At 46.0% G+C, this 141,031-nt stretch overlaps 2 protein-coding genes and 1 long non-coding RNA gene across 6 annotated transcripts; 2 read left to right on the forward strand and 1 right to left on the reverse strand.

Annotated features, from left to right (window-relative positions):
- The first annotated feature begins 2,229 nt into the window (after window positions 1-2,229).
- On the forward strand, window positions 2,230-52,937 carry col5a1 (procollagen, type V, alpha 1). 2 transcript variants are annotated; one of them, XM_011604694.2, is made up of 66 exons: window positions 2,230-2,683; window positions 13,059-13,226; window positions 17,827-18,040; window positions 18,313-18,475; window positions 25,162-25,293; window positions 25,632-25,736; window positions 25,814-26,143; window positions 26,291-26,959; window positions 27,055-27,111; window positions 28,090-28,131; window positions 28,680-28,742; window positions 28,848-28,922; window positions 29,989-30,081; window positions 30,196-30,252; window positions 30,333-30,386; window positions 30,543-30,596; window positions 30,677-30,730; window positions 30,833-30,886; window positions 30,974-31,027; window positions 31,365-31,409; window positions 31,952-32,005; window positions 32,129-32,173; window positions 32,723-32,776; window positions 32,868-32,912; window positions 33,411-33,464; window positions 34,256-34,300; window positions 34,414-34,467; window positions 34,590-34,634; window positions 34,931-34,984; window positions 36,833-36,940; window positions 37,368-37,421; window positions 37,592-37,645; window positions 38,266-38,310; window positions 38,453-38,506; window positions 38,579-38,623; window positions 38,700-38,753; window positions 38,833-38,886; window positions 38,967-39,020; window positions 39,124-39,231; window positions 39,385-39,474; window positions 39,759-39,812; window positions 39,972-40,079; window positions 40,169-40,276; window positions 41,152-41,205; window positions 41,286-41,339; window positions 41,419-41,526; window positions 41,614-41,667; window positions 41,744-41,851; window positions 43,943-43,996; window positions 44,077-44,184; window positions 44,321-44,374; window positions 44,486-44,539; window positions 44,667-44,720; window positions 44,820-44,873; window positions 44,975-45,082; window positions 45,157-45,210; window positions 45,288-45,341; window positions 45,426-45,533; window positions 45,639-45,692; window positions 45,790-45,825; window positions 45,910-45,963; window positions 46,038-46,305; window positions 46,512-46,624; window positions 48,155-48,223; window positions 50,217-50,450; window positions 50,658-52,937. In XM_011604694.2, exons 1-66 carry the CDS (start codon window positions 2,569-2,571, stop codon window positions 50,802-50,804), a joined length of 6,093 nt encoding a protein of 2,030 aa, XP_011602996.2. In that variant the 5' UTR covers window positions 2,230-2,568; the 3' UTR covers window positions 50,805-52,937. The 2 variants fall into 2 exon arrangements, with proteins under 2 accessions (XP_011602996.2, XP_011602995.2); XM_011604693.2 differs by lacking the exon at window positions 48,155-48,223 and adding an exon at window positions 48,034-48,102 and having other exon boundaries at window positions 2,231-2,683.
- Window positions 52,938-72,339: 19,402 nt separating this feature from the next.
- olfm1b (olfactomedin 1b) lies at window positions 72,340-88,812 on the forward strand. 3 transcript variants are annotated; one of them, XM_003965266.3, is made up of 6 exons: window positions 72,340-72,847; window positions 77,759-77,908; window positions 78,570-78,725; window positions 80,640-80,859; window positions 84,308-84,414; window positions 85,916-88,812. In XM_003965266.3, exons 1-6 carry the CDS (start codon window positions 72,782-72,784, stop codon window positions 86,588-86,590), a joined length of 1,374 nt encoding a protein of 457 aa, XP_003965315.1. In that variant the 5' UTR covers window positions 72,340-72,781; the 3' UTR covers window positions 86,591-88,812. The 3 variants fall into 3 exon arrangements, with proteins under 3 accessions (XP_003965315.1, XP_029692915.1, XP_003965316.1); XM_003965267.3 differs by lacking the exon at window positions 72,340-72,847 and adding an exon at window positions 76,400-76,947; XM_029837055.1 differs by lacking the exons at window positions 80,640-80,859; window positions 84,308-84,414; window positions 85,916-88,812 and adding an exon at window positions 79,878-80,323 and having other exon boundaries at window positions 72,357-72,847.
- Window positions 88,813-90,436: 1,624 nt separating this feature from the next.
- On the reverse strand, window positions 90,437-92,041 carry LOC115250116 (uncharacterized). The gene is made up of 3 exons (XR_003888657.1): window positions 91,512-92,041; window positions 91,217-91,289; window positions 90,437-91,134 (listed from the first exon to the last, which is right to left on the reverse strand). It is a non-coding gene; the product is annotated as an uncharacterized lncRNA (long non-coding RNA).
- Between the last annotated feature and the right edge of the window lie 48,990 nt (window positions 92,042-141,031).

The following is a 141,031-nucleotide window of genomic DNA, read 5'->3' on the forward strand; positions in this document are numbered from 1 at the left end:
AGCTTCTTGTTTTTAAAATCATTGAATGGAGTTGTCCTGCTGGGTCAATGTAAAGTGGCATGTTTATGCACTGTCCATTTTTGGGGGGGAGGGGGGGGGGGGCATTAAAAAGATTTAAGAAGTTTTAAATGTGTGTAATTCAATGTGAACTATCTTTACAAGCTGTTGGCAAATGAAATGCTTGGGTTTACGGGACCTGGAGGTGGAGGAAGACAAGCAGATGCAAGCTGCTTTAAACTTCGGCCTATAAAGACGTCCCTCTAAAAATCCTCCTTGTATTTTAAGTCTCACACACTGAGATAAAGTGCTTGAGTTAGAAAAGCACAAAGAATTCCATTCAAACAAAAAGAGATAAGTAATAACGCTGAATGAAGCTGTGAACACTCACACGTCCAGGTCTTCAGCTGGATGGTGCCAAAAAGAGGATTTGCCAATAAAAAACATTAATGAAAATAACATGCATTTTTGGCTTCATCTTACTGACAAACAGGAAAAAAACCCAACTGTATCAAACTAAATTCTTAGCTTTTTGTCAAGTCAGTTGCTAGCTGTGTGCTAAAAACATGTGACCTGCCTCTATTAGAAAACTTCAAGTGTGAGAAGTTCTGGATTCAGGTGTGTTTGTGGCAAAGGGATTTAAAAATTGCTTTCTGATTTTGCGGAATGAACCAGCTTTACAAATCTATGTCAATGATAAATTCTGGCTAATTTTAGCTTGACATGGTTAGTGGACAACCTTGCACCAGGGTGCAGAAATATTTAAAGGATCCATATTAACGTTGTTGCCAAATCACAGTCAAAATACTGTTGCATGTATGTGGCAATGTGGTAAAAACAAAAAAGAAAGAGTTCGAAAAAGCCCAAATTTTGTGCCAGATTTCCCTCATCAGCTTTTACAGATGCTCTAATCTTACACTGTGCTGTGTGACGTGGTGTCAGATGTGGCTGCGGCGATGCCGCTGTTTGTTTACTGAGTTTAATACCCGACTTTTACTGGCCATTAATGGAAGGCTGAGCACCCTCCGCCCCCCACGGGTGCAACCACATGACAGCCAGTAAAAGGCAGCTGCCATTTTTGGCCATTCCTGGGATGACTGCAGAGGTACCTGAATGTCTCATCTCAAAAGTTCCTTTTCTTTTGCACTGCAGTCGAAAGATATTATCACAATTGCTCTAGAACATGGATAACATCTTGAAAATGATGTAAATATTTAACTATACACAATATTCTTTCTTCTTAGATCAAATCTGATTGAAGGCAGATTGTGATGTGCTGGGTCGAACTAGATGGTGATCTGACTTTTGTATGTTGTGTTTATTGGTTCAAGATTACTGGTAGAGGATATAATCAGAGTGTTTACTTAAATAATGGATATATGCTGTTAGAAGTCAATGTAAAAGATGTAATAACAAAATTAAATTCAGTCCTTATGTTAGTTGGAGGCCAGTGAATGCAACAAACAGTGACTTTGTTTTGGAAATATGATGTTTAGCTTCCTCCTACAGTTCCGTTCTGTTTCATTAAAGAGTTCACGTTTTCATTAGGAAATGTATGAACATTAGCTGGACCTACTGCTAATTAAAAATCTTTTATCTATGTTTATCTGTCCTTAGATAATATCAATATTCCTAATACATAATATGGCACTAACTGCATGTGTGTAAAACTCTAATTCTGTTTTTCGTGCAGTTTATTATCAGATTACCTTCAGAACATCAATCTATTGATACTTACACGGCTTTATTTTGTGTAACCAGTATATTCTAAACATCTTCTGTGACTAGTTTTGTTCATAAAACGTTTTGACAGATACATCCCCCTTATTTGATCTTTTTAAGAAAAGAGTTTCTGTATCAGGACATCAACTGTTATGCAGATGACATTCGCTTTTACAAGTGTCATTTTTCAACATGACACCCTATGAAAGTCAATTTAACAGGTTCATCATGTTGATTCCGATATTCCAGGCATGAAGCACACATGGAACCGCAGTACTCCAGTTTGCTTTTCCCGCTGCAGATCTCTGGAAGAACAGCGCAGAGCGCAGCCAAAGTAGGCGTCGAAACTTTCGCTCGACTTTTCCTGCCAATGACAGCGCGGCTGCGGAGGGGTAGACTCTTCTGATTTGCCCCTCTCCCTGTCCACGCTTTGACTGACAGCCCTGAGGAGGGGGTTAGGGGGTGGGGTGGAGTGGAGGGGCAGTGTATTAGTGGGTGTGTTGCCCCCGTTTGGACTTGAGGGAGGAGGGGGGGCTTTACGTGACGCCTGAGAGAGGAGGCAAAACTTGTTGAGCGGAGGCGCAGCGCTGCGGCACAGCTCAGCAGAGCAGAGAGGAGAGGAGCTGTGCGGGAGAGACGGCTGACCATCCGTCAACTGGAGGAACGCACACAACAATCCCTTATGGCTGCTTGAGAAATACCGACAAATCCCCCCTTCCCCCTCTTTTCTCTTTCTCGGGGACTTTTTGGCTTTTGACATTGTCCAGAGCAGAAGTCTTTTGCACGTTTAAACTGTTTGCTCCAGGTTGCAAAAAAAAAAGGAAAGAAAAGTGAATCCACTTGTGGTGGATGCTCCTGGCGGTCATGGATACCCATATAAGATGGAAAGTAAAACGGAGGATAACTGACGCCCACATCACTTTAGCGGTGATTCTCCTTTTTGTCACGTCGCAAACGAGTTCAGGTAAGATGCGGCTGCCTCGGATCTGCGGGTCCAAGCGTGGAAAGAAAAAAAAAAAGTTTTTCTCTGCTTCTCTGTGGATCAGCGGGATATCCGCCCCTCCTCCTCAAGTCATCACTTTGCATTTTAGTCATGAAAAACTCTCCAAAGTTTCCAAAATTGTCCAAAAATGCCGCAGAAAGGCAGCAGTTGCAGATACAGATGTATATATTAGCCCAATTAAACTCCATATATTTAATGTATTTCCACATAGATCAAACTTAAATGTGTGTTTTATATTTCTGGAGCAGATCAAAGAGCTTCTTTTCTGTAAACTTTTCAGAGGGATGAGCATATTTTTTTATGAGAGGGAGGTGCTGTAGTTCAGAAGTCTGGAGTGGCAGGGTGGAGTCCTCCAAAGGGCTCCAACATCACGATGCAAAGCCTCTTCAGCAGAAACCCCAATAACACACATTTGGCAAAAGTGACAAAGTTTGATTTTAAAGTTAAAGTCTTAAGGAATATTTTTATTGTTGCTCCATCGCCAAGTTTGTTAGGGGGCTTCTGTGGGGGGGTCGGGGGACTTCTTCTGTGTATTATTAGAACCTCAAGGCTGCCTAACATGGTTGGTGGTCCGCCATGAGGGGCTCTGACATGGACTTTGTGGTGAACAGGTGGACTTATATGACATATGGGATGCTTTTCCAGAGCAGACTCAATATATAGCTCAGTCCTTTTAAAAAGGTCCAGATGTTGTCGGCGCATCTTTAGAGGCTAACCTTAGCAACATGCAGCAAACATTGCTGATAAAACTGGCTTGGGTGACTTATAAAAAAAATACCCACTCTTTTCTAAATCTGGGTCACTTTTGTGGACAGAGGAGGGGCTGGAGCAGAGATTTGCTGGCTTGTTGGAAAGAATGGGACAGAAGCCACTTTGATGATTCAAGCTGGATTTAATCAACTTTTTTATATGTGCAAAGAGCCAGCTTTTTGTAAGTTATCCTCAAAAGCGTTGGTGCAATTCCTGAAACGTAACACATGAGAAGTGAACACCCCAACGTCCCGACCCCAGTTTCTTGCATTGTTGTCCTGTCTTTTGCACTGTAAAGATGATTTAGCTGCAGTGTGGATTTAGATTAGATTAGAGGTGTTGCGGTGATATACTTTTTGAAGATATCTTTGACAAATCATAGTTACAGATAGTTAACTAGTTTGCCAGCTGTAAAGATCCCACCAGAGATGACCTCGAGCCTTAAGGGGAACTAGGATCATCTGTGAGCTTGCAGAGACCTGCCTCCTAGCGTCTGCATATACAAAAACTTCCTGTTGAAGCCATCGCTAGGCTAAAAATGTAGCCCAGACTTATTCCAGAAATAACTTTTTTTATGTTAAGATACATAGTCAGATGTAATCCATAAACAAGCATTTACAGTATACATCAAAATTGTTCAAGTTTGTTCATTTTGGATATAAATCAATAAAGTTTAGTGACATAAAATGTTAGCAGTACCTGACTTTCGACCCAGTCTTGTTAAGAAGTTGCAATATGATGGTAAATACATTGTCAAAATCTTATCAGTCAATCCAGCATAGACGAGTCTCCATTCACTTGGAGTTGAATTTCTATGTATACCACCATTAAAAGTTAACCACTACATTTTTACATTTGGTTTTCCCACCACTTACATTTTAACGCTAGGCTAAATACCCCACTGTGATAATTAGGCAGTTGATGATTTTGTGTGCAGTTTTCCGGGTAGGTACCATGCAATCTAGTTGTGGTAGGAAACCAGCTTCTGAAAAACTGCTGTGATTGCAAAACCAAAAAATGACAGCATTTTAATTCCCAGCGGATTTGCTGAAAGATGCTAACTTCACCCTATTGGTAAGGCAAACCACAGGGTAGATCCCTATAGGGCTCTTTCACATTGATACTAATAATTTGTCAACATATAAAAATATTAGGTTCTCATGAATGTGATAGTGTTTTAGCAGTTTAGAAACCAGTGAAATATATTTCTGGGTGGTAGTTTGGTCTTTGGATACAGTTTTTTTCTTGCGCAGCCAGTTGTTTGAAGTTAACGGCAACCTGAGGTCATAGAGGATCATTGCACTGAGCGTAAGTCAAGCTTTATGAGAGAGAGTGAGTCACCGTCCACACTTCTGAGGGGAGGTCACATGGCCCTGGCCCTAATGAGGAGACCTCACCTCAGATCCATATGAAAAGTGGTAATAACAGAGGGCCTGTAAGACACAGAGGTTAAGAATGAAGAGTGGGGTCAGAGTTCAGAGGTGAAGGTCGGGACTTTGGGATTGCCAGTGCTGTTGGGTTTACAGTTTCACTGCCTGAAGAAGAAATTATCTGCTGGAGGCGCTTCTTGTTTTAGTTAATTGTCTGCTGACAAAAAGAGTCGTGTAATAACTTTGCAGTGTTTATGTAACGATTGACATGACAAGCGTCCATTTTTCAGACCAAAACTGAGCAAAAAGAGTAGGTTTTGACATTTTAAAAAAAAATTCTCATGGTGTTTTGTTGTCAGAAATAAGACAACCCTGTAAGGAGAGTACATGAACACACCATCGGTACCAAACGCTCACAGCAGACCACAGCCTGGTTGTGCAGCATACTTAAGTCATCAAAAATACTGTAATAACATTCTTTAAATACCTTGTGCAAATGAAAACAGGGATGGATTTTGGCCAAAGATGCCAATGATAATAAAGTAATGATGTGGACCCTTATTTTAATCTGTAAATATGACCATGATTGAGGTGCTGTGCTGTGCATCAGACACAGATATTTATGTCATCTTTCTGTACATTTGAGAGGGATAAATAGAAGAAGGTCTCGCTGTTTCCTTGAGCACCTTCGCATCTGGATTCGATAAGTTCCATTGTGCTGTCTGCTAAGCCCTCCGAAAGCGCCAGAAAAAATCTCTTCCAGATGTTCTTTCCACACTCGCGGTGGAACGGGGGACCGTGCAAAAATACTGTTGCCTTTTCCGAAAGAATACACCATTCAGTGAACTGGTTTCTTAAAAAAATCCCTACTAAATAACATCTACGCCCTTAGTGCACTAAAATTATGGTAGCTCTCTTGCTCTTGGGGGCAGATGTGCACCTTCTCGGGTCATTTGACGGTCCTTTTTGTTGAAATAAAACGCTTTATGGGTGGGTTAAAGGTCGATTACAGCTGGCCCACGGCTGGTTATTTATTGGTCCTCTAAAGGAATTTATATAGATCATGCATGTGGAGCCAGAACAAACTCTGTAACTTCCTTACATTTTATTGTAGTATTCTGTAAAAAGCTGCAGTAGGAAATAGGTGCTGACAGTCCAGTAATCACCTTTTAGTCACACATTGGCCTGTTGTCCAGGGCTTTACATTCTTAAATCATGACGAACACAATCAGATGAGGAGTGGTGGTTGTGGGGGGGGTGGGGGGGGGGGTGGAGTTGGTGTGCCATCTATTGCTGTGACACAACGGGGAGGACTCTGAGTCAGTTGGACTGTGGAGCAAACCAGTGACCCCACAACTGCATGTGCCCCTTCAGCCTGTAAATGCAAGCTTTTGCGGGGAGGACTCTTTAAAGTAGCAGCGACCGCCTGCTAACAACGCGGCGGATAATGCAAAATATGCACCAGAAGTCTCGACCTCTTGTCAGGGTTTATGAAACCCTTTGTGCAGTACAAATACAGTAGTTCATTATTTGCTATATTGTGGAGGGTATACTGCCTACTGTTCCCCTAGATTAATCAAGGGGCAGCTTCGCCGTGACTGCACAATGGCGCTCTGTGCTAATGACACAGCCATGCTTGATTTGGAGCCAGATATGGATGGTTTTCCTCTGAAGGTGTTGCAGCTGAAGCTGGTGTCCGCTTTGCACGCTCCCACAAATATGGATCATTTCAGTTCAAATTACAGCTGAAAGGGGGCAACGTGTTCCGTGTTCCATGCCAAACAAAGCAGAACAAAATGGAGGCAGCAGCATCTGGTGTCACCATTGCCAGAGTGATGTGAACGTTGGAAGTGTCGTCTCCATGATGCAACCGTCCCATTCCAGCATGTTATCTTTTTTTTTTTTTTTTTAACTGCATGTGTTGTTGCAGCATATTGAAGAGTCAAATTTCGTCCAGGCTTACAGGCAGACTTTCAGCTGGGAAACAGAACTTTTCTCTGTAATGGCTTATTATAATCGTTCGGCACGGAGCAATGTGTGACTCATCCTTTCCAACCCCATTCCCCCCTTCCCCAGCCTGGGCTCAGCCACAGCCTGGGCAATAGAAATACTCTGGGTAAGCATTTCTTCACTTCTAGTGAAAATAAAGGGTCCTGATCACTGCTTGTCAGGCGTATTAATTTTTATGATGTGATGAAATTAGGGCTTAAATGGAAAAGCATCATCTGTGAAAGGTTTGACTTTGCCCAGTCAGCATTTTTTGAAAAAGAATCCTAAATTGATTTTGGTATTGTTGCCCCAAGGGATGAGGTTTAACTGCAAACAAGATAGAAAAATAGTACAAATAATAAAACTAATCAGAACTATTCAGCTAAGAACTTGGCTACTGGTCTTTGCCTTGATTGTAATGGAGACAGGTCTGTCCAACTAGCGGGAGACACCAGGGTACATCCTGAACTGTCTGGAAAGATTCTGCATCTTGGTTTCACATGTGAGGCCATAACAGGAACAGACAGAGACGGATGAGGCAGACACTTAATGATGTTGCTTCATGCTTGTGGGCTTTGCGGTATAGTCTGTCATCTGTTAGCGTAGCATTATTTTAACCTCTTGGTTGCTTTAGCCTTCAGTAAGCTTTTTTAACCAGAAGAAATCGGAAAAAATAAACACGGGGGGCCAAACTGGAAAAAGCTCTTTTTTCGGTGTTGACAATATCTATGCCCGCGTAAGTCGGGTAGTTCTGTGAAGCTGGAAATGAGGCACGTGGATGTGGTTGAGGCTGGCGTTGATCCTGAATAGTGAATTTATTATTGATTGGTCATAATCTGGACCCGTGTCCGGATTCAGGAACTGGATGTGACTGGGAAAATAAAGGATGAGCTTTTAATGAAATGAGGTTTGACTGTTGTCCAAGAACCAAATGTTCATATGTTGTCTCTCATCTTTTGGAGTATTTGTTGTTTTTATTCTTCTCTCTTTTGCATGGCAGATAACACGATGAGAGATGGAAGATTATGATTCAGAGGATGGAAAAAGCAGTTCAAGGCCGAGACAGGGAAACGTTTTTACAACTACTTTCCATGGTTTTCCTTTGTGTTTTATAAATCTTTTACACATTTATTTTAATCAGGGATGTGTAATGGGTCAGGTTTTGAATATTCACAGCTGCTGATTCCAGTTCCAGTGAGGAGTGAGCTCAGTGTTATTGGCTTTTTTATTTTTTTTAGTACATATGGCCTACTTTGTATTTGTATTACTCTAACCTGAAGAGAAAATTGAAAAAGTTGCTATTTCCTCACTCTTTTTATGCCTCGCTAATGCTAGTTTCTTCTTGACTTACTGAAAATACAGATAGAAGTTAATAAGTATGGGTTTTTGTCCATAACAGAAATATCAATGTCATTTTTAGTTTGTATCCACACAAGTATTTTGTCTGTCTGTGTCCATCATAGTGGCTTTTATCTATTTCCTGTTGGTTGGGATTAGTCCAATAACCACAGTTTAATAAGCAGATTTGTTTGTGCATTACACAGTGTATTTTTATACTTTCCCTTGTGTTATTGGAAATAATGGGAGACCCTTTAGTTGTTAACATCAATCAGGAGCCACAACTGTGATTTACAGGAGTTTACCCTCATGTGACATATTCTAAAAATCTATTTTCAGCCATTGTTTCCATCATTGGTTCAGAAACATTTAGAGGTCATTGGGTTTGTTCATTCCATTTTCGATAAATTGCCTCCCCAGTGGCTCGGCTATTGTGCAGGATCTCTTATTCTTGTCTCTGCGTTTGGCGCTGCCATAATCCCTGAAAGTGAGACAGGCTGTTTGATGGCTGCCTAATGTCAGTGGCTGCAGGACTGTTATCATCACATCCTCACGAGCCAGCCCTCAAAACCAGACACAGAATGAGGAAAAGTCTATGCTATGGAGACAGTGAAGTCATTCCTCCTGTTAAAGATTTCACCACCAGCTTTGATCAGGAAATGCTGGATTAAAATGCCGTCCTTCTGATACATATCTGTTTATTTGCTTCCTATCTGATCCAGCCTTGCTCTGGATCGATTTGTTAAATGCAAGACTTCTTTTTTTCCACCATCTTATCTCGTTTGTACGCTTCCTGTGATTCCAGCCTTTTTTAGGGTCACATCGGATAGGGAAAATCAGAACAATCATGGCCAAGACAAGGAAGGAAGGCATTCGGTGTATAAACAGAAAGATCTCACTTCTCTCCTCTCATTTCCTCCTCTTCGTTTTCCTCCCTGCTGCTGCGTTCACGTGCCGATCTCAGACCAGGTCACCGGGTCAGAGTTCTGCAAAGCAGCAGACTGGCTGGTTGAATGAGCCGAACAGATGCCAACAGTTTTAAATTCTGAATGTCATTAATGTTATTTTCTGTTATCAGCTTTTATTAGTGTCATTTTCTGTTATCAGCTTTGAGTTTGACGTCCCCACCAAATGTTTGACTGGACGCACATGCAGCGTGCTGTTTTCTGGAAAGTTTAGTCAAGCTGGCATTGTTCTGAAAATGCAAACTGACAGTGAAATTTGCACTTTTATCACATGCATCCTGTGTGTGTGTGTTTTCTCACAGGATGTCTGTGCTGTGTGTGTTCTGAATCCAGTGTAGCAAGGATAATGCCTGCAGAATGATTTCCAGGTCTGGTCACATGAAATACAGAAGCAGCCACACAAGCCTGCTTCTTTTTTTTAAATTGTTATTTGTTTCTGCATTTCAACAAAATATGTGTGATATGAAAGCATAGTGCTCAAGGAAAAAGATCATTTTACACATCCTCAGTGAGCCTGGAGTTTTTCCTTCCTCCTGTTGCTTCCTTGAGGGTCTGGATTTTTGTGAAGCACCTTGAGTCAATGTTAGTTGTAACAGGTGCTTCATAAATAATGTTAGATGGAGAGAAAACAGGATTTTATTGCATTTTTATCAACTGTATATTATACAGAATATACAATTCAGCATAGATAAAAAAAGATAATTAAGTGTATCCTGCTGTATTTACTCAAACGCTCCGTCTTCACAGCATTGGGCATTAATTAACGTTTTATAACAGGCTCAGGTAATATAAAAAAATAACTCTTACACCCTCCAAGTGTGTGATGCGCTCTAGGAGGGGGAAGTCTCTCATTGGGCATTCTTGTTTTCAGCTGTGCTTGTTAGGGTCCTCTTTATGGCTGCTAATTACTCCATGTCCTCAGCGCCAGGTCAAGCATGTGTCTGGAGAGACAGGCCTCACTTCAGGAAGGGTTGGAGGAGGAAAAGGAGGAGGAGGGGGGGGGCAGGGAAAGAAAGAAGAATGTTAATCCAACCCCCCCCACCCCCCCGCCACGTAAAATGTCCTAATTCGCCGGCCGGCACCCCCTCTTTTTGTCAAATGAAAATGGTGCTCAAGCCACTATTTGTGCAAATGGAGGATAGATGGGTAGGTTTGGGGAATGGGATCCACCACAGTGCTGGCACCGAGCCGTGAGAGGGATTATGAATCTGCCGCTCAGGCTACTGCAGAGACAGAAAAGGGGGAGGGGGGCGCCTATTAATCATACCTACTCTTGTTTTTAACTGAGGGTCACCTAAGAACCCTCTGCCTGGTTCAGAAGAGGTCATTGAAATGCTCAAAAAGTTGTGACACAGTATTAGTTCTGCTGCTTTTTGGAAAGGTAGAGACACAAAAGCACATAGAGACACAAACGTGCCACATAAACAGGTTGCATGTGCGTGTAAAAAGCCCTGTGAGGGGTCCGTGGTCAGCAGGAGCCTTATTTTTAGCATCATGGTGGCTGAGGTGTTGATCTGCCAAGGGATCTCCCACACTAAGTGGGCAAACATCTTAGTTTAAAAGGTGGGACTGAGGCCCCATACCTGCGGGTTAGGATGTGGTCAGGGGCGCTTCCGCTCAAAGGTTGACTGCCGGTGACAGAATTCCATGAATGAATGTGTGTGAGAGCAGAGGGACGTTTACGCTGTAGCAAATAGTGTTTGGAACTGAGTTTGACCTTGTCCCTCAGGCCCTCTCTTCTTCTCTTCATGAGTTTAAATTTAGCAGCCACCAGAAAAGGTTTTTGCTCTATTTTTGGATGCAGAGTGGTGTCACAGAAGCTGTCAGGACAAAGATGTATTACCTTAACTTTCACTGTCCTTGTCTCCTGGTTTAAACTGCTAATTGGCCCCCTCTACCTGGTTCACCTCCAGGTGACCTAGCAGAAGCCGCGTAGTTGCTTTAGCTCCATTGGGGGTTATAAAACTGATATTGCAGGTGCCCATTAATTCACACATTGTTGTCATGTGTGAAATAATAAACCATGAAATACAACAGGATATCAATAACATGATTGAGGACACTTGTGTGGCAGGAAGTGGCTCCAGAGGAGATGAAATTGGGGCCGGTTACGGCTGATCGCGTATTAACCTCCCTGAGAGTCAACGTTAAATTCAGTTTCCACATTTTGTACTGACTCCAGCAGTGACCGTTTGCTTTTGTCGCCACTTTCCTCCTTTAACTTTTACAGACGATGTTTTGATGCTGCATAAAATGTAACGGCTCTGGATCGTTAAAGTTTAGGGCGGCAATTATGAAAATGATGGGTTGTAGTATCAATTATGTTTGAATATGTGCAGGTGATTATGAGCAACAAATTTGTACAGTGGTAATAAAAGTGTTTTTGACATCCTGACACATCATTACACTGTTGTTGCCCTGACACAGGCTCATTAGTTGAAGTTCTGTCATCATGTGTTCGATAGGTGGTGGTTGGGACTCTGTATTCATTATGAGACATGATGACAGACACGTCGCCCTTGCTCAGACCGCTTTGGTTAATCTAAGGAGTCGGTCCAAGTCCTGATCCATGTGGGTTTTTACATTGACTGGAGGCCCCAGTGCACTGTTGCTGTCTGCACACTTCCACATTCTCTCCAATTACAGAGGTTTGGACTTGATAAGAGACTTCCTTTATGAGAGGAAGAGTGGGCTGGCTTTGGAGCGAGCGGTGGAGATGAAAGCGTGATTAGGAAATTACCCCATGCCGAATTTGTGCGTCTGTTTCTGTGTTTTCATCTAAACAACTCGTGTCTGGGCCTGGTTTGTTTTGGCAGTCTTTATTCTCCATGTTCTGTGTTCGCGGCGAGCTTTATTTTATCCTGTTTCTGTCCTGTTGATAGTAATTTGGAGTCAGGCTCGTGAGGAGGAAGTTTATATTCACATTTACTGTACAGCTGGAGGGGCACACATGCACCCAAAGCCCTCCTAAAAGGAGACCTCTGTTTCAGAATATCAGGGGTCTGTTTAAAGTTTTTTTAATCGATCGGTGCTCCGGGTGAGTTGTGCGTAATGCGAACCAGCTGGACGCTGTTGCAGGGCACCGCAGACTGTGTAAAAGCCTTGACACGGCATCCCTGTGACCCTTAAATGAACAGATCTATTGAAAGGTTTCCTCAGTCCTGTGTGGTCCCTGCAACTCGGCGGCTGTACTTTGACTCTTTACAGTCGCTTTAACAACCCAAAAAGGGCATTCCTTAGAATAGCACTGCTTTTGTTTTACTTGTTAGACGATGTGCTGTAAAATACCTCCTCCGTTTGTGTCCTTGCTTTAGTGCTTTCCCTCCTCTAAAACAATCTCAGTGCTTATTTAAGTCCAAGTCTATAAACATCTCCTGGTTTCCTTTTTTTTTTTTAAAAACTCCCCGCATCTTTTCTGGGATGTGGCTACATGCTAGCACGCGTCTTTGTGCGGCTCGCTGTCAGCGTGTATCCTTCCAACAGCTGTTTGCCCCGGGTGGTTTTTTTGCATGTGAGGCTGAGGTGCAAAGGTCAAACCCCATGTCACATTGTTCTGACCCAGTCTCCTTCTTGTGGTGGCCTGGTTACAGCTGGGATGACTGGGCGGAAAGTGTCCTAATAGCATGCTTGTGGCCAAAAGAGGGCAGGAGTGGATTTAACCCTGTATGAAATGATGGGTTTGGCTGCAACCATAACGATGGTCCTGTTCACCTAAAAAAGGGAACATCGCTGTTACTTTCTGAAACGCAACAGTCCACAGTGAGTCAGCAGAAAACTGCGGTAATGAATCAGGATTAAACGTGCGTTGCAGACGAGGTGTAAACTTAATGAAGTTGTCAGTCTGGACAATTTAAAGAGCTGTAAAATGCAACTTGAGGAGAACACAACACCATTTTTTACAGTCGGTCTCTCTTGTTTCTCCAGCGGAACCAGCAGACCTCTTGAAGATTTTAGACTTTCACAATTTACCTGAGGGTGTTACAAGAACAACGGGATTCTGCTCACATCGGAGGTCAACACAAGGAGCCGATGTAGCTTACAGAGTATCCAGAAATGCCCAGCTCAGCGCTCCCACCAAACAGATGTATCCAGGTGAGTACCCACACCACAGATGTTGCACATTTACTTGACTTTTATCTCAGCTCCAAAGTTTTCTCACCGCCACAATTCCATCTGGACAACTTTATGCCCTCCAAACACCCCAACATTACATTCACATGTATCTGCTCCCACCTGGCCCTCTCTTATAATCTCCCCCAGGTTACTGGTTTTACTGGCTCTTAGATTTGATAATTCTTCTCAGCTATGCTCTAACTTGGTCCAGTTCTTAAACAGATCCTGCATGCGCACATTTCTTTTTGTAACTGTAAGCCCTGCAAAGACAAACGTGGACAGTTCTGACTGTGGACTGGTTATATCTATTTGTCACACACGAGGCAAATCTGTGAGCGGAAACACGGACCAGATGCATGAGAAACACATCTTTGATAATGTAGGGGGAGCTGGGTGATGAGAAAGCAGTGTGCGTGGGAGATGGGAGGGAGGGAGGGATGTCTGGGGGTTCCTACTTCTTCTGTGCTGACGTGGCTTTGGGTTCCTGCTCCATGGCGCTCTGCTTTGCTTTCTCTCCTCTCCTCCCTCTCTGACAATCTCTCCTCGATGTCCTACCCCCTTCTCCGCCTTTATTTTCCCTCGAGTCTCACAGTCCCCCCCCCGTCATCACTTTCTCCTAGCACTCCTTCACACAGTAGATTTTTACCAGCGAAAAGAAATCCAAGTGAAACCATTTCTTCTGTCGCCGAGACGACTAGTTCTTTGGTCTGTTTAGCTGAAATGTAGGAGGGAAAAATGCTGGAATGTGGTTAAAGATGAAGAAATGAGGCCAAAATAATGAGAACCCGTCCTGTGAGCAAAGCTGCCACAGAGCTTGAATTGGAAGGGAGCCTGATTCTTGCTCCGCTGAGGCTTTGCAGTGGCCTTGGTGGACCTTTGATCCATGTCATGGCTCTTCTTTTGGGCTTAAAGTCAAGCCACATGGATCTCATGGCCTGCTCTATCATGCTCTCCAATCAAACAAATGCACTTCTCTTTGAGGCTCTATGGCTGCAGAACACTGTTTAGCTTTATATGCTATAATTATACAAGCGCTGCTTCATTTAATCCAAAAAATGTCCCACACAAATCTGGAAGAGTTCACGACTGAAAGGGCAAGTAAGGTAACAAGAGGAGATGCCTAGCTCCTGAAACACTGGTGGAGGTGGAGAAACGGCTCAGCCATTAGACTCCAGGAGGCAGTTAAACTTTTTATCCAACTTTTTGAGGCTGGTTAACTGTAAATTTGCAACCGAGTTGGGACTTTGGCCCAAAGCCTGGAGGTGAAATTTCCCTCAATTAGCAACAGGACACGCTGCCACCTTAAAGGTAAAACAATGCTACATAGAGAAAAAGAGAGGCACACAAAGTCGTTATATTCTGAACGTACAAAAATGCCACAGTAGCCATGATGGAGAAAACAGTGGCCCGCGACCCTTTAACCACAGCCCGTGATGATGTGTCGGAAAGGAGCGAGTGCAGACGTGCAATCATTGGACAAACATGTGGAAGGGATGATTCATTTGAAACTACAGAGGCCGGGAAAAACAGAAGAGTCCTTTCTTACCTTTCGAATGGGAGCGAGACGTGAAGAAATGGACCAATGGAGCCGTCTTGCTCTGTTTGTCTCTGGCACCTCGCCCGTCGGCTGTCTCATCTAATTGCTCTTTACGTGGATGTAATAATTTCAGGAGGAATATTATGTCTGAAAACATAGCCAACAAAATTCAAACGTCCCGCACTGACTGTGAGGAGCCCTACTTGCAAATTCAGCTGAAATCCGAAGCTCCTGAAGCAAAAATGGTCCTTCTGTTTGCTAAAATATGAGATATGGCGAAGGTTTGGAATGATTGTTGTTTTAGCTTGCTAAGATTTGTGTGTTTTAATACCCATTCCCATTAATACCGGGGACAAAAAAAGAACATTGGTTACGCTCGTCCAAGCTGCAACACAGATGGTGGCTCAACGGGAGGCAGATGGGTGTAGACAGAACTCATAGTAATGGAAATAGGGAGGAAAATATTGTATTTTCCATAACTGCCACCCGGTGGACAGCCGTCATTTCCAAAGTTTTGACAGTCTAAGCAGCTGTAACTCAGAGGAATGAGGAACACTCAATCAAGTTTTGATCGCACAGTATCCCAGACATTCTGGGACAGAATCATTGTCTTCTTGGGACTCTGATTTTCCAGTTTTAACCCCAGACAAGCCTTTTCTGCGCCAGCCAATCCCTCAGACCTCCAGCAGATGGAGGGAAATGTGTTCTGCAGGTAAATCGAATCATCTTGAACCCTATTGAGTGTCAGCTTCTTCTTCAACATCAAGTTTCCATGAAGCAGTTCCAGGGATGGACTTGATGAAAAGCCCTCCCATATCCACTGCAATGAACCGCTTTAGTGCAAGCCCACCTTTAGCCTGATCACGTGCTCATTTTTTCAGCCCTTCCAACATGAGTTTTCATTAGAACCCCCCCAGAAGATCACTCACCCGTCCTCCTCCCTTTCCCCCCTTTTTGCACACCCACAGACAACAACTCCCGTTGTCTTCGTAGCAATTTCGCAATCTCGCTGGAATGCTGCACGTCTCGCAGAAATGGAGGGATTTGGACACCGTGTTGACTGAATGACCTCTTACAGGACGCGAGGCTTTCTCCGCCATCACTCATTGCTGGTGTAATTCACCGCGCGGTGACTTTAATGGCCGCGGATGGTTCGTTAAGGAGTTTCTGTCGGATACAAACTGCAGCGCTCCTTTTAAAGAAGACTTCGTTTCACCAGCCCTGCTTGGTGCTTTGCTGAAACCACCTAATGGGGAATGAGGCATCACTCATCTGGTGACCTGAAATTCCGGGGAAACCTGAGCTGGTGTAACCCCCCCTTCCCCCCAGCCCCCCAACCCGCCATCACAACACACACAGGCTTTGTTAGATGAATAGGAAGGGACAATGAGACAAGCGACTGTTTTTGTTCATGTCATCCTTTCCCCAGTGTTACGATGCGTCTCGGGCAGCATACAGTATAAACCGATGCTAATGCTAACATTCCGTATGTGTGACATTTCATTTCTGTCCCTAATCTGCATCCGCTCGCTTCTGTCTAGTGTCCCTTTCACCCTTCAGCTGACCCTTGACCTCTGGCGAGCTGGTGCCGAGTCATCGTCTCTGCTGCAGACGTGGCCTATGCCAACAGGATGTAGCGACAAACTTTCCTTTCCTTTCTTTTTGTCACATCCTGTCACTTCTGTTTCATAACCTGCGCGCTGTAAAGCCTCCATCCATCCATCCATCCCCGAATTCCTCCGTGTGAGGTTTTGGAAAGGCTGCACGTCTGATCCCCTTCGATCCGGGTTCGCCTCTTCATCCCTCTTCATCCCTGCCATAAATAAGGGTAGAGAAGTATCCGTCAGTTGAAGTAGTGTCTCATAGGGTGCCAAGACGAATTCCTGAGAGCTCTTTGCCAAGCCATGTGCTCTCCACATGATGTGTTTTCAAGAAAAGAGGAGGCATTAAGAAAGTAGGGAGAGGAAAATACAAATACACAGTTTGATACGTCTCTGCTTCCTTCTCTCCTGAGCCCCTCCCATTGCATTTTATCATGCCTTTTTAAAAAGAATTCAGGCCAACAAAGTCACTCCAGCTTAGCATTTAAACGTCTGGCTGCTATTATTCCAAAGGAGTCAGGGGCTTGATGGTGTTGTGAAACCGCAGACCCGCTTCTGTTTTCTGGTTCAAAGGCTCGGCTTTGCCAGTTCTAGAGGATCTGCGACTGGCGTCCAAGTGGTTTTTTTTTTTCTTTCCTCTTGCTCAAACAATCTAAATAGCTGGTCTCTTACAACAATTATGGTTTGGATATTCTTTTTTTGTTTGTTTTCTGAAGGGCAAAGATCAAAAAAGCTGTGCTTCAAGTGTAGTCTGACCCCCGCATTGGCAGCAGCCTTCTCAGATTGTAGGAGCGGCCTGAGAACACCCAACTGAGGCAGTCTGTCTGGCAGATGTGTCTCCGAAAACAAAATTAAGGAAATAGCTGAGACGGCTCAGATGCCCATATAAAAAAACAAGACTCTGAAGCTTTTAACACCAAAATGCTAACGCTAGTTCAACTTCCATATTTGCAGGGCATTTTCCCTCTTATCCCTTTAAGGTTCACTTCCACAGTCGTTTCCAATTTCCAGCCGTCTGCTGGAGCGTCTTGGTGCCTGTTAGCTCGCTCAGATGAGAGAGGAGGGGTTCCTGCTTTGACAAAGTCTCCCAGGATCACATGCTTTTGCCATTAAGTTTCTCATACTTTTGCTGTGCTGGAAAAGTTTCCGTTTCAGACTTTTGACTGTGTTGACCCACCTTTAGCTGCCAGCTGCCCCTCTTACGTTGATAAATCCCTTTGGCATGTCCTCTCAGTCTAATCCATCTCCAGCCGAGGTGGCAACAATTGAACATTTATTTCCCCTGCTGACATCCACGAGCTCTCTTCAGGAAATAACAATACGTTCACAGAATTCTTGAATCAAATGCAGTATTCTCTTCAATCTAGGGCTGATAAATGGCTATGGCTGACCGACAAATCTCACACACTTTGCTCTGTCCAACCCACCGTCCTTCTGCCAGGTGACGCCTTCCCGGAGGACTTTTCCATCTTGGCTACGGTGAAACCAAAGAAGGGTAGCCAGTCCTTCCTGCTGTCTGTCTACAATGAACAGGGCATCCAGCAGCTCGGCCTGGAAGTGGGCCGTTCTCCAGTGTTCCTGTATGAGGACCACACTGGCAGACCCAGCCCTGAGGACTATCCCCTGTTCAGAGGGGTCAACCTTGCTGACGGGAAGTACGTTTGATCACTATTTCTAAAAGAAAAAAACCCAAAAACACACTGTATACATATATATGGACAAAATATTTGTTTAGTTTGTTTGTAATATTGGTTTGCAAGGTCCTTGAATGTGTCTTCTGCTGAAGAACGGGTCAAACTGGACTCTTTCACTATAGAATGTATTTGAATTTGAAATGGAGGTCCATTATAAAAGGGGTGCATTAGCTGTGTGAGTGGCCAACCTGTAACCCAGTATGTGTGTGAATTAAGCTCACCTCCCTTTTCAGGTGGCATCGAGTGGCCATCAGTGTGCACAAACAGACCATCACCCTCATTCTGGACTGTAAAAAGAAGACCACCCAGAAACTGCTCCGAAGCCCCAGCCCTATCATTGATACAAAGGGAATTGTCGTCTTTGGAACTAGAATACTTGATGAAGAAGTCTTTGAGGTAGGTACAGTCGTGGGATTGTGGGTCCTGTTTAACCTCTGTATTTTCTAATTTGAGCTGCACACACGTTCTGCTTTGCTTTGCAACCCATCTCCAGCCAATGTCTTTCTGATCTCCTTCTGTTGCCTTTTTCTTATGCTTCCATGTTTTAGAGTTACACAGGTATGCTCTCCCTACTGAGTCCTTTCAGCTTAGGCTCACAGCAAGGCAGAGAGCCAGAACAGGCCCACAATTATGGTCTTAAAAAGCTTGTAAATATCTCCTTATTGAACATAGACTGGTGTTGGTGGTGCTGTGTCCTCAATACCAAAAAACACGTTGCTTAATCTGAGTCTATTCCTTCCAACCTTACATAGCAATTTTAGGGGATATTTGAGCTGTTCCCGACATAAACATGATGTCTTGGAGCTCTCTAATCATGTAGCTGTTGCTGCTACATCAACAGATTGGGGCTATTGTGCACTTAGCAGCCGTAAGTCAAAATATTAGTTTGTGGTTTCGTAGTTATTTTCTGAAACTTTGCACAGATTTGTTCTTTTACAACCTTTCATTACTGAAGAGAAGCCACCCTTCACCTCATTGTGGCAGCAGATGAAAGAGGAATGTCTGGCTAGCGAGGGAAAGCCTTTTTGGCATCGACACCTTGGGAGCGTTCTTTGCTGACGCCGGATGTAAGGAATGACACATTTGGTTTGGAGGCTTCCTAAAAACAAGCTTTTGTGCGGATATTTGCGGCTCTTAAACATGACCCCGGCAAGAGACCCCCACGCACACATCGACGCAAAAGGCGAGGAATAGTGTTGTCTTTGTCCTGTCGCAGTTGTGCTTATTTAAGGGGGGGGATTAGCCAGTGAGGCCGAGGCCCTCAATAATAATTAGTAACAGAGGCTGACTGATGTGACAAATGCTGAGCCAGCTGACCTTTCACCGCTCTGCTGCTTGGTGAGAATAGAAAAAAAATGAAATATGACATCAGCCCCCACTGCACTATTACTCACAACTTTGCAATAAAGGCCATTTATTTACTGTACTCTATGCAGTTGTTATGCTTCATTATACATTTGTTTCCATAAGACTCATACAGCAGAGCACCATATTATATTGCATTTATGTTTGCCTCAAGGCACTGACAGGCCTTTTTATGAGGCAGCGAGTAAATGCAGATGTTTTCGCTGTATGTTTGTTTTATTCTCTCTCTGAAGGCTAATGACCACTAACTCCAGCTCGATGGCAGTATGTTATGCCTCACAGTTGTAATTCTACCCTAATTTTGCCGTTGCTTTTGGCAAAGTCCCCGTGAGATCGATGCAATACAGAAGTGGTTTGAGTTCCTAACCGTGAAAACGTGGGAAAAGGCAGATATCTTTGTAGTTAAAGGCCCTCCTGCTGTGCGTCTGCCAGCTGGGGGACATGATAGGCTCCAGTGTGTGCAGAAAATGGAAAAATGTGTCCGCATAGTTTCCAAATTATGTTCTCTCTTTCCTCCTTCCTCCTTTCTTCCCGTGGCTCAGTTTAGTCTGAGTTGTGCTGACCTTTGCCAGAATGAGTTACCAACAAGCGGAGTATGACAACAGGACAAATGGAAAGATTCAGAACAAAAAGGCCAATTAATTCTGTCAATTCAAGACCAAGAAAATAGATGAAAAACATAAAAGTGACTAGAAAATCTTCACCTCTGATATTTATGATTTTGTTTCACATCTTAGGATTGACATAATAGAAGTCATTGCTAATCTTTGCCGCTATTTGATATTGGCTGCCCTCTGCTGGTACGGCTGCAGTACTCTGGGAAAAGCCCCACCTCCCTCATCTTTATTTTGGGTCAGATTTTTGCTGACATGAAAAAAATCACACGTTGCACCTGAGCTCTGCATATGTATCTTGCAGAAACATTGGAGGAACCGTGTTTATTGATAAAATAAAATATAATGAAGCTAAAATGAAGCTTTTATTCATACTCAACGGATGGATCAGGCCTTTGGATCATAATCTATGGCCAGAATCTATCTTCTGAGTTTTACACTCACTGTAAAACAGAGATAATTTAATGTCCCTTTGCTCCAGTTTTCCACAGTTTGGTATTTGAACAGCACAGACGGACAGACAGACAGACAGACCACTCTCAGAAGTAACCCACACGGGATAAGAAGTTAGCCTTGGACCAGGGAAGTGCGAGCAACCATTTGGTGACTCCTATCGCAGAACAAACAAAATTTGGCAGAGAAACATGTGGGAGCACTGAGGTTTTTTAAGCATTGAGGAGAAGCAGTGGGCCGGGACGGAGGCCAGAACTTTTGGGTCGTATTCAGGAAAGAATGAGACACTGTTCCCCTCTGATGTCAGGCTTGGAAGAGCAGCTGTACCACATGATATCATCCAGAGGTTTCCTTGGTATCCACTGATAGGGTGTCCCAGGGTGAACCAAAAAGGAGAAGGGGGTGCCCGTGCATGTGGGCCGAGTAGTGACCAGGTAGGTGTAGAGATTCACCAGAGCTTTACAGCAGTGGGCTTTATTTATGAGCTTTCCTATAATAACCACAAAAGAACTCTCCCAGGAATGTGGTTTGGTCCTCTAAAGAAATCAATTTCTTAATAAATGCAAATTTCAAATGTTTGTAATCGATTAAAGATAAAGTCACAAACATGTAAACAAAACGAAAACAACAAATTAGAAATTTTCTAACTAATGCTAAAAGCTACATATGGAAAAATGGTTCTCCTCTAATTAGACTGGACAGTATGCTGAACTGTATTTGGCACTTTGAATGACAGAAAAAAGATTTAACTGGTAAAAGTTGGAGGCAATATAACATGGTGAGCTTCAATACATTAGTGTCAGAGATAATTTATGAGCCTCTGCAGATTAAGAACAAAAGCAGCAATCGTGCATTTTTCATGGAGGCCTGTGATGGATTCAAGATGCTTTCTGACACATCTGAATGGCTGAAGCGTTCCAGATGTATATTTAAAACATCAGTCATGAGTAAATACTTTAACTCGAGCGCTCACTGTTGCAAACTTGACTTAAAATCTGGACTACAATAAAGGTGATGTACCTTTCTTCAATCAAGTAACAAATCAAATCCTATCAAAGTCGGCAGTATGATTGGGTATGAAGTACATGTTTCGCTGCTGAGCCATGTAAAATCCAGGTTGAAGAATGAGACATCAGTGTGAGGAACCCCACGGAAGATGGTGTTTCCACCGTGGATAATTAGGAGAATTTCTCTAACGAAGGTCAGGTGTTTGTATTCTACTCCCTTATTACCCCCGTTATCCCCTGACCGTGTCAGCAGAACGTGAAGTGTGCCCTCAGCACTTTTTATGTAGATTTCAGCAAATGTCCAAAGCAAACATGCTGGATCTACGTGTGTTAGGTGAGGCCAGCGGCTTCAGTTTCCACTACCCGGAGTGAACGGGAAATGGGAGTAGGGCTGATCGTAGTCCTTTGAGACTCGGAATTATAATCTTAAGGGCTGCCGATGGCTGGCGAGGCATGGGGGGTGGCGCTGAGGCCTCTGGCAGGATGCAAAAACAGGGCAATAGCGAAGAGGTGAGGGAATGGTGAAGGTGCTGTCTGGTGAGTGTTGCGGCAGACGCGACTATTGGACTTGGCAGCTGTTGTGAGTGTTGGGATTCATGCAGTCTGGAGGGGAAAAGGAGCTTGCGGGGGAAGGCATAGCCCACGTCTGGTGAAGGTTTCACTCTGTAAATTATTTGGAGCGGTGCTTTGTACATGTCCGATGTCTGTAAACACGAGGTAAACAATGTTCGCCTGGTATCTTTCTGTTACGGCGCACATTTTCCCATATGCTGATTTATGGTCTGTGTGCGAAGGCCTGACCGCTGCAATGTGTTGTTTGGCTTCTGTGGTCAGGCTGGCGCGTACCCAGACTGTGGGACTGTCAGTTTGCCGGTGGTGGCTGGCAGCGAGACTCAAGGCCTGGGCCGGAGCTCAGGGCTCGCTGCACACACATGGAGTGAAGCTCCATGCCTTTAAAATGCAGCCAGAGCTCAGACCTCACAGAGCTTTATTTCACTCTGTGCGGCTCCCCCACTCATTTTTTGTGAATATGATTTAAGCCCAGTTAAGTCCCGAAAAGCTAGCATGCAAGCTCTCCTCGTGTGATAACCAGAGTCGGTCGTCCCTGTGGGTACAAAGACATAATGAGGACTGGTTCTTTGTCTTTGTTCTTTTAAAGACGGAAAGTGCAAACTCCAGTGGAACCTGAGCCTAAACCCTCGAAAGTCTGGAATTAAAAAAAAAATATTTTCCCGAGTTCTCTCGAGCGTTCGCTTAAACTGTATGGGCAGGAAGGTCAGGGAGCACGTCTGCAGGCGTTGTACAGCTGATGTTCAGGAAGGTTGTGAACTGCTTCCACACTGGGGGATTGTGGGTCAGGTACAGCTGGAGTCACGTTTGGCTTCCTGCTCATTAGAGCCCTCTTCTGCCCCCACCTGGACACAACCAAAACTCCCACCAGAGACAAACGTGCAGGAGCCAAACAGGGCGAGGTTTGTCAAGGAGAAAGGCCGGGGTTATAAATAATAATCAGGGAAAACACAAAGCAAAGTAAACTGAACCTTAAGGATTATTCGGGATTTGCTTGTCGGCCCTGATCCATCACGGATCGCGTGATGTGACCTGCTCACAGCACGGAGGATCGTCAGCCAGGAGGAGTCACGGTACGGCTGAGTGACGAGGATGCTGTGAGCGTCAAGCCACTGTCGTCTAATGCTTCTTTCTGTAGCACCTCTGCTCTGCTGCAGGAGCCTGAATGTCTCTCGCTCCCTCCCAAAAAGCCAAAAATGATGGTGTGTCCTTCAGTGGCTCCAGCAGGGGTTGGACCGGGATCACTGTTTCTCTATATGTTTGGCCTTTAATCAAACATTTCAGCATGATTTTTTGGTCACACGTCCACTTTTTGTGCGCTTTATTTTTCGGCATCGGGTCGAAGAATATGGAATAAAGTTTTTGTTGTTTCGCAGAGCTTGCATAACCAGTCTTATATAAGGTTTGGCAGCAGAATCTGTGAAGAACTGGGTGTTGAAAGGAAGAGCTCTTGCTCCGAAGACCAAGTTAAATCAGATTCTGCTGTATCACATTAGACTCAGGCTAATTTCACAGTTATTATTATTCATTCCTGATCCTAATTTTACTTTCATAAAATGTTAATAGATCAAAGATGCTAATGTACACTATGGTATACAGTTATTGGACGAAATGAACTCACTTTTCTCTGCAAAAGAAATGAATTAAATCAGAAAAACAGAGTGTTTCAGCGGAGGTTTGAAGTTCCTGTCATCCCATTGGCTGTCAGCTCTTTTTGCTATGGACCTCAACGCCCGTCCGGTTGTTTGTGCACAGCTCAGCTCCATGTTCTCTCTCTCTCGCTTCTCTCTCTAACTCACCTTTGGCCGTAGTCCGGGTACCATCAAATGCAGCCATCAGCCGTTCAAAGCTCGGGAAAAACACAACATCCTCATGACTGCGCGATTTTGTGTCTCTGCTTTTTCTCCGTGCACATGTCTCAGATGATTGGACACATTTCCTGCACTGGGAGGATGTTGTGATTAACCCATGAGTTTATGATTACTGTCTCAATTAGGTTTGACCCACTTGGAGCGCACTAACAACTGTCCTGGGGTGATGGACACCTGAACGGGGGAGGGGGGGGTCAAAACTGGTGTGTTACGGATCCAAGCTTTGGTTCCTGCATCTGGGCTCTGGTTTAATGTCTTTGGGGAAGGAACTGGGATTTGTTTTGATCATTTAAGACAAGGACGCAGCAGGAAACGTCCTCACTGGGTTTGGCTTTGCAAGGTTATTAAAAGATCCAAATCAGGGATGTGCAGTATGTTTCACTGCTGTCTGTTACTGGGTCGCACAGGAACGCACCAGTGAGTTTTCTTTATTCTTAACATTCTCCTTTGGTTTATTAGTTTTCTCAACTCATAATTCTAATACTTGTCTTGTTTGGACCACATTTGTTTAATGTGGAATGACATCAATGGGTTTGCAAGTGTGATGAGGGCAGGCTTGAATAGATAAAATGCAGCTGTTTGAGCCACATGTATTCTATTCGGAAACATGTGGCACACACACACACCCACACGCACACCCGGCTCCCCATGTAGCCTGGGGATCCTTCTGAGCCTTTTCCTCTTTGCTCTCCTGCTCTTTCTGACGGTCTCATCCATTTGTTCTTACTAAAAGAACTTCAGCTCCTTGCCACCCTCCTTCTCACCTCGGCGCGCTCCCCATGAACACACACAGCCTTGAGTCACGTCCCTCAACATCAGCCACCTGTAGCGGCACGTCTGCTCATGCCGCGCACGTCGGGCGAAACCGCTCCGTTCAGAAACTCATTGAGTTTGCCAAAGCTGCGCCCTGTGAGCATTTGCGTGCACTCCGTGAACTAATTAGCCCCGTGTCAGTTTGGTTCTCGGCCGCACAGGTTTTGTTTGACACTGTTCTTCATCATCTTCTACCCTGAGAGTCCCTGGGCCTGACCTACTTTCTGCTGCGCATGTGGCCGCAGATGTTCCTGCTCTGTCTCTATTTGTTGAAATAGTTTAATCCCCCCACAGAGAACACAGGCCTGGCATCCTTGCATCTGTTGATGGTTTGCCTGTTTATTATTCGCCCTGTGTAACCCACTTCCTATTTTTTCCCGTGTTTCCAGGGAGACATCCAGCAGCTGATGATTGTAGCAGACCATCGTGCTGCCTATGACTACTGTGAGCACTACAGCCCCGATTGTGACGTGCCAGCACCGGAGCAGCCTCAGAACCAAGATCCCAACACTGATGAATATGTAAGTATCATAATTTCCCTGCTGACGGTAAAAACTTTATTAAGGATTGCCCCCCCCCCTTCCTGTAAAATGCATGTACGCTCCATCTGTTTGCTACTTTAGTGAGTGCTGGAAAAGCAATTTGTCTTCCATCGGTAACAAGTTGCAACAGGGAAATATGGTTGCAGATTCCTAGAAGAAGAAATTCCTACCTTGTATTTCTGATGGATTGCCAAACGGTTGCACATACATCAGCCAGAGCCAGCAGCAAGACAGTGGCTCATATTTTAGACAAACAAACAAACAAACAATCGATGTTTTGAATAATTGCTGATTTCGTGGGTTTTCATCTCATTTAGAACACCGAGGAGGACAGCTACTACTATGAATACCCTTACTATGAAGATGTGGATGACAAGCCATTACTGTCACAGCCAGACGCTGACAGAACGTCCAAGAAAGAGGTGCTCCAACGCTCTGACTCCGCTTTGATGGCAGCTTGTCAGCTGCAGCCATTAACAGTAGCTTTCATGCTTTACAGGAGACACGTGTAGACGTTTCCGGCAAAGTGACCTCCATCTCTACTGGATCGACTGGAACCAGCTCTTCGTCAAGCTCTTCGAGCACTGCCACCGGGGACGATGCCAGCCCTTACGATAACTACGACAGCTACGGCAACTACGAAACCTACTATGACGAGACCACGTCGTTGCCCGACAGGGACACGTCCGAGCGTGTCACCATCAGCACCGACGCCGGTGCCGAGCTGGACCTGGGAGTAGGGGGAAAGACTGAACTGGAAGCTGGGACCGGAACGCGCATTAGCACCAGCGGGGTCGGCACATCGATTACCATCAACAAGACAAAGCTAGTAAGTGAAACGGTGGCGTCCTCATCCTCACCTGCGTAGCCTAGAGAAGAAGGCCCTGCCTAGTTCAGGCCAGAACTTCTTAGTGGGCTTTTTTGTACCTGACTGTCCAACAATGTAGCCAAAAAGCTTGAATTGTTTTCTCTATAGGCCGGAAGCTCCTATGACAGCTACGATGATGGATACGAGTATGGCGTGGACAGCCATTACACCACGGGAGGAGGTGGCGGCAGCAGTACCATTCACATCAGCGGTGGAGTTGATGGTGGCAGCAGCACGGTACTCACCGGCGGGAGTGTGGGAGGCGGCGGCAGCAGCAGCAGCAGCTCGGTGATCATCGGCGCCGGAGCCGACGGCGGCGGCAGCAGCAGCAGCAGCTCGGTGATCATCGGCGCGGGAGCCGACGGCGGCGGCAGCAGCTCCGTCCTCATCGGTGGTGGCGGCGGCAGCAGCAGCAGCTCCGTCCACATCGGCGGTGGGGTCGACGGCGATGCTAGCAGCAGCACAGTTATCATTGGCGGCGGTGGCGGCAGCAGTAGCACCTCCACCACGACAATTGAAAGGTCTGTGTCGGTGGGCGGCGGTTCCGTCGCCGTGGGAGGATCTGCCACTGCTGGAGGAGGATCAGCCAGCGCAGGTGCCGGAGCAGGAGGGTCCGTCGCCACCGGCACGGGCACGGACATGGAAGTCGACAGCTACTACGACGTGGACATCAGCAACTACGACAATTATGATATCTACGACGAGAAAGACCTCGATTATGATGGAAAGAAGGACGGAAACGTGCTGCCTGCTATCACTGACGAGGATCTGCGACAGGTGAGAGATGAGGAGGGCGTGCGCGACAAGGACGAGGAGGGAGGTGGACAAAAACTGATGACTTTTTTTCTTTTTGGGTGCGTTTCTGTGTCTAGGTCGACGGTGCTCGAGGCGAGAAGGGACAGAAGGGAGAGCCTGCTGTTATTGAGCCCGTGAGTGCCGCAACCCAGACCACACATTTGAGCAGGATGCGTGCGCTTGTGTGGACACGTGACCCAAACACATTACCTCACGTGAATTCCCAACACCCTGAGTAAGGCCCACCGGGCCTTTCGCCGCACATCTTTGGGCAGGTCACGTGGGTTTGCAGCATAAACATTTGGAAAACAGCCACACTGGGAATGTGATTAGTCTGTAAACAAAGTGGCTCCGGCCTATAAACACTATGGAACATGTAGGGAGGGATGGAATAAAGTGGGACGAAAGGAAGTATTAAACATTTACTGCCTCTTCCAGGCCCGATTTAGACACATTTACATTCTATAAACGCGATTGTCTTCAGTCTTGTGTTTGCAACGGTACGTCAGACGGGGGATTTATATCTGTGGCGTAGGCGCAGCTGGTTAGCTTCAAACAAACGTTTGAACTCCGTTAAGTATCAAGTCCTGTTTATATGTGAGCCTCAACATCTTTCCATGTGTGTCGGCGTTTAAAGGCTGCGCAATACAGGAGCCAAGGGACACCTGAAAGGTGCAATCCTGTAAAAAGGGATAAATATTCACTTAGGGGATATTTCTGTTTCTTTTGTGGAGTTGTATTCACACAGTTACATATATTCACACATGGCCATTTTAGCTTTACCGCCACACCCTTCTGTCTGTTCTGGGATGAAGGTGTAGCCACCAGCATCAGTAAAACGAACTATCGGTTCATTAACAGCGTTTCATTGAGTTCAGAACACCTGAGGGGGCCGTTACTCACTTCAGCCATTCACCCTCGCCAGCGCCGCGAGAATGACAGGCAGGAATGTGCATTAATTCATCAGAGAGCTCGCGGTGGAAAGTCAAGCGGCAGGTGTGTTGGGACACGCAGGGCTGTGAGCTGGACGTGCTTCCGTGTGAGCTGCGCAAGGTCGTGGGCAGACGCGCACATCGTGCCGGTGTCATCTCTTTGTATCTGTGTGTTTTCAGGGAATGCTGATGGAGGGGCCCCCTGGGCCTGAAGGGCCAACAGTAAGTTCAGCTGTTTCTCATTCAATTCTCAACTCTTAATGAATTTATTTCTCCTGCCCCTCTTGCTCAGTGGTAGAATTCTTTATGAAAGATCCCCCCCCCCATTACTCTCTTGTGTTTCAACCACATCCTGTAAAATGTAACTTTGAGGTTTTTGCTGTGAAAATCCCAGGCTGCCAGATTTCTGCTACAAATCAAGTTGTTCTCAGGAAAAGATATTGATGGACGCTAAAAGAACAAATTATATTTATACTGTGGAAACGTTTTAGCTGCTCTTATCCCCCCGCCCTCCCGGAACTGCATCCCCCCTGCACATAAAGGCTGAGAGTGAAGCCATTCAAGCGTTGTGCTGCGGACAAATATAAAGTGCCTCTCGGATGATTTACAGCCCAACACGCTGTCCCATATTGCCTCATGCATTCCTTTCCCCCATGTGTGACCACTTTGCAAGAGAACAGAGAGAACTCTGCCCAGCATATATGTCTGTGTCTTTGTATTGTGTTATTTATGTACAACGTGTGTAAAGAGAGAGGTCTTGTTTGAAATAGGGTCTCCCTGGACCCCCAGGTTCATCCGGTCCACCAGGCACCTCTGGAGATACTGGAGAGAGGGTGAGCACCAGCTCTCGATATCAGACATCAGGATCAAAAAACACACAAATCTTATTTCTTCCCATGAGAATAAACTCATGTTTATTTTTTGTTTTTTATTCTAAGGGTCCTCCCGGTCGCCCTGGTCTTCCTGGTGCTGATGGTCTGCCAGGACCCCCTGGAACTGTCCTGATGCTGCCTGTAAGTTGAGATGATCTATCTGTCTGTCTGTCTGTCTGTCTGTCTGTCTGTCTGTCTGTCTGTCTGTCGTGCATCAGTTCAGGAAGCACTTTAGCTTTGGAGCCATCAGCGGCGGCTACACCGCCGTGCTAACAACTTCCGACGCGCCCTGGCGTCTTTCCTTTCGTTTCCTCCCCACTGAAAAAAATGTCCGGAGCCGCTTCTATTGCATCTAATTGTTTGCACAGATGTGAAACTTGTGGTCAGCAGAGCCGTCTGGCCGAACCATGTGGCAGAGGGAACCGGTGTTGTTCTGCTGTGTCCGTTGGTATGGCCTGAAACCTGATCCGTGTTTTTGCAGTCTTTATGAGACATGCATTGTTGTTCCAGCTCTCTCTCATTAGAGGGGTTTTGCAACATGGCAAAACCTTAACACTTGCTTATGCCCTTCTGTTGAGACCCCAAATGGTGCTTTCCTCTTAAATCACCAGTGTGGCTGAACATTTTGTCCAAGATCTGATGATGCAGAAGAACGTCGATGCAGGAACCATAAGCAAGAAAATATTATTATAAATAATTAAATAGACTCTTATCAAGCAATTGCTGGAATTAGTATTTAATCAGCCACGTTAGATACATAGTCAAAAGAAAGTGGAATTTACTCAGTCTGTGTTTTGGACAATTTTACTTCCTGTTGGGTGAGTTGCAGTGAAGTGACTCAGGCTTGAATCTAATGTTTTACTTCTCTTGGGGGGAAGGGGGGCAGGTATATTTATTTTGGGATTGAATTCATTTTGTGTTGTGTTGTGCATTTATAAAGTGCCAGTCATTGTGCCATGTGACACAAACAGTCCGAACGGGCGTGTGTTCCGAAACACTTATAGTCACCCCGTGCTGCAATACCAGACTATGGCCGCCAGATGTCAGTAGAATTCGGAGCTCATGGCCTTTTGAGGAATGGCTTTGGTGTTGTCCCTGATGGAAAATACAGTAACGAGATATTTTAAAGAAAATATTGTATTCGGAAGGCTTTTGATTACATCATTAGCTAAAATAATTTAGACTTCTTATGTCATTTGCTCCACAGTTCAGAATGAGCGCTGGAGGAGAGTCCGGGCAGAAGGGACCTGCTGTATCGGCACAGGAGGCCCAGATGCAGGCGATCATGCAGCAGGCCAGGGTACCCTTGCTTCTCCTGTCGAAATATCTTGTTGCTATTCATTTTCCCTGCTTTCACACACACACCTGTACATTTTAAATGTTCGTTGGTCACAATGCTGATCCTCTGCTTCAGCTTGCCATGCGTGGCCCCTCAGGTCCAATGGGTTTGACAGGCAGACCCGGTCCTCTGGTGCGTATATATTCACCTTCGCCACCTTGTTTCCATGCTGTGCTTAAAGATTGTTTCTCATGTTTTGTTCCTGTCCTCAGGGTCCTCCTGGTGTACCAGGACTGAAGGGAGAGAGCGGAGAGGCGGGTCCTCAGGTGCGACATTCATTAACATGGACAAACTTTATGAACTTCCATTGGATTCTGTTCTGCTGCGGCAGAGAATAATGCTTATCATTTCAGTATGATCATCCCCAAAGGGAAGTTTAAAGTAACACCCCTGAGTTTAATACCAAGTCCAATTTGTTTTAGGGACCACGCGGTCCTCTGGGATCCCCTGGCCCCACTGGAAAGCCTGGCAGAAGAGTAAGTGTGATGCAAAATGAGATGTTTTACACCGACGGCTTGAATGCTACTCACACCTTCTTTAACTAATATTTTCACAGGGTCGTCCTGGATCCGATGGTGCCAGAGGCATGCCAGGACAGGCTGGACCTAAGGTATCTTGCCTGGCACATCCTAGTGCTCTACAATTCCCCTTTATTCATAATAAATGCGTTTTTTGAAGCGCGTACCAAAGCTATTCTCCCCCTCCCCCACAGGGAGACAGAGGCTTTGATGGTCTGTCGGGACTTCCCGGTGAAAAAGGAAACAGAGTGAGTCACCTTGTGGCACGACGGAAAGTGTGCACGTGTTTGTTTTGATGCGTCCTCCGGCTAAAGTTCCATGTTTTGCTGTTGTAGGGTGAATCTGGACCCTCCGGACCCCCTGGTGCTACTGGAGAGGATGGAGAGAGGGTAAAGCAGAAGCATTTTGACTCTATGCAGCGTCATTCTGCCATGCTGAGTGACACAAGCAAATCTTTTACCAGCACCAGAACTATCCCTTTCCTCTCCCGTTTCTCCGGGTGTGTTTGGATCCGTGCACACCTCTGTCCTCTTCTAATCTACCTCAGCTTTTCTGATTACCAGCAGCTGATGCAATCTAATCTCGCCTACCTCGGTTTTCCTTCATATCTCCATACTCATGCACGCACACACACGCGCACGCACCGTGCTGCACATATTAGCCTTTCTTCCATTATCATTCATCATCGCCTCCTCGGTCTGACCCGCTCCCGCTTTTTCCTCCCAGGGAGACGATGGAGAGATCGGACCCAGGGGACTTCCTGGTGAACCAGTGAGTAATCTCATGTATTACCATTCAGTCTCGTGCGAGCGCGCACCTGTGGCGATATTGTGTCAGCGAGGAGCGATATAGTCGGAAATATCATATATCATCTCTGGTTTATATTGAGGTATGCTGACGTTTCGTGTTATTGAGACAAAAGACGTACACGAGTCAGGCATTAGCTCACAGCTAATATCATCTGATGGAAGATGGATGATGGAAATTAGGCAGCTTGTGTCACGTTTTGTTATAATATCATCCAACTCGAGATTGAGTCATTTCTTCAAAGTGGAGGACTTTTATATTGTTGTAGCGTATGTTGGCCACTAGGGGGTGCTGCGTCGACTTGGCTGCTCACGTGAATGACGCTATGTGTTGTTATGTATCGGAAGATACAAGAGAAACTGGCGGATTTCAGAGAATTGTTTAATAGATGTCACAAGATGACGCGTAACAATGTCTTCCTAATCCCTAAAGTTGCATCAAGACTGTAAATCGACGGTTCTTTCAAATCTGCGATATCTCAGCCGCATTTCACCTGTTGTTTCCAGGGGCCCCGTGGTTTGCTGGGACCAAAAGGACCTCAGGGACCTCCAGGACCCCCTGTGAGTCCCCTTCCTGTTTTTCCTCTTCCACATGTCACAAAATGCAGATCCAATGTTTTCCCGTCTCCTCGCCGGCCTCTTGTTGTGTTTGTGCTTAATTTTGTGTTCACCTTTTGTCTTTAGGGAGTTATTGGAACAGACGGCCACTCAGGACCCAAAGGAAGCATCGTAAGTGAACCGCTGAAGTTGCGAGTGTGTTCACAGTCCTTCGAGAGAAAACACACACCCAAAAACCCTCCAATCACTGCTGCCACAAGTCTAAACGTCTAATATTACCGTTAAATTGACACCATCCTAAGACTATCAGAGGACAGCTAATGAGTAATACATCGACTACTTTTGGCTCCTCGCCACTGCCAGTCATTTCATTCCAGGACATTGATGGCTGCTAGCTGGCTAGAATGAGAGGGTACCTGGCTGGAGCAGCTCGTAGCAGGAGGTCCAGACCCCTGGACTCCAGCTACATAACTGATGGCCCGTTTGCTTTCATTAGGAAATTGGAAAATCCAAATGCAGAGGATGTATGTGTCTGGACAAAAAGGATAATATAGTAGTGATAGAACATTGGCTGGACCTCAGGCTCCTTTTTCTTCTGTCTGTTTAGAACATTATTTCACTTTAATGGAGCCACGAGTCACCGTTTATTTACACGGAGCATTTTAATCGAGTAAATTAGATGAACGCATTCTGAGATTTATGAAAATGCTGCACTTTCAGGGACCTCAAGGTGAGCCAGGACCTCCTGGACAGCAAGGAAACCCAGGCGCTCAGGTCAGCACTGAACACCTCATCCGACATTCCATTTTTCCTCTCATGTGTTGTGCAGCGATGAACATTCCCCCCCCTCCCATTCTATCTGCAGGGGCTTCCTGGCCCTCAAGGAGCAATTGGACTTCCAGGAGATAAGGTAGGATAGCACCTAATCTACAGTACGGACGCGACGGGTATGACATATTGAGAAACATGCCCTTGTTTATGCAGGACAAACTGCCAGCATGGTGAAGAAATAAATAAATTCAATAAACCATGAAGTACAAAAGGAAGCTGCCTCATTCAGCTGCATGAGCCAAAAGCCACGTTTCTCCCTCACGTTCATCTCGCTATCATGCAAATTCGCTCACATTCCCCACGCGGGGCCAACGAGAGCCTGGTTGAGAGTGCCCACGGATTTGAATCCTAATATATTTTAATTGCAGAAAAAACACACTTGGAGGAGGAGGTTTGGTTTATTAATGAACAGTTAGAGGTTTGGATGAATAATGGAGATATTACATTTTCCCTCGGTATAAATAAATGAGCTTTAGAGGGCTCGACACCGAAATGTTACAGGTTCGCCGCCGCCGCAGGGCTTCATGCTCCAACCGACTGCCACGACTTTCAATAATTTGCCCTCCTCTCTCTTTAGGGACCCACTGGAAAGCCTGGTTTACCCGGAAGCCCAGGAGCGGACGGCCCTCCGGTGAGTTTGTTTGTGAAATGTCCTTCCTTTTCCTCCAAATGTCTCTGTTCAAGGATGGGGGGGGGGTAGTAAAACCAGAGAGCAGATGGAGAGAATTCTTTGGCCTGAAATGTGCATATCATACTTTACGTTCAGGCAGCTGCCTGAGGGCGGAGTGACCCGCACGTGCACGCACTCATATCTGCATAAATACAGTCGCCCTAATGGCAGATGTGCATCTGCAGGCACCAGGTGGCACCCAAGTGGGCCGGAGACAAGAAAGGCTGTAAAATATGAATGACAGCGCATGGTTTAAAGGGAGACTCTCGCTCAAAGAGAAGGACAGAGAGAGACATCGCACAAGGTCTCCGAGTGTTTTAAAGGCTTTCAGTGTCACTTTGGGGAAAAGAAAGATCCATTTTCATACTCAGCTTTTTTTTTTGCAGCGATTTGTTGCTGCTTAACCACAAATTCTCCCTCTCAATGTCAATTTCCTCCAGCAGTTTGTGCGCTCTCATAGATCCAAAATGATTGGCTTTCCAGAGTGCTTTTGTGTCGTTAGAACCAAAATAATTCCCTTTAGATGTTGGCTGTTTTCTTTTTTCTTTTTTTTTTGACTGGAAATTCAGTTACGTCGTAGAAATCCCAAATGAGATCGAGCACCACAAAAGCCTCCCCCCCCCCAGTTCTTTGGCTTTATATGCCACGTGGCAGTAAGCATGTAATGACTCCGTTAAAGGGCCCATTGTTGTATTTATGGAGGTGATTATCCGCAAAAGTCCCATAATAATATTGCCATTAATAATTCACAGGGTCACCCTGGAAAGGAGGGGCCTTCTGGAGAGAAAGGACACATGGCAAGTTTTATTTCCCCTTTCTAACTTTCATTTGTTCAAGCACAATATATGTTTTAGCATTCCCAGCCGGATTCAAGTTCCAGCAAGTTGTTAACCAACATCTGTCTCCGCAGGGCCCTCCAGGTCCTCAAGGACCCATTGGTTATCCTGGGCCCAGAGGTGTGAAGGTGAGCTCCGCCTGATGATTTGTAGCATCATCGGCTGATGTTGCTAAGCGGCATTAGCATCGTGTTGTGGTTTAAAATGTGCAGATTGCAGGATTGCTTAAGATTTCTGTCCTTGTTCGCAGGGAGCCGACGGCGTCCGTGGTCTGAAAGGACACAAGGGTGAAAAGGTAGGAGAGCCGCGCGCGTGAGGAAGAGAGCGCCGCGTCCGGCGCTGAGCGAACAATGAGGGACGTTTTGCAAAACGCGGCCATGCTAATGACATCGACGCTGAATTTGGCGAATAAAGAAGGGAGCTGAGACCATCAAGGGTTTCTATGGCAACGGCGCGACTCGCCAAGTTCCCACATCTGCGCGCGAGCTAGTTACTCAGCATGCATCAGCGTGAATGTAAAGTGGGTCTTGTGCCAATCATTCGCCTTTTCCGCATCCTCACTTCATCTTTTGTTCCTTATTACGGTGACAGGGAGAAGATGGCTTCCCTGGCTTCAAGGGAGACATGGGCATCAAAGGAGACAGGGTAAGGAGACGTCCATCACATGCGAGCTAGCACGAGCACATCCTCTCACGTCTTAAAATGCCCTTTAGGTAAAGCAAGACATCAAAAATTAAAGTTATTTAGACCTTGATGAGAAGATTTGAGCATTTTACCAAACCCTCCCAGAAAAATATGCAGACTAGGTTGACCGAACGGCTCGTGGGTGTGAGGGAACGGTGGTGGTGCGCGGCCCATGATGGACTCTTGACCTTCAGGGTCTGGGGGTTTATTCCCACCCGGTGACAGCTGCGACAGACTCCAGTGATTAGAAATAAGTGGTGGAGGGGGTGGAGCAGAAAATGGAGGGATGATCATGTGTAATGTGCAAATAACAGTGGAGGAGACACTGAAGAGGGACTACATAGTGAAGTTCCACCGTTAGAACCTAGAAAACACCAGCAATATGCTGAAAGAGTATTTTTGCCACGCCATCATAAACATTTCCCAGGATGCATTTCACCACCAGCCCTTGGGGTCATTAGTAAATGACACATTACTAATTATAAGTGAAGCAGAGACAGGATTACTACCTGGGCTGGTTCCCCGTGACCTTTACAGGTATTAAGTGAACAGGACAACCTCTATTGACATGTTGGCTCCTTATGGACTAAGTATCTTTGAGCAAATGAGCAAACACAAGGTGCTGCACTCGCTCCCAGCTGGCAGCACCCGTTTGTGCGGATCCAATTGCTTTTCCGTCAAGCGCTTTCGTCCCATTGCCGAGGTCCCCCCAGAAACAGCTCCTTTCTCTCACCGCATTAGGGATTTCCAGCGTCAGGTAGCGGCGCTTTGGCTGGATTAGGACGATCAAAACGTCCCCTTTACAGGCTAGCGGAGTGTGAGGGGAATCAAGAAATCAATGGCGTTTTAAACCACATCAAACTTGAGAGCCAGACACGGGTCTCTGGCCTGATTTACTCAGGAGACGTGGCGGAACCAGATGAAAGCGAGGATCTGAGGAGTCCCGCAGCTCTGGGGGAGACAGACATGCACCAGAATGTAAATGACTCACTCATAACCCCGCGTGTGATCACGCACCCTCCATCTGAAGCGTTCTCCTCCATGAGTATGAAAGAGCAAATCAAGTGTCGTTAGCTCGGCGCTGTTTTACGTGCACCTGATTGGGGGCGCCGGCGTGCTGGTGCGACTCCGCGTCCTTTTAAATAGGTACCTTTGACGCTTCACAGCGCCTCCACTGCGGAGACGTGATGTCAGAGCGAGTTTGTACGCTGTCGCTTCGATGATGTCCGCCAGGTGTGGCGCACGCACGGAGAGGACGGCCCGCTCTTACAGGCAGACAAAGATAGAATAGCCTCGCTGTTCCAATATTTAAAGCAGAGGCGGAATGTCAGAGTTAGTATTTTTAAAAAGCTCTGAACAGGCGCCTGAGTCACGATCGGAATGATGGGACCCAAATACCGTCTGATGAGCGGAGCGAGCCGAGAGTGATTAACAAAATGTGTGACACGAAACGAAACCCCCGGAACCACGTAACTAGGGAAGTGAAAGCCAAGTGTCCAGCTGTAGGACTAAACAAGAACACAGGGGTATTAAGCCAGTGTATTAAGCTGTTATAAACTAGCATACGGCCCTAAATGATTGATAGTTTGAGGAAGGCGTTGTGTAACAGTGTGTGTGCAGAGAATGGTATTAATTATGTCATCAAGCATCGAAAGATTTCAGTTTTTGACTCCTGATACAGTCGTTTAGATTTTGTTAGGACCAGAATTGAATCAATATCTTCCCCATTCTGTGCAAAAAAATGTAACATGTCATTGGTGTTGACTTTTATATTGGTTATAAATCGCTGTGCTCTCCTCCACTTTCCAGGGAGAGCTCGGAGCAGCAGGACCCAGAGGAGAGGATGGCCCCGAGGGACCCAAGGGTCGCTCAGGTCTTCCGGGTGATGCCGGTCCCCTCGGCTCTCCTGGTGAGAAGGTATGCATCGTCCTCCCGAGCGGGAGCATTCAGTCATAAACGCAGCCGTATAACTCGCATTGTCGCACGGAACACGGACCCTCTCTCAGGAAGGGATCGAAAAATGGCTGGAAACAGACGTCTCCTCCGACTCTTCCTGACGAACACCGGCACAATCTGGTTCTGAAGAATATGTTTTATTCATGCTCCCTGGGCACCACACTGCATTTGTTTGTTGTCTTGAAAGCTTATTTGTCACGGCGAAGTGCTTGTTTTGACAGTTTAAGCATATTTCCCTGCATTATAGATGAGTGTGGACATTAGTCCGTATCTACCAGCTGGATCCTATTCCAATGTAGAATCAGCACTTTTAATAAATACAATGTCCAATACTAGCTTGATCATACAGTATATCATAAATGAATATACCTGTTTTTCTCTCTTTCAGGGTAAACTTGGAGTACCTGGTTTGCCAGGTTACCCAGGAAGACAGGGACCAAAGGTAACCAGGACCAGCTGGCATCTATTGCTTCATGACAACTCTTTTAGTGCTCATCTTTCTGATATTTTATGCTGTATAGCAATAGAGCAGCCAACTTCCTGCCACATTTAAGATTAAATAGATGTAAATCTTCCTCTCCGATGACTAATTGCTCTCTTTCTTACATCCAGGGATCTCAGGGTTTCCAAGGTTTCGCTGGATCCAACGGAGAGAAGGGAACTCGGGTATGTTAAATAGCGATGAGCTGCTTTCCCAGCTCCATATAAACCAAAAGGAAGTTGCGTGCTTCCAATTTTTTTTTCCGAAGGACGCAAAGACAATTTGCTCCTTGATTATCTCTCCCTTTTCAACCCACCCAAAGCATTGTTTATCACTTTGTGCTACTTTAGCATTCAGTCCTGTTGTTGGACTGATGGCCCATTAGCTCGCCTGCAAGAGAAATGGCTCTTTGTTACAGCAGAAGCAGGACACATAAAAGCCAACCCCCCCCCCCATGCAAAAATCTGACCAAGCTTGAAAAGGGAGCATCAGGTTTCCCGGCCTTTTTTCCCCCCTGGAACTTGAAAGCCACAAAATTACTTTTTTTACTTCAATTCTGCGCAACCCTGTAATTTCTTATTCTGATTGAAACCAGTTTTATGCTTTGGTCTGTTTCTCTAAGTGTCCCATTCTGCTGCAGTAATGAATCTAATGGAATAGATTATACATGTGCGTGCTAATGCTGACAGAAATAAATGCTAATGGAGGATAAAATGCATAGTGGTAATGGCCTAAATGGGGTTTAAAGGGTAAATCCGTCTACATGATATTGCTTCTTAGTGATGTGTGCTATTTGTGTCTCCAGGGCACAGCAGGAAAGCCAGGCCCACGTGGACAGAGAGGACCAACGGTTAGTCTTCCTCAGCAGACCCCTGCGTAGCACAATTATAGCACATTTATTACTGAAATGGACTTTCACTAAGACAGCAAGGCAGAAATCATCCATGAGGCATTCGGAGATTCTAAATATATGCTCATTTTTTGGTCTCAAGGGCCCACGAGGAGAAAGAGGACCAAGGGGACCAACAGGAAAAGCTGGACCAAAGGTGGGTAACATATTTTTTGTCACTAAACTTTGTTCTATGGTTCAGCTTTAACTCCTCGTTTGGTCCCTGCAGGGTAACTCTGGAAATGATGGCCCACCGGGACCTCCAGGGGAGAGGGTGCGTACCCCTGCTTGTTGCTATCTTGGTCACAAGAGGATTATGGAGGACTAATTATTCGCTGTTTGGTTTTTAGGGTCTGCCAGGCCCTCAGGGACCAACAGGTTTCCCAGGACCAAAGGGCCCACCTGTGAGTTCAAGGTCTATCTGTTTCATGATGACGTCGCTGAATGTAGGTGCGTTCACACATGTTTTAATGTGCACTTCAGGGACCTGCAGGAAAAGACGGACTGCCCGGACATCCTGGACAGAGAGGAGAGACTGTGAGTAAACCTGTCAACGTGCAACAGCCTGCTGGGCCTGTTGGACGACCGTTGTTTATGTTCTTGTCTGAAACCCACAGGGATTCCAAGGCAAGACTGGCCCACCCGGGCCTCCAGGTGTGGTTGGACCTCAGGTGAGTCACGCTCACTTACTATTCTAACCTTCTGTTAGGCTCTTCTATTTAAAATCTAGCCTTCTGAGGACTTGAGAACTTATTTCCAGTTTTGTCATTTTAGGGACCGACTGGTGAGACCGGACCAATGGGAGATCGGGGCCACCCCGGACCTCCAGGCCCACCTGGTGAGCAAGGTCTTCCTGGAGCAGCAGGAAAAGAAGGAACCAAGGTGAAGTCTCTTTGATTTTATGAGCCTTATTAGCTGATTGGCTACCATTAATAGAGATGCTGATGGTTTCCCATGACAGGTTTTTTTTACAGGATATTTTTTCCAACCGCACAGGCCTTTCCGGGATTAACGCCATTGTGCTTTGACTTTCAGGGTGACCCCGGTCCCGCAGGTCCATCTGGTAAAGACGGCCCTCCTGGTCCCAGAGGTTTCACAGGTGAAAGAGGTCTGCCTGGTCCTGTGGTAAGTGTTGCCTTCAGCACAAATACAGGTTCAGAACCGCATTGAACAGTTAGAATCGCCTTTATCTGCTGAGGTGACAGTTGTGTCCTTGTGGTTATAAATTCTTGTTTGTCTTAACTGGCTAATGTTTATCTCCATGGTGCAAAAATGATGAACACATCAATGCCTTTGTAAGGGAATGGAGACGAGGAGCGGTCTCCAGTCAGCGTCTCAGTCGAGGACAAACAGAGACGATGAGAAGTTTCTTCCATTACTGATTTATTTTGTTGTGTTCTGTTCTGCAGGGAGCTCACGGTCTGAAAGGAAATGAGGGTCCTCATGGTCCACCCGGACCTGCTGTGAGTACAATTTACTGCGTTTCACCCTCATAGTTTTCTGTTTTTTAAATAAATGTCTGTTGAGGTTTAGACGCAGCATAAAAGTTCCTGGTAGTGAAAGAGCTTTGATGTCTGCGATGTTTCATCTGACTTTCATGTTGTTCTTTGATGATATTCTAGGGTTCTCCTGGTGAGCGTGGTCCTGCCGGCCCAGCTGGACCTACAGGTCTTCCTGGACGCCCTGGACCTCAAGGACCTCCAGGCCCAGCTGGAGAGAAAGGAGGACCAGTAAGAAGCCTACATTAGAACGATCATCAAGAATCTCAGATGGTGGGTGGCTGATAACCAGAGACGTGTTGTGTCAATCAATAAAATAGGGAGAGAAAGGACCTCAAGGACCAGCTGGAAGAGATGGTATTCAGGGACCTGTGGGTCTGCCAGGACCTGGAGGACCTCCCGGACCCCCCGGAGAAGATGGAGACAAGGTGAGTTCTGTTCAAACACAAGATATTAAACCTCACAGGTGAAATCTTAGCCAGAGATCCTCTCGTCTCTTCAAACACACTGTGGGGAGTCAGTCAGACGGTGCTCGCATCGATCAACAAATCTCAAAAAGGCAAAGCGGCCTCTGTGTGCCCCCGGTGCACCGACAGTCAGGCAAGATGGAGGAATTCTTTGGTTTTGACAGGAGGTGCGAGAGCGACCCTTTAATATTCAGAGGCGAGAACAACTGGTATCCCTGAGATACATTTGCAGGAGGATCAGCCGCAGAGATAGTCGGAGGAAAATCTCTTATCCTTTGAAGAAAGCCACAGTCCTTAACCGGCCTCAGAGCGGCCCCCGTGGTGCAGAGGGACACGGGCGACAGACGCGCTTTGCCATGAAGATAAAAAGGGATTTTTAAGCTAATGTTTGCACACTTTCTCGTCACAGGTCCCATCCAAGGGGATCAGACAACGCAGAGGCCTTTTATTTTAGACGGACTAATATTGACTCACATAGAGTTCCGTCTGTGTCCCGTCTAAAAGAATACACCTTTGGCTATTATTAACCAGATTTATCCACAAGCCTGCAGCCTGCAGAGGCTTTGAAGTAAGGGGCAAAGGTTGTTTTTTATCTCTGGGAGTGCTGGTTTCTGCCTGGACTGGCTGTTTAGGCTGTCGAGGAGCACCAGTGAGTCATGGGAAAAAAGGCCTGTCGGATAACTGATGCAGCCTCAGACAGGTCTCCCAAACCTTTCCCTGCTTATCTGGTTATTGAGCTGGGAAGCGTGGGTTTTCAGTAGGAATTCTTCATCACACGTTCCTCTCCTTCCCCTCCTGCTATAATTAAAGCCGTCTGATCGCTTCTTTTCCTGCAGGGAGAACTCGGAGAGCCGGGGCAGAAGGGAAGCAAAGGTGATAAAGGAGAGCATGTAAGTTGTTGATTGCATTCTTATTTTGTGCAGGAGTTTAAAAATTAGAAGAGTAAATATCTGCTTTGGTTTTTCCTCAGGGTCCACCTGGTCCTACTGGCCCTCAAGGACCTGTTGGAGCACCCGGTCCAGCTGTAGGTTTTTAACATAGACTGCATGCGAGAGTCAGGAGATTGTGTTTCAACCTCTGTCTGTTGATGGTGACCTTTTTAGGGTGCAGATGGTGAGCCCGGTCCCAGAGGCCAGCAAGGTCTGTTCGGCCAGAAAGGAGATGAAGGCGCCAGAGGATTCCCTGGACCTCCTGGTCCAGTTGGGCTGCAGGTGTGTGGACCCCAAGCATATCAAAAGGCTGCACTTTGCATTTGTAATCAAGAAAGCACATGAGTGAGTCACGTCTATTCTCCTCAGGGCTTGCCTGGTCCAGCTGGTGAGAAAGGTGAAACTGGAGATGTTGGTCAAATGGTAAGAGTTTATTATTATCCGAGTTATTCCTTGTGAAAGTCTTTCCTCCTGAAACTCCATCCTGTCCACTATGTAGGGTCCACCTGGTCCTCCTGGTCCAAGAGGTCCCGCAGGACCCCCAGGTGCTGATGGCCCTCAGGGACCTCCTGGTGGTATTGGAAACCCTGGTGCCGTTGGAGAAAAGGTGAGTGCTGACGTTTACTGGAGCAAAGGAATTGCACAGGATTCTAAATATCCCCAGAGTCAGATAAACCAATTTCCCTTATGTTGATGCACATCCCAGTTTAATATGAAGTTAATTGCATCTATCTGCACAAATCATTTTAGCAAAGAAAAGGCCCACAGTAATTTAAACCCGCTATTCTAACATCAGGCTCCTTTGGAACATTACTTTAACACACTGAAGTGCTAAATTTAGCACGTGCAGATTTCACTGGACTCGCCCGACTCTGAGAAGACTCGCACTTTGTGTGACGCAATGATGCCTGCAGACGACAGAAGGCAGCCGTTAATATCCCCCCATCTTTTGAAATGATACCCTTTTAAATGGGACACGATTGTTTTTCTCTTGCCTCAGAGAGCCACAGCTCAACTAATGGACGGGCTGCCATCGCCAGCGGCGCTGTGGCGGGGTGGGGAGGGGGTGGATAAATACTCAAAGGCATCGCGCTTGTAATTCTGAGATGATCAATGCATTATTAAACTCGCTCTCCATTAAATCAGATGCTATGCTATGTGTCCTGCTCTGACCACTCCGGCAGCTCCCAGACTGCAGCGCTATGTACCTTCTCATCACTTTGTCTTCCAAGCGCTGCTGTGATTTGTTCTATGCGCTTCAGTCAATAGAATCACCTCTAGCTCCTTCATGGCCTCCCCCAGCATAGCCTGTCTTTCCCCTGGGCAAACAAACCTGGCTCTTTTGGCCCTAATCGCTCTCGCGCTGAACCGGCATTTTATTATCCATCCTGGGGACGAACCAAGCATTGACCTCTTTTTGGGAAAACAGTAAACACTTCCCTCATATTTCCACAATATGCGACTGGCTTTTATGAGCTTGTTTTCCCAGCGCTCAGCAGATTTTTACAACAGCCAAACATGGGCAGCTTGTTGCAGTGGTGGATTTAAGGGCTTTGTCTGGCCAATCAGATGCAGCGCTGCATTAAAACCCACATTCATTTCTGCCGGGTAATGGTTTTAAATCTATTGACTAACTCCTTGGGACTCTTCGGCAACATTCCCATGATAGATGTTGCTGAAAAGTTATTTAATTGTCTGTGCCGTAAATTTAGATAATATATATAAAAAATGTGCCTCTTTAATGGGAATAATTCGTCTTAGTCCTGAGATATGGACCACCCATCTTAATCCCCTGGAATACAAATGAATGTGGTAGATTAAAGGGTGGGTGGATAGATGGGCGCTGATAATCTGCAATTTATGATGTGGGAATTCATTAGACATCTGCAAAATATCTATTTGGTAATTCTGTGGAGGGGAAATCAGAATTCTGAGGGGACAAAGGTCAGAACTTTATAAAACATTTGGGAAAGTTTTATTCAGACTACTAAAAAAGGCAACAGTATGATGGCCAGTCATCATCCAGCATCCCATTTGTATACGAACATCAGGATTGACTGATATAACCAACCACAAATCTTGCTGTATCTGCTCTGATCTGCTGACTCTTCATTTCTATACAGTAGAATCTAGTTTTCAAGTGTACATTTTGGGGTCCTTTTTACAACACTGACCAGTGACTTGCTGTCACCCAAGCATGAAATTAATGAATTCTGTCTCCGAGAAACAACTCTGGCAGCCTGCGTGTGCAATAACCCCCCCGGCAGGGTGGACTGTAGGTTTATGGGACAGTGAGTAATGATTGCACCTATGGTGTATAGGTGAGTCAACAGGGCAACTATCCAATAAGGCGCGAGGCAGAGGACAAGATATATGTGTGTGCTCCAGGGCGAACGGTGAGGTCAGCGGCCTCTCACGCTGCAGCCTCCCAATCTGCCCCCCCCCCCCACTTGATAGATTGAAATCTCTTGTGTCATCTCTTTCTCCAGCCATTTTAGGTGACAAGGGCAGCCGGGCCCTGAGAGCCACTGTAAATGATGGGATTTTTAGATTCACATTAGAATGAAAAATCACCTCATTGATAAGGTATCTCTCACACACTAATAGACCCCCGCTCCCTCTCTCCCTCTCCCTCTCCCTCTCCCTCTCCCTCTCCCTCTCCCTCTCCCTCTCTCTCTCTCTCTCTCTCTCTGACCAGGGAGATGCTGGGGAAACAGGAGAGCCTGGTGCTCAGGGAGAACTTGGCCCACCTGTAAGTTATTGAACTTGTTTATGTTGTTTATGATAGCCATTATAGAAGAGGAAATCATGAAAGCCTTTTTGTTCTTCCAGGGTCCAAGAGGAGAGCGTGGAGAAAAGGGAGAGGCAGGTCCAGCCGGTGCAGCTGGACCCCCAGGCCCCAAAGGCCCAGCTGGAGATGATGGTCCCAAAGGCAGCCCAGTAAGTTTTCCACCCTGGATAAAACAAATATTCTGTTGCCTAAATATGCATATTTGTTTCTAGGTTGACCTTACATAATGACTGGTATGTCTTTCTTCCCAGCAGCAAAAGTAATTTAATCTTTATTTCTTTTTAGGGTCCAATCGGTTTCCCTGGCGACCCTGGTCCCCCTGGAGAGACTGGTCCTGCTGTATGTATGCCATTAGCTAAGCTGAGGAATAATGCTAATCACTCAATCCTTTATGAAGTCTCTGTTTTCTGGTGAAATTAGCATCATATCGAGTGTTGTCCTTTTTTTTAGGGTTTAGATGGTCCTCCTGGTGACAAGGGAGATGACGGAGAGGCTGGTCAACCTGTAAGTGGAACCACTGGGTTATTAACTGAAACTCTGTGTAGTCATTTTTGATCATTTTATGGAAATTTGTATTTAATACCATGAAATTAAATTTGTTTCACATTAATTTGTGTAAAATTTTTACTAGGGTTCTCCTGGACCAACTGGAGAGTCCGGTCCCTCGGGACCACCAGGAAAGAGAGTGAGTGTCATGTTGTATATTTATTGTATAAATACTAAATTTCTCTCTCTTTTTCTGATAATATTTTGTCCATCTTTCCTTTTTTCTTTCTTCAAACAGGGCCCTCATGGACCTGCGGGTCCTGAGGGAAGACAAGGAGAAAAGGGAGCCAAGGTAGCAAACCAGCAAATAAAGATGTCCTGCTGACACATGACAAGAAACCAAAAAACAAACAAGACTAAAAAGATCTATGTCCATGTATCTTTGTCCTAAAGGGTGAATCTGGCTTGGAAGGACCCCAAGGAAAGACAGGTCCAGTTGGTGCTCAAGGATCACCTGGCAAGCCTGGTCCTGAAGGTCTCAGGGGTATTCCTGGCCCAGTTGTAAGTAAAGCTTTGCTTCATTCTATTGAAGTCAATTATATGGACAAACTGTAAAAAATGGTGTCCTGTATCAGGGAGAACAAGGCCTGCCAGGTTCTCCAGGCCCAGATGGACCTCCTGGACCAATGGTGAGTCGATTTGTCGCCTTTGCACTAAATCTATTGTGCGTTGACTGAATTCTTATCTGCCATTAATTCTCTCTCAGGGTCCTCCTGGTTTGCCTGGCTTGAAAGGAGACACTGGTATCAAAGGAGAAAAGGTGAGCAACCACTCAATGAGTCGACAAATACTTATCTCTGATTAGTGTCGATGGATGACAAAAATGATAATTGTCTGTCCCCAGGGTCACCCAGGTCTTATTGGTCTGATTGGACCCCCAGGTGAACAGGGAGAGAAGGGTGACAGAGGTCTTCCTGGTCCTTCTGGATCATCTGGTCCCAAAGGAGACACTGTAAGTAATGTGTTCAAAAACATTGGTGACTTGATGTTTATACTATTGAGTCTTTAATAGACAGCATCAAGAACCAATCTCAGAACCATAATTGTATCTCCTCAGGGTATTGCTGGTCCCTCTGGTCCACTTGGTCCTGTTGGCCCTCCTGGATTACCTGTAAGACCTCGTTCATCATATGTATTGTGTGAAAGCATCAGCTTTAGAGACTAGACCTGAGATGATATTGATTACCGGATTTTCTTTGTGTCTATAGGGTCCTCCTGGTCCCAAAGGAGCTAAAGGATCATCGGTATGTGTTGGAGCAATTACAAAAATGAAGAACCAGTAAAAAGGAGATGTGTTAAGGACATTTTTTTTTGTTTCTCATGTCTAGGGTCAAACTGGTCAAAAAGGAGAGAGCGGTACACCTGGACCTCCTGGACCTCCTGTAAGTCAACGCTCCAGACGGATGTTTCTCTCTTTAAATCAGCACAACCATCACTTGTCTGTCCATCTTTTCAGGGACCACCCGGCGACGTCATCCACCCTCTCCCTATGCAGTCTTCCATGAAGGGCAGAACTCGCAGGAACATCGATGCCAGCCAGATGATGGATGACGCGGCTGCGGACGCCAACTACAAGGACTACGACGACGGCATGGAGGAAATCTTTGGCTCCCTCAATTCCCTTAAACTGGAGATTGAGCAGATGAAACACCCTCTGGGCACCCAGGGCAACCCTGCTCGTACCTGCAAGGACCTGCAGCTCTGTCATCCAGATTTCCCTGATGGTTCGTATTACCATATATATAACACCGTAGTTAATCGTTAATTAATTCGCAAGCTTGAATCTGATGCATAGGCCTCCGCTTGTCATCTGGAGGCAAAAAAACAAACACGGAAACAAAAGATGCGTTCAGCGCATTCACTCTGTGAGACGTAACCTTCAGATCCTTTGTGATGTTCTCTAATCGCGCCCCCTCTGCGATTTTTCCAGGCGAGTACTGGATTGATCCAAATCAGGGCTGCTCCAGGGACTCCTTCAAGGTTTACTGCAACTTCACAGCAGGTGGAGAGAGCTGCATCTTCCCAGATAAAAAGTCTGAAGGGGTGAGTGTAGAAAGATTTGTCAGGTTGGCATTCAGCGAGCGTGAAGGTTTGGACTCGTGTGTGCGAGATGGAGACATGGGAAGAGAGGCGCTGTTCTCAGAAGAGGGTTTCTGATTTGATTGACGTGCACCAGATCTATCCATCCTCGGTGTAAACGCCCATCTGGGACTAACCTCTTTGATATTATGTAAATGACGTGAACATTTCCAACAACTTGTTGCAGCAGGAGCTCTGTTGGCGCATACATACATTTGTAATTCATCCTAATGAGATGTTCTGCTCTTCCTAGACGAAGGCGTGGGAGATGACTCAATGAGACTGCTCACCCCTCGATGGTCAATTGTTAACATTTTTTATGCGTTAGGTGTGATGCGTGGTAATTGTTGGGGCTGACATTAGCGCGGCCATTTTTAGGCCGGATGTCATTATAGACTTCATCGCCAAGCAAAGCCCGTGTCAGGTGACATGCACATGAGCAATTTTGGTTCATTATGTATGAGTGTGACATGTGGTCGGGTGAAACACTATGAACACTGTCTTTGACAAGCCAGGGCCCATGTCATAGCGCCACGCTATAGCCGTTTTAATGAACCCTACTCTCCGAGCCTCAGAGGAACAAGGCTTCACCTAAGCTGAAAATAATGAAGCAGGGTTTTTTTTACAGCGCGCTGCTCTCACTTGTGTCGAGTGGGACAAGAAAAGCCCGTCAGTCTCTGCCTCAGACAGCGGACACCCGCTCGCGTTCACGTCATTTCGACCGCAGCACCGTCGGTAGAAAGTCATATTAAGGACGTACAGTATGCCCCCACCTTTTCTAACCCCCCTCTGAGCTCAAAGTCACCTTCACGGCCTAATAAATTCCATCTCCCAGTGATAAGCCACCTCCGACTCATCAGTCAGAAACACATGAAGCTGTGTGTGACACTTGGGTGTCAAACTCTGCCATCCTATGATGGTGAAATGCATCACTGTCATCACTGATGTCATTAAACTGGTCATTTCCACAGCTTCAAATGGCAAAACAAAGTCAAATGTGCCTCGTCTGCTCACACAGAACAGCAGGGCCAGCGGACGCGCTACAAGAGCTTCTCGCCGGCGCTAATTTTCCTAATTAATCACCGTGTACTCATGAATGTTTCAGCAGCAATTAGGTGCCAGATACAGTTTGTACAAAATGGCGTGACGGAATGCTAAAAAATCTTCTGATCTGGATCTAGCAGGTCTGGCTGATCCTACTGAGTGCTGTTTCAGGTCTGGAGGAGCTGCTCGGAGGACAAATAAGCAGAAAGAATGGGGATTACAGCAGAGAGGGGATTCTGTGTTTCTGTTAGACCTTTTTCCTCTTCTTTAACATTTTTCCTCCACCTCCTTCACCTCCTCTGTCTCTTTGTCAATTCCATCACCACCAGTCTAGGGTCACGTCCTGGGCAAAGGAGAGTCCCGGTTCCTGGTTCAGTGAATTCAAACGTGGTAAACTGGTAAGCCAGACTTCCCCTCGTCCCTCCCCTGAATGCTTCTTATATTTTACAGAGCAAAATGGCAAAATGGCCCAAAGACTCGCCAGGCACATGGTATAGTCACTACAAAAGAGGTTCCCTGGTAAGTGGTCCTGCCTGCAGTCCTGGCTCAGGCCTGGACTTTGTGTGCCTGATGCGCTGCATGGCTCTGGCTCTGGCTCTGCCCTTCGAAAGTATGCACAGCACATATACGCTGGCATCTTTGCAGGTTTGAATTACTTTGTGGCCTCTGTGAGCATGAGTTGCACTCAACTTTCAGTCCAGCAACGCTGGAGATGCTTAGAGAACAAACGAGGAGATTCAGGGGCCAATCAGGCAAAATTTGATGCATTTAAATGTATGTAATACATCATTTACTGCTGAAAAGCTTTATACTTTATTGACTTTATTTAATCACTATATTCATTAGTGACTTTGCAGTAAAAATGTATTTATATTGACAGTCAGTTAAATTAAATGGACAGAAGCGCTAGATAAAGGCCATAGCTTCTAATGCAACTCATTAATTAAGCTCGACTTTTTCAGAAACTGGATACCTCTGAGGAATTTCTGGACTTCCTCAAGGGATTTTTTTTAAAAAGGGCTCTTCTGTAGGCAAGAGTCGAACATAAGGTTCAGTACAAGAACATTTTAATGGCTTCAATTTTAACCAAACCGTTTGGCAGTAAGATAAGATATCTTTTGTACATCATTGTAAATTCTTGCCTGTATTTGCTCCCCATTCACCCCTCTGCCACATTAAGAAAGCATCTCCACTTGACTGCATGCCTGACGTGGCCCCTGACTCAAGACGCTACAACCTCCCCACACACGGCTGATTTAACATGGGAAAAAATATTTATATTTATATTTATATTTATTTCCTTGCATTTCCATTATATTTCCAGTGGACCTCAACAAATTCTCGCCTCAGCAGGTCTTGCATCCTCCTCACACGGAGGTAAAATAGGGCACTCAACCTCTGCGCCGAAGCAGTTCGCACACACTTAGATCCCCAGAGTTTCTCTTAAAGGTTATTTACGTCTGGCAGGGTAGCTTTGAGTCAACCAAGTCAGGCATTCAGTCACCACCCACGGGCTTCTGGGTCCTCAGACCCTGTTGACTTGCAGCTGTGATGATAAAAAGGTAAAAGTTTTGCTCGCGACATTGGGCCGGGTGAGGCATGAGGAGGAAGTGGGTGATGAGAAAAGCACCAACCTGTCAAACTGACTCTCGCGGCCACATTGCAGGATGGCAGCCTCATTATTTATATCTTGTGATTAATGAACTAATTATATCACTGATTGGCATTTCGTCGGCGAAGAGACGACGAGCTCGTTCTGTTAATGTCAAACTGTTCTCCGGGTTTCTACGCGGATGCATGCGTGCGTGTGTGTGTGTGCGTGTGTGCGGGCGCGCGCCTGAGCATTGGCATGGCATGAAAACTGCATGTGCAAGTCCTGATTGTCTGAAAGACAAAGCGACCATGTGGATCTAATGGATTCCTGACGGTTGGTATGCAGATTTTCAGTCACTCTGACAAAAGGAACCATGACTGTTTAACACAAAAAAACAAGCCACTCAGGCTTCCAGAGAACTCTAATGAGCTTCAAAAAGATCTGTTTCTGACACGAGCTCAAGAAAGGGAAAAAAAGACTCTAGATTAATAGCTAATTAACTTTTAATCAAGGTAACATTTTGTGTAATTACAGTTTCATGCAACGTGCATATTAGATACCTCTTTGCATAATTACGTAATGGCCATTTAAATTAGGGATTTAGTCCTACTGATTTTTCATAGGAGCAGATTTCCTTACAGCTTCCAGGCACGAGGCCTTGAACAACAATGTACACCAGTCTGCCGTCTTCATGTTGTATCGCCTAATCATAATGATCAGCTATCCGCTGTCTGTGCCGTCTGCATCATCGGACGACACTATTTCCCTGGTATCAAAGCGAAACAGGCCATGGAAATACAAAGCAATCAACTGGGAATATAAATTCTGCTCCCTAAATCCTTTTTAGGATTGTCAGCGTATTCCCCCTCGCCAAACACTAATCCGTCACGCTCCTCACGTCTGCGCTCCTCTCCACAGCTCTCCTACGTGGATGCAGAGGGTAATCCCATCGGCGTGGTCCAGATGACGTTCCTGAGGCTGCTGAGCGCGGCCGGCAGGCAGAACATGACCTACAACTGCTACCAGTCGGTGGCCTGGCACGACCAGGATGAGGACAATTACGACAAGGCCATCCGTTTCCTGGGCTCCAACGACGAGGAGATGTCCTACGACAACAACCCCTACATCCAGGCCTTGGCCGACGGCTGTGCAGTAAGTCGCCTTTTTTTCCTTTGGTTTTCATCGATAGCAACCTTTCGCCCTGTTTCGGTAGCCTGGAAAAAGCTCATTAGAACATTTGAAGTTAGGAAAATTGAGTTTGCTCAAGCTGTTTTGGTTTCATTTTCAAGGAGGTTTTGGAATTTTTGGGGGGAGACAGCATGTTCACTCTCCTCCCCTCCCTTTTTTTCTCCGCCACAGTTGAAAAAGGGCTATGAAAAGACAGTACTTGAGATCAACACACCTAAGGTGGAGCAGGTGCCATTCGTGGACATCATGTTCAACGACTTCGGTGGTCCCACGCAGAAGTTTGGATTCGAAGTGGGCCCCGTCTGCTTCATCGGCTAAGACTGTTTACTGAGCAAATGGAGATTTTTTTTTTTCGTTTTTGTTTTGTTCAAATAGCATATATTTGTTTTCTCAGAAAAAAGACAAAAACCAGTGAAAAAAGAATAGGACAATTCTATTTGTAAAAAAAAGTACATTTGTTTCCAGAAAGCAACAAATCAAGGCGAAAATCCAATGAAATTCAATATGAATCGAGAAAAAAGAACCTTGAACCTCAGTGTGCCTTTTTCATCACATGCAAGTTTTGAAACTGGATGCCAGACTCTGCCTCCTTCTCCATGTCATCACCCTTATTCCCCCCTTTTACCTAAACTTTAAAGGCGATCCTGAGAACTGGAGCCATTCCCGCTGCCCTGGACTCCATCTGATTTGGCTCTTTCTTTGGCTCTGATTTGACCCCCTCATCTACTTGGCCTATTTTCTTCTCCTTTTGTTTGTTTGCTGGTTCATTATGGGAGCTTCGTTTGTGCATAAATGTCTTCCCATTCTCCCGGAATGGCTCTTATATATATATATATAAATATATATAAATATTTTTTATGTTTGTAAGTACATTCTGTATATTTTTCCTAGTGATGTTAATTTCTTCTGGCTTCAAAACATGCATGTGACTTCATTCCATGTGAGGTAGGAAATCATCTAAATTTACATCCAAGGGGAGAAAAGTCCGACTTGTAAATTGACAAACGCAATTAAAAATTGGGAAGTCTTGTCTTTCTCTGCAGTTGTGGAGCCCATCCTGTTGTAATTTAAGAACAAAATGGAAATAAAAGACACAAACAAGCTCTGTGATATTACGTGACATGTTGATTTGTGTAATGGAACCTTAAGAAAAGATACATTCCTCCTTTTGTGCCCTTTGAACCAAATGCTAGGTGGCAATAGCAATAACTTAATAAACAGCTTGTTGTTTTTTTCCTCAAATCTGTCTGACTATGCAATGGGGGTGGGGGTGTCACATTTGATGCAAACACAAAGAAATTAAAACCTATAGGTGCTACTTTCTCTGTTCTGTGGTGCTACGTATATATTTTTCTATTTTTGTTGTCTGAATGAAAGGAATATTGTGGTATTATTCCACCACCAGCGGCCTCTTGACTTTTCCCCACCCTGTCTGAAGCAGGTGGATGCTGCATAATTCTGCTTTTCTTTTTTTTTTTTCCTTTTTGTTACTCAGCGCTGGTTTTTGCATGCCCTTTCTCCACGTACGATGGCCATTGTTATCTCCCGCTTCTGCGGACCACACAGACGCGTTGGGATGAGGAGAGGATGCCAAGGCGGCACGGTCGGCTCTGTGTATCGCTCTAAAGATGCTGCATTGTGCTGCAGGGATCATGGATGCAACATCAAAACTGTTGGATTGATACACGATAGCGCCGCGGCCAGTGTGGTCCAAACCCTTCCACCAAAGTATTTATCGGTAGGAAAGTCGGAAAGCAAAGTAGCCCGACGTCAGCAGCCTCCAAAGAAATTGCTTGTTGCTCTATTGTTTTTTCCCTCTCTCTTGTTCAAATTATGCACTCTCTGCGCTTATGACCACTAGTATAACATGACATTTCTTGCAGCCCGACCTTTTGTTTCCGTATCAAACCTACAGATGTGTGACTTGAACCCTTTCTGTTGAGATTAACACTCGTAGCTCTTCAGCTGTTTTTATTATGCAGTACGCCCAAATGGAAGACTTTACGCTCTTAATAAAAACGCCAAATTTTTGTACATTTTCAGAGCCAGCGACGATGCTGCCATTTTGTTTCTGTTTTATAGATTCGTCTGTCTGTTATGATTTGTTTTCCACAGTCTTGTCAAACCTGTGTAAGGATAAGAGAATAGAAGTTATATTGGTTTTGATGTCAATAAATTCAAGATTACTGTGGCCACAAACTCTCTGTATGTCTTTTGAAGCATTAAAACATATCTGTATGCATGAAACTGTAAAGTTTTCTCTCTTGTTGTTATAATTTGGTAGAGTCACATGACCTTTAGCCCGCTCCTCGCTCGCCGGGACGCATGACTCCAGCTGTAAAGTGGAGAGAAAAAGGATGAGCCTGTAACTCTACCAAAGCCAATGTTCATTTGTAGTATATTTATTGTACTATTTAAAAACTTCAAAAATAAATGTTAAATGACACCATAGTGTAAGTGTAAGAGCCCCCCTCTTTACATGCACACGGGCAGACACACTCAGAACACGTTTGTGCACGTGCAGACAAACCCTCCTGTACTTGTGTGAATTATGTGTTGTAATAAACGCTCACTGAATGACTGTTTTCTGATGCTGCAGAATAAAGGGCTAATCTATAGGTTCGGCCAGGAAGGTGTTCATCATTAAGGACTCCTCCATTGATTGCTTAATTGATTGTTTCCAGGTGATGTGTGGCAGCCCAGGCTGAAGAATCCACCAGGAACCCTCTGAACTCTCAATTCTGTCTCTCCCTGTTTCTTTTTTATTACACAATGGAAATATTTATATTCAGTGTGTGTCATCCCCCAAAACTGCGTACACTGGCGTCTGCGGAGGCTGAAATAAGTTTGAAACCAGCCCATGTACCAAAAATGTAGATAATCTGTATAGCTTTGATGGGATCAGAGGGGAGACGACGGCGTCTCGTTAACAGAAAAGTTCAAGCACGGCATAAAAAACAGAGAGAAATGCAAGAAATTTCAAGCACTGTAGTCATGGCCATGATCAATATTTCATTTGGTGTTTACCGAGTGGATTCTGTATGATGAGATCGAGTTCTGGGGCCATCCTGGGTTATTAAAGGAGAAACCAAAGCAAAGAGGTGATTCGAAAAGCACAAAATTACATGTTTTAGACACTTGAGGAGGAGAAGTGAGGCATTAAAGTAGGGACTGAGGGGACTGAGCTCCTTTCAGTGGTAACAGCAGGTGAGGCGTGAAGACGGGAACACCCAAGTGACCCTGGATACTGAAGCATGACCGGAGGGTCATTTCACTCGAAGCAAACGCTGAACTGAACAGCACAAGAAGAAGAATCCATTTGTTTCTCATACTTGTCTGCACTTCACTCATTCTCATGCACTTGTGAGTACTTTGTTTGCCCATTTTATCAAGTATGCTTCAGACATGTCACATTTACTTGGAACAGACGGCAAGTTATCCCACAATGCACTTCCCTGCAGCCAGCAAATTAGTATTGAGACTGTAAGCACCACCAACCCTGAAATCCACCCAAGATACCACCTGAGACCTTTTTTTTTTTAATCAATCAACATTGTTGCTGAAGTGCATGTTTAAATGGTGTTACTACACCGGAGTGTGTTTTGAATGTGTATTTTTGGAATTTCTCATTGTTCTCATGGACAATTTCCTGTTTTATTTTGAAATCCAATTTCATTTCTCATTTCATTTACCTTTTAAACCTTCCATGTGTGCTCCCCACCTGTGTGATTTCCGGGCTGGCTGTCTTCACCTGTATCCTGGTGCTTAATTAGTCTGGTCTGTGGTCGCCCTGGCAGGTTGTCTGGTGCCTGCCTATATTACTCAGCTCATTATTATACTCAACAATTGTTAAAAACTTTCTTGGGCCCTCCATTTGAGTCCCCACTGGGAAAGCCAGTTTTATGCCCTTGGATCTTCAGCTAAAGGAGCCACACAGCGCAAGGCCCCGACACCACTGACCTACATCCATACAAATCAGATCGCAGGCACAGCGCTAACACAGGGACTGCCATTTTCTGACACTAATAACAGGCTCTTCTCTTCTCACCAACTCCCAATCGCAGAGTTGAACGCGTTTTAGAATATAATTAGCGCTGCCCCCACAACCGCCACACTCTTTTACATGACTGTGAGCCAATGCGAGGACGCAAAAAGTTTCAAATCCTTCACTTTTAAACAATGTGACTTGGAATATTCACCTCAGCGTTTCGCAAAGTTTTGATTGGTGACATGCTGACACAAAACTCCTGGAATTTAAAAAAATAAATAAATACACTTATTGACAGAGCTGAGGGAGACAGGTAGGTGTCTGTCAAGCACAGAATGTACGCGCCCACACAGCGCCGAGCGCTCCAGTAACAGTGTGGGCGTGATCGTGCTTCGAGGCGAGCGCCGTGGAAACTTTTGCATGCATTACCTACAACATTAGAGCTTCAGAAAAAGGGGAAGCACCCTCACGCCTGCAGCCGCCACCGAGCGGCACGCTGCCATTAATGAGGGGATGGGTTCAACACAGCGAGACCTTCCTTTTGATAAGATGAGGGATGAGAGCCGGCACAAATCTGAAAGACAAAAGAGGGGGAAGGCAGTGATGAGAATCCGAGGGGACGTTTGATGTGTAAATCCTCCGCTGATGTTTTCCCTGCAGAGATGCAGGTAAATAGCACATGAGATTCATATTTGCAATAATATTCAAATAGGTGTCAGCTGGATCCATTAAAATGCTACAAAGGAGTTTTTTCTGTTCTGTGAATCTTCTTTGCTCCTCTCGGCTGTGCTCAAGAGGGATGCGAGCACCTGGGATGCCTTTAAATCCTGGTCCTCAGAGGAGGCTCCTCGTGTATGGAGACCTTAAAACATATATTTAGACTGAATCAGAACTCACAGTTTAATAAGAATGAGGTTGTTGTTTTTTTCCGATCGAGGTGGGGGAGAGGATGAATGAAGCCCTTGCCAGAGAAAAACGGGCAGCCTTATCAAATGGAATCTTCTCTCAGCAGGAGAAGCTTTGTCTCGCTCGTGTAAAATGTAGCCGTTGATTTAATTAGATCATCTTGTATCACAGCCAGGAGGAAGAGCATATGGCTGGGCGCTTTCTTCCCCCCTTCACTCAAACACAGTCAGCTCTATTCTATTTTCGGGATCGGAGGAGTATCGCCTTTGAAGCCGCAGGTCTCCTGCCCCCTGCAGAGAGACGGGGTCAAAGGGAGGCGCGTGGTGCCGGACCCCAGCGGCAGCCAAGGACGGGCCCAAGTTAAGAGCCTTGATTACGTCTGGCAGACGCAGCACGGGTGCAGGGATTTTAACCCCATTTCATCAGTCAAGAGACAAACAAGGACAGAGTAAATAATTCAAATAAAGGCAGAGAAGAATCAGCTGAATGACCTGAGATCAACTCATTAAATCATCCAAGTCCACTCAAGAGAGAAGGAGCTGATTGTAAGGTTGCATCTCCATCATATGGGCAACTGTTGGTTCTAAAACATCTAAATGTCTTCTTTCCTTCCGAAAGGACACAAATAAACATCCAAGCCTGTTTCTGTCCATTTGACTGGGATTTTGATGGCATCAGGGCTTATTGTTTGAGATTGAATGTCCTCCTTCAATAAAATCTGGCCATGTCAACTGGTCCAGCGAGTCTCGTGGTAGATAGCTGGGTGCATGTCATTAGAGAGAAAAGCGAGGTCATATGCAAAAGGAGGCTGAAGGTTATGGGCTCAAATCACAAATGAAATTGATATTTTATGCGTGCGCCTGTGAGTGTCTGATATTTCATTCCACGCAATCAGTTTTTCCTCCATCGAGCGCTTGTCATTGGGGGACTAGTCTCTTGTGATGTGCGTGTGAGCACACAGGTCTCATCTGTACTGATCGGGGGGGACCAACGACCCACCAATATCACGTCATTCAACCAAACGATGACAAACGAATCCATCAGCTGGTGAAATCGGATGGAAAAAGGACATTTGACAGTGTGGACGGATGATCAGTCGATAGATCCTGATTTTCAAGGATTGATCTCATTGAAGTGTGTGTGTGAATGGGCAGAAGGGTCTTTGGAGCCAGCTCCTTAATCAGAAACAAAAAGAATTACTTGCAAAACATGCTAGCTATGTTTGCATTTGATGCTCTGCGGTGACTCAAAGGATTCTAAATCACTGAAGCCGCGGTATTAATTACTCTCCATCACTGAACGCTTCATTCGCACATTCTGACCAGTCAATTCCTGTTCAAAATATAAAAATCAAATGCCAGAAAATGCAAATTCAAAGTCCTCGGCCTTCATAAAGGGGATGTTGTCATGCGGCTGTATGTCTACACTGATTGAACGCAGCGATATTATGCGGAACATATATATCACAGCACCTCATATATCCTTTATGACCTATCTGCAACATGCAAACAAAAGGGACCCTTGAGGGATGGATTGCAATAACCAGGCCTGCTCCTTGATCTGGCCTTGACCACTTTCTGTGGCTGATATATGTCATAGAAACACCCTCTCCAACGATTTCCATGATTTATAACGCTGTTGCAACAGTTTGCCAGTGTGTGCACGTGTATCTATAACTGCAGGCTGCAGCCAATCACCCGTGGAGGTCTCTTCTTCTCTTTTAACGCCAAGCTACGAGACAGTTGACCGACGTGGTTAACCGAACACCTCAAACCTGACTGCTCATTGATTAAAGTTGGCCGGTGTATCGCCTACCTCTGCTGCATCCTGCCAAAAAGAGAAAAAACAATGTGGTTGAGGGGGAAGACGAGTCAGAAGATGTATTTTGAAAGTGCCAGTAAACAACCAGTTCACGGTGCACGAAGGTAATTCATCACTGTCATTTTAACATCAGCACTTCGCTGCGTAGGTCAAACAGCAGATTACAGATTGAGACGGGGGTGCCAGGGAGAATCGAAGCAGCGGAGCATCTCTGGCCTCTAGCAGGCAGCTCTGCACGCATGTCGGGAGGCTCTGTGGCATTTTAGAGCCATTGGAACTATTGAATGAGCGCCTCCTCCCAGTCTGATAGGAAGCTAATGTAATTTCAATATGTTCAAGGCTCTTTCGTCTAAGCTGAGCTGTGTTGACAGCGACTTCTGCCGGCTCAATAATTTCAGTTGTGTGCTTGTGTTTGGTGACTCAAGCTGCAGAGAAATAATGAAAGAAAGAAATATGTGCAAGGGCATGATCTCATGGAAATACTATAAACAAAGCCTAATGTAGGCATTAAAACTGTCTCCTGCAATGCAAAGTAATGTTCCAATATCATGCTTTTTTTGCTTTTTTGTCTTAAGAGTGAATCATTCCTCGTTTAATTCCCTCGGAATTCTGGTACCGGCTGAAATATTTTCCTTTGATTGTACTTCAAGTGTCCCGATGTATATAAATGAATACCAATAAAACCAATAAATGTAACCAGAGATTCATGTGTTTATGGAGTGGTGACCAACAAACTAGAGATTACAAATCAGCTAACAGCAGCTAGCAGCTAATAACCACAAACCATAACAATGACAAACAGTGTTTTTAACTCCCAGTAAAACATAAATCTAGCCTCTTACATGTACTTCGCCCTCTCATTTGTTGCTGAGGATGTGAAAGAGAGCAGTCTCCCTCCCTCCTCTCTGAGCTTGAGTGCTTCTTTTCGTGCAGGAGACTAAGAAGCCTTAGAAACACCCACGAGTCAACCTAAAATCTTATTTAATAGCATTACTTCGCGCCCTCGGCTGTTCCCCTGATTGACAGCCGGATCGGGAAATATGAAGTAGTACAAGGAGGATATTTCATCATCAAAAGATGAAATCAAAAAGTGTGATGCATCTTTAATGCGTTGAAGCGTTAACCTTCAGTCATTGGTCACTTCTGGTTAACAATCCTTGAATCTCATCAGCTCGACTCCTAATTTAGGTTGTGGTTTTCTCCTGAAGGCTGTTCAACAAAACAAGACAAGGGCATTCTATCAAAAGATGTGGTGCGGATTAGGATTTCCTACCTTTGGAAGGTTCCAATGCTCTAAATGCTTCCTCACATCTCGGCACCAGACCAGGATGCACGTTTCACTGTGCTGCTGATGAGTAGTTCCAACCCCCCCACAAGGATCTGAGAGAGTTGCAGCCCAGGGCTCTTGTGTTTGAATTAATTAAGTGTGCTGCAGATATGAATGAGTGGAGTAGCCCAGGGCCCTAACTCCGAGGAGGTTGCAAATCTAATTAGGAAGCCATTTGCCAACCTTTGGCACCTTTCTTCTGGGAAGAGAAAATGTACCGTTGGATTAATATGCATTCAGTCTGGACTGGGAATGCCTCGGGATGTATGGCTAGGAGCTAAAGTGTTGGAATACTGTGTAACTGCCCCTTGTCTCTGGTTAGTGGAAAATAATGCATAGCAAATTTTTATTAGTGCCCTCCAACGGCTAATTTCTGTTGTCCGTGGTACGATATCATCAGTGCTCCTAAGTCTCATCTGAAAGGGAGCCAGCATGAACTGGGCACGCTAACGGATTATGCAATCCATCGCTCTCACAGTATGGTGTCATTTTTCTGTAACTCTACCTGCTCTCCTGCTAAAATAACCATTTATTCAATAAACACACACCCATTCTGCCTCAATCAAGAAACACCATTTCCATCCATTCTTAGCCCTTTGTGATGCAAACCGTTCGCTTCCCCAGACTTCTGTCATGTGCGCGATAACTTGCTAAGCATAGCGTTAAAATTGGAACATCAGTCAGTCACTCCCTTGTCAAAAAGTTGCAGATATTTCCTGGATCCCAGACGCGCCTCCATGTGTCTCCAGCCCACCGTGGCGCTTGCTGTCGTCGCTAATTGTTCATCACCGGCGTGTTTTTGCGGGGAAAGCGGGGCCGCGCCTGTCTGACGCGTGGCTGGCGCTGATGGGCGAGCACAGGTGTGCAGTCCTGACAGCTGAAAACTGTCCGCTCTATCACCATCGCAGCATAAGTGCCCTGCATTTTTGTGCGCCGCGGCTTCACGCAAGGGGCAAATAGTCTTACTTGAGGCAATTTGTAATGAGCGAAGTGTGTTTCATGGCCTCTGAGGACTGAAAACAAAGCCCCTCTTTCAGCTGTGAACGATAATTATACTGTCGCTCGGTTAGAAGAAAACCAGAACAGTGATGATGCTGATAATGGCCGATGCTTCAGCTCAGTGCAGCGGGCTGATAAAGGCCGTCTGCAGGATGATCCTTGCTTCAGGACTGCTGTACCGGTCTCAGGTCACCAGAAGGCTTTGGTCTCTTCTGCCCCTCCTGTGTCATCTCGAATGAGCAGAGGGATTCTGCACTTTGATGAGGAACACCAGGGATCATTATGTGTCTCACAGTAGCTGCTGGCTACTGTCCTTCCAGTGGTACAAGGTGGAAGTAAACCCAGTTGGAGCACTGGAGGTGCAGGCCCTGATCATGCAGCTTTAACGCATAGCTAGCTTTCATTTGCCTAGGAAAAAAGAAACAGACAGCAGTGATGTAGTGCAAGTGAAATTTATACTGAACCGGTCTAAACACTCATTACTCTGAAGACATTACTGTTTGAAGGCAGCGTCGTAGTGGTGCAATAATTCTTTTCACCGAGAGCAAAGCAACGTGCTGATGAATGGTCTGTAAGGTCGTTGAAGCTGATGTAGCATTGGCTTGTCTGTACTTGTCTTGATGGAACATTCTGGAGTTGCTGGACAGATGAGCTAAGCTAAGTAGGCTGTAGCTTTTGAAACATGTCGGAGGGTTTGGCTAGCTCGTCGGCAGGGCCCCGAGAACCTGCAGTGCAGTCTGTATTCCCAAGCACACAAAGGTCGTAGGCGCTTCACTCCCTCATGCTCGGATTATTTCTGTTCTCTTCTTCAAGATATGCATGACCTCAGGTGCCGTATGTAGCCATCTATAGTTGTTGAGTCATTCCAGGCCTCCTATACAGAATCCACCCACTTTTGTTTCTCCTCTTTTTACATCGCACTGTTTCGCCTCTTAGGCGGCGTGCTGGAATCTGCCCATTAAAGCCCAAGTTAATGGGAAAGCGAGGGCAGCGTAATGGTTTGCACAAGACTGTTCGTTTCTTGGCGAACCCTCGAATTGCACAGGAGAGGAAATTGGCTGTAGAGGGAACGAGAGTCGGCTGTGTGATGTCATATATTACAGGAGAACAGCGAGGAGCGGTGGGCTCTCATTCATTTACAGGCAGCGGTGGACCACTGTGCTGCGTGTAACATGACTGCCGACTGCGGGAGCAATAAAATCTCCAACCGAGCGCGGTGTGTAGGTGGCGGTAACTAACCGAGCGCTGTACTGTGGGGGCGTGATTCACTGCCACGGCGATGAGGAGAAGCGTGGAAATGAGAGACGGGCTTCATATTGTCGGCATGTGAGCTGCCTCTGCCTCTCAAGGTTCTTTATCCTCCTAAACAAACTGGGAGAGGCAATCATCATCCCCGCGGGTCGCAGCGAGCCTGGCAGCAGTAGGTAAACAGCCTGTGTTTGTGCCGCAGAGGATAAAAATACAGGCAAACCAGGAAATGTGCTGCGACATGAAAATAACATTGGAATCGTGACCCGCATGCTTCGCGCAGCCAGTGCATTATTAATGCTGCGATAACGCTGCAAATGTTAAAAAAAAAGAGTGGAGCAGCTGTGTGAGCACTGTAGGATCTCCCAGTGAGCACATATCGAATGCGTCAACTTGTTTCTCTTTCCCAATGTAAGTCTGACATGCTCCTCAATTCCAGGGCGAACGGCTCAGTCCGGGAATACCAGTGATTCCAGTTCCCTGAAGGCTGTAAGTGGCCTCAGAGAGACTGAGTCACGGGAGGGGGGGGGGGGCGGGCAATTGTGGCTGCAAGGCAAAGCACAAAAGCAGTCAGCACCTAATTCTCAGCGAGGACAGATGGCATAACTGCAGCCCGATGGCACGAGTGCGCATGAATAGAGGAGAGGGAAAGATGTAGTCGTGTCTCAGTGTTCCTGCAGGCGTGCAGCCAGATTGTGCATCTACACCAGACACTCGATCGTGAGTGTGGCTGTTGCGGGCCCCGTCACGGCCCTGGAAATGACTAACACAGGCGGATATGTTGAGTCCATCACGCTCTGCTCGCCGGGTTCCAAACCCTCCACACCTTTGAGCTGCTGGACCTCCTGCGCTCATCTTGTCCAGAGAGAGAAAACCAGCCCGAGGACGGTACAGCCGCCCAAAACCTGCACGTCCGTATTAACTGTGCTCAGCGTTAATCCATCAACGCTGGAATCCATCTTCCTGCTCTCCCACGATCCGGTCTGATGAAAGGAGCTAATAAAAGCAGGAGAAGACAGAAGCGATGCCAGATTTATCCTCACCATCTAATCCCGCTTCTAATTAGAGATGGAGGCTGACCGGGAGAAAGCACACAGAACATGGGAGAGCTCAAACGCAGCACGGCACACAAATGAGTTCACTTTCTCTATTTAAGGCCTTGTCATTTCCTCGAGACAAGCCGCACGTGCAGATTTATTACGTGGGCGTTTTACTTTGCCTTCATTTGCAGTCATCGGATCAGCTTTCGCATATTAATGGCTGCAAAGGTCAGAGTGATTTGGCCGTAAAGCCTCAAACGACAAACATCAGCAGCTGCAGGTCAGCCAGCCTCTCAATACTATCTGAGCTTTGCTTCCTTCGTTTGGATGAAGGGGAGTCCCTTCATCCAAACGAAGGATTTCTGGTACCAGCAGATGGTGGCTGTCGTTTGGACTTTCTACCGGTTCTTGAAACAAAACTCACCACATGGGGCCTGTTGTTCTCTGGCCCGGTTGACATCGTCTGTGACATCGTCTCTGCATTATCCTTTTCTGTCCTGTCTCAGGTTGGACGATGCTCCGTCCCCCCGTCATTCACTCTCCTCCTCCACTCCTGCTTTCTTATCTGCTTGGACTCTCGTGTCACTTCCTCTGTCTGGATTTTCACCCGCTTCAGTTTAAAACAGTGATTGCAGTAGTCTGACGCTCTGGTCTGTTTATCTGCTCCCAGCTGAATCCAACTTCTCGACACTCCTCCTCCTGCCCGTTGTGCTTTTCAGCTTTGTGACTCAGGTAAATTGAATGGAGGCCCAGGTGAGTCACAGGCTGATTTAATCATTCTAACCAGGGGGGAAAACCCCAATATCTTAAACAGCTGCGTCTCAACAAGAAGTTTTCAGAGAGCAAAAGAGCAAAAACTCCCATTGTTGTGGACGTATTGACCGAGCGGCTCGGGGAAAAAAGAGGGTGTCGGAGTGGAGAGCACGTCTCCTCCATCCGTTACTTTCTGGAACCCCCGCCTGGCGCGGTGTCACGGGTTAGAAGTTTCAAAATAACGGCAGCGGCCGCTCTATAACTTGTGGGGCCAACGCTGGCACCGGGAGTCCCAGGCGGCGCCTGTCAACACTACCCCCCATAAATCAAAATACAAATTATTACATTAGATTTCCCCATACTTGGACCCGAGACTGGCAGAACTCCCCATGTTTCTTTCTTTTTATTATAGTTTTGTTGTTCTCCGGGCCCAGTGGACAACAATCGGGTCTATGGATGCCACAATGGCACCTTTAGGTCCAGCCTGCTCAACAACAACACATCCCCACAGATAACAGGGAGCCTTCGTGTCTTAGCGGCTTTTCTCCACAACAGATTCCTGCTGGAGTGATGTAATAAAGCATATTCAGCTGCAGGGAGCAGCATCAAAGACAAATCTGAATCCTCCCGCAGGCATCAGACCATAGCTGCATTCTGCAGTGCTCTGACTACATATTTGCTTCTTGCACTTGTACAATTTTCTATCTAAATGATGGTAAAATGGTTCCCGTCAACAGGGCATCCACACACGTGTGTGTTTGTCTGTTCCCCCCCACGACCAAGCATTCATCCAGTCGAAGTTCAACAGTTCTACAGAGATTTGTGCTGCAGAGAAATTATTTTAAACAGATAGGCGTTTGTCATTTTATTATGCACGCTTCAGGTGTGGGAGCCAAACGGTTGGATTTGGATTCTTTAAAACGGCAAAACTTAATCAAACTGAAAGGTTTGCTGTTTTCACTCCAGCTGCTCGTCTTCCTCTCCAGTTGCTCTGTTCATTTCTTCTTGGACAAACGCTCTGTTGGTGGTAAAACCTGCCACAGCCAGCAGGGATACTGAAGGGTTCACAGCAGTACCACATGTTTTAATTCATTGTCATTGAAGACGTTATTACATTAACATTTGTTTGCATTTATAGTGAGAAACTGCTCATCTCTCATGTAAAGAAGCAACCTTCCCTGTCTGAGGATTTGTAAAGGATGCTAATGATGCCCGATTGGATGCAAATGACTCATTCATACTGTAGCTGCTGCCTGGCTTCATCTGGCAGGGGTTGTGGGGGAGGGGGCCCACCCCCCACCCAGCTCTAATGATGCTCAGATGAAATCTCTGCTCTATATTTGGCTTCTTATTCATTTTCTCATCCAACAATGCTTTAAAAAGTCATTGATTCTAAATGAAACAGAAAAAAGGCTACATTGGAAATTCCTCATCAGAAATGAGCACTGAAGACCACCCGGGCTGCTGATGGGCACCCTGACAATTTGCCTGCGCTAGCTTTTTGGAAAGAGCCGCAGCCACTGAGCGTCAGATCCATTCGGGAGAATCTCGGAGATGTTTAGTACTTCATGCTCTGGCCAGCGAAAATGGAGCTGGGCGGCTCTCAAAATCAATACAGCGCCGCTGAATTATCAAATAAACAATTACACATAAAAGAGGGCAGAGATATACTTTGGCAGGGAAGGAAAGGGGCGATGCTTTTCCTCGGGATTCAGTTTTAGAAGAGCAAATCCAGGCTGTATCCTCTGCCAGCCGCACATCAGCAAGCTTTGATTTGGATTTGTCTCCACTAAACTGACCTTGAGAGGAACAGAGACCCACCGGTTCAGGTGAACATTTCAAAAAAAAAATCCCAGAAAGTCTTTATAGCGCCTCGATTGTGATCTACTTTTTGTCACAATAACAGAGAAATGACAGTGCAGCAGCCTGAAGACAAATGAGCAGATCTCCGCCGGCATATTAATCCCAGATAAATCTTCTGTTGTTCTGTGTTTTGTTTGCAGAGGTTTTTACAGCCCCTGTTAGGTTAACAGAGAGCGCTGAGCAATCAATGAGCTGCTGGTGCACGACTCTGTGTAGGAGCGCACGGATTAATCAATACCCGGGGTTTGTTCTCGCTATAAACACATTTTGGACTTTTTCTTTGAACTCTTTTGCCACGAGAGTTGAAGCAATAACGGCTCCATCTGGGATGGTGCTTATGATTTCGCTCCGTTTATCAGGTTGTTTTCTGCGCTCGTTTCCCTTCATCGTAAACCCAGCATGGGCAGGAGGGCTGCTCGCAGGGTTCACTGCCGACTGGCAACGTGCTCGTTAATAATCACGCCAGGAAGGTATCAATCATGTCAGGTTATCAGGGCTGAGGAGGGGAGGAGAGGAGAGGGGAGGAGAGGGGATGGGAGGGGAGATGAGATGGAGAGGAGAGGAGAGGAGAGGGGAAGAGAGAGGAGAGGAGAGGAGAGGAGAGGAGAGGAGAGGAGAGGAGAGGAGAGGAGAGGAGAGGAGAGGAGAGGAGAGGGGAGGGGAGGGGAGGGGAGGGGAGGGGAAGGGAAGAGAGGAGAGGAGAGGAGAGGAGAGGAGAGGAGAGGAGAGGAGAGGAGAGGAGAGGAGAGGAGAGGAGAGGAGAGGGGAGGGGAGGGGAGGGGAGGGGAAGGGAGGGAAGAGAGGAGAGGAGAGGAGAGGAGAGGAGAGGAGAGGAGAGGAGAGGAGAGGAGAGGAGATCCTAAATGCCACACAGAGAGCCCACGAACTGGGAGTCCATCCATCCATCCATCCGTCTGTCTGTCCGTCCCTCCGTCCATCTCACAGATGCGTGTGTGCGTGCATTTCCACCAGATAAGCTTCATTTTCAAAATCCTGTTGTTGTTTCTATTGTCGCATTTCGACTGGGAATTCCATCATTGCACGGAGAGGCAATGAAAGATTATTTCGAGGCTTATAAGCTTTGTTTGAACTGGAGCTTAATTAATGTCTTGATCACGTTTTTCAGAAATTAAAACAATTCATACAATTTGTTTGGGTGACCTGGGGGGTAATAAATACGTGTCAAAAACGAAAAAATAAGAGCTCGAAACTTTGAAATCCACACGAATCGAAAAAGCTAACATCAGCGCGAATAAGAACTTGAGTTTTTTATTTTGATTCAACTGTATTTGTGCATGTGTTTTTTCTATTTTCCAATCCAAGATAGTGGGAGTGTGTGTGTGTGTGTGTGTGTGTAAGGCAGGCAGAGGTTTACTGCGCCAGCCTGCATGCCAACAACTAAGATGAATGTTTGTTACTGCACAGGTGTAATTGGATCATGCACCTGCCACTGGTGTGGTCATTGATCTCTTCCCCCTGCAGGGCCCAGTGTTTACAGGCAGGACTGGGACACTTGGGCACTATTGATTTTACTTTCAGACTGATGATGAGTCTTCGGGTGCATGTGAGCAACATTAAGGCGGGTTTGGAGCTGATGGAGTAGGTAAACAGGACTGGGACGGTCCTTCCAAGAGTCCACTAGCCTCTGAAAGAGACGTTCATAACAGCACTTAAGCTCCCCCACTGTCGGAATCAATGAAACGGGATGTTGACATGTTGGATTAATGGAGCGTGGTATGACAGGAAATGAGATTATAAAAGGTTTGTGCATGAACAACACGACTGGAACATGTCATTTCAGCCTTGCAATGAGCATGGAAAAGTGATTTTGTGCGCAAACAATCAACAGGGGAGGGAATTTGGGGCTTATTCAGGTGGAATTCACCTCAGAGGTGTTTTTATCATTTGTTTGCTGGTGATGGTGTTCCCAAAAGGAAATGTATATTTTTTTGCGTCGGTTTCTTGACCCATTTAGAAAAGAACATTCCACAAAGCAGCAATTAGTGGCGGAGGCGATCATCTCCGGAGAAGCTTTTGTCATTTCAATGTTCCAAAGGGTGTTTCATTAAGGAATAATTCAGGTGAATGTCATAAGAGCCTCACATACCTCCGATTACAAAATCTCCCTGCTGCAGGAGATCTGCGCAAGCTGCTTCCCCTCTCCTGCAGCCCATTCTTAAACAGACATCCTTTCCGTGGGTGGGGGTGGGGGTGGGTCCTCCAGACACTGATTTTGCTCTTTTCAATTCCGCTCTTTGACCGTCTGCTGAAGTCGCTCTGGGCTCTGAGAGCACACATATTACAACCGTGAGGAGTGTAGCAAAGAAAAGAAGTGGGGGTTTTAAGTGCTTATAGTGCGTATGAACACGGTGCATGAGGATGATGAATTCTCCTGAATGAACCCCCTGCAGATACAGCACGGAGGAAAAAAAACAGAGGGAATATCCTGGAATAAAAACTCGGGAAAATACTGGTGTGTGTCCCTGAAGATGTGACGTATGTATAGAAACCACAAAGCGTAGAACACGGGATCGTCTGCATAAAGCCACACGTGATGGCACCCCTTCCTGGGATTGAAAACACACCCTATACAGATAAACGACATGGACTCTCAAATACCGCTGATGGGAAGCAGAGAGCTCAGAAAGGATTTTTTACATCCGCTGAAGGTGTCTGATTTATTTCATTTCTACACTGAGGGATTTTTCGTCTTTTTTCCTTCCCAATGCTCGGGGGCCAAGAGAACACGTATTCGCCACTTTGAAGTTGTTAAACTCTCGCTGCGGCATCTCGGAGTAGCAAATGTGTCGCATTAATCCAGACACGTCCTTCGATGGGCTTTGAAATACTGTTTAAGTGAGCCCGACTCTGCCGGCAATACTCGCACAATACTCGCGCCAGAATATAGAGCTGCACTAAAAAAGCCATGAAGCTGCTCTGAAGAGCAAATCATTTTTTAAGCAGCTTTAAGAAGAGTGCACGTGATTTGTGATAATATGTGCCAGATTAGGTGCTTATAGAAAAGACTCGACCATCCTGAAATACAGGCTACAGGTGGGAAGAGGGTGAATCAGTCATTTTGAAGTAGAAGTGGGTGTTTTAAGGGAAAATAAGATTCAACCTTCATTTCATAGCTGGAGGTCACATGACAGTGGCCCTTTTTGCCACGTGCAGGCCGCTGGATCGACAACGATTGTGACAGAAATCTCACAAGCTGAACCCACGAGGTCTCACAGCGCTGAATGGATGTGAAGCTGCGGCCTTGATGGGTGTTTGACGCATTAAGAGAAAAATTACAGATGGAAAAAACAATCAAACCAGAGGGGAATCAGCTCTGTCACCTACGATCGAAACATCTTCTTTAAGCATCTTGCTTCAAACGTGGCAGATGGTCCCCAGAAGGGGCTGTGAGGCCGTGGTGTTTGTTATGTGACAACAACAGTAGTAGGAATAGGTTTGAAAACCATCCCGCTTGTGCTGGGTAAAGGGACGCTTTGAGACTGGAGTCTGTTTGCTGTCGCCCACAGTTAAAATGTTTGACCTGCGGAGGACGGACGTGGACGCATGATGGGACATCGAGGAGAGATCACGCAGTCACAACTCTGCCTAATGGAATTATCTGAGGACAGGCAGAAGGTGAGGCGTTGCTGCAGGCTTACAGTGCGCCGGGTAATTAAGACACAAGCAAATCTGGCAACCCAGCAGACTGGAAAGGATGTTACTGAGACGCAGCGCCTTCTGATGTGGCAACCGATGTCCTGTAATTAGGTCTGACGTGACTACCACCATGGCGCCACGTGACCCAAATACCAACATCCTTCTTCTCTCTGCACCATCTTGGTTTCTCCGTTGCTCCTCTGGCTTCAGCCTGATGGCCTCCCACCTGTCTTCCATTGCCCCCCCCCCTTCCCGGCCCTCCTGCTTGACTGCTGCATCATTCGCAGCCTGACCTACATCCCCTCCGGACGCCGACTTTGTGTACGGCTGATGTTCTGCGATGCATGGAAGCTCTGTGGCAGAGAAGTTCCCCCAAGGACAGTGAGCGATGGTGCATCACGCACACATAGACACATAAATCAGAGCACTGCGCTGACATAACCCCCCCCCCCCCCACCACCACCACCACCACCACAGCGACGACACACCGAAGCAGCGCTGCAGCCGACTCAATGTCGAGAACACCGAGAATGATGACACAGTCAGACTGAGGAGGATCAGAGCCCAGCGTTGACACTGGAAGACGTGACGGATAATTCAGAGGCAGATTGAAAGATTTCTTTTTTTTTGGTCATGCCCCAGTGCTAGCTAACAGAAATGGTTAGCAGCCCCTGAGGTGCTGTTCTGTGACTCCCCCACACATGTTGGCCCAGTTAAACCTCTGTTACAGGAGACAACCTGTATCCCAGACAACCGTCTGAGGAGGTATAACCATGGAACATCCTCGGTCCACGTCTGTTGAACCGTCAACGATGACGAGCGAACACGTGCGAGGATGCGCAGAGCATTCTATGAAATGACGGCATTATTGTTTTAGTTATGCTTCTGTCATTTGATGTAATTTGTCAACTTTAGCCCTTTAGTAGAGGGGGGGGGGGGGGGGGGGGGGGGACATGCATCCGCGCTCCAAGGTGAGGGATAAGATGTATAAATGTGTCCTGGGGGAGAAATGCTAATAGTTGCTCCCTTTATGTGTTTTGGGCTTTTAAGGCTTTGCTATGCCCCTGCTGGGATTAGGGTTTATGTGTTTTACGTCTTTCTTTGATTTACTTAACCTTCTGGAATGCTTGAGCTCAATTATGAAGGGGCCAGGAGGGATGTCCCAAAACCACGAAGGCGGATTGTGTTTGGTAGCTGAGACGGAACAATTTTAATTACTTTTTAGTACAGCAATTTGTTTGTTGTTGCGTTTCTCCCAGCAACTTTTGTTCCCCCCCTGATGTTTAGATTCTTGTTTAAATTACACCTGTTTGTATTTGGAATTGCTCCTCCTCAATCTTGTGGCTCACTTTAGATTAAAATCCATATGTATTTCTTATTTTAAGTAAAGCCAATCAACACTATGATTACAGGAAATCTGCATGATGAGAATCCTGCTGCACAGGGGATTGATCTCCAGTGTGGCTGCTTTACTCATTAACTTGGCTGTTTCTGTGCATTTACCACATCCCAGAGCTCCATCAGTGAAAGGTTGGTGGAGTAGACTGGTGGGCTCCTCCACCCTTGGGTGTAGGGTGGCCTGTAGGGCCAGGGTGGCCGGGGGGTCATGCCATTGTTGGTGGTGGGGGTTTATCCACAACTCCAAGTCTTCAGCCCTCAGCTTCCACTTGAACGGTTTGGTCACAGTTTGGATTCATTTCTGCCATAAATACGGCAGCTGTTCCACTCCTCTGCCAGTGAGCAATCGATATGATTTAAAATGTGTTTGCTTGTCTGGATGCTGAAATGAATCAAGCTAGCATGTAAAAGACAGAAACAATGACAACCATTTAAAGTTATCCAGCCTTTTCTTTGGCGTCCAGCAGTAATCTATCAAGTTGTGTCTCTCAGCTGTTTACACGCTGCACTTTTGACATTCTCTGGTCCTTTTACCTTCTGCATCCTTCTTTATCCTCCCGTGGTCTAAAGGCTCGGTGCTGAGTGATAAACAAATGCATTAATATTGATTCAGGAACACATGTGCACCCATTAAATCCCATTCTTTCGTATCGCCCTCTCTAAGTGCAGAACTGTTCGGGTCCTGGACTCATTCAAACCATGTCTGCAGCAAACCTAATGAACAAAGCATTACTGAGACCTAATAGATTCCACACTTGATTGAGAGCATCCAGAGAGGGCGATGAAAAGTGGAAGTAATGGCTGCACGCTTGAGCGGGAAGACACAGATTCTATTAGGAGTCAAATTTAAACCCGGGCTCATTTTCTCTCTGTGTTTGCACAGACGACTCACAAAGTCTAACTGGGTGGATCAGCGGGATCCATTTCAGATGTGGTGCATTCACTTGTGAAGCTTGGGCGCCAAATGTCGGCCTTTTAAGTTAATTCTCCAACCCCTACAAAGTAAAAAGAGCTGGCAGGAGAGTCGGTGAGGGTGTTTTTACACAGTAGCTCCTCCAAATGAGGATGTTTCACCTGCATCTCCATTCAAACGCGACTGGTCCGGCAGGAAATAAATCCCGAGAACTATCTGGTGGCAACGCCCCCATCAAACAACCGTGGCGGCAGGCTTCGCTCAGTCTGAGTGGCCTTTTCATCCAAATCCAAATTTGGCCGAACAGCAGCGGCGTTCCATCACTTCCTTCTTGCAGCTGTGACTGTTTTCATCACCGCCCCCTTCCACGCCGTCTGGCGCGACCTTGATACTCACGACAACCGAATAATTAAAACTGTCACATTTATTAGATTTTCTTCCTGCGCCCCTAAAAAAAAACGGCGGCGTGCCAGAACCTGCTGTGCATTTCGTGTCTTCTGTCGTCCACAAAGCCTCCAGCAAACACCCAAAGACAACCTTCCTCCCCTCCGCAGCTCCTAATCACAACACATTTCATCAGGCGCGATTAGAGAATCTGCTGCGCTAGGCGGGATCCGCCCATGCTTCCGCGGCAAACCTTGATATTGGCCGGTGAGACGCGGCTCCTGCTGTCCCGTGTGTGGGCTGAGGGCCGCCATGCAGGGACGAGCTCCTGCCGCCAAACAAATGTTCTTGTCTCTGATCTGGAGCGTTCTACTTTCATTATACGCCAAATTTATTCCCTCTGCCTCATAAATGGGCCTCAGTTAGAGGCAGAAACACACACCTTTGTGGAGGACTCTAGCATCTACAATTCAGGAAACACAATACAAAGCAAGTCTTTTATTATTGTTACTGACCTGAGAGTGTTGTCATGACTACAGGCACCCAGATAATGAACTGCTTTTGAATCATTTCACCTCTTAATTAGTACAAAAACTCCCTGTTCACACAGATGCTGTAAATATTCAATATTCACACACCTCTGGGGCCCCTGCAGGCACATGAGCGAGTGTTTTGATTTATTCTGGGTCTGGAAACATGCTGATGAGCTTGGATGGTTGATGTTGTCATTTGTTCCACCTCTCCAGCTCCAAAACCATCAAAAAAAGCTGACGGCGGCATTGCAGAAGCTCATAATCGTGGGAAATGAACAGCATCAATTCTAATGTAAACCGGAGTTCAAGCTGCGAAGCTCCAAAACAAGGCCTGGAATTTTCCGATTCTGCTGCCGGGTGTTTAATACTGGAGGAATTTCAGTTGCAACATTTGACGCCTTCTCTTAAACAGATCGTTCCACCTTTAAAACGACTTCTTATGTTTGGAATCCAAAGGTATTCAGAGCGCACCAGCAGCTCCGGGGCTATACCCGTCCATTGGAGCCAACCTTGGATAGCAGCAGTGTCTGCTCAGCCAAATGTCCGGCACAGTTTCCTCACATTCCAAGTCCCACTGAGCTCCTGTGTGTGATGATGAGCACGTGTGTCTCTGTGGCACCATTTTCTGCCATGGGTCGAATGGATTAGTCAGTTCTGATGATTCAGCCATGCAAAACTGAGTTAAGGATGCGGGTGATAAGAAAAAGTTACCTTCAAACATAACTGTATAATCATTACATGAATTGGACACAGATTTAAGGACTTTGGTATTGAAGATTGGACCCTTTAGACGTCCACAGGCTGCACCTTTGCTGCTCACCTGTTGTTAATTGGATGCGCTGATGGTGTTTTATTATTCGATGCTGACGCATCAATAAATAAATCCTGCACATTCATGGGTCCCCCACTCCCCTAAAACTGCCAACTCGGTGCATGTTGAAGGAAACCTGCCGCTCCTGTCTGACAGAAGCGTCTCCCACTTGCGCGCCCGCAGACGTTTAAATCTCCCTCTGCGCGCAACGCAACTTCCGCTTCCAGCGCCGTCCGTGACAGCCTCATTTATTTTCTGTCGAGAGCATCTACAGCAGCTCGAGGGGGGGCAGGTAAAGTTTTGGTAACACCACGGTGCGGGTTCACGCGCGTGCATTGGACGGGACGGCTGTTTGCGTGTCTTGAGCCTGATGTCCTGCTCGGTCCGTCGCAGCGATAAATAAGCGCGGCGGCGAGGAGCAGAGAGGGGAGAGGCAGCGAGCGACCAGCTCCAATATGCACAGAGAAGATTCCCTGAAACGCGCATCTCTGCTGCTGATGGGCTGCTGAGGAAACCAGTGGCTCTGGTGATCGTAATAACAGCGAGAAGATCGAGGCACCGCGAACCGAGGGGAGGCGACTGCTGCGCGGGGGGACGCATAGGGGACTGGATCTGCATGTGAGAGCGCTGGTCCGCACACACCGGAGGCAAGAGATGCAGCCTGCGAGCAAGCTCCTGACTCTCATTCTCCTCATCTTCATGGGCACAGAACTCACTCAAGTAGGTTTTTTTTTGTTTGTTTGTTCGTTTCTTCAAAAAAAAAAAAAAAATCTTTACCTCTATTGAAATGTGACGGGTCTAATCTGCTTCAGATCCGCTCAGAGATTATAACCGGGGTACCCCGCTGAATTAGCCCTCTACCCCGTCTAAAGAGATTAAGGGATGGAATTACATGATGTGAACGCATTGTGCTTGTCGGGCAAGGAGGGATCCGGCAGAAAGCCCCATTAAGCGTCTTCCTCCGCCGGGGCTGCTGCCCGAATCGGGCCGAATTATTGGCTGGATGTGATGCACAATCTGTCAGCTGTGATGCGGCTCTGGGCGGAAAAGGCCATTGTTGAAGGATGCGCTTGAATCGGGCTCCACATTCAGATGCGGTGGGAATGTGGAGCATGCTCAATGACCACACTGATGTGTGCGAAGGAGGAGAGGGGGAAAAAGAGCAGTGCAAGATAAATACACCCAAGTTTGGGCCACAATGAGTGGCCTCCGTGACGCTACTACAACTACTTTTTGCTCCCTAAAGGCCAAATATGTTTGCTGCTGCGTTAAATTCGCACAAAAACGAGGAACATAGATGGGGAGGCGAGAGGGAGAACTGAGTCCACCCTGCCACCAGTGATGACTTCATTGAAGAAAAACAGAGACATATTTTATTAAGTTTGCTTTGTCATCTGGAAAAAAAACCCAACTCTGGCCCCATCAATAAATTAATCAGTTTCCTTCGTGCATCCGTAATGTGGTGGAATCTGAGTAATACACGCTATAACTGTTGGAAGTAGGTTAATACCCCCCTTCCCCCATTGATTTTCAGTAAAATTCTGAGGAATGTCAGCAGGCTGGGAGCAGGGACGGTTTCATAGTTGGTGTTTTAAAACGTCTTCGGTTTGATACCTGATCCAAGTTACAGCCTCGAACGCGTTTATGACAATGTCAAGCGCAGGCGGAGGCAGGAGCTGGAGCCTGAGCTCATCGGGGTGCACAAACCTGCCAGCAGAATCAAATAACAGGGCTGTTTGCACTGATTGATGGAAGGCCACGTCAGCAAGAGAGGGAGGGATGGGACCGAGAGGGAGTGTTGTCCAGTTTGGGTTTCAGGACAGGCGCTCCTGGGCGCGGGGTCACGGCCCGAGGCTACAGCGGCGGTGTTTGCTCTGATGGCTCCGAGGGCGCACTTGTCCTCCGTTTGAAGGTAAGTCGATACGAGTGCGCAGCCTTTCCCGTCTGCTCTCTTCCAGCAGAGCAGAAATACCACATCCTCTGACAGGCTGACTCCATCCCACCCCTGCTGTAACCTTGTGCAACAGGAATCAGAGTCCTGATGGGGGGGGGCACCCGCCCCTCTTGACTTCAGTATTTACACTGACGACACTCTTAATGACCTCATTAACCACCTTGCTTCAAAAGCTTCACACAGCTTCCTCCAGCTCAGAGCCTCTTTTTTATCTTTCTAAAACATCTGGACAGCGGAGCAGGGGGAAACGCCTGATTAGTGGAGCACTCGCCTCTTCGGTTCCACCCACATTTACTCTCCGTCTCCTCTGCCGGAGAGTCTGGCCGCTGTATGGCGTTCGCTCAGAGAATCGTGAGCAACCAGCGCGGCATCTGGTCCTCACCTCTCGGCCGCCCCTGTGGCCGCGGGCCCACATCCTGGAGCATCTCTGAGACACCTGACAGGGCAGATGGCAGCAGCACAAGCGCCTCTTTGACTCAGGAAACCAAACTCACCGTGCATTTAACCGCAATACGGAGAATTTCTGCACCAACCCCCTCAAGATGTTAGTTTACTTTCCTTTTTTTGGTGCGTTTTTGTCCGTTTATTCAGGAGAAGTTGGGAAATAAAATGTGTTTTAGTGCCTTACAAAGAAAATAAATCAGGTTTTATGAAAGAAAGAAGAGGGGCTGCCGCCCAGCTGCAGTATTTGTGATCAGATTGGTAGCTGCTTCTATTTATTATTCACTACAGTTGCTCGGGTGATGAAGCCGAGGAGAGCTACGATCGAGGGGAGGAGTGGATGGGAAAGAGCTGGTTTTTACAGCTCAAGCGCAGGCAGGACTAATCAGTTCTCCTCACTTTACGAGTACGAACAAGGAGTTTTGACTCGTGCACCAATGGTCCAGCCACAGATCCGACTTTAATGACTCTTAGTGCAAATGTGGGTGACAGATCAGGCATTAATAGGAGTACATTAAGCATAGTACCTTTTTCTTTAGTATAATAGTTTTAGTAATTAAATTGCTCTCATAGGCCCAGACTGGAAAACGAATGACTCATATTTGTTGTTAAAATCTGCTCGTAATTGATATTTTATCCACATTGAAGGCACACTGAGCAAAGGAGGAAGATTTATTATTTCACATTTAGATCCAATGAGACTTTTCAAAACTGCCGTAACAAAGGTTACAGAGTGCATGTTGGAGATTGTTGTTGATTAAGTCGATGAAAGCTGTTAATGTCATTAACTGGTGGTTCATGAATTGGTTGCTGGGTCTAAAGCAGCGGCCTTATTAAACACCGCACAATTACAAATCATCCCCTTCAGGGCTAGTGGGATGTTAATGTGTGCATGTGAAGAATCTGGGGGAGTCAGTGTTTCACCTCTGAAACTGAGCTAAAGTGGATTCCTGCTGTGACACTTGGAAAACTAACGGAGTCCATTAACAGCCAAGAGGACGTGCTGTCCGGGCTCGCCACTGAGCAGACCCCAGTGACACGCGGCCGTTTTGCAGGCTTCAGCCACTCCTGCGTTACCAGAAAACTGCATTAGGAGGCTGACAGAAATAGCTGTGGACGCGGAGCCACTCCTGCTGTTCCGGGGGCCTCATGCATCATGCAGTGCTGCCGTGTAACCCATAGGCTGCAGTATTAGACGGTCCAATGGAAACGTTCTCTTCTTTAACCGGTAGGAGCTGATTTCTGATGCCCTGAATGTTATTGCACCGAGCGCACAAACAAAATATGTTTGGATTTTAAAACCCGACGTTTGTTTCTTCAAACAGCTCTGCTGGTGGGTTCCGATTCACCGCCTGGTAAATCCGCGGACACTGAGCTGAGCAACTCCGAAGTCGGCGACACGATGGCGCCAGAGTCTCACGAATCCAAAGCTCATTTTCATCTTATCTGGCACCCAAATGGCACGGTCCTCATCGAAATGCAACATTTCAGCCTCGATGGGATGATTTTGAGACGTGGGTGTAGATTATTTACGTCTTGGTCTAAAGGAGAGATCAGCGTTATCGCGCGTAAACGTCGGATCCAGTCATTTAGGGGACGCGCAGTCCAAAAGACACCGCGGCGCCGAAATTGTCCCGTTCCTGACTGTCATTCCCTCCAATGGGAAAGCATTTGTTGGGCACTTAGGGGCAAATCAGGCGCAATCCCAGATATCAGCACGAGCGGAACCAAATGTGGCTGACATCATTGCGTCTGGTGATATAGATAGATTTGTAGTACCTTCTCCTCTCAACCATTTGGAGCCGCCTACCCCCACCCCCCCTCGCTCTCTCACTCAACCTCCCTCTCTGTTGTGTGTGCCTGCGTGTGCGTGAAGTCTGTGGCACTTAATCACAGAGAGCACTAAGGCAGGAGGCGGACCTTCGGGCGTGAACGAAATAGTAACGGTGGATCGGAGAGGCAGCAGTGTGCGGGACATCGTAGGGAGAGGAGCTATTCAAAGGACGTTCCTTACCACTGTGCATTTGTTTCTTCACCTGGATGAAGTTTTCCAGTTTTTCCTGCGTCCCGTCCCTCCCGTCATATCCACCTCCAGCGCGTTCGACTCGTTCGCCGCCAGCGCTTCCGTCGAAAATGTCCAAAAAACGCGCATCCGCGCCGGAGTCCCGGGTGAAACACCAAGCCTCTGTGGGCAGCACGACCCGTCTCCCTTGTTTCTCCGCGGAGTTTGTAGAATGAAGAAGGCTTGAGTTAAAGTCCCGAGCAGAGCGCAAAGATGACGGTGCCTTTGCTGAAGATCGGCGTCGTGCTCAGCACCATGGCGATGATCACCAACTGGATGTCGCAGACCCTCCCCTCTCTGGTGGGGCTCAATACGACCAAGCTGACGGCGGCGCAGGGAGGGTACCCAGACCGGAGTATCGGAGTAAGGTTCCGCGTAATTCACCGCGTCTGTTTGGCTCTTATATGTCCGACTGTTGCTCTGACGCGCAAGTAAAAGGAAAAGGCAACACGTACACGCGCTTAAGCATGCATAATGCAAAGGAGAAATTCTGTGATGCGCGTCCAAGGCGCACGCAAGGTTAAAGACTTGGAGCGGCATCACAGCTCATCTCCACTTTGATTGATGTTGCTCCAGAGTATCCTGCGGGCGGAAAGTTGCCGGACTATTTTCTTTTATTCATATATTCATATCAATTTCTCCAAACTGGGAGACTGCCGCGGCAGATCCAGCTCGTTTTTCTCAGAAACAGCGGGGGGTCCCCGTTTCTTCCGCTTTCCCGCGGGTGTGAATGCGAGAGGCGCAAAATCGCGCAGAGATTTTGCTGTAGAACGAGGACGAAACGTTCCTTTGTTTCCCTGTCAAGCATATTCCCCTAGATTCGGGGCCAGGATGATAGTCTAAGCGCGGAATGATACAGTGAACGATGCTTATCAGTGGTAAAAATCTAAATTTGTGATATTTTAATGAGCGCTTTTATTGGTCAGATGTTAAAGCAGTGGCAGAGGGAGTGTTCTTTGTCCCTCCAGCATATCTTCTGGTCAGAGAACCTGACTGACTCCTTTTAGATCTCCTAAAAGGAGAAAAATCAGCAGCATTTTTGTGACCTGCTGTTTTCCGGCACGATTTGATGTGTGCTGAGATTGGTGGCGTCCGTGTGACAAACCTGTAATAGATAAACGGCGGCAAAGGACGTGACTCCTAGCTTCACGCTCTTTTTCTTCCTTCTCTCCAGGTGTTGCCAGCAAACCCAGAAGAATCATGGCAGGTGTACAGCTCGGCCCAGGATAGCGAGGGAAGGTGTGTCTGCACCGTCGTGGCGCCCCAGCAGTCCATGTGTTCACGGGACGCCCGCACCAAACAGCTGAGGCAGTTGTTAGAGAAGGTAAAAAAAAGAAAGAAATACAAACCCTCTTAACCTTTGACCCCAGCAGTCCGGGGATGCTGCTGTCGCACCCCAACAAGTACTTCCCACGCAAATAAAGGTTTACCCACATCTGTGAGCTCCCCTTCACCTCTCTGCACACTGGACAAGAATGGCAATCAGGCTCTAATGAGCTCCCTGGAAACTTAACAGGCATCATGGGAGGCAGCTACACGCGGTTTCTGTTGTGCGGTGCGCTCACCCAGAGCAACACATGTACAGTAATGATGCAACTCAGCTCAATACCCACAGGCTCGGAGCGGAGGCTTCATTTAAGCACTCCAAAGACGGATAATCACCAGATGATGTAGAGGAGCTCAGTGATTCACACAGACTGGCAGTTAAATCCACCGCCACCTAATGAAGACGTAAATAGAGGAGGTGCCAACTTTGTGGCGTTTGTGGATTGTAACGGTCCCGGAGGAAAAACAAATGTCTTAACAGTTTGCGTTCCGCGCTTCCGCCACGTATCCAAACCCCCGACTGGTCGGCGAGGAGAGTTGTGAGGAGAATAATCCAAAGCAAGGCACCGAACAGCTGCTGGGTGCTTCTTAAACCCACGGCTCTGAATATCTGAGACGCCTTTCGTTACCCTGTCTGACGCTTCCGTCCATCTCCGCAGGTCCAGAACATGACCCAGTCCATTCAAGTGCTGGACCAGCGGACCCAGAGGGACCTGCAGTATGTGGAGAAGATGGAGGTCCAGCTGCGTGGGCTGGAGACCAAGTTCAGGCAGGTGGAGGAGACTCACAAGCAGAACATCGCCAAGCAATACAAGGTACGGAGCGGCAGATATTGAGCCACTTGACCCCCCTCCCCCGCCCCACCGCCATCCTGTGCGTCCTTGTGGTGCGCCATAAAGCAGCTTTGTCCATCTCGTGTTTAAACTGTGGGAGGTGTGTTTGTGTAAATCATATCACACACACAATCATTCATAATGCATGCAGGAAACAACACAGATCTTTATAATGCAAGAAATCTAATTCCAACGTGGAAGGCTTGATTAAAATTGCATAATTTATGCTTACATGGGCATGCCTGTTATTGTGGATCTCATTTGTGTGGGAGGGGGGCAAATCAAATCGAAGGGTTTTTACTATGGCTAACCTACACAAAGCTAAATCACATGTGTAATGTTTGCCTCTGAGCTTTAAGGGTCTCACTAATGGAAAGTGCATCATACACAAGGTGGAAAATCTATAACTGTGACATTATAGAGGCTTTCAGTGAGCTCCTTCCTTTCTGGCTGAGTCGATTTCCCCAAGCCCCCACCGTAAAACTGAACCGAGAGCAGTATCAAATGTTAGCCTAAATTAAGGAGTCTTTGTATTGTTAACATTGAGCCAACTCTGGATTAGGTAATGTCATGGGTAAGGGATGACATTAAACAGCCCAGAGAGGAATAGATCCGAGTTTGCTGGATCAGGTTTGATTGAAATGTATAAACTGAGTGAAGTCTGTATTTGGAACCTTTGTTTGAAGGGACAACTGTGGTGAGGCCAGTAAGACATTTGGCGATTTGAGGATGTGGCTCTGGCATCTTTCAGACAAACTAATTATTAGCTGTAATCTACCACTTCTGCAGCCTTCAAACTATATTTCATTGCAGATTTCTAAAGACATATGGAAATACTTTGGCATTTGTTTAAGGAAAATCCATTCCCCCACCGAAGCCACTGTTGATTTATTGCTATTCAGTTCTCACCTTTAGGGCCGCTAAATTTTACACACTGAGATTTTGGACATTATTCATCATAACCTGCCACAGCAAACACGCTCACATCTCTCATGCATGTCCCCCTCGTGCATCCACCGCATGCTCGCAACTTTCCCGTGACGTGCTGAGCGTGTGCGTGCGATTCTCTGTGTCTTTCAGCTAGGTTAGCGAGCTCCAGCCCCTGTCAACAGTCTGTCGTTTTCTTGCTTGCAGGGCTAACTTTAAGACATGTAAAGAGAGCCACAGGGAAGAAGAGGCAGGTCATTTCCAGATTCCCCTGAACTGGGCCACAGTACTGAGAGTGTTTTGGGCGTCAAACAGTTACTTTACCTTTAGCACCATTAAGCACCATTAAGACTAAGAACCCCCTTCTTCCCCACCACTGATCTCTTCCTGCATGTTACTGCTGTCAAAGTTTTTCATCTAAAAGCTTTTCCCCCCAAAAAGATACATTCTTCTTCTTATTATTATTGCTGTTATTCCTTTTTCTTTTCCTTTGGCTTTTGTCTATGCATATTTGGTTACTCAACAAATCTCTGCGTACAACTATAGACGTGAAAATTCGAGACACTTTGTTGTGTGTGACATGTACAAGCATGTAACCCTTAATACGATGTTGCATTTTAAACGATGACCAATAAAGAGCTTTCCCAATTGTTGTCGGTGTGACGAGGGCTTGCTTTTGAAAAACGACCCGCTCCGTTCATGGGAAAAGTGTCGGTCCGGTTTGGCTGACTCAGACGCACACCCTCACTGACAAGAACACACACACACACACACACAGGGACACTTGGACATGAAGAGGGCTCTAGGTGGCAGGATGCAGTCAGTGTAGTCAGGCTCAGAGAGGTGTTTTTCTTTCCTTTTCATTTTTTTTTTTTACTTTCACCCCCCTCCCCACCCCCACTTTTCGTTCATGGACAGTCTCCGTTTGTCGCGCATGACACTCAACCGAGCTTATTCTAATCCTTTCAGGCCATAAAAGCGAAAATGGAGGAGCTTAGACCGTTGATACCGGTGTTGGAGGAGTACAAGGCCGATGCCAAATTGGTATTGCAGTTTAAGGAGGAGGTCCAGAATCTGACGTCAGTTCTAAACGAACTTCAGGAGGAGATGGGGGCCTATGACTACGAGGAGCTCCACAGCAGAGTGTCAAATCTTGAGGAGAGACTCCGAGCGTGCATGCAAAAATTAGGTAGGCACAGAAAGTTGTTGGCACACACTTTGCTGCAAACACGTGCATGCACACACACACACACACACACACGCTCACACACACACACACACACACGCACACACACACACTCACTGACGTATGTGCTGTGGCCGAGGAGATGACAATTACTCACACACTCCAGAACATGACAGGAACATGATGCAAACGCAGTCTAACACACACCAGATCTCCCAGTCACACTCGTACGTGCACGTTTGCCTCATTTAAGAGGAGCTGACGCTGGATTTTACACCCCGACGTCATTAAATATGGATTTAATTGTTCCCCAACTTGACTGATCATTTAGAGTAGTAAATGTCACATTTATGACTGGCAAAATGAGCCTATAATAGATCATTTTCTTCCACCTACTTAAAGGCATCAGTGTCACAGTAACACAATCTTAAATAAATGTTTGCCAGCAAACCCAGAAGAAATGTTTAAATGTTTAGAATCCCTGACTGACAAAGCACGGGAATTTCTCTGAATTTGGTGCAAACGGTGAATCATAGTGGAACTAAGTTAGTTTAACCAACAAGATTTGGGCTTCTGGGTGTGGATATTATCTTAGTTTGAAAGCAAATCTTCCCTTTGGTCAATATTTTTCCACATTTTCTTTCGACTGCTAACCACAAATGTATTAATTAGGCCCATAATAGCAGTAATAACATAGTAACTGTTCCTAATAGCATTAAAGAAAATACCCAGTCTCCCTGCCAGTAGAAATAGATTATTATTGGTGGATAGTACAGAGTGTAAATAATTCAAATCTTCACGTTCTATTTTAAACAAACCAGACATAACGTAGCCCCGGGCCGCTACCAGGGTTTGGTTTTGGATTTTTGTTTTCACATTTTTGCTTAAAATAATAAACCACTGATGTCATAATAAGCACATTTGTAGTCATAAATGAGACGGATGCGAAGATATCCAATAGCACAGATAACATAGCGGAGGGGGGAAAAAAGTGCTGCTGACGGACTTATCGACGCTTCACACCTCTGCTGCAGCCCACGGTGCTAAATAGATGCACACCCACACCGCTCTGACTAAGACGCATTACAGGAGCACAGACACTGAGAGGCCACACATCGCGGGTATATTGTGTCCCTGTTTTGCCTTTTTCACAATGCGAGTTGGAGAAATCTTCGGGTAGCTGCTCCGTCATCTGTCACGTCTCCCATTCGAGTTCGCTGATCTGGCCTCCTCTTGCGTCTGTGATCAGATTATGGGGAACCGCGGGACACATTCCTCTGGAGGGGATAAAGGCAAGGTAGCCGACGAGGAGCCGGCTCAGGCTCAACGCGGGGTGTCTTTACCCTTCATCTTCAAACACATGCGCGGGGGCTCATGCTTCACCCAGCGTCGGGCGTTTACTGAGATTGAACCTGCAAAAGGTCACTGGTCCATTTGCATCTGGACCTCAGCAATGCAGGGGTCCAAAAATGGGGAAAATTTGACGATCGGGCACCAGAAAAAGGAGATGATGCGAGAAGAGGGGAAAAACTGAGTCAGGAGGGGTATAAAGTAACTGTCCCCTGTGCAGAGCTGTCCTTCAAGCGTATGGTACAGGAGAAAGAAAGAGCCCCGCATCCGCCGGGACGCAGTTGCAATCGATTGCAATCGATCACAGGGACAGTGCCAGCTCGCTGGGCAATAATCAAATAAATAAATCACCCCGGCAACATGGCACAAGGAGCTTCAGGCAAATGCTCCTCTCTGCTTTAAAAAAATACTGATGGATGGAAAAGCAAAGTCACCGCAGCGCACCTACTGCCTGCGCGACACCTCCTGTTGTCACGCGGCGCGTTTGACTCATAAATTTACAAGCGAGAGGAAGATTTACGCGGCGTGGAGCCAGAATTTTTCTGCGGAAGTGTCGCTCATGGACACCTATTAGCAAGAAATGGCGTAGTACTAGATAAAAAAATCCAGTCACTCATGCCAAAGCAAAGAAAGGATAAAAAAATTCACTTTACAGCTTCTATCTGACACCATCATTCTGACAAATAACACATTCCAGTAATTGAATTCAACAAATAAGGGGAGGATAAGACCTTAACTGGATGCTAAATGTCATTTTCTGTGCAGAAAAATGACAGAAGCAGCCGTCATTTATCTCCTGCGGTGTCACAGGAGTGAGACACCGTTTGATATTTAATCATTTAGAATAAAGAGTCTTTTTATTTTCTGACAGTTTAGACTTCAAGAGGTCAGACAATTTAGGGAGCCATCAATAAAAGATCATCACAAAATGCAAAACTGGATCTTCGGTTGGTGCTTTCATTGGCTCTCAGTTCTGGTTCCGGTGGTTGGAGAGAGAAGAATTCCCGAACGAACTTCCACATGTGCTCTGAATCAAATTCCTCACGTCAGAATAGCAACTATTGCGTTTCGTCTCTATCAATTCCAGCTCCCATCAGGTCTGTCTGTCGCTTTGCTCGGCTTCTCCCCCCCGGCCAGAATCAGGCCAAAAGGGGATTAGACCCCGTGTGCATCTCCAGAGGGCAGCTCCATCAACAGCGCCCCCCCAACATCCCGCAGTTGTAGTAGCGCCATCTCAACATAGAGACGTGATTAGAGAAAGGAGGAAAAAAATAGCCAGTCGTCTCTAATCCCACTGTGGGTTACATAAGGGACTCCACCCCCACCGGTGATGGCTGCTGCTCGCGTGACCATGTGTTTGTCTTTCTGCCGCCTCTGAGGTGCGAAGCCCACACATAACCCGCAGCCGCAGCATATGCTGCTCATTCAGACGCCCAAGAATGCGCACAGAGAAGCGCTTTTCATGGGGAGAAATGGAATGGGCGCATAGTTTGGAGCGAACCGCATGAAATGGTGAGGGTATAAATGGTTTACTGCCCTTGGAACGCTTGAAACGAGGGCCTCGCCACCACGCGGCTCCTTAAATTAGCATCTCCGTGCGTGTCGTTATGCTCAGCGGATAAAATGAAATCGTCAAGTCCACCTAATTAACATTTGTCTCGCCAAACCCTCGCCTGAAAAACGGACTATTTCTGCGTGAGTGGATGTGCTCTGATGTTGAAAAATAACTCACGTTGGTTCTCATTAGAGACGGCCGATCCATCCGAGCAGGCCTCGGCCGCGGGAGCCGAGGAGAGCGGAGTTTCTTTTGTCAATGTGGCATTCGCACCTCAGTCAACACTAATTAACGCCATGTCTGCTTACAAGCAGCACACAGGAGCTGGGTACACACAGCCCCCCTTGTTTCCTCACAGAGTACAACATTAGCATGTGCGAAAGGAATATTAAGCATCTCTTACACATTATTTAGCACCGAGTTGGACATCGACGTTCTCGTCTTACAGACTTGATTTGAGCTTGATGTGAGATTTGAGCTTGCAATCATTGTAATACCCAAATGGGCGTTGCTCTAGATCTTCCTGTCTCACTTCTTTCCTTCCAGCATGTGGCAAACTGACGGGCATCAGCGACCCCATAACCATCAAGACGTCTGGATCCAGGTTCGGCTCCTGGATGACCGACCCTCTGGCGCCGGAAGGCGATACGCGGGTACGTGCGGAGCTGAGTGGCGCGGATATCTGACCAGTAGTCGGGACTTTCGAAAGCACAGGGATCAAATTTCTGATGTAACAGTGTCAAATGTCAGTCTACCTGAGGTTTTAAACAATATATCATGGAATCATGGTATCCGCAGTCGCATGTGCATTGAGCGCAGGTCTGCGGGAGGTGTTGAGGTGGTCAGCAAAAGTGTGATGTCACCTCTGCTTGCCTTTGCTGTCACCCGAAGAAAGAAAACCCGCTAAAATGCAGAAAATGATGAGCTCAAGGTTTCTGCTTTGTTGTGCGGGCAACCAGCCTTTCATAACACGGATCAGAGATTGCTCGGGTCATTCGGGGACCGTAATGTGGTCCCTGATTAAAATGCAAACTGCTGACGAACCAGCAGCACTTGCTTTGGGAGCACGGTCACGGCAGACGATGATTCAGGAGCCCATTGAATTTGATTGAGGTTGCCCACTTTGTTGGTAGCCTAGCTATAGCAAACTAATGGCGATTACTCATCGCCCCCCCCAAAAAAAACAAAAAAAAAAACAAAGACAAGAATATGTAATTGTAAAACTGCTCAGATTTGATTTATTCAGTCTGGGTAGAAAATGAAATTGCTGCCGCTAGTGCGAGCCCAGGCAGATAGGCGCTTCTGTCGGCTCAATAAACAGCTAAACAATAAAATAAAGTATCAGATATATCTGTGTTTTCACTGGAACCCTCGCAGTGGACAAGCTGGCGCTGCTATTTGTTGTCTGACGGCAGACATGCTCCTTCTACTTTATGAGAAACGTTCATAAGAGGAAAATCAGCAGGACACAGTCCAGCGTGTGTGGATGTTTCTGTTGTCAGCTAGTTGCTAACACCTGTATACTGTGTATGATTTTAAAGATAATCAGCAGCAGGGAGGTGTTCTGCTGACTAGGATGATATTGGGGGATCTGTAAGGGCTTCCTTTTGTGGAAAGGACTTTTTTTGAGTAGAAAACATGAAAGTGTGTATCAAAGTGCACGTAAAAAGAAGATGGAGCATAATTGGCGTGAGCAGACAGGCCCGCTTAGTTTTTTCCCCTTACCTTAGATCATTTTTAAGTCAACTGCAGCACCTGGAAGCGAGTACAGGAAGGGCTTCAGGTGGTGCGTTTCCCGCTGAGACTGAGGAAGTGTTTGAGTCTTTTGCAGTGCCGGAATAAGAGCCCTCCACTCAGAACCGTGGGGGTCAGCAGGAATCCGGGCCAAAGCCGTTAAGACGGGCCTTTTATGTGAATTGATGGGCATCGTCCCTGCGGGGTTCAGCCCATCCCATCCCGCAGTTGTCAGTCTGAGCATGTGCGAGCGCAGCTTCATCCCTTCCAGTTGAAGCCTCAGTACTTATCTTAATTGGGTTGCTTATTGACAGCCTGGTTTGATTTCCTCAGCGTGTGATCTGCATGAATCCAGATACACGCTGGGGCGCAACGGCGGTTTGTGTCGTCCTAATGTTTCTTGTTTGTGATTGTTTTAAGGTGTGGTACATGGATGGTTACCACAACAACCGCTTCGTGCGGGAGTACAAGTCGATGCACGACTTTATGACTTCAGACAACTTCACCTCCCACCGGCTGCCCCACCCGTGGTCGGGGACGGGTCAGGTGGTCTACAACGGCTCCATTTACTTCAACAAGTTCCAGAGCCACATCATCATCAAGTTCGACTTCCGCACCTCCTCCATCAGCAAGTCCCGTCAACTGGATTACGCCGGCTTCAACAACGCCTACCACTACTCCTGGGGAGGCCATTCTGACATTGACCTCATGGTGGATGAGGGGGGCCTGTGGGCCGTCTATGGCACCAACCAGAACGCCGGCAATATCGTCATCAGCAAGCTGAACCCCAACACGCTGCAGATCATCAAGAGCTGGACCACCAACCACCCCAAAAGGAGCGCCGGGGAGTCTTTCATGATCTGCGGAACGCTCTATGTGACCAACGGCTACTCCGGGGGCACCAAGGTTTACTACGCCTACTCGACCAACTCCTCCACCTATGAGTACATCGACATTTCCTTCCAGAACAAGTACTCGCACATCTCCATGCTGGACTACAACCCCCGCGACCGCGCCCTCTACGCATGGAACAATGGCCACCAGGTTCTATACAACGTCACGCTGTTCCACGTCATCCGCTCGGAGGAACTGTAACTCCAAGATGTCGGATTAGCTCCCTAAACACGTATTGTCTTTGTAGAGATCATTATATACAAAATATATCTGTGAAAGAAAAAAGAGAGGAAGAAGAACAAAGAATATCAAATAACTAACTGACTGCCTCAACCGTGAATGCAAAGTGGATTGAATGTGCAAACAAATGAGGGGGGGGGGATATGAAAATTAAAGGGTTTCATTCCAATTTGTTGAAGAAAATAGAAACTTCAGTTTATACCACAGAAATCAAAGAGGACAAAGCTGTTTTGTACATAAAGCAAATTTAATACTCATAGGTGACTTTATTTTGATAGCTGCCATCGTTTGTGTCGAGACTGAAACTCTTTAATTTTTGTCTTCGGAGAACATGATTGTAAAATTCGACTTGTATAAAAGATGAAACAATAAGAACACATGCCAAAAAAAAAAATCACAGCTTTTTTATTCATATATATATATAAATGGATGTATGTAATGGAATATCAATCTAAGCTCGTTCTCGAGTTCTTCTGCAGAAATCCTCCCAGCCGACCCTTTCTTTTACTCAGCGGGGTGGGGGTGGTCCCGGGACGAAGACTGTTGCCAATAATAACTACCGGATCCCCTGCTCCTGTGGACAGACAGAAAGGTGGGAGGCTGGTCTGGTCAGAAGACTCCATATCCTAATGGTCAAAGTCTGTCATATTGTTTTTATCAGATATCGTAGCAATTCAGTGAAAAAAAAAAAAAGAAACTAATAAAATCTGTAGAGTAATAATAACAATATCTGAGAAAAGACCTGAAGGCACTGACTGTTGACAGCGTTGTCATGGAGATGATTTTATTCCCGTGTTTGTGACTTATGTGTGACAAAGGCTTTCTTTGCATGAGTGTTTTCTATCACTCCGGTCTGCTCTTCTGAATGTTGTTGCTGTAAGATAATAGACAAACTAGGAGGGGAGGAGGGGGCACAAGGTGGAATACCTGTGGGATTGGCGTTCCTTTTACCCGCTTCTTTGCCTTTAGCTCTTTAGGTTATTCCGTTTTCTTTAGAGCCACTTTGCTTTTCAGATGTTCTTGTATCCGTACTGTTTGCCACTGTGTTTATTTGGACTGCGTAGGAGGAATCTATCGAGCTCACATCTCTCCGAAGGAAAAAAAAAAATAACAGAATGTATCAAATCTTGTATCCCGGGAACCTGATTCCCATCGCGGAGCTTGTAGAAGGGAATGTTTCCTCTTTGAGGATCATCCTGGCTGAGGATGATGTTGAGTGTGTACCCCGTCTCAAAGGGACAAAAAGATTTCACCGTTTTCTTTTTTGTTGCTCTTTGCTGGACGTGTGTCGTATCTGAGATAGTTAATGTCAATAAAACTAAGAAATCTGCCACTCTGGACCGTCGGCTTATGAAATATGTGACAGTCATTCGGAAATAGAATCTCTGGTTTGTATTTTTTCTTTGTTTTTGTTTTTTTCTGGAGCTTTATTTCGTTGTTTTACTAACTGCTCAGCAACGTTAATATACTTCAAGATTTCCAAATTAAAGGTCCAGTGTTTATAATTTTTAATCATTTGTGGTTGATAAATGAAACATGAAGGTGGTTTATAATCTCAACACACCAGGCCTTGTGTTTTTGGTGTAAACCATTTTTTCAAATAGGTTTTTGACATGTTGCTCCACCATGTTGGGCTTTTAGACTGAAATATGAACAGATCTTTTGTGAAGATGTTATATATTAGCATCTTTTTGCAGCTTATAATCTTCTAAATATGGCAACAACTACTAATCTGCAGACTAAGAATAAGGATGCTGTCTCGAGAGCTTCTCAGACACTTTAATGGGTTTACGACGTGATGTTTAGTAGGTCTAATCTGTATTTTCACTGCTAGCTGCAGCTAAATCTTACACACTGGGCTTTTTGACATTTTCTCATTATGTCACCTCTCTGGATAAAATGGTTGCGTTGGTTACTACACTTTTCCCTTTTAACTGCCTGTCAATGTCTGACAGATATATAATTGAAACAGGCTGCTTGGATCTGTTATCTTCCCATCTCTTGACATTGGTGCTATTAGACTGATGCGATGTCAAATCTGGGAGTGTCTGATTTTCTCCTGTTGCACATCACTCCACCATCTGTTTGTCTCCCCTCTCCCTTCCTTTCCCTGCTCTTCATGGCTGCCCGCACTGCCTCAATGTCCTCTGATGTTTCAATCGATGAATAAATGATTGCTTCTATTTTCACCCCCCTCGTGCTGGCTCCACGCGAGCTCCGTTGCCACCCTGGAAAGATTTGAGATAGAGTTTGGGAAGGAGGCGGAGAGAGAACATTTGGCAGACGCTGTCAGTCAGCACATGAATGTATTTGCATATTTCAGTGGTTTTCCAGAGACGTCGCCTCTGGTTCCAGTTCACCTTGCTGCCGCCTCAGACAGCCTGTGAACCTGAAACTATTTCTATTTTTGCCACTAATGCCATGTTTACTTCCCACTTAAAAACCAGAGTGCTGGGCTGATTACCCTGCGTAAAACGTGCCCAATAAATGTCAGGGTTACTGCAGCGGTGCTTCTGGGAATAAAGGACAAAGTGATAGGTTTGACCTCACCTGGGCCTGTCGGTGAATCCTCCCCCATGTACAAGAACAAAACCGCACTCCAGTAATAGAAAGCGTGTTTATGTGTGCCAACATGAGGAGTTTGCAAATTTTGATTAGCGCTGCTTCTCGCGCTTTACATCGCTCTCCGAAATTTGATGCCACGCTGTCACGACTGCTGACTTCATATGAATCAGCGGCTTCAAAGTGCTGCCAAAGCTGACTGAATCTGTCTGCCCCATGCATGTTTCATTCGTGCAGCCTCCTTCTCGGTCTTCCAAAAAGTGGGTGGAGAGGTTCACGCGACAACTGAAGATTTCTCCCTCGCTCCAATTTTTCTTCGCGCTTCGCTAAATCGGACACCAGAGGAGTTAAAAATCCCAGTGGGGCCCGGCCTGGCAACATGCAGATGTGGTGATTAATGTTGTAGAAGTCAAAAGCAAAGGAGAATCTGTGCTATTAAAACGGTCCTCCAAGACAGAGACGATCCCAGTGGTTTTTGCCGCGGGTTTATAATCAGGACCTCCAGTCCTGTGAATCATATATGCAACCAGAATAATAACCAGGAGCTGACTTACATGCACAAGTGGTTCATTCTGTACAACATCTGTGCCTAAAGAACTTGTGGGTGTTGGAAGATATGATGACAACTACGGTATACCTTATTCTTGACCTTAAACAGTAGGGGAGGTTATGTGGGGCAATCCTTAGTATCACAGTAGATGGTTGGAACCAGTTATTTCTGCAGTTGGGTGGACACATCGGACAAATGTCCTATTATAATGCCTCAATTTCCTGTTTGTCTCAAAGATATTTTTAATAGTTTCCCATACAAATAAAGGGGATGAAATCTCCCCATCCCAAAATGAAACAAAAAGATTGCTGTGTAAACTGGCGGACCGTCTGCACACGGCACAGGCAAATTGGAATGTATATTTTAATGTTTCGTAGGATTTTTGAGTGGAAAACAGAGATCGCAGTCATGATCACGCTACAATTGGGTGTTAAATCCTTTCTATTAATAATCCTGAACAGAATCTAATTATATGCGAGTCGCAATCACACTGTGAACAGCTTTAGTGTTCTCATGAAATGAGGAAAAGTCCCTCCAGAAAAGCCCTCCTAACAGAGCAGAACCTCTGCACTGTTCTAAAAGACCTTTGTTAGAGGTCACATTCAGGAAGCTGATGGTAATTTTTAAAAAAAAAAGAGCTGAAAGAAAACCTCCATTATCATAACTTTTGATGGTTTAGACGTTATTATAGTCATTATAGTTGAGAGTTTTCTGTCTTTTCTCATGTGGCATTAATCAAAACGTGTTTCATTTACCTCGCTCATCCCCTCTTTGCTCACTGTCGCAGAGCATGAAGCACAAATGAGAATCAGTTCAGATCAATGGTGCATTTGGGATTAACACAACTCAGAGTTGATCTTCTCCTCCTGTTTTGCAGCCATATTTGGCTGGGATGAGGCAGCCATTGATCGGTCATCACAGGCAACGGAAGGCATCACTCAGCAGCGTTTCTCTTCTGGCTTTTTTCTGGCTCATTTTACAGCACTTTTGCATGCAAATATTTGCAGGCACCTTTGAAAATGATCAAAATCTACACAGGAAACCGAGCAAAGGTCATTTTTTTGAATTATATTTTTGTAAAAATAACCTTTAAAACCTTTCCTTAGGCTGGCTCCTTTCATTTCTATCAGCCGCCGAAAGTCATGAAATTAATGAAAGACAAGACCTTGACCCTGTAGGAGGATCCCTGATGCTCAGTGGCAGGGGCGGCACGTACCTGCTCTTCAGAACCAAAAAAGGAACAACTTTGTCTCTCACACACGCTCAGCTGAATGCAAGTATGAATTCAAAACAAGACAGGGAGTCAATTAAGTGAGGCTCGACTGTCCTGTTCCCTCCGCTCAGGATGTTAACGCCATTCTCCCAGCCGGCATCCGGACAGAGAATTATCAGTCTGCAGAGAAGACAAAAGGTCAGACGTGGAGGAAAACACATTGAAACATGAGAGCAGATGCAAACCAGAGCCAGATATCGACCTTTCTCTTCCAACTGTATCGCTCCTGAAAATGTCTCTTTGGTTGCAACATGGTGAGGCGCCTGAGCGCGGCGCTAAAATGAGCCAGAAGAGCAGCGGAAACGGAGGTAATGGCACAGGAATTAGCGCAATAAAGAAGCAGGTGACGAGAACAACAGCGATAAAACCGTTAATTTTAATTACGGCTCAATTAAAAGCCAAAGCAAAGCTTATTGCACCCCTCTGACATTCTTGGTGTGTCGGTTTCAATTACGGCTGCGGCTCTACGCTACAGCGTGAGCGCTGTAAACACTTACATGTCCCGCTTGATCCACTTCCTCGTGGTGGCTGCGGCTCAGCTCCGACTGCCCCTTCAACTCAATCTGGATTTTTTCACTCTGAGTTGGAGATCGCCTTCATGAATTATCCAGCAACAAAGTTGCATAGCAGAGGAGCGGGAATGTTTCCTGCCGCCGGTGTCGTGCGCGGCTATTACGCTGCCATCCACTGGAGCTTTCGGCCCTGACCTCTGCCGTCTGTGTCCCTGACCCCAAATCAGTCTTTATCCTTTGTGCCTGAAGTTCAGTTGATGAGTCCATCAACGAGATCTTCTTCCTTGGTTTTCCAGCTGTTGAAATGATCAAAGCCATTATATTAACAGACAGAAAGGCTACATCACGACGCAAAGCCTCGGAGCATCCGGAGACACTTTTTGATCATCAGCTTAGAAAACGGTAAGAAAATCTCCACTACTACCCATCTCCCTGTGTCGGTATGTATTACTGACAAGCTGTGGTGACAAAATGCAGGCCATCTGTGCACGCAGGAGATTTCACACGCTGGTCCATGTTTGACTTCTGCTAGTATTTCCATCAGGGACACTGGCCAACCAGCACAGAGCAGGGACCAGCCTGTTTTTACCGGCCTGGTTTTAATGACACGTGCTTTTCACTGTCGGGGGGAGGGGTGTTGATTGTGAGCTCCATTTCTCCGTCTCTGCTTCCTTGTTCCTGGTATTGGGATCTTTTTGCACTAATCTTACATGCAGGAGTCATCCGGAGGAGCACGTGAGCGGCGACCTGTGGGTTTTAATTCGGTACAGGCATTTCTAATCCCGGTATCCAGATGATTGGAGGACGGGCTGCAGTGGGTACAATGAATAATTCAGTCTCAGCTGCTCACCTGGAATGGAACCAGCGGATGGAATCCAAACGATGTGGGTGATTGGAATCACAGGGCTGAGTTTAAAAAAAGAACAATGGCAGAGAGAATCGTATTTTTTAAATCCCTTCATGCCGACATGAATAGAGACCTCTACATTGTCATGGTTTTTCCTTTTTTTTCCCGCTAGCTCTGAGACTGGGAACGAGGATGCCGGTGCATCACTGCCACCTGTGCCGGCGGAATGACACGTTGCCAAATTGCTTCAGTCGGGAAATTAATTCCGCGCTCCGGCCAGCTCTTTTAGATCCCTGTCACCACGGCCTGATTACTGACTTTCACTTGACACCTACGAGTCTCTGCAGCAGCACGGAGAACTGCATTAGATGCAATCCGATCAATGCCAATACCCCCCCCCCCCCCCCCCCCCCCCCCCCCATCTTATAACTATGTGCTCAACTTCCCCACCTCAATCACATGGCCAAGTTCTGACGCGCACTCCAATGGTTACATGGCGTGGCTAAACACCCCGCTTGGTTCTTCCTTGCCCCACCTCCCCTCAGAATATTAATTGTGTTACTCGTCTCGGTCGAGTAACGCGATTCACTGACTCCCCTGCCACCTTTTATCTGCCCGCGTCGACGCTTCAGTCATCGACGATGCAAATTGGGAGCGACAGAGCAATTGCGAAACCCATCAGGCAGAGAAAGGGAGTGGAACAGCTCGGTCGAGATCAATGGAGGAGTCGGGATGGAGCTCGCCGTTGGAACTCCGCGTCGTGCAAGTGCGTGGTGTCACCTTTAGATGTCAAACAATGCATGTTAAAGCTTTATTTTGTGCCCAGAATCACCGCACAGATATGACTACGAAGCCATGCAGGTTTACGACAAATACGACGTCGGAACGTGGGTCACCATTGAATGATTGTGGCGACTAATCCTAAACCAATTTCCCATTCCAGCCTAAATCCCTCTGATCCCTCTACATACATGCATAAATTGGGACATGTCTGTATATTTGTGCACGCCTGTGTCCACAGTGTGTTCTGAACACATAGCCTCTAAGCTCCGCATCACTCATCGTCCTATATCATAGCCCCCCTCCTCGCCTCCCTCCAGCCGGTGCACGCGTGCCCGTGCACGCGTGCCCGTGCACGCCCACGCGCTCGTCTGCGCTCCCAGGTGCACTGAGGCAGAGAGCAGAATAGAGCCGAGCTGTGTGCGGTGACAGTGACATCCATCGCATGCAATGAATAATCAATGAACACCATCTGGCGCATACAACGGGGGAGCGCTCCAGTCGGCCCTTCCACAATGCCTTACTCTCCTTTTCCATTTCTGTGCACTCTTTCTCATTTCTCCTTAACTGTTTTTATGTTTTTCTCCCTCCCAACACACACACACACACACACACACAGACACACACTCACACACATACTGCATTACCTCCGGACCGCGGCTATCTGCGTCTACTCCCGTCTCCTTTTTATCTCCATTTATCTCTCTTCGCTCCCTGTTCAACTTTCCCAGCATTCTCGGTGATCCTCAGTAGCCTCCCTAGCAGGCCAGCCGTGGTATTCCTCATTCTAATTCCGTGGTCCAACCGTCCAGACAGCTAATAAGGTGACCTGGCGCCCTTAAAAAACGTTCACTTTTATGAGTTATAGTAACTTTGTCACTTATTAGAGTCTGCCCAAAGTGCTGTAAAAGTACCCCAATTATACATTGTAAAAGGACACCTGGTTTAGGAATATCACCCTTACACAGATCTTACACAGACCCTTTTGGACTCCTTTTTTTAAATATCAATCCTGAGCCATCACAGTGCTATTAAAGTATTCAGTAATGTTTCTTATTAGCATTTCTACATTTGCATCCGTTACTTTCTGACCTTCAACCTTCCAGAACTTATTGTCCATTTTAGCTCGGGGGCTCTGCAGTGTTCCAGAACAGCTGACAGGAGTTGTTGTCAGCTTCCCTGAACCCTGCAATGTCACCACGTGCTGGGGTCTTTTCTACATAAAGTTCTGGCCCTAACCCTTGAATATTCAGCCAAGGGTTAGTGGCCGAACTTTATTACTTCATTAGAAAGGCCATCGGTGCATCCGTATAAGTAATTCCACTTCCATATATGGGAGTGAATAATGACAGAACTGCATCGGTGTGACGTGATCTATCCTTGGACCGATGCCTGGGGTGTCCCTGGGGGTCCTGACAGGAGACCTTCTGTGAAAGCAACGTGCATATTCATGAGGAGAGAATGCTCTTTACTTTATGACACTGTAGCACAACGGTACCATTAGGGTTTGTGGTGGGAGCTGGCAAACTTTGAGGCTGCCACCTCCGACATTTTAACTCTGATATCGCCTTTATTTAAGGATCGTTCTGAATTCTTTTTGCATGTGTTTCCCCACCTGTTGTCTCCTCTTAAAACCTATTTTTCCCGAGCATTTGCAGCGCCGGTCGGGACGCTAGTCACGTTAGCTGATTGACAGCAACACCGTGTGCGCAGGACGCTCAAGAGCGTTGATAAGTGGAAAATCCGATTTGCCGTATGGCGCCTTGCAGCTGTGCAGAAATGTTGAAATATCACCCTGTGTCTTCAGCCGCATTGGATTTTCCTCTGCAGCATCAACTTTGAGCAGTGCTTAGTTCGCTGTGCACATCCATCTGTTGTTTTTGCTAATTCCATATGTATGAATATAAGCCGTGTTTTAAGAGCTTTGTAAAAATGGTGGGTGTTGTTGTTTTCTGACGGCATGTGTTCAGGCAATCACCCAACATTAATGTCACTTATAGATCTAATTTAGTGGGAACTCACAGTTGGAACCTATTCTGCTCAAGGAGCCATCTGGACCCTGTAATAACTGTCTACTCTATATGGCCAAAAGTATTTGAGCACCCATCCGAATGATCAGAATCAGGTGTCCTAATCACTTGGCCCGGCCTCAGGTGTATAAAATCAAGCACTTAGGCCTGGAGACTGTTTCTACAAACATTTGTGAAAGAATGCGCCGCTCTCAGAAGCTCAGTGATTTCCAGTGTGGAACTGTCATAGGATGCCACCTGTGCAACAAATCCAGCCGTGAAATGCCCTCGCTCCTTAATATTCCAAAGTCATCTGTCGGCTTTATTATAAGAAAATGGAAGAGTTTGGGAACAACAGCGTCTCAGCCACGAAGAGGTCGGCCACGAAAACTGACAGAGAGGGGTCACAGTCAGTTGCTACAGAGCTCCAAACTTCATGTGACCTTCAAATTAGCCCACGTACAGTACGCAGGGAGCTTCATGGAATGGGTTTCCATGGCCGAGCAGCTGCATCTCAGCCATACATCACCAAGTCCAATGTAAAGTGTCGGATGCAGTGGTGTAAAGCACGTCGCCTCTAGAGCAGTGGAGACGCCTTCTCTGTAGTGAAATCAGCCATCTTTGACACAAGGTTGTTGACAAAAGGTTGTTGACAAATATTTTATGGGTTAAATTTAAGTTTTGCTACAGATTCTGAAACCCTCAACCCCCCCCACCAACACACACACACACACACACACACTGCTAGCTCACAAAAAGCAACCATAATTTCAGCTGAACCCTTGATTCAATTGTTGTGAGTTATAGATTCGTGATTTCTCAGTGACAGAAACAAATAATCAATTAGTTTCATCAGCATTCATTTCTGAGGTAGCACTGACCTGGAAATGCCTCAAAAACCGTGTTCACCATAAACCTCATAATAACAGTAGGACAGGCAGAGCGGCGCCAACAAAGACGGGCTGACCAAGAGATTATCTGTGTTTCCAGACCTCAGATCATTGTGATTCATGCTGGCCTCAAGCAGCAGGTAGCAGAAACAGCTCTGAGCGCCCTCGGTCTCCCTCCACGCCATGAGGGTTGCGTCAGACAGAAGACACTGTTCAGCCCTCCTTCTGACTGCCGGGTTTTTGGATCGGCCTTATATCACCACCGTTTTACAGACTGATTATTGCGACCTTTGATTTGACGTTCGTATTAAGCTATGAATGTGACTGAGCTGTGCAACAACTGTTTTGCTCTTTCTAGCTCTTTTTATCTGGTAAAAGGTACAAAAAAAATGGATGATTTACTAAAGTTGTTTGGATTAATTACCATAATTTGGATTGGAAAGAATTCTCTGGTGAGTAGGAATGTCATTTAAAGATGTGTAGTAAGTAAAACACAGGAGCAAAGATGGATCCTCTCACGTCAGCTGCCTAATGTAAATGCATGTAAACTGAAAGTTTTCTGATGAAAGATGAAACGGAACTCCACTGACTCAACACTTCAGTGGCTTTCGCTCGTAAAGGGACGCCGCGGACGGCACGGAAAATTGGATCTGCACATTTGCGTCGACAGGAAGATGAATCTGCTGGCATAAATTCGAGGAGGAAAAGTGTGTTCATCGCAGAAACATTTTGTTTTTCGCGGAGGACAATCGACGGCATTTAAAAATACAGCAAAAGGAATTTAATCACATTTGATTTTGACCAAATCGTCAATAATTTAAAGGGTGAATGAATGTAGTAGAATTAAGGGCTCTTAATGCAAATTAAAAATGGGTGTTGAAATGATTCTTGAAAACGGGAAAAATATCATTAATCAATTAATTAATTACGGTAATTAATCAAATAGGAAAAATTAGTTTCAAGAGCCAAAATATATAACTGTAAATATCACTAAAAGCACAACAACCATGTTTTTATTCGAGGGAAAAAACAAACGTCACCCCTGTGGACCTCTGGCAACCGTTTAAAAGCTGGAACGAGAAAATAGCATGTGTGGATTTTGAAGGAAAACGGTGGCGTAAAGTGATGAGCTGTGTCTGCGAAGACCGATTTTTGGCGCCTGGCTGCTCGGTATTTAGCATATCCAAGCCAAATATGGCTAAGAGAAAGTCAGTCCTGGGGGTGGTTAATCCCAAACGTCCCATCGATTTCAGTTTGAGCCTTTTGTGTGTTTGTGTTCTTGTTCTTAATACATACTGAGCATCAAAATACTCATTTTACTCATAAATTGAGGACTTTTGGTGAAGTGAAGAAATGGTCCTCACAAATAAAGATACCTGTTTGAGGGTTAAACCGTGGTCTTAAGTTCAAGGTTAGAATTGGCTTTAGGTTAGGGATAGGTTCAGGGTTCGAGGATTAGCTGGGATGGCTTGAGTTAGGCTAAAGAGCTGGGTAATGCATAATGTCCATGAAAGATAGAAAAGCATGTTGGTGTGTGTGTGTGTGTGTGTGTGTGTTTTTGTGATTGCTTCTTATGTTCTGGAATCACACAGTGTTGGTGCCACCAGCTAATGGAACACTGCAGCACAATGCTGCAACAGTCAGCAGACATGGGAACACGGCAGTTCTTACGTTAATATAACACAAATGCAACAGACAGCGCTCCTAAAAACATCCCCGTTGATCCCAAAGGAATCTCAGGGGATCTGGGATGACTCAAATTCTCTGCTGCACACAGATCAAGTCACGGCACAAATCCCAATAATCCAAAGCGCACGAATCAAGAATAAATCGACCAAGAATGTCTTCACAATGTACAAACATGCCCACGGTTGCTGTCCTGCCATCTCCAGGGTGTGCAGCGGTTAATGATAAAGCCGGCACCATCTGCTCTCACAATTGTTCTCCACAAACACCTACACGGAGAAATATCTGATGTGTGGAGGTACTACAAAAACAGTGTGTGTATTTCCCTCAAACCACCTGCTAATATGTAGAATTATATACTTTTTTAGGCAGCACAATAACATTTAAATGTTCCAAAGTCACCGACTGAACCAGAATCCAGCCTCATTTGCATCCAACAGATAACATCTGTGACCTCAACGGAAAGAAAGAGTCCACGAGGCCTTGTTTTAAGGTTTAAGCCCACTTTTTAGTCATCAATAAGTCATTAGCACTACGCTACACTGATGATGCTGCAGAATACCCAGGAAGCGCTGCGGTCAGCCAAAACTGACGCGTGAATCTGCGTCTCTGAAATGTTGCGTGGACATGAATGTGTTCACAGTGCATCCTTTTCCTGCCGAGCCTTTGGTGAGCACGAGAGTGGGTGTGAAGAACGATGCGTGAAAGGTGAGACAGTGCTCACACTTTCAGTTGATGCCTCTGTAGAAATTAATATTGTGGAGCAGTGATGGTTTTCACCCCCCCCCAGACCGTCTTTCTAAGGTCATTATTTTGCACCCCACCTGTGATTATGGATGGAGCAGCTGGCCCTTTGCTGAAGTTTTACTCTGGAGGCAAAGAGACTGATCTCATCACTCAGAAAGCAAAGTTACAGTACTTATTACTCATCATACCTGTTAATCACATCCCTTTGGCACCTCACCTTGTATTATTTTGAAAATCCAGTCTCTCCTCTTACTTCAGTTACCTTTACTTCCTGCCAGGGTTGTTTCCCGCCCCTGTGGTTGTCTGGCTGATTGTCTTCACCTGTATCCTGGTGCTTAAATAGTCTGCGTCTCTGTGCTCCTGTGGCAGGTTGTGTTGTTCCTGCTTCCGCCCCATTTCCTTGTCTTTATACAGTAGTTGGTAGAGTGTGGGTATTGTTGGGTTCTTGGGCAGTGAAGCCTTCAGCAGCCTCAGACAAATGTTATTTCAAGTCATATGTTGAAACAGGCGGTGATGCATCAAATTTAACATTTAGCAACGATGTATAAATCCACAAACGTGCTTGCATTAGTGAAGCACTCTTTTATCCTGGAGCAGCAAAGAGCTGCAGTGGTCTTGGGTTGGGATGAAATGTGTCTTCAGGAACCTTTGTGCTGTTGTGGGTGTAACAGTAATGAAGGCAGCGGCACTTTGGAACGCAAATAGAATTTCCCCACTGTTTATCAGGTTAGAATGGTAATTCATAGATGCAGCAGCGCAGTCAGCTTTACTCCTGTTTGTCTTCAAATGTCACTTTTGCACGGAGAATGTTTGCAGCGGCGCTGAGGTATGGATTTTGGTGTCAGCCGCCCAGGATGACATAACGATAAACACGGGGAGCTGGCAAACAAAGGGCGATGGCGAAACAAGGTCACATTTACTGTCTCTTTACACAGAGGAAAAAGTCCTGGTCACGCTGGCTTAGACTGATTATCTGTCTCATCTAGGGGGATGGGGGGGGGCGGTCTGAGCCACATCAGAGCTCTGAAATTTGTTTTTCGATGATAGCAATCAAATTAAAACCACAGAGACGAGCGAAAAGGGTTTGGAAGGTGCAAGTTACTGTTATATAGCCAATCAGTTATTTAAAAAAAAAAAAAAAAAAAAAAAAAAAAAAATATATATATATATATATATATATATATATATATATATATATAATGTGAGAATAATTTACAAAAAAAAATTCAGTTAATTAGATCAACGTATGAAGTTGCAAATGTGAGGAACATCGTGCAGCAGCAAGTTGTTTTTTTTTGTTTTTTATTAATATACATTTCTTTCCTTTTAAAGTTGGTGCTAGGCAACAATACAAGCCTCCGTCTCACAGAAAAACTCTCATGAGCTACACTATTTTCTCCCCTGAGCTGCTGGTTCTTATTTAAACTGCAGTAAACTCATTTGATAAAATGTGATTGCTGTTTCCAAGCAACCGCTAACTCTGTAAGGAAACCAGCTGAACGCATGTGATATTGTTATTGAGGACAAAACAAGAAGGAGTTTTGGGCATTTTGCTGTGAGATGATTGCAGCCAATGGCCTGTTCGAAGGTCCCGGACTATAGAAGATCTGCCCTGATACGATAAGTGTGACGAGAACCGAGGAGCTATTATAGGCCACTAGTTGACCCTGAATTAACCAGACGCTATCGCTGCTCACAGGCAGCGCACGTGTGTCTCGCTACGCCACACCTCTAGCAGGAGAGCCCGGATTATAAAGTGGGGTCAACACACCCCGTCTCATTTGATTTCGCTGTTTCATTTTCTCCCCACATCAGCTGGGAAATAGGAGGGGAAGCGGCAGGAGAGGACGAGGAGGTGGAGTGGGGGTGCGCTGGAAAGCACAAAGTCACGGAGCTGTTTCATCATCTCTTCTGACGCCTCGTACGTGGGAGCGTTGGAGGCTGGGGGAGTTGTGCAGTGACGAAGGAGCGCCAAGATGTAAATTCTCACTCTTACAACTCAGGAGAGACGGAGAAGCTCAAAAAAATCTTCCAGAAACAAGGAAGAAACCTTATTTAATTAGCAACCAGCTAATTGGGAATCTCATCCAAGACTTTTTTGGGTTGTATTCACGCTTGCAAGAACAAGAGTGTCGACATGAGCGAGTCTGAGAGACGCGACTCACCTCATCTGATGCCAACAGTTGAATTATTGTATATTTATATATTACTTTACATTTCTGACCTATCGTTTCTATATTATTGCGCTGACCCCAGAGTGGGCAGACCAAGGGCGTTCTATTCCCCCGGTGGCCCTCTGCTGCAGCTCAGGGTCAGGGAACTGCTGCAAACCTGGAGCTGGATATTGTTACAAATTTGTCTCTGGAAGTTCCTCCAGGGATTATTGTTTTATTCAGCAGACCACATTGCTGCTGTATGCTAGCTTTATTTGAGGTCATCTCTGTCCTGAATGTGAACACATGGCATGTTCTGTGTTCATAACCTTGAAGAGCCAATTAAACAGCGGACTGTAGAGTGGGGCGGGGCTTTATTATCTGTAGCATCCTCAGTTAATGTGCTGTAGCAGCAAGCTTTGCAATAACATCCCATCTCTCCGGCGGCTCTGGCAACAGTTGCATCTTATTGTAATTACGCTGTAAGTGTAGGTGCTGCTTAAATGACACACATATTCCCCTGTAAGACAACCGTCTGTCATCGGCTGTGATGATTGTTCCACTCCAGTGTAATTGTTTTGGGACGCAGCAGAGTCTCCACCGTAAAAATGCAAATGCAGAATGAGACCTGGAAAAGAGGAGAAAGGAGCACCCGTAAGTCAAAAACCAACATTATTGCTGGCATTTGTTGTCGACATGATCTCTTCCTGAGCTTTAACAGGCACCCAAGTGAGACCTTCATCTTCCTCCTTGTCTCTTTTTGGTTTCCGACTGAGCTTTATGGAGCTCCTTTATGTTGGACACAGCGGCCTTAAATGAAGCGCATTACGTCCAACACACGTAATCTGATGGTAAGCGTGCAAGTCATTCGCGAGGACTCTGTGTAGACGTCCCTGTCGTCATTTTAATCTCATGTAGTCCATCAAACAGCAGCAGAGTTGATCCAATAAATCCCTGAAACGTCAACCTGTTATTGGCATTACAGCAAAGGTCAGGTGGCCACCAAAGTTAATGGAAATTCATCTTGCGGGACTGTTAATTTCCGTGAAAATGTAGCCGAAATCCGTCCGATAATTTGTTGAGATAGAGCGAGCCGCCCGCTCAAACCGACTCCGCCATCCCCGAGGCAAATACCATTTAAATTTATGCAGCCGCTGACGAGTATTCCATTTGACATGACAGTAGAGGTCACACAGATTGAACTATCATTGTCGAAAAAGCACTTTTGATTCGTTCGTGATGGCGGAATCATTGACACTATTGTTCCAGGCTGTGCAAACCAAGAGAGCTGGTCGAAACCTGTTTTTAATGACGAACCTGTGGCTGACAGGAAGGGAAAGAGGAATATTGTATATCGGATGTAATATCGTATTCAGGATGTGAGTTTAATGCTTGACCTACAATATATGCTTCAAGAAATATCCAGTAAAATAATCAGGATGTATTAAAAACGGGCCTTCTGGCAAAACACTTGGCTCTGATGCAATGATGTGTGTTATCTGTAAGTTTTTATGGCAATGTGGGGACATTTTTTGTCACTTAAAAAAAAATCGACTTGCTTTTATGAATAAAGTCAGGTTACTATTAAAATCCAATAAAAACAACTTCTTTGCTGAGAGGTTATGCATTATTTATTTAGTAAACATATTTTTGGGCTTTTACGGCTAAATTCCAGCCATTAATGTGGAATTGTGCAGTAATGAAGCCCTGGACCCTGCAGCCCCCCCTTCACAATCACACCAAATAATTCTAAAGTCTCGCAACGCTGCTCTATGAAGTCATTTTAAAGAGCATCCAGACAGGTTTGAAAACTGCAGTGTTTGCTGTTACTGTTATTGGTGGGTGATGTCATCTTCCTGCGGTAGTCTTTTCAGAGTAAGAGGACCTTGAATGCAGCTCTCCTATCGATTCACACGCGCAGGGTGGTGAGGAGTGGGAGGGAGACGCCGTTGCCTTCGAAGGTTGTGTTGCAGGAACATGGTAAGTTTCAAATATCTTAATTAACCATGAAACGTGAAACCAGCACGTGCACGGTAAACAAATCAGGCCTACAGATGCTTCAGCGGGTTCTGCTGCTCTGCTCTGCTCCAGGATGGAACGATGAGCATCTTCACGTCTAATAGCTGTGAATGATTCATTCCCAACATAGATCTATTTTTGGACCAACAAGGGAGGGCGGGGTGGGTGAGATATTCTTCTCCCAGTTATTGAATAATTTACAGACCTTGCCAGTGTACTCATTAAAGCTCTACAGTAGGCTGAGAAGGAATGATCAAGAGAAGAGAGAAAGAGAGAGAGACATCAAATGAGAGGGAGAGAAGCAGAAGGACTGTTTTTGGTCAGTCTACTATGGAGAGGGGGAATGGACAGCAAAGGAGGATGGTAAATACATGAGAAGAAAGAGAAACGGAGCATATAGTAGAGAAGGAGGCAGAAAGAAAGAGAGAAAAATTGCTTTTCTTGGTGTCATGATTAAAAGATTCATGGGAGTTCAAGGGGAGCGGGCCTGGCCCTTCCCACAGCTGCTCTTCCTTTTGTCTGCTTTGAACTTGGGATGAATCGACGGGGCTGAGGGTTGCTGGGTAAACCCAACTGATCGAGGATACGAGGTGCGGCGCGGTGTTTGAATTAGTGGGTTCCAGAACAGCTGAAAAGGAAAAAGGAAGGGAGGCGAGAAGAGAGAGAGAGAGTGGTGGGTGAGATTGAGCATGGGGGAAAAGAGATAGGGATGGATAGATAGATAGATAGATAGATAGATTTTTTCGAGTGGCTGCCATTAGCCACATTAAAGTGCAGATGAAATACCACCACTGTTGGCCCCCAAATTACCTCGGAGAGTTCAGCATTAATTGAGCGTTCACTTCCCCCACCACCACCAACACACACGTGCATGTGTGTGTCTGATTTTCTCTACGTTCAGAGGCTCCACCGCTCCACCAAGCTCTGTTTCCTCCTCCTGCCCGGCTCCGCAGCTCTGCATACTCGTAGATTAGGACAGGACCCGGGTCGGATCCCCTTCTTTTTGCCGCCTCAATATTTCATCAGAGATGCGCCGTAGAGACCATCAATGTTTAATGTGCTTTCTGTCTCCCCTTCGGGTGTTTCTGACGCCGGCGACATCCGCGGCGGCACTCGTGTCGGCCTAACAGCCACTGTGGTATTGGCTGCTATGATACATGAGGTCTGAGTCACATTTTACTGGCTGTTTAATGGAGCAGCCGAGTCACAACATTGTGTTGGAACAGTGCTCCTTGTGCCTGCTTTGGGTGATTAATTACACCAACATGCTTATTATTTTCCAACCTTGATTCTGCGTTCCAGCCTGTCATAACTCTTTTTATCATCAGCCTATTGATAAGATCAGAAATTACAGCGGGGGTTGCAAGAGAAGCAATGACGCGATTGATTCGAGCCGGCGGAGCATGTGATTATCGGTGGAGAGGAGGCGGGTTTGCGTCTCTGAATGTCAGCCCCATAAGACTTTCTGGCCTCAGCACTAACTACTGCCTGCTTGTCAAAACCGTCGCATATGCCCTGGGTTGTTTTAATACCCTGCTCCTCTTGTTTTGTATTAATAGAGATTTAAAAAAAAAAAAAGAAAAGGAGGGGGGTAAGACCCAATCTAATCTGGATTACCCGTAGCTTCATCCCCACTGGCCGGTGCAGTTCTCTGGAGAGCCCAAAGCTTGTGTGCAGCAGCATTTTCTTTGAGCCATCTGCAGCCGTGGTGGTATAGCAGGATGAAATATGGAATATGAATGAGTGCTTCCCCCCATAAGAGCTTCCATTAGAGACCACTTAAGGGGCTCTGGTCCATTATTGAGAGGTTGCAGGGGTGTGAAGCGGCACTGTTTGAAGTCAGAAGTGGTGGTGAGGACACACATTAGAGGGTATTGCATCTCTGTATCATTATTATCAATGTGGATCTAAAATGGTAACGGCTGACAATAACTGCCATTGAGCAATCCTGCTCGACCACAGACGGATCTTTAGTGACCGCGCGGCCGGTATAAATATCCTCCGTGCAGTCGTGCTGTATTTGATACGTGGACCTCTGCATTGAAGATACACTCTGGCCTTTTCCGTTATCCTTCATAGACCGCTAACTGGCAGCCATTTCGCACGGGAGGGGCGATTACGTAGCATCTGAGAGGTTATTAAAGCCATTGTGTCTTGAGAAAGACGAGCTGAAAACTGCAGAGACAGCCAGCAGGCAGAGGTGCAATGGCCTGTGTCTGACGAGGGACCGCTCCTCTTAAATAACAGCAAATCTCTCCACAGGTGCATTGCATTCCGCAGTATTTGCCGCTAATGAGCAGATAGCCTGTGTAGCCCGTGTTAGTCTGGTTTTGATTTCCTTGCTTGTGATCATTAGATTTTGTTGTCAGTGGGGATTATGTCACTTATTCCGCCCACTTACTGTACACACATAAAGAGACAAAGTGAGTGGTGGAGGAGGAGTAAACAAACCCTGGAAGTCAGAGCTCTTCTGTAGCATATTAGCCCTTAGTTGTCTGATTTTAGCTGCTAATTAGCGATGCTAAGGTCGCGACGGCGACACTTTGTAACACGAGTCTTTCAGCCAGACAGGTCGGAAGCAAAGGAAGAAGGGTGCGCAATTTTTGTAAACTTGATGCGTAAAAGCAGCAAGTTTCACTTTTACTTCTGTCGACAGCATCAATCCCGAGCTGGCTGCTCGGTTGCTAGGGCAACTGTGGATCATCAGTTTGGCATTGCCTCTTCAGCCAACGCTCGACTGCAGGAACGTAGCAGCGATTCCCAACCGGTGCTGCTTATTTTAGCCAGGGAGGCCCGACGTATAGATGACAGGCGGGACTTTCACGTTCGGAATATTTGCAAACAAAAAAGTCTCATTTTTTAAAATCCTATTTCATGAGTGCCTTAATTAAAAGATGCTGCCTGCTTTTAGGTCTGCACATTTACAGACAGTGAACATGGATTTAAAAGTTTTATTTATTCATTTTAAACTCTATATTCCACCAGGAGATGCCCGTAATTACTTTAAGCAATATTTATGCAAATGAAATTTGATTGTGTGGTCGGAGGCTGAAATAAACCCTCCAATGACGTCAATGGAAGGTTTATTATTCATCCAGCGTGCCATGTTGACAATGTTGACACGCTCAGATTTTAGATCCGTGAAAGTCGATATACTGTCAATATAGTATTATTAAGTATGAATCCTAATCGCTCACGCGATGTTGCACAAGCCTGGTTGTTTGCGTCCTTGTGTTTCCTAATTAAAGCTAACGAGTCTGAAGGAATCGCGTCCTTGAATGGATGCAGGATAATCCTCACATTCAAGGTTTGCAGGAATTCGTTATTATTAATGTCACCGGCATTTGATTCCCTCCTCCATCCTATAGGAGTTGAAATAGTTTACATTCCAAGATCACCATCAGACCTCGCCTTCAGTCAGCGTGACTTATTAAAGGGGGGGTGGTTCCCCCCACTAGGTGATTAACTTAACCTTGATTCGCACGGCCACATCCAGAACAAATGAGTCCTGAGTGGGTTGTGCTGGCTGAGCTGCCCCCCACCCCCCACCCCCCCGGGTGATACGACCACATTAAAGATCGTGATTCTGAAGAATGATGCTGCAGATCATAAAACAGGCCTCCCTCTCTGCTGGAACCAACCACTGAATTATCCTTTAAACTATACGGAACTACTTTTTTGCAATTACAAACAGGTGTGGAGAGCAAGGAGAGAGAGGGAAGGCAAACAAAAACAACTGTTTATTGTTTACATTTTGCTGTTGCTTTAAGGGAATTCCTATTTTAGTCCAGTGAGCGTTTAGTAGGGATGCACATCACATACTGTATCTGGCTGATGTTTATTGGATGTTAATTCAAATCTTCTTGGATTTTTAGGTATTAAAAGCAACAGTTTTTGTCAACAACAACCGATCATAGAGACTCTCGTTTACTGAAGAGGTCTTGACTTCCCAACACAGTAGATAATATAGTATAATAATATAATATTCAGCTTTAGGTAAATACAAAGAGTTTAGATAGAGACAAAATGGCGTCAACTCAACAGATCTAAGTCACCAGAATTCTTGGCATTGTGCCGATGATTTATGAAAGTTATAACATCTGTTGTTACTTTGTTGGTTTATAGTAATAATCAGAGGTCACTGAAGATATTAGAGTTTGTGATTATGAAAAAAAGGCCTGCAGGAAGGACCAAAGAGTATTATTTTACATTATGGTCTGATTGCATAAATACAGTTAATGGGAGGTTTATCCTTGCTTTGAGGATAAATGAGACAGTCGTTGGAGTTGTTTTCACTTTCAGAAAGTGTTACATCTGCACCAAAGCACAGCCAATATCTTCAGGAGAGAAAAGCTCATAATTAAGACATTAAGTCTGATCCTCTCTCATCTGCATCTTGACAGCAAAGATTTCTCACTGCCTTCAGACCGCCACATCCAAGTAAATCCTTACACTTTACTGGTTTGGATTTCAAAAGAGAATTCACACATGACAGAAGACTTTGGAGTGTTTGGCTTTAGCTTCGGGGGGGCATAAATGTGATTTGCAGCATTGTTTTTGTGGACTGATTCAGGATCGACCACAATCACAATCACATCCAGTAATATTGCGCAAATAGAGCAAAAATATTGCCAAAGAAGCAGATGATTCTGGGCTTTCAGTTGTGTGCTCAACAAGGGAGGCAGCGTAAACGCGGCACTTCGGCGTCGTCTCGTCTTCCGAACTGGGGATAAAAGCCAGCAAGCGATTTTGGATGTTGCAAAACACAATTGTAGCGAGAGAAGAAAACCTGCCTCGCTCTCCCACATGTGCGTTTGTCTCTCATCTGCCCTTTCAGCAGATTAAGACAGATTTAAAGGTGCTGTGTGGAGCTCTCAGAGTAAACAAAGTTTTGATTAAAGCTGTTTCTCACCAAAGTGCATTGTGTTTCCCCTGAAGGTGCAATAAAACATTTCCAAAGTGTTTTCTCTCCTCTCGTGCTCTATTGCTAACTCCAAGAGCCCCAACACAGAGCAATAACGCTTATTAACATTATTTATTTGTTCTTGTACTGCTCTGAGACAATTTAGCCCCCCGCAGGGAATCAGTAAGGGGCAATTATCTACTCTTAGCCTCGCGCGGAAATGGCACCTTTTCATGCACGTGCATGTGCACAGGAAAGCACGGGTGAAAGCTCATCAAAACAGCGTTTGTGGAGCCCAACGGGAGCTCCGCTGGGCACCTTTAACAGACACAGAAAATTGAAAAGAGGCAGTCAGAGCTGCTGCAATGCCAGCCAGTAGCTGTTGGTCTGTGTTGACTCCTGGAGGTTGCCCGCCATTCCTCAGCCCCAGTTGGTTAATATCAAAGGGAGCCCGCCGCCGGGGTCCTGAGAGCAAATGATTTGTTTAAAAAAAATGACATAATGCTGCGTCCCATCTCTCCAGAGATAAGGGTCGGGCCCGTGCTTAAACAGAATTTTCTCAGGCGAGCGGGATCCCGCTCCTATCAGAGGGGGCCGATGCGTTGCAGGGGTGCTCAGCTGAGCAGGAAGTCTCAGTCAGCAGGCTTCTCCTAGTGCTCCTCTCAGCCGGCTCGCCTTTCACTTCCACTGCCTACCAGACTGACACCTAAAGTGGCACTAATTGGCATGGGCTCTGACAGCTATCCGATGTGCCTGTGAAACTTTTAATGACACGGCTTACACCCAGCAGCATCCAGACTGGCTCCCGTTATGGGAATTCTGTAAAAATACACCCAAGCTGTGCCGGCCGTGTGGCACTATGTGTGCTGCCTCCTACTTTCCCATCCTTTGCCCTCTTCCTCCTCGTGCAGAAATACCCATGTAGCAGTGCTAACACAATGCCCATCGTTGCACAGACGGGTGCTGTCTTGCACTAATTGTAAATTATGAATGCAAAATGCAGCACTGCTTATGAAATGGAATAAAACTCTTATTTTACCAGGGCGTGCAGTATAATCGGTATTACTGCTTTTCTTTCTTTTGCATGGACCATAAAGCTTAATCTGTCTGTATATTCCTTTTAAAGCTTTAATCCATATTTTAAGGTATCCCTCTGGGAAGGATTTGCGCAGTCGAAGGGAATGCCTCGTTTTTCTTCCTATGTGTTGCTTTAGGAGATGTTGCCCTGTAAAAGGCAGATTGTGCTCATCATTAATCATGTGGGCGTGCGTAGAGATGCGTGTACATGCAGGGACAGAGAAGTACGCACAAGTCAAGTGCACAAATAACAGCACAAATGCTCAACAAGCATCCACATGGACGCAGCATAGGACACAAATGTGAGGCATGGACACTGCTCTTCATTATTTCTTCACCCTCCCACTCTGGGTATCCCCCTCCGGGGTGTTCAGAGTGCTCTCTGTGCCTCCTGCAGCCACTCACGCTCTTCACCGTCTTGTCTGATGAGCAAAGCGTGGAGCAGAAAGTGAAGTGTTTTAGTTCAAGATTAAATCCAGCCGACAGAAAAAGGAGAAAGATGCTAACGTCTCAAACGTTTCACAATCCCTGTCCTCCTGGGTGACCACGGCAGATGTGACATTCTCCCGCGTTGGGACCGAGTGTCTAGTTACTTGTGTGCTCCGCTGCATATAAACATTCGCATCATTTCAGGTCATGGGACTGCGGCGGTGTGGGAGTCGTGGTCAGGAGGAATAAAGAGACGTTTGGGAATTAAGGGCGGAAAAAGGGAAAGGGCAGAAACACAGGGATAAAAAATGATGCGAAAGATGAGGTCTTCAATCCCTCCTTATTAAAGGCCACTTTCCTCTCACAGCAGGCCCGGGGAGATTGCACGGCAGCAGTGGCGTTGCGGGACATAAAGCGCTGTCTCAGCAGGGTCACCTTGTGGCCGCATGTCAGCAGGTGGTAAACAAGCCGTGATGTTGAGGGAGGAGTCCCAGCAATCGCTCATTCTGTTTCCCTCTGAATTTAAAGTGAGTTTTTTTGCATCCAAGGTCACCGTTGCTGCCCTGTCATCAGACAGCGCCGTTAAGTTTCGGGATGACCTGATAGCCCGGGTTGAGGAGGTGGGAGGTCTGAAACAGCAAAAGCAGGAAAAAGAAGAAGGAGAAACGACAGCGGCATCAACGCTTCCGCCAAAATTCACGCAATGTGTTTCAAATAACGAGAACTCAAACCAACAAACCTTCCACCAACACCGCCTGCAGATAAATCTGTCTCCAATTGCGATCATCAACCCTCTCTGACAACATTCCGAACCGACAGCCGACAGAATTAAAGCGGGAAACGTGAATCCCCGTCCCCCCGGCCAACAAGGGGGGCTCCCAACCTTGGATTGAGATCAAGCACGGCGGGTGGGAGGGGATTCTACAGGCCCTTAAAGGATGTTCACCGAGCTCTTGTGTTCAGCTGTGCAAGTGCAAGAAAAACCCGTATGATGGTAACAAAGCGCGCCCAGTTTATGGCTGCGTGTACGCGAGGATGACGACGACGCTGGCAGACTGAGGCCGCTGCTCCACTGCCTGCAACCGCTCAGCGTTTGATCCAGCTCCAAGGTTCCAGCTGGCTTTGAACGCCGAGGTCTTTTGCTTCTTGGCCAACCTTTAAAGCTTGATAATTAAACATGGATATCGGAAGGAGAAAAAAAAAACCCAAACGAAACCAAAAGCATATGCAACTGAGATACCATCAGCACGTCGCAGTCCCGCAGAACCAGTAACGTCACAGCGGCGGTGGCCTTAAAGAACAGACCATCGCTTTTTCTTTTGGCTGCTTCCTGGCTGTGTCCCTGTTTACTGTGTCATTATGGAAGGATCAGAATTGCATTTTGTGCTTGAAATAGAACATAATGTGTTTATCTGAGATCGATCGTGAGGCGAGGTTTAATATGTACTCCCAAGAGTGGAAAACGCCACAGGAGGGGAATAGAAATACAGGTTTTCTTTTCTCGTTTTTTTTTTTTTGGGGGGGGGGGGGGAGCAAGAGGGATCAGAGAGGGAAAATAGAAACAAGAGGGGCTGAAGAGCTGCCGGTAAAGTGCTGAATTCTGGAATAAAATTGTGGGATGGAGGCTGAATGGGTTTACCATCGCTGTGGTGATCGAAGGGTGACCCGTCCAGGGTTTATTGCTGCTCCTCCCAGCGGAGGTTAGCATAAAAATGATGAATGGAGATTAAGAGAACATCCCCACTGCTAGTTAGCAGCTCATTAGGTGCTCTTCGATGGGCTTGAGCTTCCTTTTAATTTCCTTTCATGACTTTTACCGCCTGCTCATCCTTCAGATTTCTGTTATATTTGAAAATCAGATACCTGGACACCAGCAAAATGGATCAAATCACGCTGTAACGGTGGTTCTGTTCACGTCTTTTTTACACCAATGCGACCAGTTTTGGTGGGAAGAACAGAAACAGATCAAATTGTGTGTCGTTATGTTGTGTCCCGCAGACGCACTTAGAGGTGCATAAAAAGCCTCGCGTGCAGATTTTGGTGCTAAAAGACTCGGCTCCCCTGAGTGTTGGTGGAGCCCAAAGGCAGATCTTTACATTAATATTTAGCTCAGGAGCATGACTGTGGTGGAACCTTAATATTGCTTCAATCTGCTGAGTTTCAAACAGTTTGCTGACACCAATGTGATCTGCTTACAGGCCAGTGTCTTTACTTTTTTTGCCTCAAACTGAGGGAATAAACATTAAATGCATATTTACATATTTGAATCGGTTTTTGCTTTCATAAATAAATCTGAATCAAGCTGGGGAGACAGCTAAGAAAGAAAGATAAAGGAGATGAGAAAAACTCCAGAGTGGCTGTTAGATGAGACTTTCCATCTGGAGGTGTCAGGCTATCAGTGATCATTAGTCCTCGGTGGACCTCAACATACCAGCAGACCACCTGCTGGCCAACAAGCTGTCTCAAGTTTGGAGGAGACGCAGAATGTCGTCCAGACCAGCCCCCCCCCCCCCCCATCTCCCTCTCTCATGTCTTTGAAAAGTTGTTCTTTTTGAAATTCCCTCATGTGCTACTGTCCGCACGAACAAACAAGGAACAGCCAGTCCTTAGCCTTCATTTAAAATGAACCACTGTGCTGCCTGTTTTATCCAGACATGAAGCCATTTGTAAAATCTAGTCACCTGAATAATTTAGTCTTCTCAGTAAACTACCTCATTGGTACAGTGAGGTAGAAGTGGACAAAGTTTTTGAAGCTACAAGGAACTTTTGAAGCCTTGGTGGCCGGTTCTTCACACACGGGCTCCTGCTGCTCGTGTGCTGCGAGCGTCCGTCATCGCCATGGTCGCAACGGAGTGTAATCAGGAAAAACTTGCACCCCGTGCACGGCGTATGGGCAGAAACAGCCCCAGCTAAGCTGACCGTGCAACAACATAAACTGGCTTTTTACTACAGGCATTCTCATTAGACCCCTAAAAGATCCCTACAGGAGCCCTAATTTTCTCATTTCTGGGTGGCCTAATTGAAGCAGCATCTCACTTCTGCCATCCGTCTGTGGCCTTCGTTAGAAAACGTTCAAATTTTAAGACGTTTTATAAGCCACCCCAGTGTTTATGAACACACCGCTGCAGACGGTGGGTGATTTACTCCAGCTCTCAGCTGCAACCCCAACGCCACGATTGGTTATTGATCCTCTCCTGCTCTTCTCACAGGAGAGGAGAACCGCCCATGAAAACAAGCACACCGACAGAAGTCATGTTCTCGCAAGCACATCATTTTCTCATCGACGTCCTAACCTATTATGTTTCCCATTTTCAGTCAAAATGTTGAGATGACACAAGTTTGGCCGAGGAAGAGTGAGACGTGGGAAGAGGAGGAGCGTGCTGATGTGCCAGTGCTGAGTTCCTACGCCTTTTTTTCTCGTGTAAATCGTGCCTGGCGCGAGCTTCGGTCCAGAGCTGCGTGAAGCTTTCAGGAAATTTGCCTTCCTGGCCTGGAAACCAAAAGAGTATGGTAATCCTGCTGGGTCCGTCTCTGTGGAAGTTTTCGTGCCATCGTGCACAACCATCGAAACATGAGAGAACGCATTCCCGCGCCTTCCGCTCCGCTGGCAGCTTCCATTAGTAAAAGAGCTTTTGCCCATTAGTTTCCTCTAAAAGGGAAAGATGGTTGTTCCCGGAATCTACCAAACCCATTGATGAATTTCTGCTAAGCCTCCAATTATTCCCAGCGAAGATTCGCTCATCTTTTCTTGTGACTTTGAGAGAGTAGATCCTTTTTTTGCCTTTTTTTCCGCCCACGTTGCATCGAATCTGACCTTACAACCTCTGTATTTGGCTTCCGAACGAGCCGCTTTGATGCACCCGTGTTTGGTTCAAATCCTCTTTGTTCTGCCGACGTCACCTCAGTGTTTTACATCTCTCTCATCATCCTCTCCTCTCTCTCTCCATCCTGACGAGCCACACACTACAGGGTTTTGATTGAAAGCCCCCTGCTAAGCGGGTGCGGCGTCCATGTATACCGAAGCAATAAAGATGGATGCGAAACACCGGCGTCCATAATGAACGTATAAATCAGCAGCTGCGTGGGAACGCGGCCTATTGAATGAATCTCCTGAGCTTGTCATTTTAATTTGTCTTGTTTTACAATTCCCAACTTTGCTCTGTTGCCATACACGTGCTTTATGGATCTGCCTCAATGTCAGTGTCAAGGTCCTATTGTTTGTTGGTTCCTGACTTTGCTTTCTGCGTCTGACTTTTGCCCTCCTCTATCGCGCCCCCTGCTGGAGGACTCTGCAGTGGACGGTTCGGAGGGGTGGGGTTAAGAGAGGTTATCCATAAATCTACAGGGGATTTAAAAGTCAAGAGATGCTATTATGATATAAGCAAAGAAGGTGATTAACATAAATCTCAGGGTTTAGGAGATGAGGGAGAGATAGAGAGAGATTGTGGCTCCCTTTATTCTGATTGGTCCAAAAATCATTACACTGTTAATCCCATTATTTATATATTTTTAGTGCGCATATGAGGCCTGTGGTTCTGTCCTTGGTGACTTAAAGATGGAACAAAAAGCTGAATTTGTCTTCAATGTCTACTAAGTTTATATGGAAACACGCTGGACAGAGAAGCAGGGAACTGGAATCGTACGTCATCTGACGCCCGCGGTCGGGACACACAATCTGACTCGGCTCAGTGGCTCCCAGCAGGGCCAGATGGACCATCTTTGGCTTGGTGTGGGCTTAACCTCTGATGCAGGGTGGGAAAAAAATCCATTTTTTTAACGTGTCAAGGTAAAAAATAAATAAATAAAAACGCCTGCCTGTCAACACTTTTGGGAAATAACCAGAGAAAAATAAATCTCCTTTTTTATCTTGATATTTCCCCAAAGTGTTGACAGGTAGGCGATCACAAAATACATCAAACCTGGGTTTTATGCCGGCAGCCAGTGTTATCAGCTCACCCATTAAAGCAGCTGATGAATTATCAGTCTTCTACACTCACATTACAGTAATTATGACAAATCTCCTGCTTGTTTATGCGTCTGATGAATGAGGGAGCTTTAATTACTTATTGAAATACGGTGTTCTGGCATGTTTTAATTCTGCAAAGAGCCAGAGCAGACATAAAAAAAAACAATGATAATCCACAGGAACCCCTTTCATTTATGTTACCCGTCCACAGGCGCGACTCTTGTTATAAATCTGTGCTGCCTACAAATGAGCGCATGTCATTCGGAGGAAATTACACCTGATCTCTGCGTATCGTCAATTACTAATGTGGACGCTGCTCTGCAGGAAAAATGCTTTTCCTGCAGAGCAGCGTCCGGGGCGGAATCCCTCGTGATGTGTTTACAGTAGCTGACGCGAGTGCAAACCCATGAAAAACATTTATCACCAACTGTGACCGAGCACGGTCAATTAGCACAGGAACTAGCAGCAGGCGGCGCTTTATTCCGTTTCAGAAAACCTCAATTAGGTGTCGGCTGACTTTTTTATTTTAACTGACCCAAGCCTGAAATTCAAAATAAGAGAAGAGAAGGAGGGCCTTCTGGCCTCTGCCGCATCCTGCCACCAGAGGGCAGTGAGAGTGTGCTCAGCTCATTCCACAATAGCTGAGTGAAGCTTCAATTCAATTTAGATTTATTTATATAGTGTCCGCTGCATCCAAATTTGTCTTTAGGGGCTGACGTCCAACAAGCAACAACGGCAATGAAAAACTGCCTGTTAACAGGAAGAAACCATGAGCAGGACCTGTTTGATCATGGGGACCCTCCTGCTGATGGCTGATTGGAGGAGAAGGAGGGGAGGGGGGAGGAAAGATAGAGAAGAGAGTAGATATATATCACACATGCAAATCTCTTAATTACACTGAACAATCGGAACCAGAGCCGAGGGGGTCAGTGGGGTCAGAGGTCAGCGATACCTGGAGTTGGACACCGAGGAAGAAAATATGTTGAAGTTTGTTGAAATGAAACTAAATGCTGCAAGAACAGTCCAACGATCGGTGTGATTCAGCACACAGCCCCAGCCTCAAAGCATTCCAGGGAACGCCTCTACCAGGCACTATTTCTGGGAATATTTCAGATTGACATAAAGGCTTTTGTCCTGGTAATTTCAGTGGGGATTTTTAAAGCCCCTGCAATAGAAAAGAAGCTGGGATCCATCTTAATATGCAAGAACAAACTAACAAGGGTAAAGAGCATCTGAAGATTTTTACTAAAAGAGCCGGAGTGACAAAACATTTCTGCCATTTTAGGTCCGAGTTCCCTGACATTTGTAATCGGGAAGGTCCCGTCTAAGCTTTGGTTCCCTCTGACCTCAACGCAACTTTGGTCCAGCTGCCACTTATCTGGGATAATTGCAAGACGGATTAACACAATTATCTGCTACGTGTACTGTACGAGTACGTACTATGCCTCAGGGTAAAGCTGCACCTTGCACTTGTGCAGACGGGCACCAGAGGTGATTTCCAATTTTCCAATTTTCTGCAGACACAAAAGGGTCCCGCTGCGATTCACCACAGCCGATCGCACACCGACACCAACGGCCATCGGAACTGATCGATCTGCTGCACCTGCACCCACGTATGCCTGCTGCCCCCCCCCCAACGATTTCCTCACACCTTTGCTTCTCTGCACGTGTTTAACACGCTTGTGTCGGAGCACCGCCGGAGCAGAGTCGCGTCTCATTTCCTCAACTGAATTAAGTCTCATTTCATTTGAATAAGTAAGATCAAGCAGAAATATATGCAGAATGAAATCTAGGACGAGGCCCCTGCCAGGAAGGAGCTGGCATATGTGCAGGATCGCACATATAGAACAGGGATATAACTCACCGACGCTTTCAGTGTCACGGCTGGATGCCGACGCTCATCCGTTGTGTAATCCGCTGGTGGCCAGAGGAAACGTGATGTGGTCGCGTTGTGCTGGACATTGTTGACACACCCACGGACCATTTTGAGACCTACAAATGAGACTTTATCTAGTTTCATGCTTGGCCTGAACTCATTCAGACACCTGCGCATGTGGTGGTCAGGTGACAATCATTTTTCATCATTTTTCTTTATCTTTAAATAAGGAATATACAGTATATATATATATATATATATATATATATATATATATATATATATATATATATATATATATATATATATAGGGCTAATGATTTCATGGAAAATGTTCAAGAAGTAAATGTTTATTTAACTCTTCCATCTGCTCATTTATGTAAAATATTTTGAAGTACAGCTTTATATTATACCTTAGTGGATCTTAATAATTCGAATCATTATCAAAAAGAATAATAACGTCCAATTCGTTTATGCGTCACAGCTTGTTGTTGCTTTCAAACATCTGCAGATGCAAATTTAGTGTCATCCTGTCATTTTCTTTAATCTACCAACACAGAAGGAGACATAATGTGTATTTGCACATGAATGGAATGATAATAAGGAAGTCGGAAAGCAGTAGGAAGGTTGTTTTTAGGCAAACAGGAAAAATTGCTCTAGTCCTGCGGCCGTCTCACCAAGTGTGATTTATAAGCCAGCAGATATTAGAGTGCTGATGGATGATATTGACATTGAAGGTTTATGCATAATTCCACATCCTCTCTTTCTTGTTTGTGCTGTCAGCCTCTTCTTTACTTGAATTTCCGAGTTGTCTGTTTACTGCTGACGATGAAAATTGATGAACAAATACCCGGAAATAGAGAGGCAGTTCAACAAAACCTGTCAGTGCTCCACCAACGACAACCACCCGCTGAAAAATGGATTATTTCCTTCCTGACAACCATTTCCCAGGTCAACCACAAGGTCGAGTTAATCTCCATGACTGACAGACCGACCACTATAATAATTAAATTCCAATATTTGGGTGTTGGATGACAGATCTTTGGATAACTGGGATTATTTTAGAGCCACGCGTGTTGCAGGTTTGGGGTTAATGATCTCTGCTAATGTCTCATTTCATCAATTATCCTCCTGATATAACACATTTCCTTCTTTATGGAATGTCTCTGATTATTTAGCAGCTTCATTGATCACAAGGCATGATTATATTAAGACAAATGATAGAATTCAGGTGTGAATCCGCATCATTTGCGGGAGAGAAGGTCAGCTGTACCTAATTTTTTGTGAGACGCATCTGTGAGGATCCTTCATCGTCTGTGAACACCTCCCACCGGCCACTGATTTCCCAGCAGGACCCCGAGGTTGAGAATCCTCCCTGTCCCATTCTCAACACCTTGCATCAGGTCATTATCAAGAGCGTCCCGATATGTTGCTTTCCTGTGGTGTGTAGCAGAGGGGGAGTAGGAACATCTGACAATGGTTCCCCATTAAATAAAAACTCAGGACGTGGACAATGTGGTCGGAATATGCACCAGTTTCCTCCGAAAATCCCCATGCTAATGTTGCACCTATTGTACTAAACTGTTGTTTTTTTAGTTTCTTTCAAATAAACAATTTTCCACCATCTTTGCCCAAGGATGCGGCTCCATTCCATCATTTAATCTGTCAAACAATTGATGTAACTCTTTAAAATAGATCCATTCCCCATTTTAGCCTCTCATTTTGTTGGGGTCCAGGGTTCCGGGTGGTGTGTTTGTGTGGTCCTGTGTGTTTCCTCCTGCAGGGGGCGCAGAGGAGCCGATATTGGCAACAGCTGGTGCTGCAGGCAGGCGCACCTGTCCACAATCTACATCACCACCTATGTAAGGACGGAGCACCTGTCTACCAGCTGACTCTTATCCTCATCATCGGTGTTGTTACAGCTCGTTGATACGCTTCTCCCTGCTTGTTTGAGGTCTCCACGCTGGACTGGAGAACACGCAGGACCTGACTCCTGTGTTGGAGCTCTCTGTGCACCCCGGAAGACTGGACGAGTGCTTCCCTGTGGTCCAGGAGGACTGTTGAAATGATCTTTGAATAAAGACTTGGTCTTGAACTGTTACCACTGTGTTTTGCCTGCTTTAGGGTCCTGGAAGAAACCTAAATCTTAACACCTTTGTCATTAATTTAACACTCTTATCTAATCTTATTTTAGTTTAGTTTAGTTTCTTATGTTATCTTAGTTTATCTTAGCTTGGATTAGTTTGGCTTAAATTGTCACCTGACAACAAATGGATGCCCTATATCCAATTATCAGACTGAATAGCACCATTCCAGTGGCTGAAATATCTCAACATTTCCACAAATGTTTTCCCAGACGGTGGTGAACTGCTCCTGCTCCACTTGGCCGTGTTTCCACCTTTGAGGGTGGATCGATACTGCCGAGCAACTAGATGACGATGGCCTAAAGTATAAAATGACAGTTTTTAAAAAGATATACGGTGGAAAAATGGCCACGTCAGCGTGGTCAAAATCACGTCAGATTGAATCCTCCACTGAGCCATGAAAGAACAACAGGTTTGGAGCAGACTGTCTCACAGGACCGGGATGGCGTTCAAAGATAAATGTCAGCATGTAGTAGATTCGTTATGTCTGGTTTCATCTGCTAATAAGGTTCATTTGAGGGAAAATCGGGTGTTTCATCTTGCCTAAAGCCCCATAATTCTTGAGTCATTCATTTTCAAAAATACAAACTTGGCAGCTGCAAAACTTGAGAAAAGAAAAAAGAAAAGAGCATTCAAAGCTCCAAAAGGCTGAGCTCATTAGATGTAAACGCTGTGCAAGAGGAGGGAGTCTGTTGCATTTCAATTATACACGAAGCAGACGAGAGACTCCAACAGCTGCTGCTGCAGACGGGTTTGACGCCCATCGGGTTGCTAAAAAAAAGAGAACCACATTTCCCAGCGTCTCCTTTCACCTGTGATCTCAGTGAATCTGTCAACCTGATGCTCGTGTAGCCCGGCCAGGACTCGTCCATCTTTGGCGCTGAGGCATTTTGCATCTGGACTTCCTGTGGTTTCAGATGAGCAGGGACTGCTGAGTGCGGGAGAAAAGCGCGAGCGTGATTCGCATTCAGGGCTGTTTTTACGGCGCTGGATGGAAATGATAAGCTAGAGCGCCTTCGAGAGAATCTCATCATTAGTCCTCTCACAGGCCTGGATTTAATTATCTGCACATCCAAATCAGCCGCTTCTCCCTTCTCAGCAGATTATTCTGTTCCTGAAGGATAATAACCATGATGCCTTTCACCTTTTTGCCTTATCTGCATGCTAAAACAGCAAATTCACTTTGTCCTCTTTGCATATGACTCCCCCCACGCCCATTCGGGGGGGCAAAGTCGGGTCGGTTCGGTCCGGCGATAAACAGCCCCGTGCCCTTCTGGAAGGCTCCAGAAATAGGTTCACCTAAAACGAATCACCAGACAGAAAATTGACCCAGATGTAGCGTAATCTCATCAAATGGATCCCATGACAAAGACGAGACGCGAGGAGCCGAAACCATTACGAGCCGGGGAAAATAAGGAGGACGCAAGGAGACAAATGAAAGAGGGAGGACGGGAGGGAGGGAGTGCCGGCCGAGATCCAAAGAGAGGAGACGGGGAAGAGCTCACGTATCCTGAGAGAGTGTTTTAATGCTTTAATGTTGATCAGGCTGACATCTGGTGGGACCTCATTAGCTCAAGGCAAAGAAATCCGCGGCCTTGGCGGGAACCGTACCAGTTATAGCATAATAGCATTAGCTCCTGGCTACAAATAGCTCCTTATGCTAGAAATAGTTTCTGGGGTAGAGAGACAATATCGGGCTGAGAGTGGAGACATTTAAGACTGTTTAGGTTTCCCTTTCATTGCTCTGGACCTAATTTATAACATTCTTTATATTTAACAACAGTGCTGAAGGAAATATATTTAAGAAACGAGGTAATAGATCAGGAAATGTGCATTCAATATGTAAATGAAGAGAAAAACCTTCTTTCTGAGGCAAACTGCCTTCAACAAAATTAGTATAATTTCACTAGAAGCCTTTACTCTCTCAGCTGACTACTTCCTTCTTTTTTAAACCATAAATCCACTTTTTTGCACTCCTTGTTTTGTAGCTATTTTTTTTAAATTTATGAAACAACTCACTGGCCTTAAATTCTCATAAATAATGTACGGTTTCTTCAAAGGATGAGAAACGGGTTGTTGAGTGAGTTGGGTGAAATGAGGGCACAGCTCACGAAAATGCCTCATTTTCCTGCGTTCTTATCCTAATTGTGTGACAATAAGATTGTGTCCTTAAATGTAAGATTATACTTTTAGGGCACTATAAAAATAAATGGCTTCCTGCCATCGCTGAGGTTAATAACAAGGTCAGAAAATTCTTAGTGCAAAGAATCACGTGGTGATTCAGGATTCATCGATTTGGGTTGATGGACTCGAGATGCTAAAGGTCATAGGGTGCAGCTGGTGGTGGAAAATGCTGAAAAGCATTTGGATTTATTTCGACAGAATAGCCACACTCTTTTAAGACTGTTTCGGACTGATGAAATAGCCATTATAGTCTGTTAAGCAGAATTAGCGTTAGCTACACTTTTTAGTGGAAGACAGCTGCACCTGGACCAGACATATTTCTGATAAACCCTGAAAATATTGACAGTAAATGCCTGAAATTACAGAAGTTTGATTTTTGATTGCCAAAGAATGAAACCTGTTGGTCTTTAGTCAATGACACATTCTTGTTGCGTTCTAGCACACTCCCGAATAACAAGGAGAACCGAGGATAAGCCCTCACCGCTGTCCACTCTCATTTTTCTCTCAACAAGGTGTGTGTGTTTTTCTGGGTTACACACCCCGGACTTTCCTTCCTTCTGGAGCTTACACCGGGGCTCAAGCTCCGGGAAGATGCTGCTTCAGTGGAGAAAATAAAATGAAATTTGACACTTTGGTTGTTAGCTGCGACTGGATGGGGTGTGCGAAAAAAATGTGAGTTTCACCCCGAGTTGTGAAAATAAGTGTCTAGATGGATGAGTCACTGTGGAGGGTGCAGAGAAGAAATGAAAATGAGTCGATAGAGGAAGAGGGATCTGGTGTATTCGTCTGAAGCTGAGGCCGATTAGATTTCGTACAACCTCCAGAGGGGCTTTGTCTCTGGCATTTGGGCAATTTATGATCGCTTACACATCCCACTTGGGACAAAAACAGAACACAAAGACAATTTGAAAGAGTATCGGCCTGAAACAGCCAGTCAAACTTGGTGATCATCCATCAAACTCATGGTTCGTGGCAGCACTGGTGTTCCGCAGTACTTCCGTCTGCATTCTGTCGGGTTATTCTCCCCGTAACCTTGTTATCAGGGATGCATATCGAATCAGAGAAAACGCACAATGCTCAAGCCCTTCTAAAGCAATCTGGTCTCTGATCGTAGCACTGAAATATCAGGGGGCTAATCGTGTTGTGTATTGATAAAATCACTGCTGCTGTCTGTGCCATTGAACTTGACTGGCTAGAGGAGGATGAGTTTCCTCCGTGGAATGTCTGGGCTCTCCCTTAGAGATGGGCAGGAGAGTCGGGCCGCTGCTCCTCGGCATCGAGAGGAGCCAGATGAGGTGTCGCAGTTGGAGTCCTCCCCATAAGGACTAACACAGCGTGTCAAAGTTTGTCTAGATTAGCCCCCTTCCTCCCTCGGGAGCGACCCATTTACCAGAGTTTTCTGGGAAACCTCGGTGCATTTCCTCTGAAATTCCCAAAGAGTTGTTACCCCTCAACCCCACAACTTTCCATGAGAAAAGTAAGACTTTGGATTCAAGCCTGAGTGATATTTTTGTATCTTAAAGGTTATGGAGAAATAAGCAAAGCCAGGCTGACCCATTCACGAGCCTCTGCGCTCTCTGACAGCAGGACTTTACACGTAAAGTCAACAACCATCCAACACCACATGACCTCGCGTAATTAAAAAACACGCAAGCAGACGTGGCAAATATTTGTCTCTTTTTGTGCACCTTCCTCCTGCAAACCAAACAATGTGATTGTGTTTGAGTATCTGATGTCTGACATGGGAAGTATCTATGAGGGAGCAGATGTCTGGGGTGAAGAGGAGGAGGTTTGCATCACTTTGACAAGCGGGTCCGCGGCGCCAGCTGTGCCGCCTTATCTGTCCCGTTATTCTCGCCTTTGTCACCTTTGCCTCGTGCTGCCTTTCATTTTTAACTACACACTTGTCACCTGTAAAACCCACGGAGGCACAGAAACCCACCTCATTTATGATGCTGCTATGGCTTCCAGAGATTCCTTTATGACTACTTTGGTCATTGTATTCTCATATAGAGTATAAAAATGTCTAGATTCACACAACTACCCGCATGGGTAAGAGTAAAGCAGGGGCCACAGGGATGTGACATTTGTTAATGCGCTCATTCGGGCTTTGTTTTGCGCCAGTTCGTCGAAAAATTATGTCGGATTTCACTTTGGATTGACCGCATTTGTTAATAAAATATTTTTTGTTGCTTCAGCAAGATTTCCAAACTAATTGAACAGACCCTTGCTATGGTAATGTGTTACATTAGCGCCCCCAGTGGTCGGGGTTGGGATTGTTTGACTGACGTCAGGCTCCTGTACTAACCTATAGAAATATGCTATTACATGTTCATGTAAACTAATAAGAACCGCAATTATTAATTTAAATGGTGGTGTAATAATGTAAATAATTACATTATCTGCTTGAATATTCTATTGGTCATGTTTATTCTTTTATTGTTTGAAAAGGAGGCAGCAAAGATTTGTGAGTTGCAAATCTGTGACATGACAACTCAGTCTTCCACAACAGCGCATGACCCGGCCTCCTGACCCCAACCATTTATTATTCATCAGACCGAAGCCAAGCCACAGATTCCAGTCAAACAAACACTGCGCTGCCTCCGTGGAGCTTTGAACTTGTTGCCTCTCATAAAAGGAAAAGACAACAGATTAAAAGCATTCACCTGGCTTCATAATTGTGTTAACCTTGAGTCAACAATGATCAAAAAGTCATCTCACCTGGCTGCAGCAGCGAGGGGAAGCAGAACATGCAGTTCTCACTCTGTTGCTACAATATCGTTACATAAAATACAGTCTTATTTACAGAACCAGAACCTTTGACCCTTTGACCTAAAGCAAAAGCAAAACATGCAGAGATTAAAAAAATGGAGACTTCCTTTGCCACAGTGACCAACAATCGCTGGAAGCCCGATGAACCACGTGATGGTGGAGGCGGCGGCAGTCAAAGGTCTCCTCTTGTTCCTCTACTCCCACGCCATTTGGCTCGGCTCCAGTTCCCGTGTAGTAACTCGCTGATTTCCTGTGACGTGCGGCGTTATGACAGGTACCAGAGCCGGGCGCCTTGTCCGAACTCGGCGATATGAAATGCGCTCGTGGCTCGTGTCGTGAGAGGGTCTGGGATTTGCTGATGTGTCACCGCTTGGATTCACAACACGTTTTTCGCTTCTCAGAAGCTATTGGCGACCAAAGGAAGCGCTTCAGCTGGGGGCAACGACCGCGCTCTTCATTTGCCGGCCTGTTTTTGCCTTCCTGGACGAGGAGTGGTAATGGAACACAATCAAAACATTTTATTTTCAGTTTATTTGTTCATTTTAGCTGCGTGACTGAAAAGGTCCAGCGGGTCAAATTTGTAAACCCTGTTTACTGAGGGAATAAACAGAAGTCTGTTTTGTAGCAGCGAGCTGAGGCAGCGTGCGGCCGTGGAAGGGGACCCATGTCAGCATTTATGTAAATATCTTGGAGCTCAGCAAACAAAAGCAATGTAATTAGTACGCTATGGTTGTTATACACTGTAGAAATCAGGCCGACGTGTGATATTCTCTAAAGGTGTTTATAGCTAATGAATAATTAAGCTCTACAGCATTTGCTTTTCCACTGATTCTATTTTCCTGGAGCAGCTTTGTGGTGTTCTGTCGGCTCTCGTCTGTCACCCGCCACCATTCTCCAAAAATCCCTCACAGATTGGATGAAGCAAAGCGGTGAACTGTGCTCCTCCCTGGGATTGAATTTCAATCCAAACTTGGCTGATCACTCAAGGACGTTCAGGGATGATTTAGGAAGTCACTCCAGCAGTGTCTGGGCGAGTGTTGCGCCAGAAGAGATCTTCAAATATACCCCTCCGCCACCGACTCCGCTTCCACCAGATGAACAAGTGTTATATCATGTTTTGTTGTAGCCTAAGAAAATCCTTTTTGGGAGGCCTTTGGACTCAGAATGGCTTCTGTCAAACTCCAGATAAGCTCTGGCGTACGGATTTGTTTCAACTGTACACGGCTCCCTCTAAAGACGTGATTTACCCAAAGCCGGAGATGTTGTTCTCCTGCAGGCCAGCGTTGTCGAGCAATTCCAGAACATGAAACTCACCACAAACTGTTCTAAACATGCTGCAGTACCTCAGTCACAGTTCCGATTATTCATATTCAGGAAACTCTCACCCTCGATTGCCGATTCGATTTGAAGCTCTGTGTGTTTAAATAACGGATGACCGTGTGTGTGTGTGTGTGTGTGTTTTAAAGCAGAGCCGGAGTCTCTCGTGATTTTTGGAGGAAGGCAGTGCTGCTTGATATTTGCTGAACTTCAAACGGTCTGGGTTCATCTCTGATGCTCGTCACAGGTCAGAACCCTGCAGGGGAGACGTCCCATCTCCTCCGCTTCAGGGGACAGGCGTTAATATGTAGCTGATCCAACATTTTGGATTGATCCGGAGAGTCTTACAGCTCTCTTTGACGTTTTTTTCCTCATCCTGGATCGCCTGTTTAAAAAACGTGTCAATCCTGCCATATAAAGTTTTCTTATGCACGTTTCTAGATTTGTGTTTCCTCATATTGATATAAAACCTGTTATGGGACCACAGAAGGAAAAAGGAGTTAAAGCTAAAATTACCATAAAGATCCCTTTTGGGATTACAGGAAAACCTGGCAGCTGTAAACTTTTTTGGGAGGAAAATAGAAAGGTGCTAACATTTATGTGCACGAAAGCTGTAAATCCTGCATCGAAGTCCCAAGCAGCTGCATTCGAATGCCAAAACAACATCAGAATACGGTTCACGTTCGCCTCCAGATCAATTCTTCAATAAGATTTAACGTGGTTTTCTACCCAATAATCTAGAGGCCGTATGCAAAAATGAAATAATCATTAACGGTAGTTAAAAAAAATGACACAATAGGTTGTAATATTTCGATAAAAGGAATGTTTTCTGCTTATTTTACTCTCGCTAACCAATACATCATCACTTACTTACCATAAGTGTTCTGTATAATGAGCTTTTTTTTCTTAAATGAAACACCCCCCCCCCCACCACACACACACACACACACACACGCACACGCACACACACACTCAGAGAATACTGCAGTGCAGCTTTTGATGTTCTCATGCTCAGTATTTAATCGCACAGGAGAGCCAGAGTTGACACTTACCTTTCTGCTAATTCTACGTACGGAATCCCGGTAGGACCAAATTCCGTTCCCGGTGATCCACTGTCGTCATCAAGCAGGATCAAAAAAGAAATCAGTTTCATTGGTGAAAAGTGTGACGAACGCATGAATGAGGCCGTTCAAAGTGGAGGTCCCCCCTTGAGAATTCACCACAGGCAGGTTGTGTTTGTTCCTTGCGTCAAACGTTGTAACCGTTTTACCCATTTTTTTTATTTTTTGCTAAAACAGCTGTAGGTATACGGATGTTACAATAAACAACAAGACTGCAATTGATTTGTTTAAACTACCTGTGCTAAACTAACCAAACAAGGAGTGATTAAGGCTGGTTTTGTGGGCTGCGGTGTGTGTAAGCTAGCTTGAAATACATGGTGCTCTCGTTAGCAGACTTATTCAGCCATGTTGCTAATTGGTCCACACGAAAGCAGGAAATTCAGGTTGTTTGCGTACTTCTCCGGGTCGTACCATGTGAGGCTGGGATCCCTGCGGCCGTGGCGTTGTGTATACACAGAAGTACGACCTGATCCTGCTGTAATCACAATCATGTTTTGGTTCACAGCGTTTTTTTGTTTATATCTGTTCGGTGACGTTAAACAGAGCGGAAGTGGGGAACAGGCTCCGGGAGCGAGGGTAGATGGATGAAAACAGCTGCACCAGTGTTGGAGCCATTGAGTGTTGGAGTTATTATGCTGTATGCACACATGATTTGCATAAAAATGATATTTACAGAGTAGAGAAAAAGAAACAGAAAGAAAAAAACAAAGATATATACAGTGATGACGTCATGCTATGCACAAAACTTTTCTCCTTCTGTTCATTATCCCTCCGTTGCTGGTGCAACTGTTCTATTCCATCAGGACCCCTGTCTGCTTTGCAATTTACACAAGAAAGAGACGTGCGATCAAACGGGAGCCAGAGAACAAATAACTCAAAAATAACCCCCAGGTTTCTCTCGCTCGTGTTCCGTCTGAAAAGGCACTGCCAGGGAGAAAAAAAAGCAGCTTTTTTTGGACAAGGTGACACATCTGAGGATCGCATCGCACCTTTAAGGTGAGCCTATCAGCTCCTTCAAACAGACTTTCCAACACGGCGGCTCCCCGGGGGCTTGAGCTCTGGCGGTCTCGGGCGTTTTATGTGAGTCATATATTTTCAGAGGTATCACTGGTAAAGCACCCGGAAGACTCCCGAACGGCGGCGCTGCCAGAACGGTACCAGGGCACATTGGAGAGGGAAGAAAGCACATGTGGAAAAGATGCCTGAATAAAAAAAGCATAAAACACCCCTCTGTGGCACCTCTCTGAATAGATACCCCCCCCCCCACCCCACCCCATCCTTCTTCTTCTTCAGTTCATATTCAGAGATGTGAGTAATCATGACAACCCACGTGATTTATCGTGTGAGGTATCTTTAAATACTGGAAATAAACAAGCCCACATCTGCTGATGTGCTGTAAGTAGAGTGGAACTGAAGCCCCGCAGGAGCCGTTCCGCTGAGGCACATTCATCAGAGAGCACCGGGGGAGCAAAAAGCGTCCATGTGGGGTTACCACAGGTCGCGGAAAAGGCCCTAAACAGCATAGCCGACAGCAACGGGGCAGAGGAGGAGACGCAACCGAACAATCCTGGCAAACTGACAGAGGTACAGATGGCCGTGAGGGCCCATCTGGGCCGGAGAGCCTGTCCAAGCATTCGCTGAGACTGTGCCGACGTGAATGCTTGTGCAATTGTTGATCTATGCGCTTTGGTGCACCGTTTGTGTGCACAGATTGTGGATAAATATATATAATTCCGTATTTGTCCACGTGCGAAGGGACGAGGCTGGATTTTTTTTATGTTTTTGGCTGTAATCTCGGCATCAGCATGGGTCAAAACTGACCCTCAGCGTGAGTGGCTTGTCTACGGGAGAAGGGCCAAGCACGCGGCATTGCTAACGTCAGCCGGTCAGCGGCGGCGCATTAGCACGCACGGCCCACCAGCGCGGCGCACCACGGTAACAAGACACAAGCGTGACCCAGTCGGACCAGTCAGGGCCGAACCAGAAAGATCCACGGCAGCCCATCTGACGGATCAGCATGAAGCGTTGTTCCTGGAACAATTTTGCTGAAGGTTTCAAAAACAAGACAAAGAAATTGTCAGCTATTAAACTGATAATTTATCGTCATAAAATGTATGTGAGAGCTCCTTCGCCGTCGCTGCCATATATTTTCTCTCTGCCCGCCGTATCTAATCCGAGGATCAGCGCCAGGCTGCTGTATCGGGAAGACAAATGTGGATTTTATGGGACTTAGCTCTCGTGCACGAGTAGCCAGCGCGGACAGTCAGGTCTCCCAGACAATCATGATCATGTCTGATGCAGTCATTTAGGATAAACAGAAGCTCGGGGACAAATGAGCGGAGCCTTTTTCCTGAAAGGAGCTTTTGGAACGATGCATAATGAAACGTATAATTTATTTATTGTGAGACTCTGCAGGGCATGATGAAATAAACATGAGCGTGAGAGAGAAGAAAAGACTGAGAGCGAGACAGAGATGGAGGGGAGAGAGAGCAGGGAGCAAATGAGAGCGCGGCAGAACAAAAGGGAGAACAGCAAATATGACATTCACGTGTCCTAGCAAACACGTGTAGCAATTCAGAAACCTGCGTCAGGAGAGTCACAATCAACTCTCGCCGGTTGGAGGGAGAAAGAAAAAATAAATCATTGAGAATTATTGACGGGTTTTGTGTTCCGACAGGGGCCAACATGATTTAATTGGCCAGAAATTAACCTTATAATAAGATCAAGAGGGAGCTGTGACTGTGCAGCAAGTGATTACAGCACAAAAAAGTGTGTTGAAGCTCCTGGGAGACCACATTTGCCCTGATTAACAACCAATTGTGCACGTGTGAACCTGCCACTCAGGTTAAATGTCATGTTTTTGTCAGTGGGTACAATTAAAACTGGCACAACCTGTTCAAAACGTCGTGTCACGTCAAAACATGTCGACGAGTTCTGGAGATTCCAAACCGCCGTGGTCGCTTCAGCGCTAACATCAGTGAGGGAGGCTGCGAAGATACCTGCGATAACCCCGTAGGAGGTAAAAGCCACTGAAGACAACAAGTTCCTCCAAGCCCCCAATTTCAGAAAAGTGCTTAAAAATCCGTACAAGCCTTTAATTCTGCAGGACCACTCAACCAGGAGAACATCAGGAAATATTGACAAGTAAAAGGCATTACTGTTTCTAAACCTGTTTTAATTGATCACAGAGGTTGAATAAAAGAGCTAAAACAAGTGAAAGCAACATTCTAATGGAAATGTCCTAACGGCACTATGAGTGTATTAAAATAAATTGTCTAGATAAAGCGTAATTAGTCTGACTGATAATTCCTTTCGCTTTCAGGACCATCAGTTTCTCCCAGAGGGGAGACAAAATCTCTCTTCTGTGCTCTAATTATCTTGGAGCAGACTTTTAACAAAGCCATTAAGGCTATTCTTGTTTTTGCATGTAGCACATTAAGCAGCTAAAGATCAATGGAATCTTTCTGGAAAATGGTCAATAAAATGGTTGAAATAGTATCAGAGATGTAAACAAGTGTTTTGTGCGTAAGATCGACTTTGTTGTCCTTGTCTGCTGCTCGACTAGCATCATTATTTATTCATGTGTCAACTCTGAGCCCTCGCGTTGCGTCGTTTATGTTCCTCGCAGCGGGGTTGTAGCGGGTCACCACGTCAACAAGGAACGACTCCAGATCCAGTCGTGGCTTCATCCGGAGGCCTAATTTGGCAGGAATTAGGTAGACAATCAGTGTTTGCCAGAGCGAAGCAGCTACGTTTAATTAAGGCTGCAGATGTTGCTTTGCAGCCAAATGGGAGCGAAATCTGCGAACAACAACCAGCACCTGATTATGAAGGCAAAACTGGGATCTTCCAGAAAACCCTTTAAAGCAGATTTATGGCAGATTATTTCTCTACTGCACATTTAACACTTTACTGAGTTTAGTTTCTGTTTATATGGGTGCAGATTTCGTGTGTTTGGAAGTAAAGTTTGAAATTCAATCCAGCCAAGATGCCGTGGGAGTTTGGACTGGATGTTTCAGTAATATCATTTCTATTTCTATTCCTAAGAGAGACTGTTAGCAGGTTAGTGCTGCAGTTGCCAAATGAACAATAATCACCTATAGGCGGTTTTACTGTGGAGGTGGTGGTACGTGGGTGGGCAACACCACCAGCACATGCAGAGTGCACAAGCATGGAGCTGAAGCTAAAGTTTGACTAACTGAAACATTCTAGTCCTGAAATGATGCCATATGCTCTATGTAGGTGCCACAGCTCGAGCTTTCAGGGATGGGTTCTAGCATCGCTTTCCTCGTCCTGGCTGACTGGTAAGGAGGTGGTAGGGGTTGGGGTGGACCCAAAGCCTAGTGGGAACTGGTCGTGGAACCACTTTCTGTATCTATATACATGAGTGTCCATGTGACACTTGGACCCAGACCAAGGATGCCCAAATCCACTCCTCAAGGGCCGCAGACAGGCCGGATTTTCTGTCCTACCAGGTTAAAATCACCGGGATCCTGGAATCCCACGGTCCTTGGAGGAAGCATTTTCTGCCCGGTAGGACCATGGGATCCCAGCTCAACTGTGGCCCTCGAGGACTCGCTCGCCCGCTGTTTTTTCTTGGACTAAAACAATCCATCCACATTTGGATCCTCAAGTCAATCTTCTGCAAATGTATAAACAAGTTTGCATTGTAAACAATGCAAATGATGTAATTTTCACACTGTGAGCTGGTCGAACAAAAGCTGCAGCCCTGTAATAAATGCAATCAATAAAAGTTAATTGGACCTTTTCCATGTAGTCACGCACTCATTTACTGGACCTGCAGCAGTTGTGCAGAGAGCCCTGAGAGTTTACGCAGACGTGAGGCCGGTTGCCATAGACGCCACTGCTCGCCGTCATAAACGGTGAGGTGAGTGGGTTTGGAAGACCGCAGGTCGATTTTGATGTCTTGTTTAAGGTTCAGCTGAGCCATCAGCCAATGTGAGCTGCTTCTGAGTTGGACTGATTTCGCTAAGATTGCGAGCTGAGATCGACTGCTGCCGGCCCGCCTGAGACAACAGAGAGAAATCCCAACCAAAATAGGGGCCTGGATTTATTGAGTAAAAGAGCGGAGGCAGAGAGCTGCAAATAAAAATGTCCAGCCGCAAGAAATATGGACGTGCTGAAGCCTGGAAATGAGTTTGTGATGATGGTGATGCGCTAAAAGCCGTTAGCGTGAGCAGAGATGTGCCAGAGTGTTTTCAGCAAAAAAAGAAAAATTAATAACAACGATGCAGAAAAGCATCTATCACACTGAAGAACTATTCTATACAACAGGTGTTTTGGGAAATATATAAATGAGATAGCAAACAAATGAGAAGAAGCAATAACCCTGATAAGGATAGCGTTTTAGGGAGGAATCTGTCTGCTATAATGAAGGGAAAACTCATGATCGGAATTCCAACTGTCGCATTATTATGTAAATCCTCAGAAGCCGTTCGCTCGCGTCAGGAAAAAGATGTTCGGCGCGGCTAAATAAAAAAGCCTAACCTGCAGGAAGTGGAGAGCAGCGCTCTGCAGAGGGTTCTTCTCCATGACAATACAAACGGCTGATTGGCGCCCGGAGGCTCGGCAGCGTGTCCACGTGATGAAGCCCACCGAGTGGCAGAGTGGAGCTGGGGGGTGGGGTGGGGGGGATCTGACAAGTCAGTTTCTGATCAGGGAGACAAAAGGGGATTTTCATGAAGACATCACAGCTGTGCCGACGATGCAGCTGTCGAGCGCCGATCGATGCGTCGGTCTGGCGGCCATTTTGATTTGGACATTTTCTTGGGATTGACGCGACAAACGGCCGCTGCATTGGCACCATTAGAAATGACATTGAAATTTCAAAATGCTCGAATTTACTTAGAAGAACAAATCACAAAGGAAGACGATTCATTTCCAGGTTCGAGCAGATCATCGTTTTTTCCCCTTAAAGATAAAACAACTAAAACCCTCCGTCCGCCCTCCCCAGGATTAATTACAGGTTAATATTTCATCAAAACCCACCTGCAGTTCCCTTCTATCGTCCCTTCATTGTTCCTCCTCTTTCTTGCTGCCTTCACATCTTTCATTCATTGAGGGAGACGAGAGCCCGATGCCTGCTGAGAGCTGTGGCTCCGTGAGAGAACAATACCAATCCAGAGCAGCATAACTGATCACACGCTGCGGCGCTCCTCTCTCTTCTTGCTTTTCTTGGCTTGATTTTAAAGCATCTTTTTGTCTGTGTCAGAATATATATATGTTTTTTTTATTCAGGCTTGGGTGGAACTCGCTGCTGTGCTTATCAATGAAAAGATGCGGCAAGTGTCTCTCAAGGACAGATGCCTGCACGTTTGAGTCATGGGGAGGGAAGGAGACGAGGCAGTGAGGAGACTATTGTTAGCCTCCGACATCAGACGTTCTGGCAGGAGCAGCTGTCGCCCTACTGTTGGTTTACAGTCAGAGTAAGACTTCATCTGTCCACACTGAGCCTGTTTACGTGGCCGTAAAAGTCCGACAACTGGCAGCAATTGGATGATAATCGGCTCTGATGCGTTTACAAGCACTTCAGAAATGTGATTTAATCCAGCCGGGTCTTCTGTCCTACCAAGGAAACTGGGCTTCCAGGGAAAAGCAGGTTGACAGGACAGAAGACCCGGCAGGGTTCATGACCACTGCCATAGTTCACCTGAACGTAAAAGCAAAACCTGTGTAATTGAAAGTTTAATCTTTTTTCGTCATATAAGTGCATTTGAAATGCCCGAACCACAAATGTAACAATGTTAGAACTATTTAAGGTAGCACGAGCTTTAACATAATCACAAATGTGAACGTCGACTACACTCAGAACTTTCACCTATCTTGTTCAGTTTGCCTCCATTTGTTTGCACATTCTTTGTTATGAAGCACAAGGCAATAGGCCCCGCCTCCATTCCATCTTCTTTCTTTAGATAATTGGCGTTACTATCTAAAATGTCTATTTATTTCCTGATTCAGTGTTAGTTCCATAATTCCATATTCCACTGGCTGAACAATGATTCTCCTGTGAGCCCCCTGCTGCCTTCTGGCTTCAGGAAGGAGGAGATGCCTCACGTACCTACACCACACCTGCAGCTTCCAAAGCCAAGACCTACATTTCAACAATGCGCCAGATGAATCTGGGTCACCGCCGGCCTCGGTGGTGCCGTTCTTTTCCAGGAGGCGTCACGAGCCTCTTCTGTGGAGCCGGAGGAGCGAAAACGGGGACAACTCTGAGGAAATAATGAGAACTGTCTCTGCATGTGTGTATGTGTGTGGTGGGCATTATTTATGAAACTATACTGTACGTCTAATGACCCGAGACACTGAAGATGAAAATTCATCCCAAACTTCCCAAAGTAGTTCAAATTTCTTTGAGCAGAAATGCAGCTACAGTGCAAACATTATGGGAGCGTCACCGACAGCTGCTGAAGGAACCGCAGCAGTGATGAGAAACATCACAGCTCTCAGCCCGTGTCGTCCTTGTTGTGCCTCACTTGTTGCGGCTCCATCGCTGGATTAAAAGCCTGCGAGGTACAAATGTCGAGTGAGCCTTTGGGGGCTAAAGTGGCCGTCAGGTGTGTGGTTTAATATTGAGGAAACTGCAAAGGGCAACACATGTATCAGGAATTAAATAAAATAAAATAGCCCTCGTCTAGGCTGAAAAGGGCAGAATTATCAGAAAAGAGGGTACGTTTGCACATGATCATCCAGCAAGGAAAACCTAATGAAGACACACGTGTTTGTTCTGACTAAAATAGGTAAAATGTTCATTTTTTATGAACCTGATTCATTAACCTTACATGGTCAGTTTTAATGCCAAATAATTCTAATTTCAGTGCAGAATTTGCTTTTTTTTTTTTAAATGTTTTTTCAGACAAAACCAGCTATAGAGTGAAAATAATCTCAAACATTGTTCAATTGAGGGTCTATATGGCTCAAATCCAAATGGTCTGGTATTCATGGGGCTTCCCTTCCTGCCCTTGACTGAAAAGATGCTGCTGTTATTAATTTCAGGCTGCTTATGACCCAGCAAGGATTGGGAGGTGCTCATTAGGCAGCTGTAATATTCAGAGACAAGGCAGCACGAGGTGTGATGAGAACATTGCGTGCACCTTAATGCTCAGGTATGTCATCCCCCGTGAGTGAATCCTGTGCTGGGGTTTTCCTAATAGCTCCATTCGCTCTTTATCTGAAGCTTTTGCATGTCAGGCGCAGTCTGAGCACATCCAATTTGCTCCGTGTCTGCTCCGCGGTGAGACTGCTCTCTGCGGGAAATGGGTGGGTCCAAATTGACGTGACTGCCTTTTAACTTCTGCTTTCGTCTCTGCAGCTCAGTGATCTGCCATCGCTAATTCATATTTACGAGGGAATCGTTCCCCAAACTGGGAGAGACAAAATGATGTGGGTGGAAATAACGTGTTTGCGTGCGCGTGTCCATGAAAGGGGATAAGCCTCATCAACCACGCCTTGCAGGATCTTCAACACGGTTTTAGGACAGATAACATTGCTGACAGATCGGTTAATCTCTCGTGTTGCAGCCCAGAGTTACAAGATTAGAAATGATCGGAGCGAAGCGTGCAGGAACTGGGGGCTAGAGCGCTACGAAAGCATGTTCCTTTGTTAAACGGAGTGTCTTATATAATGTGTAGTAGAAAACCTTGTGCCCAAAAGCGCTATTTATTTCAGTTCATCCAACCTTTTTTCAAATGTCTGCACACAAACAGGAAGACTATTGAACTCAGTCTTGGATTGCTTGATTTTGTGATTTCTAAACCTGAAGTTTTTCGGAGTTCGCTTGAATCTCGACAGTTTCCAGAGCTTTTTCCAGAACCGTCTGGAGGATTGAGGCACCAGACACGGTGCGGTCGTGCCTGCAAATCAAAAGGTGCCTTAAAACCCTCTCCTTGTGCAGGGGTCGATTCTAATCTGCATCATTTTCTTTCTGCGACTAGCACTTCTTTGCTAACATTGTCAGTGCACTTACTGAACGATTGCAACTGCGTTGGAATGAAATTATAGCTTTGTTGGTACGCAGGAGCAAATCAATAGGGAACATCTCTCATTTCAGGGCGCTCTCGCATTGGATGAAAGCTGCACTGTGTTTGCATTCAGCCCTGAAAAGGATGTTTCCCCACAAAAACATATAAACTATTTAAACCAAATGCATCAGCAAACACGGACAGATCCAATCTGCAAAGCTACGCTAAAGGTTAGACTCCAGTTGTCTGTGAGCTTTCAGCTGCAGATGGGTTTCAGAATAGATGCAAAAGTTGGAGCTGTTTATTTTCATTTTAAAATCCACATTTATAAAAAAAAAAACACACTGCTTTACTTCACTGACAGAAGGTATTTCTTCTCCCTGGTCCTCATTTGTTGCACCAGTCACAGGAAACCATGAAAATGAAGTTCCTTTTCTATTTCCTTTTCTCTTTTCAATATGTCTCCAAACGTATTATGAAAGAAATGGTTAAAAATGCTTTTGAGCACATTTGGTGGTGGAGCGCAGCACTCATCCCCCGTGCTTTATAATGTCTTCCGCGGAAGCTGTAAACGCCACATAAACCCTCATTATGGACAGATCCCATTTCTCTCATATTGCTCTCATATTTCCCTGAAACCTTTTCCCCGTGTCAAGCCCCTCCCACTGTGGCGTGATTCATGAGGAAACCAAGAAGAGATATTATCCAACAGATGTGGAGTAAATAAGAAATCCTATCTCCTGCAGTGAGCTTCAGCTTCCAAATGATTGTCTATTATCCTCCAGATCCACAAGATGCATTCAGGAATATTTTACTGCCAAATTTCCCTCCCCCACACAGACTGGATTAGCCTGCGGGATCCTAATGAAAGAAAAAAAAACAACAGAATAAATAAATATTGCAAGATTGGCATCATAAAGGAACACATCAGGATAAAGAGGCGACAGCACACAGCATCCATTAACGGCTATTTGTGAAGTTAAAGCGTCCATATTCCATCGATTAGAGCCGGAGGAGGATGTGTGAGAAGGTAAATGAGCCGACCCAAGTGTGTATCCGATACAAGACGACTGTGATGATAGCAGCAAATAGCCACAGAGAGTGAGCATCTCTAGCACAGTGACCTACTGATACCCTAGCACACATCTTCAGTCTCTCTCCTTCACACACAAACACACGCGCCCGTGCACGTGCACGGGGCCATACAGCAGCGGTCACCAGTAGATAAATGGACAGAGAGACATGGTGTGACAGCCCATTGAGCTCTCCGCAGCTTTAATGAGGCCTACAGCCAGTGGGGACCGAGCAGAAGACCACCAGTATGCAGCCCTTCCCCGTGCACAAGCTGGAGCGTGCACGGCTGGCAGAACTGGCCAGGACACGCGGTGCGGTCTGAGCTGACGAGGAGCAGCTCTGGGATGGTGAGGGCTGAACAATAGTGGGGAAAACGTAGATAAGTAGATTAGAGTCTAGCTCCGAGCGAACAGATGCAGATTATGTCCTAACAAATGGCAGCAGCAGCGGCAGCAGGAGAATAATTACATTGCTATAAAACAGAATCCTGTATTACAGCCGCGCTGTTATTAGCAACCCGTGCACTGCGCCGTAACACGACTTTAATCCGAGCATCCAATCGGTCCCCTCGTGTGTGTGTGCGTGCATGCGTGTGTGTGTGTGTGCTGGCATCAAAATCCAATCTCCATTGTCATACATACAGAGGTCACATTCAGGCCACAGGCCACAAGCTGCACGCCGTATCGTTATTCTTTCCCCCTCCTCCAGCGCGGAGCCCCTCTGCAGCGACGGAGCCGCACTAAAGAGGAAGGTGCGAGCAGAATGGGTGGGGAGGAGAGGTTGGGGGGTGCAAATCCAAACAGATGGATGAAGGAAGCACAGGTGGTGTGGGTGGACAGCCGGCAACCTCAGATCTGAGAGGGTCCATAACATCGAGCGCTTTGGCGTCTGACGGCGTCGTCCTTGATGACGATCCCCGGTCAATCGACGCAACTGGAAGGAGGTGCAGGCGCGGATCTCCTCCGCCGCGCTGCGCGCAGCGGCGAGGATGACGCAGTTCCTGCGCGGCCCCAGCGCTCGCACGCTCCTGTTAGGGCTGAGTCCTTCCACGTCTTCTCCAGATGCAGCGGTGACCTAGTTTCTGTGGAGAAATCATTAAAGTTTCATGTGACGCCGTTGCACAGGGAATAAAAAGATAACAAGATTTTAGGTCTGAACGGCGCATCAGTGGGCTGAAATAAAATACTGCAGAATTTATATTACAAAAGGTGGCTGCTTTTTTCAAGAAACACGTGATGTCAAGGCTAAAGGTTGCTGCAGGTCTGTGCACGTGTGGCTTAGATTGATATGAATCATGAAAACATGTATGAAAATACACTTCTGCTCTCTTAACACACTTTGAGTGGATTTCCTGTCACTGGTACAGCAGCTGAAACGTAGTTTGATATTTTAAATTTCCACATTTGTCTTTTTGGCCCCGCCCACTGCTCATAGGTCCGTGAAAAATCCGTTCCATTTTTGCTGAACCCACCAAATCTTGCGGGGTGAACGAGGATGGAGAAATGCCCCTGAAAACGCTTCTTGCAGCAGAAAAGATGGTGGCGAGTTTCATAACCAGAAATGTTGATGGTCTCGCCCCTGATCTTGCGCAAGATGCTAGCGAGTCAAAAGGAAGACATCGCTGCACTGACAGAGGAAGCGGCTGCTGGAGTGAGTTAGCAATGCTTCAGCTTTTCTGTTATATTGTTGAACCCGACTATTAGATTTGAGCAGCAGCTCCTGCAGCCACAAAATGACAGACTCCTCTGTTTACTCCTATCAAGAGCCTTCGGCGGAGAAGCGGGATAAGTTCACTTTGCCGGCTTATAGAGTTAGCTGTTGCCAGAGGCGAGACAAAGGTTAGAATAACTGCTCTGAGCTGCAGTCTCCCAATGTCAATATCTTTAGCAAGACTCAGAGCGCTGCCCTGGTTGGACGGTGTCTGCGTGCTGGGCGCCGGGCCAGAAGATGTCCTGTGGCCCTCACTTCCTTCCCTCTTGCGTGCGATGAGCGGAACACCGATATAATCGACACACAATGCGGTTTCTGTGCCTGACAGCCTCTGATTGAGGACCTACATCGCCTGAGCATGAGCGAGGTCAAGCGTTTGATGGAGGGAAGCCTGAGAAAAGACGCTAAAGACGCGAGGGTGCCATCGCAGCGGGCTACCGCCGCCGATCCGAGCTCACAAGTGCAACATTAATAATTCAGCTGCAGTTTTGTTCAGTTGCTCGCTGTACAGTGCATCTGGGTGCAGCAAATGGGCCGATGTCTCCCACTCAACGCCCTCTCGGCAGCTGCTTTCACATCGCTCCTCAACTAGGAAAAGTCTTAAGAAAATGCATTCTGAACATTAGGTTCCAGCATTGCTGTTGGGGTTCAGGGTTCAGGGTCCCGGGTCGTGTGTTTGGTTTTTCCTGCGGGGGCGAGGAGGAGCCGGTGATTTGCTGCAGCTGGCGCTGCAGGTGGGCGCACCTGTCGACAATCTACATCAGGCCACCTATTTAAGGCCGGAGCGCCTGTCTGCCAGGGTTGGAGAGTTTTGGTGGTTTCCCTGGTCTTCATGTTGCCCTGTGGGAGTGGAGAGCATGTGGGACCTGACTCCCATGTTGGCTCCATTCTGGAGCTCTTTGTGTGCCCCCAAAGACTGGACGAGTGCTTCCCTGTGGTCCAGGAGGACTAGCTTTGTTGAATAAAGACTAGTTTTTGGACTTTTTATCACTGTGTTTTACCTGCTTTCGGGTCCTGTAAAAACCCCAAAACCTAACAATTGCAAGAGGGTTGGTCCTGGGTTCAAAGGTGTCTTGTTCTAATATGCAAAATTACAGGCATGTGACTATTAAGATTCATATTTACGAACGGGCCGGATCACTGGCTCAGGGCAGCTCGGTACAGCCCGCCTTAGCTATTGATCTCTTTCTGTCCAACATAAGCCGTTGTTCGGGCTACTGCCCCCTGCTGGTATGGAGAATCATTGAATATCGTAGAGTCATTCTGACACAGCAGGAGCTTTTGCTGACGGGAGTTGGTCCAAACATCATATTTCAGTGATACTAGCTTCATTTAGGCCCGTGGGGATCCAGTCAGGTCAGAGATCTCCACTTCTAATTTCCAGCATGTGCCGGCCTCGGGGCACAGTGGGGGAGGGGGGAGGGTGTTATTGCTTCGCCAATGCTGTTTCAATAAAGTCTTTGGGAAATGAACGCCATATAATTTCATGACCTTTACTTCTGCTTGTGCACCTGTTCTTTTAGCCCTTTAGCAACACATTTAACAGCTATCCATTCCCATTTTTCCAGGATAAGACCTCCAAAGGACTTAGAATTTCAACATTTCCCCAGGAGGGCAGGCCCCACTATATTTTCTTCCCATTGCCATCAACCCACTGAGGGATGATCTCTTCTTCTTGTAGTCAGCCACACCGAATACTTGACTCGGGACCAAATCCGGTCTGATTAGAATCTTGTCAACATTGACCCGTTTGCTCGGTGCAGCCACTTTGCCCGCCATGTCGTGCAGCTAGACTGGCCTCCAGGCATGGCATGAAACTCTGCTGTTACCTAACCTGTCTTCCCCAAAGATAGGGATCACATCAGAAGTAAAACACTGGGCAGAACGACAGAGAGTGAGAGAGAGACAGAGAGTGAGAGAGGCAGGCAGGCAGGCAGGCTCCGATATTGGCATTCCCAAAACTCTGTTTCCATTAAGTCTAATCAGGACTCTTGTTTCAATTAATACGCGGCAACAACTCAGACACTTGGCAATCTAAATAGTGAATCATGGTTTATTCATCGGTAGGTCGAGAAAGTTGTGACACTCGACAGAAAATATAAAAGTCAGTCCTTCTAAAACTGATAAATGATCTGCCTAATATGACGGGAGAGCCAGAGATTGCGATTATCTTCCCAGTTTATTGATATTTCAGGTCGGCTGATTGTTGTCGTGGTGATGTTTTCCTTTTGTTCCACTCATAAGTATAAAAACACCCTTGACGTATTTGATGTTAGTCATTCAGCATCAGAACCAGGCTAATGCTACTGTTTAAGGCTAAATGGGAAAGTAATTCTCATTTGTGTGAGCTGAGCTCAGTTTGCAACTACTGGCGATGGTGTAAAAATAGCATTGTGTCATCAACATAAGGACTGATGTTAGCATGTGCTGTAGCTAAGGCTGCACCTCAGATTTGCATTAAGAGGCAAAATGCTAGCGAATGACAATGAATTGCATGTCAGGCTAACTGGGAAAACTTGCAACTGAACAATAAAAGGACTCAAACTCAGTGTTCATTGTAGCTGCAGGCACTTCTCTTCCTCTTTGTTCATCTGAGGGTTATTCTTCAAATAAAATGACAACCAGCCGCCCAGAGGTTTCTTTTTCACATCCTTCGCTTTCTCATGTTCACGCTGTCTTGCCACCAGTCAGTTGAGGGGCAACAAAGAAGACATCCAGGATAAATTAAACCAATGCGGGCATTTAGGGAGGGTCGATTCATGGAAATGTCATATCTGATGAGCACAAGCAGGAGCGATCGAAGTTTAGAGGATGATGGATTTTGTGGTCAAAGCGGGGGGTTTGATGGAAACCGTTGCTTCTGGGATTCCGAAAACATGACGCTTATTTTTAATTTCTTAAATCTCCCAAATCTTGTGAATCTACTGCACAAGAGGAAAAAAAGCTTGGTCACTCCAATTGGCCGCTCAGGTCATCGTCTGGAAAGCTAATTCGAACCCCTCCACAACAATGCCGGGTCACTCCTTCCAGGCAGATTTGTCAGTTTACAGAGCTGATATTAAATTACGTTTCATGTTTCCTCAAGGTAGCTTTAGTTTCAGGAGGAGCAGTGCGGAAAATGGTGGCGCGGGAATTGGCTGCCATAGGTAACTGTAATCTGAAGTCATAGATTTTTAATTCTTTATCTTATTGTACTTAAATTATGGCCCCAAATATTCTCAATGGAGGAAAATGGAAGAAAAGTGTAAAACAAAAGAGGTGTAGCTCAAACGGTGTGAAGGTTTGATATCTTCAATAGTGCAGATATCAAAGGGGGGTGAGACTCGGAAAGAAGTAGAGGTTTCATTAAAATGCAAGGCCTTGTGGGAAATTCCCATTTTCCCATTCACGCTTCTTCGGGGTTGTCACTGACTGCCTCCTGTGTCGTTGTGGGGGCTGTGTGAATGGATGGAAAAGGCTGAAGCATGAGGAGCCCCAAAGACGAGGAGGAAATAATGAAGTTGCTGTTGAAGAAGCATCAACCTGTTTAGAGCTTTACTACCCCCTATCGGCGGAGAGGGTAATTACACGCCAAGGTCAACAGAACAGACGAAGATAAAACTGCAACCTTATTTTCCCTCCCATTGCCCATGGAGTCCTTATACTGAAGTGAAACACTCGATACCCTTTTCATAACTTCTAAAACTGCTGTTTCCAGGGCTATAACATATTACAGCCTCCCTTTAACATTTCTCCTCCACATTCTTCTTTGGGCAACAGTTACCCCTGCTGGTGTTCATCATTCTCACATGCCAGACAACAACGTTAGATGCATTTGAAA

This window comes from Takifugu rubripes, chromosome 6 (assembly GCF_901000725.2).
Source record: "Takifugu rubripes chromosome 6, fTakRub1.2, whole genome shotgun sequence".
Lineage (NCBI taxonomy): Eukaryota > Metazoa > Chordata > Actinopteri > Tetraodontiformes > Tetraodontidae > Takifugu > Takifugu rubripes.

Excerpts from the sequence above, each read along its gene's own strand:
- col5a1 (XM_011604694.2), top strand. The coding sequence starts at position 2,569 with ATGCTCCTGGCGGTCATGGATACCCATATAAGATGGAAAGTAAAACGG. Across the intron at positions 32,006-32,128 it reads AGGGACCTCCAGGACCCCCT|GGAGTTATTGGAACAGACGG; the intron begins GTGAGTCCCCTT and ends TTTTGTCTTTAG. Across the intron at positions 34,635-34,930 it reads AAGGACACAAGGGTGAAAAG|GGAGAAGATGGCTTCCCTGG; the intron begins GTAGGAGAGCCG and ends TTACGGTGACAG.
- olfm1b (XM_003965267.3), top strand. The coding sequence starts at position 76,798 with ATGACGGTGCCTTTGCTGAAGATCGGCGTCGTGCTCAGCACCATGGCG. Across the intron at positions 76,948-77,758 it reads ACCCAGACCGGAGTATCGGA|GTGTTGCCAGCAAACCCAGA; the intron begins GTAAGGTTCCGC and ends CCTTCTCTCCAG. Across the intron at positions 78,726-80,639 it reads ACATCGCCAAGCAATACAAG|GCCATAAAAGCGAAAATGGA; the intron begins GTACGGAGCGGC and ends TAATCCTTTCAG.